Source organism: Anser anser, assembly GCF_964211835.1.
Source record: "Anser anser genome assembly, chromosome: 6".
NCBI lineage: Eukaryota > Metazoa > Chordata > Aves > Anseriformes > Anatidae > Anser > Anser anser.
In genome coordinates this window covers 13,436,612-13,563,262 of record NC_139726.1, presented here as the reverse complement: position 1 = coordinate 13,563,262, position 126,651 = coordinate 13,436,612, and the positions used below count along the sequence as shown (strand labels likewise).

General features: G+C 44.8%; 1 protein-coding gene and 2 long non-coding RNA genes across 9 annotated transcripts; all 3 read right to left on the bottom strand.

Annotated features, from left to right (window-relative positions):
* Positions 1-27,278: 27,278 nt before the first annotated feature.
* On the bottom strand, positions 27,279-68,441 carry MRAS (muscle RAS oncogene homolog). 7 transcript variants are annotated; one of them, XM_083840975.1, is made up of 8 exons: positions 68,223-68,434; positions 67,214-67,488; positions 65,962-66,124; positions 46,443-46,653; positions 36,681-36,834; positions 33,517-33,616; positions 32,175-32,254; positions 27,279-28,186 (listed from the first exon to the last, which is right to left on the bottom strand). In XM_083840975.1, the coding sequence occupies exons 4-8, from the start codon at positions 46,633-46,635 to the stop codon at positions 28,087-28,089; spliced, it is 627 nt and encodes a 208-aa protein (XP_083697101.1). In that variant the 5' UTR covers positions 46,636-46,653; positions 65,962-66,124; positions 67,214-67,488; positions 68,223-68,434; the 3' UTR covers positions 27,279-28,086. The 7 variants fall into 7 exon arrangements, with proteins under 7 accessions (XP_083697101.1, XP_083697102.1, XP_083697100.1 ...); XM_083840976.1 differs by lacking the exon at positions 65,962-66,124 and adding an exon at positions 53,336-53,438; XM_083840974.1 differs by lacking the exons at positions 65,962-66,124; positions 67,214-67,488; positions 68,223-68,434 and adding exons at positions 61,996-62,194; positions 63,272-63,356; positions 64,152-64,249.
* Positions 68,442-106,296: 37,855 nt separating this feature from the next.
* Positions 106,297-115,225, bottom strand: LOC310901798. Its single transcript, XR_014586168.1, has 2 exons — positions 114,567-115,225; positions 106,297-107,777 (listed from the first exon to the last, which is right to left on the bottom strand). It is a non-coding gene; the product is annotated as an uncharacterized lncRNA (long non-coding RNA).
* A 5,323-nt stretch (positions 115,226-120,548) lies between these two features.
* Positions 120,549-124,364, bottom strand: LOC310901629. The gene is made up of 3 exons (XR_014585963.1): positions 123,990-124,364; positions 121,219-121,308; positions 120,549-120,628 (listed from the first exon to the last, which is right to left on the bottom strand). It is a non-coding gene; the product is annotated as an uncharacterized lncRNA (long non-coding RNA).
* Between the last annotated feature and the right edge of the window lie 2,287 nt (positions 124,365-126,651).

Sequence of the window (126,651 nt, the reverse complement as noted above, 5' to 3'; positions counted from 1 at the left end):
TTGGCAAAGGTATTGAATCAAAGCCTAAAAGAAATGGAAACTTTTGTTTGGACTCTACTGGGCTTTCGGTCTAGTATAAGAAGAATAAAAGCTCTGAAGTAATAAGGCAAAATTTCAGGTTTCCCACCCTGTATAATCTCTTTTAAGTGGAGGTGTCCATTATTACAGTCATGTCCATCAGCTGCCAGCGAGCCCTGGGCACCAGGTAGCAGTTGAGAGAGGAGCTTCTGAACCCCATCTTTTGGGGGTGTTCATATAGCGCTGCTAGAAGAGGCACCAGCAGACCAGAGTTTTCTTGCCAGATTTCCTGGTGTTTTGTGGCCCAGTCAACGGGAAAAATGCATTTCTGTGTTTCCCAGTTTGTGGTTAAGAGGAATCTGCTGGTGGCATGGTCAGTAACCTGTATGACGAGAGAGCCGGGTAAAGTGAGCCTAAACCAACATGGGCTTAGCTCCATCACTTCTGCCAGGGCCAGTTTCATTTCATAACCCCCAATGACAGTGTCTTATGCACTTACACAGTGAGGAATCCCATTAATTGTGGTTAAAGACTTTGGTGCGGTCCATAAATCAGTTTCCACCTGATAGTTCTTAAGAGAAAGACTTCAGCTTTGGTACCAGAGGATCCTCTGTGGGCAGGACAGCTGGCAGTGCTCTGTCCCTGGCCATTTTCACCCCAGAGCTGAGTCTGGTCAGGCTCCCTGTCGAAAGCTGTGGGACAGACTCTTCGTCACCCATTTCCACTTGCCCCTTCCCCCGTGCCCCTCTGTTTCCAAGGATGACAAGGAAATCTTTGCTTCAGCAGCTTTGTTCAGAAAGTGTTACTTTTCCAACCTTTAATTTCTCTCTATTCAAATAAATTCCCTTTCATTTGAATTTATCTTTAAACTTAGCTATATGACTGGAAAGAGCTTCTTTGCAGTGCACAATAAACAGTGTATCCTACACCTCTTGTATTCCTTAATATCTGCACAACAGCAAGACCTGGAAAGCAGAAACTAAACTATTTTGGTCCAGGAATGTCACTTGCTTCCCTAAGAGCAGACTTTGCTGTCACATAAGAAGTAACCCCATTCTTGAACGCACAGATCACACAACATACCTCATTTAATTTGCAGGCCCGTTTTTCACATATAGCTGCTTGGTCATGCCACGTCCCACAAGCACAAAACTCAACTCACAGTCCTGACAAAGGAGCAGAAGCGCACACATCATTTCTTTACCAGCCTATCTCCAATTCCAAATGAATCCTACCTGGACATCCCAACAGATAATTGAGTTTAACAACTCAGCTTTAACAAAACCTCAAGTAGATGAGGCATTGAAGATCCACTTCATTAATCCTCTGCATGATCTACCAGTGCACAGTCCTCATAAATGAGAAAGGGCAGGCACACTCTGAAGACATTAAGCTACAAGCTGCTTGCAGACAGATTTTCTCACTTGGTTTGCTCAGCCCAGAGCAGAGCAGGCCGAGGGGAGGCCTCATGGCGGCCTGCAGCTCCCTCACGAGGGGAGCGGAGGGGCGGGCGCTGAGCTCTGCTCTCTGGGGACAGCGACAGGACATGAGGGCATGGCATGGAGCTGGGACAGGGGAGGGTCAGGCTGGGTGTTAGGGAAAGGTTCTGTACCCACAGAGTGGTCAGGCACTGGGACAGACCCCACAGGGCAGCGGTCACAGCACAAAGTTCAAGCAGCCAAGTTTAGACAACCCTCTCAGACATACAGTCTGATTTTTAGGTGGTCCTGCACAGAACCATGAGTCAGACTCAGTGATCCTTGTGAGGGCCTTCCAACTCGGGATATTCTGTGATTCTATGGTTTTGTGATCAGGAGAGGGAACCAAGATCTCTCCCCTGCCAGCAGCTCCTGGGGTTAGGTCCCAGCATGGGGCAGGAGTGGTTTAGGGCAATAGGTAACAGCTGGTACCCTTTGGTCTGCGGCTCCAGACCGAAGGCTGCAGTACTGATTTATTACAGCATTAGCCAAGTCTTGATTACAAAATACTTTCTGCAACACATTGCTTATAGCTCATCTACAAACTCAGGAAGGTTTTTGACTGTAACTCTTGGGCTTTACATGTCAATCTGCATCCGTCCAGTCCCAGAGTTTCATAGGAGATGTCCTATGAAGATGTTGCCATAAAATGAGATCATCTTCCCTCATCGCATCTCCACTGAAATATTCAAGCTTGTGAACCTCAACCAGTTTAACTCACCAGGAACATTCTGAATGCTGAGTCTGGAGAAATGTTTGCTTAAGCTTAAATGAAAAAAAGATATAACCCTATGCCAAGGAAACTGAGAAGAAAACAAACAATTAGAACATGCAGGGCTTGACTTTTTCCCTCCAGCGAAACAACACAGACATTTTAATAATTAAGCAGTTTCATAATGTTTGTGGAGGGAAATGAAAGTTTATTGCTTCTGCTGTTTCTATAAAGCACAAGGCAAAACATGGGGGCTTGCAGAGTGCAAGACTTAGTGAAGGGAAGGAAGGAAAAAGGTGATGGTGCTATAGGGGCAAAAGAACAAATCTCTAACTCCCTGGATAATATTTACAGTACTGCAGTGGAAGTTTGGTTAAGGAAGGAATGAGTCAGGGCTTGAGGCCTCATCTTGTAAACCAATATTTTTGCACACAGGGAGCTTGGGTGAGTATGTACTGGACTTTGGTTAAAGAAAGACCCTTCAAGCTTGCCCCAGTGGAAGCTGGATTGTGCAATTCTGACTCATATTTTAGGATCACTCATGCTCCAATTTAAATGAATGGGAATTTTTTACTGACATGAATGGGAACAAGATTAAGGCTTCGCTCCATTGTGATTCCCTTGGAGAATGTGAGACTGGGGTAAAGTTAGCTGGTGCTTATTAAAAGGATCAAAATTTGGCCTCCAAAAGCAAGCAGTCACATCTTCTCCCTCCCTCAGAAGTATGCAAATGTGGAGCAACATATTTATTTAATTTCTTTAGACAGATGCACACTTGAATTAAACTCCCTCAAAGTAAAGATGATTATTCTGCATTTGTATCTACACAAAAGAAAGGCAAATTTGATTCAAGACATACAGAGCGAAGAGATTTGAACTCGGCCAGTTCCTACAAAGTGTTGAAATTGATACAATATGTCTGGAATTGATTTTTCCTTGGATGCTGCAGACAGATCTGAGAGATGTGTTGGTGCCTGCTTTGTAAATGAGGGAGTGACTGTAAGGTTACAGAAAACTGGTTTATACTTGCAGCATTTAGGAACAAAGAGGGAAAAAGAAATCCAAAGCATGAGCTGCAGATAATATGACAGGCAAGTAAAACACAGAGCCAATACTGACAGCTTTGCAGCAAATGTAAGAGCCTGGTACCTCCCCTTTCTTCGTGGGAGTACCACACTGCTCAATATCCAACGGACTGAAATAAGACATTGTGTGGGTGGGGAAGGGGGAGGAATTAAAATTAGCCAGATCCCAAGAAATACTGATAATGGAGGAAATTTAAAATTTCTCTCTAGCTTTGCTTTTCTGATACCATAATTTCAAGTTTTTTTGATAGTCTGATAGATCAGCTATTGCCAAAGTACAAAAGTGTAACTATTTCATTTGCAGTAAAAGTGAAGGCAGATCCCAACAAGTCTGAAGTGTAACTTTTACAAGCTGCCTCCTTCTCCCACTGACTTTTTGGTCTTGCCCTGCTGCGAAGGGCTTGCCTGCCTGGGGGCACTGGGCAGGATTAGCTCCTGGGCAAGGTCGGTGGTGCTTGTGCAGGGGACAAAGCCAGACATCAGCTGCGTCTCATGGCTTAGTGCCACTGAACTAACAGGGCACAGTGAGAAGGGTTGAGCTAGGTCCTCGTTAGATCCTCTTCTGTTCCTCTCTGTTTGGCAAATCTGTGCTTGGCAGAGTGAACTCCTGTGTAGGCATTCTGGTCTGGAAAGAAAGACACTTTGTTATACAGTAAGAAGCATTGGAATGAACCCTAATTTAGCCAGAAGCTGGATCAGCCCCCCTTCTATCCACGTTTCTTCTTCTTCTTCTTTTTTTTTTTTTTTTTTTTGTAATTATGTTTAAAGCCCAGATTCCACTCCATCCATTAATATTTCATAGCATTCAGTAAAAGGTACATCTACATGTTTGGCAAGAGCAGTTGGATCTGTGTGACCTGCTACAGTAAGACTTCTCCAGCAGCAAGTCCAGTTCAAAGAAGTTTGGGGTCATAGCAACAGAAATAGTGAAGTCAGTGCACCTGAAAGGGCTGAAGCATCCCTAGGTGGGGGCCTGAGCTCAGACAAACCTCTTCCATTGGCTTTGCTGCTGGAGAAATCCCAACATGCAACTATACCCTCAGCAGCAGAAGAGCCCTGCCACAGCGGGTACTGTGAACTTTCTGCTGTGAAACAGGATGAGGTGACAAAGCTGTAAGGAAACACAGATTTGCTTGCCTTGCAGCCTCAGTAAGTGAGATTCTGCTTTGATTATACTGCCAGATGTCAAAGCAATGGTGAATTACCAACCAGAAATAAGTAATGCACAGGAGGGGGGGGGGCAGGGAGGAAGTGTGAAGTGCTGACATGTATAAGCATTACATAAAATGCACTTGCTCGGTAAAGGATAGGTCCCAAAAGGCCCATAGCATATGCATGTACCTGCTTGGAGGACGTGATCTGTGCAGGTACGTGCATACTACTCCAGGCACTGTTAGACACTTTGCCTCTTAAAATGAGGCTTCTGTTGAAAGAGTATTTGGACACTTCTGCTGTAAATGTGTTCAGGATTGGAGGCAAGAAAGGAGGTGGATGAAGACTGCTCACCATGTTCACTGTGTTTGTGCTCCCAGCACTTGTGAGGTAGGAAGGGAGGAAAGGGCTGTCATTACTGCTGTCAAAGGGGAGGAAAGCTGGGGAACAGAGACCCAGAGAAAGGGTCTCACTCGGACGTGGTCCCATTGGTGACCTGCAGAAAAACTGGAGAATATAGCCCACATACAAGAATGCCTCCTCAACTACTGAAGCTAAGCAGGATGGAAAGAAAGTCTTGCCCAGAGATGTTGATGTGTCACTTGTTATCACATCATTTACATCAACAAATGACACTCACATCAACATAAAGCTTGAGTGATAAAACCACAGACATGGGTTCATGTCTTCAGGCAGAGCTCCAGCATGGGCTCAGCCAGGCTTAGGAAGGGCCACCTCCATCCATCCCATTCTTGCCTCCACCCTGTGCAGCAGCCCGAGGTCCTTAATAGCTCCTTCTCCACTCATTTCATAAAATCTATGGACACTTCATACATTTCAGGTCTCTAATTCCTTCCTCCTGTCAACGGGTTGAAGTTTGGGTGACGGTTCTGACAGTGATGGGACTGGGAGGAGGAGGGGATAATTGACAGAAGGTGCTGTTGCATAAGCCTGCTTTCAAAAGGAAGTGTGGCTAAAAATTGAGCAGTCTTTTTTTTTTTTTTTAATCAGAAAAATGCTAATTATCAGAAGACATCATCAAACCTCTGACGATAAGTACCACAAAAACATGTTGAAGCATGTTTTTATCAGCACTAATATCGGCGTGTAACAAAGCAGCAAATCTAAGAGTGACTTTAGGTTGTTTCATTTGGGTACCAACAAAGCTTTTATGTAAGAGAGGGATCTTGGCTGTAGTTATTGAGCAGGATCACCTTTGTGGAGTGAGAAAAATATTGGAGAGACATTTTGAAGCCTCATGACTGTGCTATTTTTCATGCCCTAATTACCTGGCCAAAATCTGACTCTCCACTGAGTCAGTCTTTGCTGAGATTAGTGGAAGTGCTCTTGATTTACAGTGAGATATGAATTTGCCAGAATGTACCCCCTGAGGACAGAGAAAGAATGCTATTTAATATCATTAGAAAATGAGAAAGAGAAGCTAAAGTAGCTTTTCTCTGTGGCATAATGCTGTTCCCAGGGAATTGTGACATCTCTGGATATCCCAGGGTTAGAAAGGAGTAATGTTTTGATATTTGCTCCTTAAAAAATAAATAAATAAAAAAAAACACCAACAACAAAACAAAACCAAACACCACCTCTGCTAACATCCTTTTCTCTGGGCTATATATAATAGCTCCAAATTGCTTGAGACGTACTGGAAGGCAAACCACTCCATACAGACCTGGAGTCTTTAAAGCACCCCCTTCATCTCAGGCGAGAGGTCCTGGTGGTACAGGGGTTATCAGGAGGCCAGGGCTGCCTCAGGTACAGTGCTGGGGAGGTTAGCACAGGGGGGGCTGAGTGGAAGGGATTTACTGTGAGCTTTAGCATGGATCCAGCGTAATTATGCCCTGGAAATGAGAGGAATGAGTAAAATCAAAAGAAAATCAAGAGCAAACTGAAAATCAAGAGCATGGAGGAGAGGATGAAAACAGCATCAGTGTGGACACAATATGGGATGCTCGCCACGAAGCAGCAATACCAGCCCTAATTCACAGCAGCCACACGATCGCTCCTGCAGCAGGCCCAGATGTTGCATACACGAGTGAGTTCCCAGCTAGACTGTCCTGTGCCCTCTGCAGCCACGTGCTCCAGCAAAGCATGCATTCCTGGAGGAGCCCGTGGCCACTAGGCCCGCTGGCCTGTTACAGGGAATACACACACACCAGGGAGTGCAAATGCTACATATAGAGGAAGCAGCCCTATCTCTAGCTGGTGTTTGTGGCCCCCATGGTAGTTTTATCATCTCAGTTCACCTCCACTCTCTGACTTCCATTTCATGTGACAGGCCGGGGCGAGGCAGGAAGGCCCCAGTTCCGCGGCCTGTCCTGCTTGCCCCAGAGCACAGGCCGTGTTTCTTACATGTGGGTTTATAAAAGCTGCTGGTGATGCTGGTGATGCCTCTGTGAGTCCCCGTCACCTTTCCGTGTCACACCTGAGGCAACCGACAGCGGCACCAGAGCTCAGGTGGTCACACAGCGACAACTCGGAGCACAGAAACGGGGCCTTCTCCATTTCCTGTGCTGGCTGCTGGGGTACACTGCCACGTTTCAAGCAGGCAGTGAACAAAGAAATAAGAAACCCAAATGATGTGGCTGAAAGGGAAACAGCAGTTCTGAGGAAAATTCCCAAGGCTTTCCTGCTTTGTATTTACTTGGATCTGCTCCCCTCACAAAATGGGCAACAGCTGAACACTCAGGGAAGGGAAAGGAAACTTAGATTACACAGAAATCTGCATCGAGGGCTCTGACTTGAGACCTCGGTGTCTGAACCTAACCCTTCCCTGCCTCATTTGCTCCCCCATTTCCCCAAGCACGTTGCCATACCCATGCAGCTGTACCAGGGGGCTTGCAGCGGGTTGGGAGGCTCTTGTTTTCTCCTCTTTTGGAAACATTTCAGACCATCCATCTGCCAGTTCCCAGCAGCAGGAGCTGCTCTGACAGCGCCTACACCCAGCACTTCCCCGCTCAGCACCCTCGCTGCGACAGGAGGGGACGAGGACGGGGTGAGACACGCAAAATCGCTTGTTTTCTGCAGTCAGCCAAAGGAAAAGATTTTGTTTCTTGCTTTCTGTGAAGAAGGGAAGGCTGCACAACAGCCGCCTGTCCAGATTTTGTGAGATGCCCAGGGTTAAGAGCAAAGTTGGCTGGAGAGCCTCCAAAGAGAGCAGCAGGCTGTAGGAAAGGGGCTGCCAGTGGCTGACACAGTGGGGAACTGACCAGAGATGAGAATCACAGCCTAGTAATTTTGTGCATCTGAGTTATTTCTAGGTGAGAGTTTACCATAGCAATGGATAAACAACATAACACAGTAGAAATCAATACTGAAACCAATAAGCACCAAAATGATGTGTCTGCTCTGTGTATAGTTCATGTGAACAGTGACTCTATTTTGCAGGAATGAATGGCTCTGTTGCACATGAAATGTCGGAAATCCAATCTTATACATATACAAATAAAAGTAATACATACATATTTGTTCTGGAGAAGCTGGTGCAGTTATTCACTCAAGAAATGGAAAACCACCTTACATTTTCTGACCACTCAATACAACATGAAACTGCCTTTGAAGGGCTTGCAACCATATTCTGATGTAACATGATACTTGCTAATAGTTAGCTACCAACTTACCACACTGTACAACAGCTTTACCTGACACCAACGTTAGTCTGGCCATCAGAAAATCTCATCATGTTCTATATTTCACAGTTCCCTCCTCACCCACAAAGCTTTAGCCAAACTCCAGACCCCAGTGTCTCCACCGTACCTTCTTGCACTTTTTCCTGCTGCCTGGTAGGTGATCCTCATTTCTCCCCTTTACCTGTTATGCCTTTTTACTGCTGCAACAAAGCTGCGTGAACAAATCAGGCTACAGCTGACTGTGCAACATAGTCTAAGTCCTGCATTCGGACTTACAAAACTATCCTAATGCATCCAATGCACAGAGTTTTCCTGTAGGAACTGAGACAGCCACCAGGCAGCCACCCGTTGTTGGTGCTTTGGGTCTGGTGCTAGCACACACAAGTGGAGCCAGAGCAGGTATTGCAGAACTCGAGTGCTATACATGCCAAAACTGCAGCACAGCTAGCTTTAGCTCCAATAGGTGCTGAGAATATGTGTGCTTTGAACGTGGCAATACGGTCACAGGCTCTAGGTAAATGCAATTTTCAAATCATTTTCTTTTTAATGAAACTTTAATGCTCTTGAAATCCATGGAGGAAATAGAGGAAAAGATCTTACTAGATACAAGAAAAGCTCATTCCTGTTTGATCTGTCTCTTGTACCCTTTGGAAGCAGATATATTTATTTACAGCACAATCTCAGCTCCACTGAAGTCAGTGGGAAGTCTGCCACCAGCTTCAGAGGCAGCAGGCTGATGCCTCCGAGGGGTGTCCTCTGAGCATGCTCTCTCCCTTTGCTGCAGAACGAACCGCTAATGCGTGCCCTTTGGCTGCTTGCTGTGCTAAACCCGTTTATCTGAACCATGACAGCATAAGAAGCAGTTTTCACGATTAACCCGCTTTTGCTGCCATAAAACTAATCAAGCAGCTCTCCTCTACCAGAGGAGCCTGTTTTAACTTTCCAGATGCTTACTTGTAGGGGGTGGGGGGAAAGAGTGAGTTTTACAGATTTGAAATGGAGAATTGTATTCATTTAAGGAGCAGGAGGTAAAGAGTGAGGGATCCTTTCTTTGGCTGAAGGCTGACAGCCTGGCAGCCCCCGAAACAGAAACATCTTTGTTTGCTCCACCACGGCCGTGGTGCCCCAGCTGCCAGGTCCCTCGCTCCCCAGCTGGCCGGCTCTGATAGCAGGAGGGACCACCACATCCAGGGCACCAGGGGAGAGCTGAACAGATTCACCAAAGCAGGGTGTGGGAGCCAACACAACGGGTCCCAGGCAGCTGACATCTGAAGGTCGGGTGACCCTGGAGGTCCTATAGGGTTTAGATACCCAGCATATCTATAAGGCTGTGGCACTAGTCGTCAGGGAAAGCAGCAGCATCAGAAAGCTATCAGATGGTATGGAGGAGGGTGGTTGGAAGGTACAGCTTCTGTTGGAAGTGAGCTAGCAGTGTTAAATGTGCTCTTTGAAGATCAGTTATAATCTGAAACTGTAATGCATCCCAACTCCAACTGGCTTTTCCTGGCTGGGGGTGTGAACACCGACCCCTGCCAGCAAACCGTGTGGGGACAGATGGGTGGAGAGGGCAGTGGGTGAGGAAGTCCTGAGGCAGACCATTTCTGATGCGTGCCCATGGGAGCACAGGTGATGCCCACCAGTGGGGTTAAAGGTGCCCTGGTGCCCCAGACACTCTCTTCTCTACTCTGGTCCAGGCAGAGCTGGAGTCAGCACCAGAACAGAGGAGCTTTGCACAGAGTGTCAGGCTGCAGCTTGAACAGTCCCTGGCCATGACTGACAGCAGGGCTGCTGGCGGGCATGCACACAGGACCCTGCCTCATGCCTCCTCCTGCTGCAGTTCAGGCTGGTTGCAAAGTCCCCTCGCTTTCCATCCCATAGAATCATAGAATATCCCGAGTTGGAAGGGACCCCAGCACCCTATCGGAGTGCTCCAGCATCCTGGTGGCAAAGGGAGGGCTGTCACCTCCTTCCCTGCTGGCCACACACTGGAGACACCCCCCAGAGCCTGGCAGGCACAACACTGAGTCTGCCACCCAGACATGGGCCTGGGCAGCCTGCTCTAGGTGGTCCTGCTTGATGACCAGGTGACCTTGAGAGGTCCCTTCCAACCTCAGCCATTCTGTGATTCTGCAGACACAGCCCTCAGCTGCTGTTATTCATGGTAGCTGGTCTCCCCCTTCCAGGGGGCCACGTTTCCAAATCCACAGGGCACATCTCCTACCCCATCTAGCTCTTAGGAACCATGACAAGTGCTTACTATAAATATTTCCTCACCAAAGAGCAACCCCACTGCAATTGCTGCCCATTTCACCATGCTGCTTGCACCAGCCCTGCTAAGCTTACCCCGCATTCAGCTGGGTAACAAGTAAAATTCAATGATGAAATGTTGTCTTGAAAGCATCACGGCTATTGGGACCTTCCAGAGACACTGCAGAAAGCAAACTGAGGCTGACTGTTATGTTGGGCAAGAATTGTGACCAGCAAGAGCTCAGGCAGTAAGGCAAGCCTCAGCCACATGACTAGCCCTCAGTAAACACCTGGTGGTACTTGCTAATAAGGGAAAATAAAAGGAGATGATAGTCTGAGTGGAACAATGGAGCAGTTAGTAACCCTCCTAGATTTGAAACTCTGGAAATAAAGAAGACAACTGGTTTAAACTCTGTTTTATTCTGTTCCTGTTAGCAGCAAGTGCCAGCAAAACTAATTAAGAAGACAGTCAGAAAGCAGCTTTACTTGAAACAGTAACTGGTTCTGATTTGCTTGACGATTTTAATAGCTTTCAGCTGACTCAAGCAAAGGGACTAGCTATGAACTATACACTATGGAAATGCTGAAATGAGGTACGAGAGTGTGAAAAAGAGTCAAATGCATCATACATCTTCTAAATGCAAAAGAAAAAAAAATCATTTTTTGCACAGTTTTTCTAAAAAAAATCTGGGTGCTCCCAGAAGGCAGGAGGTGACAGAAGCAGCTGGGATGTTCCCAGCTTTTGGGCTTTCAACAAAGGTGCAAAGGCTGATGAGGCAATGGAAGCAGTGGTGCCATCCCAGGCAGCAGGAAGGAAACAGGTGCCACCTGGCATTTTGTGGCAGTCAGCTAATTGTCAAAAAGTGGTATTGAAAATGAGAAGCTCAATGTAGCCTCTAAGCCAGCTTCCCAGGTTCCTCCCTCATCCTTTTTGCCTTTTGGCAGGCCAAAAGCCAGCCTGGTACAAGTGCTAGCCGACAGCCAGCTGCCGCTGAGCAGAAGGGATAGCCCTTGTTCTTCCCTCACCAGAGGTGATAAAAATTTTCTCTTCTCTCCAGTCATGGATTTTTGCATTGAGTTTATGGAGAATTTTTTTCTCTCGGAGGCCTCCATCCATCTGCCTCATGTGTTTCTATGGCCAAGAAATTCAGATTACCATAGGCAGGCAGAGGGACTGCGCAGATGCAGTTGTCTTAGGGACCTGTGTTACAAAGCTGGAATGCTGTATTTATGTATACCTGAAAAAAAAAATCTGTAATTTTTTTTTTATTTTTTTTTTTTTTACTAGCCTCAAAAGAAAGATTTCTGGGGAGATGACAGGTAGAAAATAGTTTTATATGCATCATCAGATGTCTGGCAGGTGCCCTTAGAGAAACAATGTACATATTTCCACAAACTTCATTCACCCTTTGGGAAACACTTCTTCCTCAGGCTGACATTTCAGTTATGCTCATTCCCTGAGGCGTTTTGGAGGAAAACACAGCACCATGTTTGATTGCTTAGGAGGTACTGAACTTTACATAGATGACATTTGGAAACACAGAGAGATCACGCCTGGGAGCTCCATGCTGCTCTGAAAGAGGCAAAGCTGCTGGACTCAATTATATAGAAATGTAAATTTGCTGTTGCAGAAATACCATAACAGGAAGAGAAGTTAGCGCCGTCAGGCTGCTCTAACCTCAGCTGCAAAGTGTGCTGGAAGTTTGCAGTAAAGTTGCATAAAAGGAAGGGGTGAGAAGAGTTTTTGCAGTGAAAGCCCGTGCAGGGAGAGCCCCATCGCTGGCTGCCTAAACCAGCAGTCTGGGTGTGTCACATCTTAATGGACAACAAATGTAAAGGTTTTAGGAAGTCCAGGATGTTCCAAAGGTCCTCCAAACATGGAGGGAGATGAGCCTGTCCCGAGGACTATGCACCCTCCAAAGCCCATATGAGACAACAGTTGACTTGGCCATCTTTGTCCAGCAGATGGACCATAACCCAGGTAGTGGAGGTGCTGGAGCACCCAGCTCCCAGCCCTGCACTTGCTTAAATGAACACCTGGTTTTTGGACTACCCCAATGGGAGAAGATGGCATGCAAAGCTACAGCCAGGTCTCCTGACCAACGTGAAAGGTTTTATTTGCGTCTAGTGTGCTCCAGCAACCAGCCAAAGCTGGTCATTGAGCTCTATCAGCTGCATTTACCCGTCAGGCCTAGGAGCAAAAGGGAAGGCACGCCCCAGTGCTATGGCTGGAAGGGAACCAGGGCCAGATGAGAGAGGCTCAAGTGTAAAGCATCAGTTTCTCACTTGCACACATGGTCCCTCTCATTTCTGAGTATATCTTGAAATATATCTGCCTCCCTTGGAATATCTTGACTCCTTTCTTCTTCCCAGCCAGAGAGTGCAAATGGGTTTGTGAACCTTGGTACATCATTTACAGCAGCTGTAAATCTGGAGCAGTGCACACTATCAGATGTGCAGGTCTCATTTATAAAGCAGGATTTATGATTTCACCCCTTAGATCTGCAGATGGGTCTTATTGTGATTTATGCCTGTGTCTTGAAGGACCATATATAAGAATTACCTGATGTTATCGAGGGACCTATTCTTTTTGGCCCTTATCTTTCTTCTGAAAGCAGACTACTTAATCACTGTTAGCTATATACTGAGTGTAGTGTCCCCTATGATTTACCCATCTCCCTGCTCTCAGTATTATTAGCTTGTGATGTTAGGACTAACCCTATAAAATACTCACAACACATGCTGAATTGCAACTATATATACAAGTTATGAATGGCCCTTTGGTGACTGCGTTGGTAAATATAATTACAATCTTTTTAAAGGAACCATTACATTAATATTAACTGAATGCCAGCATCAAACCGAGGTACAAAATAGGCTGTTTGGGTACTCTGGATAAAATATTTAGGCTGCTGGTATTATTGGTGGAGGCTAAACCTCAATAGCATGAGTTGTAGGGAAAAGTTCCCATTTCTCAGGAAGGTGGAGATCAAATTTCTGAAAGCATTGAGCCATCTAAATGCCACTGAGGCATCAACACTTCAGAGGATCTTGCCTGGGGAAGCAGAAGGGCACCTGGTAGAGCTTCATAATATCCTGTGCATCAGGCTGACACATTTTTCACTAGATCTAGGTTCCTAGGAGCTTTTCAGAATATCATTACTTTGTCTGGCATCTCTTCCAGTGCTGATGTGCCCTCAGAAATCAGGTGGATAGCTTGTTTGTCCCTGAAAGGTACTGATCTGTACGCTCCTGGAGTTGTTTCAGTATCTTATGGTCACTGAAATCACCTTTGAGGACTTGGGTCTAACGGCATAAGGAAAGACAACCTGTGAGTGCTGGTGGGCTCGAGACACCTGCAGTCACTTGCTGGGAGATGTTGCAGTAACTGGTCAGTCCTATGGACTCTTAGCTACACTAACAGCCAGGTGAAGGCCCAAAACATGAAACTCCAGCATTGCATCCTCTTCTGCAAGTGCATGTAGGCCTGGCAGTCCTTTTCTCCACTTTTAGTCCCTGAGAGATGGGGAATTCCTCCACTCAACAGCTCACACATGCCTGTGTGAGGCACTGTCTCCACAGGGAGAGCTCTTTGAATCCCTTTCAGCCAAGAAGCAATTTAACACTTGGCTTCCTGCTTCTTGCTGATCCCAGCACGAAGGAGCTCTACAAAACGTGGCATTGCTGTGTCCCTTCCAGCAGCTGTGGCGGCCGGCTGTCAGAGAAGAGCCCAGCCGCGTTCGTGGCCCTGTCTGTACAAACAGGCCTCCACAGCGACCCGGCCTGGTCTCAAGCACCGCAGGCCTACCTAGGGGCTAATCTGACATCTAGTCCCGCGTTCACCTAGAGGAGATGATCATTGTAACGGCAGCCCTCTTTCCCATGGCAGTCAGAAGCGCTCCCTGGGGAAAGGCCGGGGCAGTCAGTGTACTTTTAAGATACCATGCCCACAGAAAGTGTAGGCCATATGGCGGTGTGGCAGAACCTCCTCCTGACGGAGGGGATGATGTGCCGACTGTCGCCCCTTCCCTGCTGCCGGCCCAGAGCTTCAGCTTTCTGGCTAGTTGCAGGTAGGGAGGTAAAGGGCTTTCAAGCAACATTTTCCTCTCAGTGTCCCTCAGGACATTTCTGTGAACGATGACATAGCGATTGTGGAGCCTTACCACAGCCTCCATAAAGCTTTTTGTCTTGCAGGAGAGGAGCTCACCAGGCACACATCCCCACTCTTGCCTTGCCTGCCGTGATGGTAACTTCTTGTATGGAGAAAAAACAGCAGATTCTGGAAATAAAATTGGCAATTTGGGTCATCTAAAAGATTACACATAACATGTCAGGGCTTGGTGGAATGGTTTGTTTAAAAGCATTTGGCTTCAGGAAATGACTCTTCTGATTGGAGTCCAGGGTATTTTTCACATCCACATGAAAGCATGGGATGCACCAGGACTTTGATCCCAAGCACTGAGGGCAAGACATCAGGCACTGGGCTTAACTTTCAGTGAACCATGTGTGGATGGAAGCTAGCGGGAGCCCTCTTAGCAACTTGAGAGTGGCCTGATTTGTCTGTGTAGGCACAGCCACTTTGTCTGGGGTATTCTTAGTGCATGCCTACCAGGCTGAGCCGCTATGGGGATTTAAGGAAAGGAATGCTAAGTTTCTGGATCCCAAAGAACTGTGGATGCCTGTTACATGCTGAGGATGGGAGCAAGAAGTTACAATGATGGTGAACATTTGGGGAAACAGGGAGGTGCCTTCGGGTTTCAGACATCCTGAGAGTCTGCCAAAAGCTGAAGCAAGGCTTTTCAGCATCACAGTATTGGATTTAGACACCTCTATCCTGCACTAGATTTTTAAGTCCTTAAGTTGGTCTTGTTCATACTATTCTAACTCCAAGAATTTTCTTATTCTACATCCAGCTTTCACTGAATGTTCTATGTGCTTTCAGCTTGACAGTTGAAAGTACCCCAATTTAGATCTTTAAATGTTAAGTAGTATATATTTTTTCATCAAAGCACATAGAAAGCTTAAACAAGGTGTACGTTCTTATCAAAATTTCAGTTTCCAGCAGTTCTTGTTACATCCCTTTTAAAAGGTAGGCAGAAGTGTTTTTTTTTTTTTTTAAAGAAGCATTGAAATTAATTTCTTCTTCAGGTTCCTATAATTCAAACAGCAATTTAAAGAGTACAAAGTAAGACCCACCCCCAATGCTTTCTGTTACATCTTCCCATTTTCTCTCATGCAGAAATTTGAGAACAAACCTCTCTGCCCCAGAGGAGCATCCAAGATTGCACAAGTGTGTGAAAATGAGGGCTGTGAGGCTCAGTGTTTTGTAGCTTTCTAAGTGAAACATTTACAGCCTTAGCTAATCACATTACATTTGCTTAATTAATGGGAAGAGCCTATGTTCTCAAGCTGACAGGCTTTGATAGATGAGTACAGCTGCCCTGGCTTCCAGCAGCATGGGTAAGTGCTTAATGTAAGTGGGGTGGGGGGCTATAAGGGATGCAAAACAGTGAAATAAATGTCCTATACGTGTAATAAATGTTCTATATGTGACCTGAGCTCCTATTTGTGCTTTCTCTGCACCTGAGATGGAAAGGTAGCTCCAAGTCACCCTGGATTTTGTTGCGCCTGCAGCTGAACAGGGCCGTGGCCCATCATTGCTGGTCCATCGCTGTGCCTGCGGTCACCAGCCCATGGGGTGCTCTCACCCTCTTAACATTGCTTACCGTAACAAAGAGTTAGGTGTAAAATGAGAGATGCAGGAAAGGGAGAGCAGCAGTGGTTTCCTAGGGAGAGTAAGAGAAAACCTTCATCAAAAATCACATTTCACAGAGCTTCTTCTGTACCTAAATCAGAAAATCAGTCTTGTCTCTTGAATTATCTGCTCCGTTCCTGTCCAAACAACTTCTCATGTGCTTGTGTTACAGCGCACGAGCCTGAAACACATGATAGAAGCAGCTGCCGGGCCAACTGGTCTGATGATAATGGAGCCAGCCGTACATACTTTCGTACATCTCATACCCCACCACATCCGACTCTTACTCACCCTGCTACCAACTGCTTCGTGTCTGTTTTCTCCAGGAAATGGACTTTATCAGTGCAATTTGCAAGAAAGCCTCCAGATTCCAGCTGTGGAAGCCCTGAACCCCCTGCCTGCCCCACCGCACTCCTTGAGGCGGTCAGTGGTGAGGCTGAGTCAATTAGGAATTCAAACCAGGTAGAAAGGCGATGTACAGTAGCAATGAGAGCCAGTGGCATGATTGATGATGCTTATACAATGCTGCTGGCTTGAAAAGCAGCGTCTGGGTAGATTCCAGAAGCTGTGTCTAATTTCAAAAGGATCTTCTTAAGAAACCACAGGGTTAGCAACGCATGCTACAGAAAGCAACTTCCACAGATTATTCCAGCCCCGAAATATCAACCAATTACTAACAGCAAAGCGTGAGAGAACTAACAAGAGCTTTTACTCATCCCAGTTCTCCTGCACGTTTTCTGAGATAGGGGATAGGGACAAGATGGATTTTTTTTTTGTTTTCTTCTGTGTACTTCCCAACAGTCAGAGTTGCATTGGTTCTAAGTACGGTTTTAACCTTAGGTTGCTACATATATTAACAATAATATATTAAAATTATGAAAAACTGAGAAGCTATTAACCACAGTAGAAAAGCAAACATTGAGTTTCCCACTGACTCAAATGGATCTGTGCAATACATTGAGGAAACAGGACATATTCGTACATGTATATCAGACTCTGATTTTTACTGAAATTTGCCGGCTCATGCTCTGTGTGTCTGTGCATTCATGCACAGATTCTACATAGTTAAACCAAAACCTGCCATTCCCTGTCTGTCCTTCTTTGCCACTCAATGGCCCTTCAGAGCTGTCTTGGCACATCCTCTTCTGCCGGCCAAGACAGGAAAGGAAGAGAAATGCTGCGGAAAGACGCTGACCCAGATCTACCCTGGCTGCCGGCAAGCCCAGAAGCAACAGGAGACGGGCACGGGGCTGGCAGCTAGGAAGCGTGTTGGGCTGCCAGCTCTGAGGTCACGGATGGCTGGGTATCGGCCAGCCTGGGCTGCTGGGCACCCGGAGCCCTGGGTGAGGGGACCCTGGGCAGCCTCACGGGCACGTACCCAACAGGAACTGCTTCCCCTGGGTCGTATGGCAAAACCACTGCTCCTGGCCTCATACCAGCTCCTGCCAGCAGCGTGAGCCATGACTTCCCTTTGTCCAGGTGTCCGAATAATCCTGGGTTCAGGGTGGCACCTGCTGCTCTCAGCCCGCTTCCTGGACTGTGGTGCAACTGGTGCGTGCCTCAGGGCATGGGGCAGCCTCTGAAATCCCACCTCTTTGAAAGTTTTCGCACCTTTGGTGACTATGGCATCGTTGCCTTTAAAGCTGGGGGTACCTTTATCACCAGCAGATCAGCAGAGCTCTTCAAGCAGGTTTGCATTGCGCAGGGTGCTGGCCCTGATTTTATTTCACAAATACCTCGCAGCGAGCCACAGTCAGATGGGTACATGGCTAATCACTGATGCTTCATTTAAGGCACTGCTACATGTGGCAATTCATTAAAAAGCCCCAGGGAACGCGAATGAGGGTTTTATTTTAAAAGCTATAATCTCTAGGACACACACAATGTTCTCTGGCAGCCCAGATTTGTCACAGCCGGCTGCTATAAAGCGCCATTCTCCACTGCAAGCCATCCTCAGTGCATTGTCATTGTAATCGACAACAGATTTTTTCAAGTGACACTGGAGAAGGATTGGAGGATGACAGCACATGACTGAGTAAAATTATAGTTAGGGAAACATGGGAAGAGCCGACTCTTCCCAGAGAGCTTGTGGCTGTCAGGCAGGGTTTTCTTTCTTGTGTCGGAGATGGGATTAAGCCAAAAGGCTCATGGATTTATTGCCGTTTGTGCATCGTTCCTTTATAAGAAGAAGAAAACCATCCCCTATTGTGAACGCACTGGCTGCAGCTCTGCCTTCGTGTTCTGCAGGCTGCGGGTCCATGGCTGGGCGCTGCCTGCGCCAGGGTCTCGAATGAGCCCCGTGGGGCTGAGATGGAAGCCTAGTGATGGAGGAGCAAAGGCTAAGAGGATGACGGGCAGAAAAGAAGGAAAATGTGAAAGGAAACATGATCTGGGTGCCGATTCGTGCAGTGCTGGTTTACTTGTGTGCTGCAAAGTGCAAGTACTCCGCTCGGCAGTATCCTGCACCAGCACTGCAAAGCAATTTTATCTGTAATGCATGCATTTGGTGAGCACTCTGGATTATATTGTAATGGCTTACCATAAGTCTCTTCAGCATAAGTGAGGGTACATTTAGCTGCAACGGTTTTATGAGGTCAGACGGATGGCAGGCCCTCTGCAAGGCGAGCAGCTCACTGTACTGGCTTAGCAGACATCACTCACACTAGTTCTTAGACATTAAATACATGTCATTTCAATTTTTTACGGCAAAAATGCAGAAAACAATTATTAATCGGATATGTCTGCATGCCACCACTGCTGTCACTGTCACTGTTGGGTGGCCTTTTATCGCTGACCCCAGCGAACACAAAATCTTCAACTGAGCAGGGCAGAGCCAGCAGAAGGGCAATTCCCAAAGCACAAGCACAGTGGGGCTGGGAGTGCAGGTGAAAAGAAATAACGCACCCCCATGAACTGGCATGTGATCAATTTACCTGCATAAACATCGTTCTGCCTTGTAGAGGTGTTACCAGGGCAGGGAGGAATAAATTACACAGCAGAATTGAATGTTTTCAAGTGAGGTCATCTCCTAATTGAAATTGTCCTGTGAATTAAGGCGTCATTGCAGGGCTGCATGCCTTTTGTATGAATAAAGAAGCAGATCACAGCTTTTCTGCCGAAACAATTCCCGAACTGAAGATCGTCAGCCAAGCTGGCATTCTGTGGCACGTACCTCCTTTCCCAGAAGCACGCTCCTGTCCTGCTGCTGGAAGCATTGCAGCCGCTTTTCCCTCACAGTTTCTAACTGAATAAGATATGATTTATATCCTGGTTTTTTTTTTTGATGAAAAATCAACATTTGTCTGCATTTCCCTCCATTGCCCTCCCCTTTCCAATGACTTGAGAAGCAAGAAGCAGGGAAATAAAGCAAGCGCAGAGCGCAGCCTGCCAGCACCTCTGGGTGGACGGACGTGTGGTTCAGCAGCGGCTCAGGGCTCCCATGAAACCAGCAGTAAAAGCATCTTTGCTGTCGAGGAGCACAAGGCTCACAGGGGCACGAGGCTTTAATGACACCATTATCTTGCAGGCAATTAGGATGTGCTGGCTCAATCCCGCTTTGCTTCAGCCGTGCAGCACACACTGCTGAAGCGTAGGGACATTATATGGAGCTTTTAATCTTTTAAACCACGGGCACGGATAAAAGTGTACTAATGCAGGCATAAGCAGAATTCACAGGCATGTTTTCTCTTTTAAAAGCATATGCCAGGAACAGAGGGCTCCCTTCTGCCCGCCCTCTCCCCCCATACACGAGCTGTGCAGTGCTTGCTCTCCTAACACGCTTGCAGAAACGGGTTTGAGCCTGCCAGCTGTGCCTTTGCTGTGCATCGTGGATTATATTTTAATGACACAGACTAAGCCTCGTCCATGCAAATGAAAGCGCATTTAACTGTTTGTACGGCAGAGGGTCAGACCACTGGCTCGCCGAGAACAGCCAGGAAGAGCTCAAAAGCCACCTGTTACACCTAGAAAGCCATCGTGCCTCGGCCAGGGCCCTGCTGCTGCTGCGGGGTGCTGCCTGCATGGGGCCCCAAGCTGGCCTGGTGCCGCAGGGCATTGCTCAGCCCCCAGCACCCGCCTGCTGCAGCCGGGGACACGTTTCGTGAAGCTGCTTCGAAGCGAAGGGAGGTTATGTAGGTCACTGCTTCATCCCCGGTCTGCCTTGCAAGAAGAATTCATTACGAAATCTCACTTTAATTAATGCAATGCACCGGCTCTTAATAGTATTTCATCAGGACATCTGGTAAAAGCGCATTAGCTACAGTTTTATGTTAGGGTGTAATTGAACGGAGCTCCTGTTGGAGCTTGGTTCTGCTATGAGCTTTGCTCCTGCGCCTCCTGCAAGCTGCTGATGAAAGGAGCTGGGGACTGCCCGCTCAGAAGGTGACGGAGCCTGACCCAAAGCTTAAGCTCAACAGAAAGGCTCCAGTTACCCACCACAGGGGCCTCTGAGGGATAAAACAAACGCTCGCCCTATATTTACATACCAGGTACCACCAGCATGGCTGCCAATCTGTAAACCTGAATATAAAGTAACCCCGGTGTTTTGTTCTAATTTTGTTTGAAAGGCCATTGTCAAATGGTCTCTCTAAACCGTTTTCTTTTGGCTTAAGTCAGAGCTTTTTTCTGTGCTAATTTTATCTTTGCATAATTGTGTGCTTTAATACTTATTTGATTATCTGCCCAAATTAATGCCAGAGCAGCAGCTTTCCAAACAGCTGTATTAAAGATTCACATCCAAATGGGATTTTTCAGCCCTTTGTTTTACAGTGATCTCCTGGAGAATAAAATGTGAACTCTCAAAAGGTTTTAGTTACTCAGTAAGCACTGTGTCATGATGGTTTAAGTCTAACTAACAGGCTTTGGAAGATCAATACAATTTGAAAAAGTCCGTGAGCTGCTTGAAATCTTCTGTTTGGTTTGAAGCTGTCTCCTCCACTTTTTCTTTCCTTTTTTTTGGGGTAAGTGTTTGACTAGCCAACAACAGTAATTGTAAAAAGCATCTTCCAAAAATGCAAGTGGAGATTGCTTGGGTTGTCTTTTATATTCTCCCCCTTCAACAACTTTTTCAGCAGCATTTGTAGGGCAGTTTTACTCCCAACCTTCACAGAGAATGGACTAATGCATTAGGGAAGCTTTTTCTGCTGTTTGGCTCTCCAGGGATTTTTCAATGCTACAAGCCCCATACCGGTCACGGTAAAAGGAAACCCAGCTGAGACCCTTGCTAGGGCTGAATAAGCCTGTGAGTTGGCATTAGTTGGCGATAAAATATAGGAAACACACAGACAGCCTTCCTCCCTGTAGCACTGGTCAGGCTGATAAACAGGAGGCACTTTATCCAGCGCGGGCACTAATGACATTACTTACATGGCCAGCTCTGAAAGTCAGGATGCTGAGAGGAGCAGTGGGTAGCAGCACTTGTTTGTCGGTGCCTTAGGACAACACTGCCAAAGGACCTGCCCCATTAAAAGCAAGAATTAGCCTCAGCCCCTTGGAAAGGAAACCTCAGCTCAGCTGTGGGCTCCTGGCTTGTGCTGCAGCTTGGTGCTCGCTCGCTTGTCCTGCATCACTGCTGCAGTCACTGGTACTGGGGGCTGCGTGGGACAAGCAGGATGCAAGCTTTTGTTCTATAACAAAAACCAAAGCAGTCATGTAAATAAACCCAAAGGTGCTTTACAAAGAGTAAACATTTTTTTCCTATATGAAATAGAGCTTGTGACCTTTTCTGTTCTTGTTTTACCTCCACAATGCGATAATCTGAATCCCAAATTAGGAAGGAGATGGATTGTTTAGGAAAAAGAAATCAATTACAATACTGGCAAATACGCCATTTTTAGAAGTATTTATCTAGTAGGTATTTACCATTTGTATCAGGGGCTGAATCTCTCAGGATAGCTGGCCTTAGACCCCTTCTTTCAGCATTCAGTATTTATCTTCAGCTAAGTCTATACTAGTTGCAGTTTCTCAGTTTGAGGCAAACCGAGCACAAGTCCCAGCAGTGTGCAGTGCTCCGGCACCTCGCCAGCTGCACCTTGCTCCTTCCCCACATTTCAGATCTCTGCACTCTCGTTTCTGCAACCTATGGAACAAGATCTGCTGCCTCCGAGTGTCCCAGCTGCAAAGTGGTCTGGACCGATTCATGAATGTCTGGAAAGCGCTTTGAGGTCCTGAATTGCAAAATCACTAGTGCCAATTTCTCTGTTCGGACGGCAGCAGCTATCAGGTGAATTTTCCCAGAATAATTGTTCCATGCTAGAGTAAAACTGTCCAGACCCTAGCAGAGCTTCATTCACACTGCCCAAACGCCAGCAGAGCATCAATCACGAATACTTTGCTATCCCCACCACCTGCTGCATATCTCCTTCTCCATGAAACACCTCCTGCCAAGGCTGTCCCCTGCCAGAGACCTCACCCTTCTGGCCAGAGGGTGCCAGAAGAGACAGGGAGACCTCAAGAACGTGGGAAGAAAGCCCTGTGACCGGCTCTGTGGGAAATTCGACGACAGAAAACGGCTTAAGCTCTTGGAAAGTTTGGGAAAGCAGGATGAGGGAAAGGCAGGAAGCTCCCGCGGGAGGGCTGGCCAGCACCCTGTCCCCAGCTCACACCATTGTGCTTTGTTCGGCCGCCACAATTGTGTGAGCAGAGCGGGGCGCATCAGCCTTCACTTCAAATTTCCTGCTTTTTGTCGGTTCGCGTCCCAGGGCCTGCTGTTGAAAGCACAGCTCTCATTGCGGAGCTCCTTCTGAATGCCCTGCCCCGCCAGCATGTGCCCAGGCCGCTCAGCAGGTTCCCAGCGCCAAGGCTCCCACTTTCAGGGGACAGGGGGCTATTGAGATGCAAAGAGCCATGCCGAATCCTGCCTTGGCCCCGGGGGGGCTGGTTAGGCACGACTATTGCAGGCAGGGAGCTGCTGTCAGGGGAGCTGCACCACAATCTCCTCTGCCTGTGGCAGGCCAAGGGCCGGCATGTAACGTGTTCAGCCGGGCTGATTTCTGGGCAGAGCTTGTCCTGACCATGGCACGGTGTCTCCTACCCAGACCCACAGAGGCTTTGGCTCTGTAGGACGGAGCCCCAGTTCCCCAGGCTCCTTCCTCCACCTCCTGCTCTCTCATTAAGCAAATCCAGGACAGTGTCCGGGTCCTCTTTGGCTCCAGCACCCGACCGCGTGCCCAGGCCGAGGCTCACACTGCTCTGTGCAGGCCCTGGGCTGCAGGACAGCCCCAGGGGGAGGGCTGGAAATCAGAGCAAGATGAGGTGATTTTGTCTGTCCCTACCACTTCTGGACATGCACAACACTGTCACAAACGCTAACCCCTGCGCTCAGTGACCAAGTGGGCCTCACACACCGATGGTGAGCCTCCCTCCTCCCTTTCCCTGGCACTCCACGCAGCAGTGAGGCAGCACCCGCGTGTTTCTCCTTCCCTGGGAAGTCGTGGCTTGCCTGAGCTCTTGGCCACCTTCAGGGAGCTCCTTGGAGCTGGAGGGAGGCAGCAGGAAGCTGCCAGGTGGATGAACAAAAGCCAACCTGGAGCACACGTCTGCCTCGTCGATCCCCATCATGGGATCCAGCACACCCAGGGCTGTCTCCCCACTCCATAGTGCTGCAAGTCCCATGTCATCCCAGAAAAGTGAAACTGTCTGTGAGATCATCTATAAAATATTTATTGCCCTTGCATGAAAGAAAAAAAGAAGAAAAAAAGCCTGCATAATATCAATGGAATCCCCAATAGCCAAACATTGAATTATTCACAAGTGCAAGTGATGCTTGTGAGAACACTCAGGGTGCAAGATGCAATTAATACATATCACAAATTTGGGGACTTTTTCAGACTTTGATATATTGGTGATTCCTACAAAACAGGTGGGATTACTTTGAGGAAGAGGAGTTTGACTACCCACAGACTTTCTCAGAGCACTGCTGTGAAATAGAAAAGGGCTCTTAAACCACCATGGGCTCAACTAGCTGCCAGAAGATACGTTTGTAGAGCCATTTCGGATGCCCAAGTGAATCTTACCTGGCTGTGAGCTGTTGCTTCAGAAAGGCATGGACCTCTCTGGTGCAGCTGAAAGTCCCGGGCAAATGCCTTGGGATGCCCTGAGGCACCTCAAATGGCATTAAACACAGACATAGAACGGAGCCTGTGTGACTGCTGGCCCCAGCACACCTCCTATCCCTGCTAAGGGAACTACATCCCAGCACTGCAACACTCCCCGTGTTCATCTCCTTTTTTCTGCAGCGTTGGATGTGTAGATGTGCTGCAGCACTTCGCACATGCGCTGAAGGTCTGCCTTTCTGCCCAACCTACAGTAGACTCTCCATTCAACCCCAGCTAAAAGAACTTGGGTTTGCAGACAAGATCTCTTCTGTCCGATCCCAGGCACACCGGTTGATGTGACAGTTGTCACAGGGGCTTGGGGAGTCCTACAATGCCAAACTTCTTTCTATCCCTCTTTCAGCACCATGAGTAAATACGTTTCTGAACTCTGGTAGCCAGCGTAGCCCACAGGCTGTGCCTCTTTAAAAATATATTTATATTTTTATTTATATAATATAGTCTATATTCTGCTCATATAGCTCTAGGGCATTTGGCTCGTTCCCAAGCACTTCAGCAGCAGAAGTCTGAGCCAATATTTCAGTGCTGTCTTCTCCATGCCTAACAATGCCGTCTGCTCATTTCCTCTCGAGACTAGACACATAATGTATATCTAAAACCCTCAGCCTAGCCCGATTTACAAATTCTAGTACAGCTGTAGGTTTAAAGAGCCAGACAAAATTAATTATGACAGATTAAGGAACAGAGAAACATACTGCAATGGCCTCTTGTTAGCTGAACCATCTGATCCAAACCCAGCAAGCTCAGCCTCCCAGTAAGCTCTTGCTGCTCTCTTGTTCCCCGTCTCTGCTGCTCTCCTGCACAGCACCATTATTGGACCACGGTTTGTTCGGATGTACCCAGGCTGTCATTCAGCAGCTTTGCCTTGTCTGAGACAGCCAAGAGAGGTCTGTGATGGCTAGGAGAAGTTCATTGTTAGCTGACCACCTATAGTCCTGTAGGCTTTTTATTTTTTATGACATTGGGTCATTTGAACCATCAGACCTTCACAAAATGGCCCCCCAACATACCCTTACAGGATCCTTCTCCCGACTGTCTCTGATCCCAGCAAAGTCCCTTTCCAGTGGACGTGCCATGCAAAAAATAAACTACCCACTAGCACAGTGGGTGCCTTCTGCGGTGGGAGTGCCATCAGCCAGTGTCTTGCAACCCAGGTCCTAGGTGCTGCACACAGAGGAACAGTACTCTTGGTTTGGTAACAGCCCTGAATACAAAAGGGTGAGTTAGATGGCAAAAGGCTTTGTATCCCTTCCCTGTCATGCGCACCCTAGACTCATTAGAGATGCAGTCCCTGCTGGAAAACACTCCTTGCTCTAACAGTTTAATTAACATAAAAAAAACGAAGCATGCTCTCCCCCTTTTATCATTATGCATATTTAGTTGTTAATCTGTTCCTTTCCCCTCCTCCCCACGTTATTCTGCAGTAGCTGTTAGTTGCTAAAGAAGCTGAAGAAACAATTAAGATGCTTTCAGAAAAAGCAGATAATTTCTTGCATGCAGTGCTGAGTACCCAGCAGATGTGACTCAAGATGCACACATGCTGTTTTCAGGCAAGCATTCCCAAGGGTTTTGATAAAAATAATAAGGATGAGGGGTTTCAGCAGAAATCGGGTTATTTTTAAGTGGAAGCGCTCTGGGGGGTATTAGCAGAGCTCCCTGAAAATGCCATCATCTTCTTGTGTGTGGGATCCCATAGCATTATTTGTTTGTAATTAAAAAAAAAAAAAAGGCCTGTAGTCAGACTAGACAGGGATTCAGGCAGGAATGCAACGATGGGCTTACAGCAAATTGTTTTGGTTTTAAGCATCAGACACCGTGTGAAGGCGGAACAAATGAGAGAGATGCCTACAGGGAGCTCTTCACCCCCCAAAGATAATGGCAAGTCTCAAGAGCCAGGATTTGACCCGGAAGGTTTCAGCCACCACAATTCAGCCAATAAGGAAACTACAGTGGGAGAAACACTGCGATGGTCTGAAGCCAGATCCTAGTTGACACAGGGTGTTGCAACTTTACCAGGAAAAACATTTCCTTCCAATATCCCCCTCGCTAATCCATCCCCAGCATCTGTCATCACAGAGAACAGGGCAGAGGCAGGTGAGCCAGCACGATGCTAAGCAGCTTGCTGAGATGGCTGCAGACGTTTGCTGTATTTTGGCCGTGATGAAGACTGGACAAATGAGGAAAATGTTTTCATTAGCTGCACTCACCTGAAGTGTAATCAGCAGCCAACTCCCACTTTACAAGGTGACCTGGCAAAGAGGCAAGAAACGAAATCCAGCAGCAAACAGATTGCAAAGACAAACACACACAATTAAGTTTGTGATGATCCACCATCTCGTATGGCTCCTCAGTATCCAGTTCTATGACTTTCTGTGCTCAGACACTCAACTCTCAAGTATTTATGCTCTGCCAATATTTTAAGTCATGCCCATAAAGCATATTTGAATACGATTCAAGCTGATGAAAAGCAAGTCGTTACTTTCAAAGGAGGTTGGTGACCCCGTGAATGGAACTGATGGCTTCAGTCCAGCGGATGACAATCCATTAAATTAAAGAAAAAATTGCCATTACAATTCTTGGTGCCAGTAAAGGTGTGAAAAAAGATGTGTTCCCTCCAGGATGTGCACAATCACATTTCTGGCAGCTTGAATTGCTGCAGATTTTTCTTTTTTTTTTTGCCTTGCCTCTTCACAAAGCATAAAGATATTTAGTCTCTGCTGTTTTCAGTGAAAGGTTTTAGATACACGAAGCTTATGAAGAGACACATCCCACTTGAGCCATATTAAAAACACCTCTTCCTTTCAAGTCATCAACTCTCAAGGAAGGGGAGAAGAAATGAAGAAACATTGAGCCAAAGCCCATAAACAGATTTTTTTTTTTGTCTCTGCGCGAGATGAGCCTGGGAAAAGCAAAACAATCCATCTACCCAAGAGTGGCTTTGCAGGGAAAGGTTAAGGAATATTAACGAGGGATTTAGATCGCACCACTTTACACACATTTATGAGGGAGAAATTCAACACCCAGAAAACAAATTCAGTTCAATTTTTGCTTCTCCCCCTCTCCCAAAGATGACATACCCTTCCATTTGTAAATTACTTTAATTTAAATACTTCCAGGTTAACAAAACATCTTAACTTTGACATGCCCCAAGTTACAAAACAGAAACAAAACCTCTTGACAAAGGGTAAGAAAAAAAAATATCCAAGCCCAAACCTCCTTTCCTAAGCTGGAGTTTATGGTCTGTGAGCTGGCTGCCCTCCAGAGTCTGACACAATGTCTGGAGCACCCAGAGCAGCTGGAATTCATTTTCTTCCTTCAAATCTATGCACTTTCATATGAAGTCGTGTTCTGGCACTGCCGCATAGGAGAGAGTTCAGTGCAAAAAATCTAACCCCAGCCATGTTTCTTTGCAACCCAATGCTTGCTGAGCAAACAACGAAAAAGGAGAAGAGGACAAGGGAAAAAAAAAAAAAAAAAAAAGAAAAGCCCTTTCCCTTCCCCCACACAAACACTCACGACTGTACCAAACAGGGGGCTATTCATGGCTGTTCATAAGCGGGTCACAAGGAGAAATGTTTGTAGATAAAACCAACACTTTTTTTTTCTTTTTTTTTTTTCTTTTTTAAACAAACACCATGGAGGTCTCTGGAAGGAGCTGGGGATGTTTGAGCGTCGAGGTCCTGCCGCTCCCTTCCACCTCCTGTTAGCGCGGCTCCTGCGGCGCCCCAGGCGCAGCCCCCTCCGGCCGATCACCCCGGGGTCCGGACCCCTCGAGCTTCCTCCTCCGAGCCAGAGCTGCCGCTGGGAGCCCAGCGGGGCCTTGCGCTGCGCCTCGCCATGGGTCGGGGGGAGGAGGGAGACGTCCAAGGTGCTCCTGGGCGCTCCCGTCACAAAATGGCACACTGGAGTTTGTGGGAGCCTGTGGCTCGGTCCCCTCGCCACTTGGTCTTTTTCTTCTTCTTCTGACTTTTCTCCGGGATTTGTTGCCTGTTTTGGGAGGGAGGGAGGAAAGAAAATAAGATGAGGCACAAGCAGCCACCAGGCTGGCTCAGGTGTTGGCATCCAGAACCCTGGGCAGCCAGCAGAAAGGCACCTTAGGGTGCATATATACATAGCTGTGGTTCTTCACTGGGAGGGTTGTTGCGCACTGGGAGAGGCTCCTCAGGGACGTAGTCACAGCCCCAAGCCTGTCGGAGTTCAGTAAGTGCTTGGACTGTGCACTTAGTCAATATGGTCTGAATTTTTGGGTAGACCTGTGTGGAGCCAGGAGTTGGACTCGATGATCCTTATGGGTCCCTTCCAACTCAGGACATTCTATTATTCTATATATTGGCATATATACATCTCCATACACCCTTCCACCCCCACCTGGTTTCTCGTACCACACAGTTAGCAGCAACCACCTCCCTTTGTGAGGAAAGAAGCCATAAGCAAACATCAAGGCTAACGGCAGGGACTATGAGTCCAGCTGTCCTGGGAGAACTGCTGCTTCTCCTCCGCTGCCAGAGTGCTGCTCAGCTCACCTGGGAGGTAGGGATGCTCCAAGGGATCAACAGGGATGCTCACCTGGGAAACAGATCATCCACCACACTGCTGCTAGTGCTCATTACAGTAAGGCGGCAAAATTGATACAGGGTGTACAAAGAAACAGACCTTCCTGGAAAGATTTACTTTCACGTGGCATTGCCCCCAGCCAACTGTACTGATGAAGACTTGGTAATGTGTTTTTTTTTTCCTCTCCAAAAAACAGTAATAAAAAACAGTGTTTGCTGCCAAAAAGGTTTTGGCCTTCTCCCGGAAGTTGTGATGAGCACCAGTGCACCGGGAGCAGGATGCAAGCCCTAAGCCTTTGTCTGGGGCTGGCCCCAGGAAGATGCTCCTGGCTGCCTGAAGTCAGCTATCAGAAACGCTCAGCTGCCAGCCCTCCTGCACTGCGCTGCAGCAGCCCCTATCAGTCAGGTGGGTTGTGAGCAACCCCTAAAATACTATTTCCATCTCATCTGATGTTCTGCTGATGGCTTCTCCCTTTTCATTAAGATGAGATATTGCTCAGTCATATTGTTTAAAAGAGGCCTAATGGTTAAATGATGAGTCAGATCCTCACCTGGTGCTATACAGACACTTCTGCACCATCAGCTATACCCAGTCTTGTCACGCTGCAATAGTGACAAAAAGTCCACTGGCTTGAGGGGAGCTGTACCTGTTCGCACCAGCCACTCAAGTCAGTCCAGCATTGCAAATTCAACAGAAAAAGGCTTTGTAGTTCAAACACCTGACAGGCAGTCTGTAGACTTAGATTTCATAGCAAGATAAACCATATGAACATAGGCAGCTTCCACAGACTGAGTCTAAATAACAAACCTAAGAGCACGAATAGCTCAACACCAGCCTCTTTTGCTGTGTAATATGTCAGGCACTAAGCTGAGTGTTTAGACCACATTATCTGGAGCAGAATGAGACAAAGTTTGGAGACAAATCATTGTTGCTTTATTTGATGTTTTTCTTACAGCCTCAACTCTCAAATGTTTGCAACAATCTGAAAAAAATCAACTCAACTTTGACTAGCAAGACTTGTTTTCAGCAAGCATGAAGGCTGCTGGCACGAAAAACATGAAACTTAAAAGCTCAGAGTAAGAAAGCAGAAATAAAAAAAATACTTTAATTTGAATAAACACTGAGCAGCCACAAGCATTCTTGAATGGTTTTAGAGATCCAGAAAACCACGTCCTGCACCCATTCAAGATTTCTGCTGTGATGGTGCTTGCATATACTCTACTGCAGCACAAGAGGTGTATCAGGAATTTTTAAAGATCTGTTGGGCAAGCTCTGTCACCAAGTCCTTTCTGGATTACTTTCAGACAACAGCTTGTTTAAAAAAAAACAACACACAAAACTACATAAAGTGGGCATCAGCGAAGTGCAAGGAGCACAAAGTGTACCAACCCTGAATGAGTCCTCACCCTGCAAACTAACATGGGCTCTCAGGAGCTGTGAAATAGTAAAGCACTCCAGGAATAGCATATTTATTAGGGAGTTGTAAATTTACATTTTATTTGGTAAAGCTCACTTAGGAAAAGAAAAGCCGTGCTTGGTGGGCGATACCATCCATCCTATGGCTGCAGACAGTTTGCAATGTCCAAAGACCAGGCAAAGTTGCATTGTGGCAAATAACCAGATCACGCGATGTCTCTCTGCTCTCCAACTTAGAACCATAGAATCAAGGAATATCTTGAGCTGGAAGGGACCCACAAGGATCATTGAGTCCAACTCCTGGCTCCACACAGCACCACCCAAAAATCAAACCATGTGTCTGAAAGTGTTGTCCAAACGCTTCTGGAACTCTGTCAGGGTCAGTGCCTTGAACGCAGCCCTGTGGGGTCTGTCCCAGTGCCCGACCACCTCTGGGTGCAGAACCTTTCCCTAACACCCAGCCCGACCCTCCCCTGTCCCAGCTCCATGCCGTTCCCTCGGGTCCTGTCGCTGTCCCCAGAGAGCAGAGCTCAGCGCCTGCCCCTCCGCTCCCCTCGTGAGGGAGCTGCAGGCCGCCATGAGGCCTCCCCTCGGCCTGCTCTGCTCTGGGCTGAACAAACCAAGGGACCTCAACTGCTCCTTATAAGTCTCAACCACAGTTCAAGCTCTTGTGAACATCTATGTTCAGAAGGGGCCTCATGTGGCTGGAAACAGCTCTTTGTAACTACTCGGGAACTGAGGAATAGTTCTGAGGAACATCACCTATTTGTGATGTTATGGAGTGCATTTTCAGGGCAAAAATTAGTGCTGGATCATTAAAATGCTCCATCCAGCCTGTGCCTGTCTGAAGCCACATTATATAGAGAAAGCAAACAGCCTTACCATCTTATTTTTGCTGTGTTTCTTTTTCCTTTTCTTTTTTCTTTTTTTTTTTTTTTTCCAGAATAGAATAGATTGTGGTAAGAGCTCACTGTAACAAAAAGGAGTATCTGGCCAACTAATGCTGAGTTCCAGAACAGTTGGGAAACAACTTGGGACATTTCCAACTCAGCTCCGCAGCTCTCCAAAGATTTTCTGCCCCCTGCTTTTCAGATATGTGGGAAGAGTGGGCAGTACCATCTGCTTTTGATGGAGGCTGACTCGAGGCTGTGCTAAGATATTCACAAGTACAGATACGTTGTGAATAATGCCTCATGGTTTAATTGCCGAGCAAGGCACTTTGACTGCATGGCAGGGAGGAGCATTATCTCAGCTCAGCACCCTCCCAAAACATGAGAAACGAAGGCCCCAAAAAATCTGGCAGACAACCCATGTCAGAAAAAACAAATCTTCTCAGAGATGTGAGGTTATCAGCTGAGATGCTGAGATGTGCGTGCAGCTCTTTTCCTGCGGGGCAGCCAGGATTTTGGACGGCAGCACCTTGCCGACAGCGGCGGGAGCCGGGTTCGCCCGGAGAGCAGGCATTTGCCAAAGCGAACAAAGGCAGCTCATGCCAGAACTGGGAACAAACCTCTGCTGTCTGAGGAGGAAACCTGTGGCTTAGCCATTAGGTCATGCTGTTTCTCATATAAAATGGCTTAATTTTTTCCATTTAATGAGCAAAAGTTACCTACAAAATTAGAGCCAGTCCTTTTAACTTAGAGCAACACGAGACCCTGAGATGACAATGCTACAAAAACCCACATTACTAGCCCAAAGCTTTTAATGCTGGCCTTTTAAAGCTGATTACTACAGCAAGTTTTGCATTGCTGAGTGACTAACATATTTTTGTCATGGCCACAACTAGTTGTCAAACTGCCTAATAATGATATTTTGCAAAGGCAAACTTCTGGTTAGTAACATCTATATGCACATACAGAACAAGGAAGCTTAATAAAACCCAGAAATCCCCCACCCCCAACCAAACCACTACACTCCTGCCCCCAAAAGTCATCTGGCTCCCAAGACCAGGACTCCTGCATGTCCCATCTACAGGCACTAATTGAGCCAAGTGTTTGCAGCTTACCTTATTACCCTAACGAGATCGTGGAAGGCCTTGTCAACATTTAGAGGTGGGTCCTTGGCACTAGTTTCTATATACGGAATCTGAAGGAGACAAATACATGACAAAAGAGATTTGTAACAGCTAATGTGTTGGGAGCAAACTAGTTTCAAAATGAAAAACCCTCCAGGCTGGAGAAATTGGGTGCCTAAGAGACTGGAGAAATACCAATAAACGAAGTGCTGTCATGACACTGCTATCAACACAATCATGCTCACAGAAAGCTCAGATTTGGGGAAGAGTAATCATAGACTTTGTGTAGTCAGATGTTCTCTCCCCCTAAGTTGTGCTTGCAGACCTGAAAATAGACAAGGGTTGTTGAAAGATGAGCACTTGCCAAGAAGTCTTGGTTGCCATGTTTTATTAGGCCTAGTGCATGAATATTTCATGACTACAGTTCCCCTTCAGTTTAAAATGATCTCCTTCAAAGTCTGACAGACAGATGGAGCCTCCTAGAGTGCTTGTCCAGCACTCTGGCAGATTTATAAAATTGCCTTCTGATAAAGTATTTGCAAAAAACATCCTTTTCCAAAGCGTGTACCTACAGATGAGTACAACGTGTTGTGCTGTAGCCTAGGTGTACTTGTTCTTATAGAAGTGAGCTTCCCTGGGGAGGGGGCATGGGATGGACCTGCCCTGACAAACTCCCATTGTGCCTTGTTTAGAAACACAGCACAGTTTGCCATCTAGGCACAGCAAGCTGCCAAAAGGTCTCAGGCTTGTTTGCCTCTGCCTTTCCATTAAGTTCCTCCTATGGGAGTTGCTGCTTCCCCCTGGGTATGCTCTGGCATTTAGAGGTGATTAGTGGAGTACCATGTGATCTACACCAATCCAAGACCAATTTCTCAGGCTAAACTACAGTATGAATAATGCAAATTTAAGATGGTAGGCCAGATTTATATAGGCTTTACAGCCCTGTAACTTCATTATCTTTAACAAGCCTACTTCATATGGACACCTGGGTATAATTCCTAATTCCTGACTGCTTTTTCACCCCAAGAGGGTGTGCTTTCTTCCTTCATTTTGAACATTCACGTTTCTCATCACTTGCAGACAGCTTGTGCACATGGTTTCATGATGGCCACAGATCAGCTATAGCCTGGTGTGCAGCAGAGCTTCTAGTTTCAATGATGAACTGACTCTACCCAAAGGGAACTCTATAGCTACTGCTTTGTGGTAGTCGAAAGTGCAATTGTAAATGTTCGATTGTAAGAAAAATACTTTAATTCAGCTCCAAATGAGCAGAGAATTCCATTTGCCTGTAATGGGACTTACAATGAGCAATTAAACAATCCTGCAAACTTACATTATGTTTTGTTGCCATTTCTCTTCCCTGTTCTCTTGTAATTTTCCGTAAATGCATTAGATCAACTTTGTTCGCCACCAAGATCATTGGAAAGGACTCTCTGGGGAAAAACAAACAAACAACAAAAACAATAGCAGACTACAATACAAAATGCTGAATATAAGTTTCACTTTGTAATGCTGATATCATCGATCATTTTTGGCTACAGACATACCACATAACATAAAGAAAGATCATACAGGCATCAGCCACCAGACTGAGCTACGCATACGATGCATGTTCATACCATAAAAATTTACCTTGACATCTTGCACACATCCACCCTTATTGCAGGCACTTCAGGGACTTAAGTGCCATTATTTCTGCAATACTTGATAATAGACTGAAGATCCAACTAGCTGAAGAACTACAGAATTAGTCTGCTGCTATAAAAGGAAATTAACTAAGGCATGGAAGCAGATCGTGAACAGGAAAATGGGGCTCTTTTATAACAGTTAAGGCATCTCATAACTGCATATCTTAACAGCTTCTAGTCGCTGCAAGGTAAAGAGATTGGAGGAACTAGTTCATGTCCTGGTGGTGGACAGAACAATGCTCATTCACTGAAAGCATCTATGGGGAAGAAAAGACAGACTTGTGGAGGTGGCACTAGGGGAGACATATTGGGAAGAAAATGACTGAGGCCAAATGACTCCTGTTACCCCAACACCAACTGAAAGACTGGCAAGGGTAGCTGGGAGGAGGCTGGAGTGAAACAAAGCCTTTTGCTGTGTTTCCAGATGCTGTTACCTACCATCTCCTGCTCCTAATCCCAGAGCAAAAGCCTGGTGAACAACTGTCCTTTTGTACCAAGAACATCTCACTCTGTAATACTGCTTGTTATTTCTTGAACTTTGCCAGGCATCTAAGTGACTGTCTTCAGACACCACAAGTGAAGAGACCCGTTCATCCGCAGCATGCCCCATGTGAGGGTTTCCTGATGAGGTGTGTGGCTCATCCTCTGCCCCGGCAGAGTCCTCGTAGCTCTGGTGATTGAACTCAGCCAGTTCATGCTTTGGGAGGTGCTGGCAGTGCAGTTCCATCCCACTCCACCTTCCACACAAGAGCCTCTCCCCCAGCTGCATTACACAGAGCAAAGCTGTGCTGTGTGGCTTTTACCCACAGCTAGGAGGGAGGAGGTAACTTCTGATCACTGATGTTTATTGCAGCATTATTTTCTTGTATTTAGCTTTAAACCCTCTTAAAATGATTCCAATGTTCTCTGCTGTAACAGAGCTGATTTTACTGGGGTAAGGAGCAGCTGGCCGCACTCACTGCTGCATAAAAGACTTTCCTGGATTTTCAAACAGAGTTTGTGTCATTTTTCATCGAGACGATAAGGGCTCCATCTTCTCCCTGGCACGTTGCCCCGTTGCTCTGGCTAGAAATACACTGTACTGCACTCTGCATTTTAAATGGTTCTTACAGTTACTCATTCTGATAATGTGGATTTGATTTAACGTTAATACCTGAGCACTGATACATCTTCACTCTGATTATTCTGGAGCAAAACGCTTGCTTGTCTGAATTATTTGATTCCTTTTAGCTTGTGGCACATTGATAAGAAAGGGATTACGTTTGGACAGCTTCTCATTTGCCTTGTTTACATCAGGCATAAAACTCTGTGGGGACTTTGTTCCCTGTTGTGAGCTGTACAATTGCTAGTTGGACAAAGCTACTGTAGTTGGAAGTTTTACTGCAATTAAGGTTATGGAAAGAAAGGGGACAGAGGCTTTGAGCAGCTCTACTAAAGCAGCAGCCTGCAATTCCTTTGGATTTTAAACCCTCAAAACTGGCTGCTAGTTTGAAAATTGGGCGATGTCCTGCTCCTAGCTGAGCACAGGCCTGGCAGGACAGTTTCTTTTTTTTTGTGCTGTTTAGAAAATTACAGCAGTATGAACAATCTCAGGCTCTGGATGAAGTGTTACTCCTGGTGTTATGCACTCCAGCGCGGGGAAACAAAAGCAGTTTCACTTCCTGGTTCTCACACGCCGCCGTTGTGTTCGTACGGCACAAGGAGGGGTAGAAGTTTCAGTCCAGAGCAAAACAATGAGCGCCACATCTTATTTTCGTGAAGCTAAATTAAATAAAACCAACGTCTGTTTGTAGCAGGTTAGAGGAAACACTGTCCTCTCTTCCTCAGCTCTCTGAAACAGGCTGAATTTGCCCTAAGCTTAGTTGGCAGGGAAGGAAACGCCGTTGTTATCCGGGTGGCAGGCTGAGTGACTGACATTTTTGTTCATTTAGATGAAATCAAAGGGCGGATTTTCCTTTACTTTCCACTCTCATGGGCTCTGCTTTGGATGCTTTACTGGAAGAGCTGTCAGCTGTGAACCTCACATGATACGCGTCCACCCTTCCTGTGGGGAAGTTATTCAGAACTGCAAAAGGAAGCCAGCAACGAGGCCTGAACCCTCTGGTGGCTTTTCTTGATGACTTCCATAATTAAAAGCCATTATGAATGGAAAAAACTAAGTGTTTCAAAGCTGCAGACATATAAGAGCTTAATTCACACCCCACCCAGTGCGAAAGGACTCATCATCTCTCGAAGCGGGATGGGAAGAGGGAGTTATCTGCAAGATAAAGCCCTGGCAGCTTCCTTTAAGTCTGCCAGGACGCAATCGCTCACCACGATTAAGCCCTCAGCGCTACCTTCTCCCACGCGCGCATAAGGAGAGGAGCAGGCAACCTGTCTTGCTTTTACCCACTCACACAGAGATGTTTTATTCATTGCTGCATAGTATTATGAGTTAACTGCATTACAGCCTTTTTAAGGAATAGAGTTCCTCCCGACCCGAGGTGTTTTCCCCTTCAAGACACTTGCTCCCAGGCCCTTATCGTGTAGGACCTTTTAGGGTTTGTTAGCTCCATTCTGGCTGGAGCTTCTCCCTTCCAAAACCATTTTCACTTCATCATAGGACTCACTGAGCTTTTCCACATCGAAAACACTAACTGCGTGCTTATCAGAACAGGTAAATTATTTCTCATTCCCCACATGCATATCTACAAACCTACACAGAGCACACAAGGAATCGCTCTGGGACATACAAGAGGTCACAGGCGGGGGGGACACACAACCACCCCTGGCACAGCCTGCAGTGGGGTCGGGGAGCACCAGCACCCACCTGTCTTTGACTCTGAGGATCAGCTGGTGGAAGCGGTCCACGTGCTCAAAGCTGGCCTTGTCTGTCACAGAGTAGACTATAAGGAAGCCATCTCCAGTCCTCATGTACTGCTCCCGCATCGCGCTGAACTCCTCTTGGCCTGCAGTATCCAGAACTAGGACAAAAGAGATGAAGGTTTTTAGTTACTGTGTGAAACTGCAGCTACTACCACTGCTGTGTGTCCAGCACAGCCCTTCCACCTCTGCTGGGCTTGGTCCTCTCAAAGGCTGCAAGATTTCATGAAAGCAAGTTGGAGGGACAAGGGGATGCAGAAGACTATAGGGATTTTACTTTCCTTCAGAATATCAAATACCGTTGAACCTAGGGAGATTGTCCTCTGCCAAGATATGGCTCAACATATTTTGAAGCCCTCCATCTCCTCCTCCTCTTCCAGATCTCTCAGCTCCCTGCATGGAAAAACCCAAGACTGGAAGAGCAAGTAAATGGCAATTTAAATGTCAGGGACAATCTGCAGACTGTGGTGCAGCAGAGCTGAGAGATAACCCAGAACGATAGCTGTAAGTGTCTTCCCTCTCTCAGTGCCTGGATATTATTTGTACACAATTATGCGCTTTCAGAGCAAGATGGTACAGCCTTCAAGAACTCCCCTACAGACGTCGTCGCAAGTCATGTTTTGATATTCAGAAGAGAGTTAAAACAAGCAGAAAAGCTTTAAGTGACTTGCATATCATATACAGCAGTCATCTTTCTGTGTGTGGGCTTGCATTCCAGGACAGCCAGTGACAACGCTTAGATCTATGCTCAAATCCCCTAAAACATCTCTGGCTGTGGCAGCAACCAGCTGCTGCTCCCCAACAGACTAACCTCCTCTCCCGTGCGGCCAGAACCTCCTGGCTCTCTGGCACTTTGCCTCCCAGGCCGTCCCATCAGCTACTTCTTGAACCACATCTAGAAGCTGCTACACCTGCCTTCTGCGTAAACACCCCATACTGATGCACGTTAGCACTGCCAGTTCTCAGGCTCCAGCTCAGCACGCTGCCACGATTTTGGCCGGCAGGAGGAGGGTATGAAAGGAGTCCAGCAGTTTAGGCTACCAACACAAACAAGGGGTGAGTTCAAAACGCACTGGCTGCTCTGAAGTCATTGTCCACGTGCATTGCTGTACCCTACAGGTGAACGCAGGACCTTTGTGAAGATTAGGAATGTTTTCACGTCCCAGCCAACCGTGCAGGGTGGGAAAACTGTTTCCACCTCCGCTGTACAGCCACAGCGTTAGCATCTGCTGCCCACAAGTGACAGGGAAAGCCCTGGGCACTGGTGGATGGAGACAGCGGCAGGTTCACATTGCTGACAGAGCAACAGGGCTCGATATGGGTTTTTCTAGTCCAAGCAGGCCCACAGTCCTAGTAAGATGCTCCCTGCAGGCTAAGTACTCCAGCTGTCCCGATTTCCAGATGAAGCTAGGATAAAGCCCACTTCACTGCCAGCGTTACTTGCTGAATCAGCACGGGTGGCCACACAGGGACACGCTCAACACGCTGCACATCACAGCATGCCCCAAGACCTGCCTGCACCTTTCTTCTGCGGCTGGAGGAAAGGCAGCTGTGCTGGAGGAGGCATTTGGTGATGGCAGACCCCTTAAAAATCCCCGGCCACTTCCATTTGCCTCCTCTCACCAGTCTTGACTGGCTGTTTCCAGAAACCTGTATGATGAAAAGAGCTTCCAGGCTCTTGCAAAGACCCCGAGATTTAGGCTTGTTTGCTGAGAAGCTGGAACTTGCTAGAAAGTCACGGGTGTCCTTTCATAGCCTTTTATCCCATTTCACTCCCCTGAGCCTAGGAAACAAGGGTCTCAGCTCAAAGGCGTCCAGGCTATTCGTAAGGACCATACAAAAATGGAAGAACAAGAAAGAAGGAAAATAAAGATAAAAGGAAAAGACGAAAAACAAGCCAACGACACTGCATGCACTGGTGAATTTCTATGCCCTGGGCAGAAGAGCTACCATGGAATAAGGCCAGGACCGTGTGGCTGGGACAGAAGAGGAAATTAATCCTTCCTATCCACCCGACCTGTAAGGAGAGGTTGGGCTGCCCTCAGCTGACTCCTGCACCAGCTGGAAGCGATGTCAGGGCAAGGCTGAGAGCTGACAGCCCGTGTACGTATGCACAAACACACACACACTCCCTTCCCCTCCCGCACACCCAACCTGCGGTGCAGCGGGCTGGGCTTTCCTGCCCGTCCTCCCCCTGGCATGGGGCAGGTGCCCAAGCACAAGCCGAGGGCAAGAAGGTGGAGAGGGATGTGCCGCATCCTGCACGGCGATTTGCTCAGAGACTTCCCCTCGCCCTGACACATTTGCAAACCTCCTGCGAGGAGCATCCAGCCCCCCTCTTGCTGTTGTACCCACCAAGCCATGCCCAGCTGCTGGCCCCCCCAAAGCCTTGCTGTCCCCTGGGAGAGGGCAAGGATGGAGTCCTGGGGGCTGTGGGGATCCCCAGCGAGCAGCCGGGGGTTACGCTCCTGCCACTCCTACCTCTCCTGGATCTTGGCCATGGCATCACGCTAAACATAGGCAGGGCTGCTGTGTCAGCAGCTACTATTTACAGGGAATTCACTCGCAGCGTTCATAGAAAGAAGAGCAAGTCCAGGCAGCATTTAAAATGGCACTTCAGAAATCCAAGCAAGAAGACACGCAGCAGTGAAAATTACGTCCAATGGGTTATTCGTACAAGGTCAAGGGTCCCATGGTTGGCCAGAAGTCCTTGTTTTAACTTTAAATATGCTCTTCTTAGAGACAGCCACCCTATCCTAATGGTTCTGTGCTGCACAAATTGTGATAAAACAGAGCGAGAGTGTGATTGGCATCCTTTTGTAGGCAGAACTAGGCCACATCCTGGAAAGCACCAGCTCCAAAAAAAGGCCAGATGCAAGCAGCTTTGCCTCTAGTGCAATGCCTTGGCACAAAAGCTTCAGCAGGACCACTGCATACAGAAATGAGAAACAAGCAGAAGTCTTGGAAAGGTGAAACTGGGAAGGTGATTTGGCAGCTTCCCAGCTGGGTGAGGAGCATTCACGTTCTTATAATCCCAGTTTCTGCAGACAGGATGCCCAGAAGACCCAGAAATAATCATGAACAGAGCAGAACTGTGAGCTCTCTTCCCCTGGTACTCTTTAAAACCAGCAGTTGCCTCTTACTGGCAGTTGCCACCCTGGCAGCACATAAAAGCCAATGTGGAAATCAGGCTGGAAGAAAGCTCAGCGGGTTTCCCCTACCTCATTCTTCCAAGAACTGAAGTCAAATTCATAGATTGCTGTCGGAAGTCCCTCTCCCTGCACTGCACAAACTTGGTGTAGTTCCCACAAACTTGACCAAAGAGGAAGCAAGGAGGAGCACTAACGAAAGCCTCTGGGTGAGCAGTGAGGAGAAGCCAACAACTGTGTCGGAAGTAGGAAGGGACATCCAAAGGCGGCTGTGCAAGAGGCATTTCACAGACCTATCATGCAAATCAGCTGGAGAATAAGAGCAATTAGGCTGTGAGAGCCCAGCATGAGGTCTCTTGCTTTGAGGATGAGGTTGCTAAGCAAACAGGCGGCCTTTTCTGCCTTCCAGTGGATGTGACCACAACCTTTAGGATGAGCTCTGCGTTAATGGGGTCCTTAGAGCTTTACACACCATTTTCCTGCGAGTCCTGATGGATTAGGCAGGAGTGTGGCTGCTCAGAGAAAGCACTTCTGAGCAGACTTGGGAGCCTGGGAAGCTCTGTGGCCCAAAATAGAAGCATTCATTGTGTCGAGGTCTCTTCTGTGTGGCAGCACCTCTATAACTAGGTGTGCTCTGAGTGCCCATCCGGAGACACAGGCATGTAAACCTAAGCCAAGGGCAGAGACATACGGACTATGAAATCCAAGATATGACACTGCTTCTTCTAGAGCCTAGGCTGGATTCAGTGCAGACTCAAAACCAGCATTCCCAGCCTTGAGGAAGCTCAGACCTGGTTGTGCAGGAGAGCTCCTCTTTCTCCATGCCTAAGCAAAACTGCCTCCCATGTCTTACCTGTATATTACTGGGCAGTTAGGTAGACAGATCAACACAAGAGTTTCTCCACTCTCTATAGCATCTCAGGGACCGTAAGATGACCAGACAAGCAGGTTAAAACCCTTTTCTATCCTTCATCCCGAATCAGACACCAATGGCACCTGCACATTGCTGCAGCCAGACCTGAGAACAGCTCTCAGAGCACCTGCCTTCCCAGAAGAAGGCACCACAAAGCTCAGGGACGGGACACCTTTCTTTGTGTTCACACTGATCTCTTGCCCAGAAAGGCGAGCCCAATGTGTATGACCTGATTTTTGCAAGCAGTCTGCAATGACATCCCTTCGGCTACCTGCATGCAGCACGTGTGCAAGCCTTCAAGAGGCTGAACGGGTCTGCAGGCAGACAGGAACCTGAGTGCACAGCGCCAGGGAGAGAAGCAACAACAAGAAGCCTGACTCCAGGCATTTTGTGCCTCTTCAGCTTCTTAATGCGAAATACAGAAAGAGTCCCTGGAGCAAAGAGCAGAAGTAGGAACGTGGCACTGTCAGGGGAGCGCTGTCATTATGGGCTACGGAGCCAGACTCCTCTTGGCACTTCTGAGTCTTGCTTTTTTCTCTGTACAGTGGCTCTGCTTCAAAGGTGGGGCCAGAGAGAGCCTCCATTCCCAGCTACCCCGCGGCTTCGTAGTTAAGGTCAAGGGAAGGCCTAACTTGAATTGACAAGGCAAACCAAACAGTCTCAGGCTAAGGAAAACCATGTCCAGTCTTCATCCTCCCTCCACCAGCAGCACATGGGCAGCCCCCATGACCCCATTTACTTCAGCTGAGGAACTGGTATTTTGGGTGTTGAGCAGATGGAGCACAGGGACCAGCTTGCATTTTGTATTCCTACACCCTAAATCACCCTGCAGAGATATGGGAGGTGCCCATGCTGTGAGCAAGGAGAGGCAAGTGCTTTGCTTGGTCACTCTGACTGTCACTGGCCTGCTCAGATATGGCCATGCTGCCCCTGGCATGAGAGCTTTTCACAGGGAAAAAACACATGATGGGGAAACAATGGGGCTTTACAAGCCCTTCTGTGCCCTAACTAAATACATAGATGTTATAACACGGAAAACCCGAGTACTTGAATTCTTGCCCTCTCTTTAAGGAAGAAGAAAAGAAGAGCCTTCAGATGACAGGCTTCCACATCAATACACAAAATAAAGATGTGAACTCTTAAAGGAGCTCTTTTTCTAACAAAGGGCAATTATTCAAAGCCTTCTGTGTTCTGTGTTGCAACATCAAAATTTTCCTGGCAGGAAAAAAACCCCCACAACCCAAGACAAAAAAAAAAAAACAAAAAAAACTCTTTCAAGGTTGCAAAATCCAAGCTATTAAGGGAGAGAAAATGCTGTACACATGAAGAATTAAAAAGAATGAAAGTATAAACTTAATTTATTTCAATGACACTACCCAAAGTTTAAAAAACAAAACAAAAACAAAAAAGAAGAAAGCTGCAAAACAACCATTCTGCCTGCAAGTCTCAAGTGACCTTTGATCTCCCTCTGGCCTCCTGGCTGAATTGTTCCCAAGCTTCCTGAAGAGAAAAGCAGACAGCCTGTCTTGAGACAACTAGCAGCAAAAACCCTCTGCAGAAAGAAATGCATGGGAGACGTGGCTCTCCCTATGCTGGGCAGGGAGTGAGAGCCCAGCAGGAGCCCACTTGCTGCTATTCCACAGCGATGCACCAGGACTGGACAAGCCCAGCTTGATGCAAGAACATCCAGGGGATGAGGTGGAGAACTGTGTGAAGGAGGAGAAATAAAACTGAGAAATAAAAAGGAAAACAAATGCTCAGTAGTAGGAATACAACTTACGGGCAGTGGGAGATTCATCTCGATGATGCTGGTGGAAGGACAGAAGAGACCACAACCTCATTTTGCCCAGTACATGGGCACAATTCCTTCCTTCACTGGTATCAATGGGCTACTGACAGCTAAGGGGTTAGCCCAATTCATCAGCATGCCTAAGCCATGTGTTTGCGGTCATCTCTTCCTTTCCTCTTCACCACCATTTTTTAAATCTGTGTTTGGTTTATGAGCTACGAGGAATCTTCAACCACTAGGGAAATTTTGCTGTACTGAGATACTCCACTTTTGGTTTCACATCCAGATTAATAATTCCAGACTGGCACTTTACAGCCACGTCAAAAGAAACCTCTGCTAATTGCCAAGTTAGCCTGCACGCAGAAAGAAGCGTACAAAATTAATGACAGCAACTCGATTGGAGCAACAGTTAATCAAAGCAGATTAACCCTGGTCCCCACTTAATTTTAACCTGATGTGTCTACACAGCACCTGCGTGTGAATGCATTTAATCAAGCACATCACTGCGCTGATTTCAGTATGAACAGCAGGGAGTAAATGAAGATAACACATGCAGAGAAAATTGGAGGCTGATCTGAAAGCCTCATTGGGGAGGCAGCAACCTAAAAACAGGGGCTAGCCACAAACTGCCCGTGCATCCCTTATCCAAGTTAACTGCCCTCTTCTGCTCCATGACACTTGTCCTCCAAACAGTGGATCTCAGAAAACTGGCATAAGGCCACCAATAAAGTATTTTGGCACTCAGCACCCAGGGTACTGTTGGACTTGAACACATCAAGTATACATCACACAGTCATTGACTCTTCTTTAATAAGAACATACATACAGAGACCTGTCCATGCCAGAGAGCAAATACGTAAAGGAAGAGTTTGGACTCGGGCTTGTCTCCAAGGTCTAAGATCTGAAATAAAAGCATTTAGGTCTACTTTCAGTGAGAGATTTCGGCAAAGGGAAAACAAAAACAACAAAAAAAAAAACAGTCAAGCACTTCATCACACTGCCAGTTAGTGCTATCAAATAAATGTGGGTGGAGGTCTTCATGGAGGGAAGCCAAATGCTTTATGCAAGCTGGCTAGCACAAGTGTTTTTTTTTTTTTCTAAACATAATGCTGGTGCGGATATTACATGCTAGAGATGCTTTGTACAGAACTGCTCAGGCAACAGCCTGGAAGAGGGTGGGCTTTATTTTTATTAAGTTGTTGGGTGCCAACATATATTTTATTTTTAAACTATTTCTGCGCACTTAAACTTATGAAGCCCCTCACACAGTTGGTAGTCTCAACTTCTAAAACTAGCTCCTATTTTGGAGGTAGGCAGGGTGAGGCAAATAGGCTTTTGTTTATTCCCTTCCTCCCCCCACCAACAAGCACTGGGAAAAAAAAAGTTGCCCCACACAACAGCTTGTAAAGAATTTAGCCGTAAAAGACAACTGGAAATCCAGAATTTATCATGATGCATCTCTACCCTTCCTATCATGTTTGTCCCTAATTTCACGCCTTAAGTGATTCATGCAACCATGTGTTACCACAACAAGAGCAGCTGTTCAAGTATATGGCAATTTCTGAGAATGTCCTAGATCCAAAAAGCCCATGACACAAAGCTGTGGCATAAGACATGTGATAGTCAGTCTTTATGCCCCATTTCTACTGCGAAGATGGTAAAGGCTCACGTGTTTCCATACAAGAATATTGCCTTTCTTCTAAAATTCTGACTGTTCAAAAATCTCAAGAGGTAGGAAAGAGAGAGAAGCTGCAGCTTCACCTCCGTGAGTGCAAGAGTACTGAAATTCAGGGATTCCCTGCATGCCATCAAAAGCCACAAATGATTTTGGTTCAGCCCAAGTACCGCCACTGAACTTCATCTGAGCAAATAAAAAAGGCTTTTTCATGAAAACAAATGGTTAAGTTCCTACTTGTTGAAAAACCACCTATTTCCCCATGTCAGATTTTGATTTTCTTTTTGAATAAACAACAATATCAAGTGTTCAGTGAAAGATGCTTTTTCTTCCAAATAATTTACAAAAAAACAGACTGTTTCAGACGACATCAATGTGCACAACAGCTGATACTATTATATCAGAACATGGCAAATACCAGCAAAGATAAAGGTTGCTCATTTTAGAGGGTTGGACTATGGACTAACAAGCAATATACGGGGGAGAATGAATTTCATTTACAACAGGATCTTTAACGTTTTTTTAATGTAACACTGGTATTTAAGACACAAAGTTACGCAGGTACATTATGGGACAGTTAACTGAAAGCAAGTATCTCTGATACAGGTGACACCATGACAAACGTTGGCAAGATTACAGTATTTTTAGAAATACTGAGTTAAGGCTTTTTTTTTTTTTTTTTTTTAAGACCTTGGGGGCCATCTGTACTCACTAAAATGCATCTGACATTTCCTTAGAGTACAACTAAGACCTCAGTCAGACCAAGCTTATGGCCTTCACGGTAAATCCTGAAACCCTCCATGTTCCATCACTGATGCCAACTTCTGGTTTTTTGACCCTGCACACCAATTTTGCAAACGCTGAGACACCAGAGATCTTGAATGCTTTCATGACAAGAGGGTGGAGGTAGGAGCTTACTGCAAGTCAGACTGAATTTAGTTCAGTTATGTCAGTGGCCATATACATGAGCTTGGGAAACTAATGTACAAAATATTTGCTTGCTTTATGTACAACTTAATCATCATATTAAACCAAACAAAACCTGTCGCATTAAGATTTGCCTTAGAGCTCTGGTCGGTCTGTCTCTTGCACCACAAACTGAAAAGTTGCAGTTTTAGGTAATACTTGGCTTCTTCCCCACCTGCAAAATCAAGTATTTTGTTTTGTCTTTCCCACCCTTTCTCTTCAGAGAACTAAAAAATCTTGGTTACATCTGCTCTGCTATCTGCTACCCAACGTGTATTTAAATAAAACAGGTAACTGGATATGAAGACATCATGCCTGAATGATGGGAATTGAGAGGTGCTACAATTCTTCACTGTCAACAGATGACAGTTTTGATTAAGTGTTCCTTCTGGTTATAACCCTCATTCAGCTACCCTCTTACTGGTATTTCCCAGGGGACGAGCCTAACCACAATGAAACATCAATATCACTGTGGTATAATTCTGCCACCAGGGATGCCAACCCCCAAATGCCATTTGCAGCATGGTGTAATCATGCACAGGCACCTTACAGCTCCATGTTGTAGAGTTCACAGTTGGCAGAACTATCGGGAGGTTGTCTTTGAGAGGCATAGCCAGCTACAGCACATCCTCATGCAAACAGCAGAGTAGACACTATGTTAACAGGAAAGGGGGGAGTTTCTCAGCAGACAGGTGCAGCAGTTCAGCATTACTCAAGAGGAAACAGATTTAACTAGAAATGATATGCTACTTTTCTTCTTCCTAGTGCTGTTGAAGCATAGCATCCTCCTTAAAGACTATGTAGGCCAACTACACTAGGAGATTGCCACAGTGGCTCACAGCCTGTCCACACAACCCTATTAAACACTCCTTGCTAAATGCAGAGGATTGAAATAGGCACCCCTTTGTCATTTTGAAGGCTGACAATATACCACAAATCCAAGTAGCCTGAAAACCGCCATACAAGATGATCTACACACATGCAAGAAACATGCAAGGTTTTCATGCTCTTCAAAAAAGATTTTTGCACACAACTGGAACCAGAAGCTTTACTGAAGGTCAGTTGCTGCTGCTCACAGGAGAGCTGGCAGTAAGATTCCTGGCAGCCCACAGCATGAGAGGGACACAAAAGTACAATCTGCTGTGGAAGACACTGAGGTCTACCTGTGCCCATATTCAGCTAGAATGGAAAGGGAGCTGTGAGAGTGGCTTGCTCACCATCAAGGATTGCCCACTGGCCATCTATTTCTGTGTGCTTCAGGTAGGAGTCTTCAATAGTTGGGTCGTAGTCTGGCACAAAAATCTTCTGGAAAAATTGAATGGTGAGAGCACTCTTCCCCACGCCACCATCTCCAACCACCACCAGCTTGTACGTGGGGAGGTTTTCGCTGGGAACGGCACTTGTAGCCATGCTTCCAGTGTGCTAAACCTGCAGGAGAAAGAGACCACCTCTGATCACTCATTAGCAACAAAGAGGGAAGCATGCACAACGCAACTTTTACCTGGTACCTGCAAAGTGAGGATGAACTCCACAGCAGGGCACCAGGGGGTTTCCCTCAGCATTATCCCCTCCATACCTGAATTCGAAGTCCTTTTGGCCCTGAGTAGGGCACCTGCCCCCCCCAACAGCTCTGTCGTACCCCAGACATGCAGACAGCCCCACTGCTGTGGCTCGTTTACTCCTACTCCTGTCTAAAGGGATGACTAATTGCCACCAAACGCCTGTGTGCAAGTTTTATCATCTGAGCACCTTTCCTATAGGGCCCAGGCCCACACAGCTGTGCCAAAATCACCCTGGGTCAATGCAACTGTCAAGTTCCAGATAATGTCCAGTTGCCAGTGACCGAATCCCACCGAGAAGCTAGGGCTGTGCTGTTCTTCACTGCTTAACCCATGGCACAGCAGCCACCAGCCAGAGCTCACAGAGCTGTGGTGGTGAAGGAGGCCAGGGTTAGAGGCCTGGCCCCGCTGACAGAAAAACGCACTTAGCTGCTCTCTTCTCTCTCAGCCTCAAGTCTGAGAAATAAAAACAAGAAACACACACAGAGGGCAGCAGGCCAGGAACTACAGGTGTTTTTTGTTTTGCTGTTTTTAAAAAAACTGCCCTGGCAGGAAGGCTGGTTTTGTGGCTATGACACAGCCATGGGAGTCAGGAGATCAGCTTCCCCTGCTGTGCGGCCGCACCGCTCCTGTCCCCTGGGGCGACCGCAGAGGAACTGATTCTTAAAGACAGAAGGCAAATTCACCGGGTGCAACTGGACAACAGCACACTCATGTGTGCGCAACTGTGCGGAGAAAGGAGAAGAGGCAGCCACCTGCTGCACTGCCTGCTGTAACACTCGTACAGCGCGGCAGCCGCTTTGGATGAGGCGTCTGCAAGATGAAGCCAACCGCCGGCACCTGCTCCGATCCATTTGGCCTTGCTTTGTCACCCTTGGCTTTGCGCTGCTGGCTCTCACATGGGTCAGGGATGACTGGGGGGGGTGGACAAGGACTATTTCAGACACCCAGCCCTCGTGACATGGCGTGCCTGAACATAGCAGCGTCAGGCTGCAAAACTCAGCCTCTCTGGGTGTGCTGCGAGAGCAAGTGCTTGCTTAGAGCGAGCTGCCCAGGCCCTGGCCCTCACTGCTCTTTGAAGGAGTGTGCAACTCATTAACATGTTAAACTGGATAATGGAGAAAAAATAATAACCATCAGAATTGGCTGTGCTGGATGGAGTGCTTCACACCCCCATAAACTGTCAGTGGGGATACAGATCAGGGATACAGATCCAAAAGCTTGTGTCTCAATAACTGCAGGGGGTTTTCTGAATTAAGAGCAGCACTGCCCAGCTTTTTCATTCTCTGAGAGCACTGAGCGGTGCCGAAGCGCTCGTTGCTGCAGGCTGGCCTGGCTCATGCTCAGGAGCTGAGACTGCACGGTACAAGCTGAGCCACCAACCAGTAATGTTTTATTTCAGCCTATAGTGTAGGAAAAGAAACTTCCAGAAGTCCTTTCAATTTGATATTTTTCAAACAAAACACTGGTTCTTATTTTCCAAAGAGGGTCAAAAGCCAACTTGGACCATTTTTCAAACAGGTAAGAACATAATTCCCAAATGGTTTGATTTCACACTGAAAAAGGTATCTAACCTTCAAGTTTAGTTTTTGGTTTCTCTAGTCCTGTTCTCCCAAAGCACTATTTCACTTTAATCCAAGTTATTGAACAGTAAAGGCACTTTTCATCTAGAGTGCTTGGGGGTCCCCGTATTCCTTATTGCATACTGGAGACCCTACCCTTTAACAAAGGGCTTTTCACAGCCATTTCATAGCTCTGCTAGCGAGCTTTTCCCTCCATTACATATCCAACTTCACATGCATGTGGGCAATCACAGGAAAGGAGGCAAAATAAAAACAGTTGTGAACGTTCAAGTTTGAGTTTTTTTTTTTTTTTTTTAACTTATGGGAAAGAGATTCTCAGGCCTCTGAAGCCTGTGAAATTCAAGCTGTAATCTAAAATATATCCCCAAAAACATAACAGCATCAGCAGGCAACCCTGAAGCATGCAGTGATACCACTGTTCAAATCATAGCAGTGTCCAAACACAATGAAACATCAATGATTCACTGTGCTGTACACGTATGCATTTTTTGTCTGCAAAGTAGACATGAGAGCAAGGTTTCTTTGCTATTTCTTGCCTCTGACTACCACACTATAATCCAACTACTGCCAGCAGGACACAGTTCTGGGAGTTGCATTACCAACTACAGTCACAGCTCAGTGCCAAAAGAGAAAAACCCCTCCATTTTTTAAGTGAGCAAAAATTCCCTCCTCCTTCCTCCCCAGCACCATGTTATGTATGATAGGTACCTCTTATGCTTGGGTGGCTTCTGCAAATACAAGAATAACTTGCCATACGCATAAGCTGTATGTTGTGCAAGTAGAATGCCTTGGCCTCTAATTGAGGTCATGTACTGGACATTTCTCCTTGAATCAAATGCGTAGGAACCATCTTAGTTTCTCCTCTAAAAAGAAACCCTGTCAGAGGGACAAAGAGGGTTATCACAGAGGTGAGATTGCTGAGGCTAGAAGGAAGTACAAAGACCTCTTGTCCAAGTTAAGACAAGCCAACATTTTCAGAGCAAGAAGAAACATGACCAAGTCAGCTTGTTTCTAAACTATCTTTGGAAAAATTCTTGAGAATAGCATTTCTGCCACGAGCAACAGCAGCTGGACAGGGAGAAGGACATCAAGCACCAGCTGAGCCCTCACCCACTCTAATTTCAGCTCCTCAACATACTCTTAAAGTGAAAGTTTCTTACCCCTGTTTTAGAAAGAGCAAATGATTTTTCTCATGTTTACAAGATCACACCATCAACAAGCAGTATGCTTGGCTGCGTATTTGCAGGAACCTAGGAATTTCAAATAGGTCTCTCATTTTGGCTTGGAAGACTAAGCTTTCTTTTAGCATCATCCTGCTAGGGTCAGACAACCCTTAGGACTGAGACCTTGTCTAGTAACTGTCCATCCCCTTCCCCCTCACATTTTACAACAATGTTTTTGCTTTGCCTGTGGCCAAGACTTCACCCCTTCTTTATTTACACTGGAGTGCCTAGGAGTCAGTCACCCTGCGCGTCTCCGGATGGGCTGTATGAAAGACCAATTGTTACTCACATGGCAGAGGACAGGCCACAGATGTGAAAACCATACTCGGTTTGTGCACAATTTTGACCTCATCACAAAACCACAAGCTACTGCTCGGCAGACAAGCATTACTTTTCCACTGACATTCAGTACCAGCCCCTTTAACTCCCTCCTAAGAAGCCTTGAGCTTATCTTGCATGAAACACTTCCCAAAGTACCATGATAATATTTAGTCCACTGTAGCCCCAGTGTTGGACTCTGACCAACACTCAAAGGGGTCGAATCAGGGCATTTGCTTCCAGTTGTTTCCAAAAGTTTTGTCTAAGTTATTTTGTCTAAGTTAAAGCATGTCTAAGTTACCTGACTGAGTAGAAGGTAGCCTGTGGAGAACAAGCAAGAATTGAACTAGAAAAATAAAATCAGACACTGCAAACTAGTTTGTCGAGCACAAAAGACACATTTTAGGTGATGTCAGCATAAACAGACAAAAACTTCTATCGTAATGTCAAAAGGCAGAAAGAGTGAATGTTTCCACATAGCTGTTTCTACTGCATCAGCATCCAGTAGCGCAGCAGGGCCCCATCACATGCTGCGCAGACATGCCATCCTCAGCGCACTGCTGAAGGTCCCCTGAGGTGATGAGAGCCACCAAACTGCCCTAATCCCTCAAGTATTTGCTATGGAGTGTCCTCATACACTCTGAACCCAAAAGACACACTCATGTCCAAAGCCAGACAGTCACGTTTCACCAGACACCAGCAATGCTCACGAAAATACTCTTCTTTCTACTGAGATAGCATGTACCATGCTCCTAAGTACGTAACACAACAAGGACATAAAAGACCCATACTCGTAAGTACTTAAGTACATACAAGTACGTAACGCAAAACCTCCAAAATCCAAGTACTTCCACCCCTCTGCACCTCCATCTGCCCTGAAAAAATCAAAGCAAGAAGACAGCTCACGCCTTGACGAGATTATAATCTCAGCCATCCAATAAATCAAACCTTGAAAACAACATATGTCATGTTAATGCTCCTGGAAAGCATTAAACACTCAAAGGTGCACAGAGCTTCATGCTGGCTGGTTACATGGCTACAGGCAAGTGTACAAGGCTTGGGCTGATTTTCATGCATTTTTGGCAGGAGTACTGACACAGTCCTCCTCAGAAGGGAGCAAGGATAAACGCGTTTGCTATAGATCTGATTGAGAAAAATGAAGCGCAGACGTTTTTATCTATTGTCTGAATACAAAGCAGCATGTGGTAATACACTAATAAGCTCTGATGATAATCATCTTACAATTTCTACAGTTGTTTATTTTGAAGGAGCCAGGAGAACGATCCATACCCCACGCAGACAAACGCTGGCAGGGCTCTGTGCAAGTCACTGGAAGGAGGCCGATTTTCATGGCTGCCCTCACACGCATCAGCAAGATCCGTGTCCTGACAGCATGAGCCCATAACGCTGAGGGAGTTGGAAACGTGGCCCCTGCTGGGGTGGATGGCAAGGAGAAGGAGAAATGGTGACCCCAGAGTGCCACTGAGGTTGATGGTGGTCTCCTTTGCAGGAAGGATTTCTTGTCAGGTACAGAGGCAGAGTGAATGGTGTAAAAGCCCATTTACCTGTCTGGATGTCTTGGAGCAGCCAAGGGATACGTGAATACTGATAACAGAGATTCAGCATAGCTTGTGCAGCTGGGCCACCCAGCCCCACTGGGTCACCAGCTCATGGATGCAGCACACCTAACCCCCATCCCCACGGGGAGACTTACCCTGAATGCAAGCGGGGCAGATCTCAGCTTGTATAAATCATCATAATTTCCTGCTCATTGGAGCAGAGGTGTGGCCACGTACCACAACAGTGAAATCTACCCCAGATGTTTGACAGTCAATGTGCAAGCACTCCTGTCCCCGGCTCCAGCTCTGCTCTCCCGGAGGCAGAGCTCCCGGGGCAAAGCCGTGACACCAGGTCAACGAGCTCAGAATCAGGCCCTGGCTTTGCAGCGGAGGTTGGTGCAATTAAAGACATCAGCTCCCTGACAGAGAAGCCCAGCATGACATTGATTTATGGTCTCCACGGCAACACGCGACAAATTACTTAATTCTGTTATGAAACCTCAAGAAAGCTGCAGCAGGGGCTGTGTGGGAATGGCCAGCTCCCTCCTCCTCGCTGCAGCTCCCCCAGAACAACTTCAGGGGGCTTGGTGCTGCTATAGCAATAGGCTGAGATTTCACTGATGTGTATATATTTGCTGACCAATGCAGCCAGCCCGTGGCCAAAGGAATTTGTCTGTCACTGGTTTGCTTTGGTCCATGGGTAACTTTTCACATAGGCCCTGCCAGAGCTCGGCGTACCTGAAGACACCAACCTCACCTGGGGCCGAGGAAGGCTATCAGCCACTGATGCAGCCAACTACTCCTACGGTTGCAATTAATAACTCTTCCTCTAACCACAGCTAACTCGCTTACACCCTTTTACCCAGTCAATTTGCAAGCAGTAGCAGCTCCATGGAATGCCTCCAGGGCTGAAACTCTGCAAGATCTGAACACTTCCCTCTCTGTTCCTCTCACAGGCTGCAGCCGCACAACCACCGTGACACACCCAGAGACGCTAGCCAGGTACCAAAATAGTTCAGCTTTGCATGTTGGATGCAATGCCCTGGACTGGAAGCTACTGACAACCCTTGAAACACGGGACATGTCCTTTTTGGAGGTAGATGTCTCCCTAGAGTCATACTGATCAGGACCGAGTGAGTTTTAGGAAACTCTCCCTCAAATTGGCATTAACCCAAACCTTCAAGAGCCAAAGGAGTTTCAGGTGTATGAACAACCACCACCGATCATTATTAAATAAAGATGCGTAACTCCTAGCCAGGTTTCCTCCAGCCTTATAGATTTCCTGCCCAGTCAATGCCTCCAAAAGGATAAGTCTTCAGTGGGAAGTTACTACAGAACAGACCAACTGTGTGGGAAGCCAAAGCTTGAAACCCTTTAGCATCAAGTTGATCAAAGCCCAAGTGAAATTTCAACTCTTGGAGGTTTTCTAAGAAGGATCATGCCAGGTAAGAGCGCTCTCAACTCCTATCAGCTTCCAGGAGATCGGATGGAGCCCAGCACCTGGCAAGACCTGCACAGGAAACTACAGGCATTTCCTTTTGGATCAGTGATCAAAGCATTATCGGATTGCCATTAAAGAGGGTGAAAAAAAGTCAAACCAACTGTTGTTTAAAAATAAAATCCTCAACCCACCCAGTCACGTCATGGGTTGAATTTTGATTTGGGGGATGTAGCTGCAGCCCTGCAAGTGGCCTCCTGAATTCTCCTCCAGTGCAAAAACGATGTTGTACCCCGAGGGCTGCACTCCCAGAACTCCTCGCTGGCTTTCCCTGCCAACTAGACCTTTTCTCTTTTTCAACCCAAGATCGCATCGCCTCCCCCACTGCACAGATGCTGCTCAGATTTACTGTAAGAGAAAGAAAACTCACCGGGGGAGTAATGAAGCACTTGAGATTCACACAAAAGGCAGCTAAAGGCAGTAGCTGTCTGATGAATACTTGGTAGTTATTTCAGGAAACATGGAATTATAGCCTGAACAAATAATAATAATAAAAAGCCACGTCACTGGAAATTGCTTGGGTCGTAGGCGGCCCCCTCTGTTCCCCCCCCCTCCAGAAATTCTTGAGCAATAAGAAGGAGCCCTTGCAGTAATGCTGAGCTCTGACAAATGGCAGCAGCTTTCCCTTGGCCAGGCTGGGCTCACTCATATTTACCTTTAAGCATGTGCTTGCTGCTGTTCTGTATGCAAATGCCGCACGGCACACGTCAGTCACACTGACGAATGTCATCCAAAACAGCTCCACTTCCCTCCCCCAGCTCCTCCTCCACCTCCCACAACAACTCCATTACCCTTCAGCGTGTTCCTCTTGGTGATTTAGTGCCCTTTTCAAAGCACGTAAGAAGATTCCTGTCACTCTGACAAGTCAGCAGTCAGATGAAGATGCCAGATTCATATTCCAAATAAATAAAACCACGAGTCAGATTTGGGTCAACTCTACAGTTGCAGCACTGCCGCCACCAGTTCTGTAGGAGAGTCCAGATACGTGACGTGCGAGCCATTCCCGTTTCTCTCAGACCAGGATTAGCACTATACGGTTTCCAGTCTAGGGGTGTCCAGCTGAAGCTGTTCCAACCCTTTGGCTAAGATGCGAAATCAGAGCATCCCTGCCCATCAGGCTGGGGCCTGACAAAGCGGATGGCTCAGCTGCTTTTACTTCCATCACTTCTTGGGTATTTAAACCCAACATCCCTTTCCTTCCTCTTATTTCCAAAGCTCTCGGGAGACATCGAGGGATGACAGATTCCTGTACTACTCTTGAACAAAATTCTTTGCTAGTGAGGCCAGGAATGCCTCTCCTATGTTATCATGGAAACGATGAAGCTGACCTAAACATACTGTAGCAAAAAGAATCAGATAGCCAAGATGTTACCCTGCCCTGCCCAGCTAGAGATAACACAAAAGAACAAATTTGCAGTGGAGGAAGCGGCTTCAAATTCCAATAGCTGCCCTTCCTGCTAGCACAATCCCTGGAAATGGGCAGCTTCCCTCTTACACATCCCAGCCTGCTGACACACCAATAAAAAGACCCCAAATCCACTGCCCTGGGTGGTTTCACTGCTCTTGCTGTACTGCTCAGTGAGGTTTCCCAAGCAATAGCCCATGCAGCACGGCAGCTCTCGGCTTCTCTGCTGCCCACACGTGGCTTGCAGCGAACCAGGTGATGCAGCCAGAGGCGCGCGACCCAGGCAGGCGGAAACAGCTCTGGTGCCAAAAATTCATACATCAGGACTAGAGCTGCGTAGGGATCCTGAGCAGTGCCAGAAACTGCCCAGCATGGACAGTCCTCGCTGCTCCACCCTGCCTTCCTCACCACGGTCCTGCAGCCCTCTGCCAAAACAAGGGGTGCTTGATGGTAACCTCACCGTGCCGTGCGCCGAGCCCCAGCCAGCTCCGTCACAGGGCAGGCATGGCTAGGCCAACACACAGGCTTTACAGCACCTATGGTTGTCTCAGATGTGGTTTGTGGAGGCCGTCTTACTCCAGTCACCCTTCTGCAACTTGATCAATGAATCTGGCTCCAAGTCTGTCTTCCAGTCAGGCTCAGTTAGGTATTTAATGCTTTATTCGTCTCTGGTGTTGCTACTGGATGTCTTTCAGGAGGTAACTGGTTTTAAAAAGACTCCCTTCCCTCCTGGAAAACAACCTTTGCATCTCTTCAGACAGCTGTTAAGAGCTGAAGGCTATGAAAGTCCCTGGGTAATGACATTTCCACATGGGGATGGGTGGATCCTGCAAAGTCCCAGGCTGATGCTGCCAGCCTTTTGGGCGAGATGGAGGAAAGTGAGAAGAGTGGGGAACTCAAGACTATTTCCAAGACTTGTACTCACCTCAAGTCTTCTCCAAAACTTAACTCATAACTACGTCCTTTCTAGACAAAAAGACTGTTGTTGTCTGTATCCTGTGGAAAAAACAGGTATGGACAGACAGATGGCCTGTCCTCCCTCTGCATCCCGGTGCTCCTCAGAACTAGCCGTGAGCTACAGAGCAGCGCAGATTTGGCTGCACCACTTCTATAGAACAGGGCAGGCTGTGTAGGGCTCCATCCATTGTCTCAAGCTCCTGGATTGAGGACGGTCCTCCTGGTTCCCCACAGCTCATTTAACACTCATTTATAGGTAGAGAAGAGCATGGCATGCGTTAGTCTGTGACGCGGGAGGCTGAGAAGGGCTTTGTCAACACAGACTTCAGAAGATGAAGGAGCAGCCACCTCCTATCACCTCCCAGGTTTATACAAATAGGCAGTCGGCAGATTTAAGACATATTTTAATGACTACAGATCCCAGAACTACATGCAAGGCTATTTGCTAGGCATTTCCCAGGTCTGTGTCATTACTCTGCCACTCATAAAAACTTTGGGATCTCATCTCTGGACCATAATCCATTACAATATTTTTCTTCCAGGCCCATTATAATGTGCACCCAGAGCAGGTGCCTCTTATTTACGTACAATATGCTTAGGAGGCAACTCTGTACTTCACAAACCCAATGGGCTTGTTTGGAGGGGTGTGGGCTGAGCTTGGGACTGGCCTCCCATGCTGTGGGTGCAAACTTAGGGATGCGGGGCAGCAGCACCGCCAGTCCTTTGGAAAAGAAATGCCGTGGTCCCAGCCTGTGCTGCTCAGCGTCTGCACTTTGCTGTTGGGTGTTCGAGTTTCTTTTCAAGTATCATTGAGCGGACAATTCCGCATGTTGGAGAGCAGTAGCCAAAAACCAACATAGTTTTGAGAACACCCTATGGGGCAGCTGACCCAACTTCAGACTCCTGTGGGCCACCCCCAGTTCCAACGAAGACCTGCGTCAGGGCACATTAAGCCTGTTCCTTCTATGCTCAACCTAAAGTCTCTGCCTCGAGTTTTAAGTTATTCAATTTGCTGCAGTGTGGGAGGGTTTATATGTACATTCATTAACACTTCCATTATGCCCCGTGGTTTGGCAGGTGGTGCTGCATTATGGATTTAAACTGTGCCAGCAAGCAAGTCTACAGCACTTCACTGGATTAGCACGCTATGGAAACTCGTACCTCAAAAGTGTTCTGTACTCTCTTGAAGCTCCTCAGATGAGCAAGGCAACAGCAGGGCTCCACCACCACCTCAGTGCATTCACATCAGAAACTCACTAGCAACTTAAGGAAAAGATAACTGCTCAAAAATCAATTGCCATTTGGATGTGAAAAAAATAAAACCAAAAAGCAAGAGCAGAATCTCTCCCCAGCTAAAGGAAAAGGGAGAGACACACCCTCTGCTGCCATCGCCACAAAGCTTCTTTCACACACAAACAATAACATCTTTTGCTTCTGCACTACAAACGGGTTTGGGTTCTAGCACTTGCATCAAGGAAACACAGCACACGTGGTCAGGCCCATTTCAGAAGTCAGCCTCCAGGGTACTCAGCCCTGCCAGTGCCCCACGCCAAAGATGATGTCTTCTGTCTAGTCAGAAATAGCAGATTTCCAGAAACTTCAGTCAGACCCCCGACGGGGCCGCTGTCCTGGAGGGATGAAATGTGCAGGGCTACACTCCCTCCCCACAGGGACCCAGAGAGCAAATACACCATTCAGTGTTGGCAAAGGGGAAGATAAGGACCTGAGATGGGACAAGAGGATAAAACTGATACCGTCACATTTCTCATCATTTACCGGGATTGGACACACTCATTTTTCTTTAAAGTGGCACTATGTGCAACTCTATGTGCAACATCCAGAGCACTAACTCCCACAAGCATAGAGGATTTCTGCTTTACCCACGCAATGGGAAGAGTCATTTCATGAGTAAAACCATGAACAAACCTGAACAAAGCAAAGTAACTGGACAAAGTTTGAGTCTAGACGCAAGGTAAAGTCTCATGTGACATTCCTGTGCCTGCATAGCGGCACTATTTGTAAACACCAAGACAAGAGATTGACAGCCTTAGTCTTGGCAACTCAAGCACAGCTCTTGCGCACCGCATTTTAAATACCAAGCTCGAAGAAAGAGCAAGAAATTGGGGTTTAGCCTTTCCTTGAAGGGCTGGATTCTCCCTAGGGGACATTCACTCCACAAAGGGGTCTTTTTCATATGCTCCGGTACATTCAAGGACACTGGAGAGGGGAAAAAAAAAAAACTTGATCAGAAAGATAACCGTAGATATCCTTATGTCTTATCTTGACCTTGTGAGCTATAACATAACACGAGATGGGTTACCCTGATGGTGCCTTGACATGTTCCTGCATATAAAATTATCTCTACACATAAGCACAGATAGAGACAGCATGGATCACAGCCACTTGGAGGGGAAAAAAAAAGCCCCAAAGCATTAAGGGCTGGTAAGGGACAAGATTACTTTCATCCTGCCACAGCATGTTTCAATTTAACCACTGCATCTCTCAGCACTTTTGGTTCGTATCCTTTTACCACACAGAGACACAAGCTTGGTACACACCCAGCCTTAGGAAGGGGAAACGATATTTTGGGTCATCAGCTCCACCCACCCCGAACGACAGAGCTTTCGAAGAGCATGGGTCTGACACAGGACCGAGGGCACACCAGTCCGGGGTCAGGACAGCCTGCGGGGCACGAGGTCGGGGCATTTAGGGAGCTTATTGGGGCCATGAGGTTTTGTCAGCAAGCTCCCCCCGCCGCTGCAAGCAGGGGCACCCTGTGCAGGGCCGCCTGCCGCTGTCCCCACACCACCTCAGCCATTTCCGCACCTGCCAGCCCAGCTCCTCCTTCCTCCACCCACCGCCTGCCTTTAGAAGCCCTTCACCACTTTGGCTTAGCCTGGCCCCTTCCCACCTCTCAGCTAGATCTGTCTGCCTCTTCACAAGCCTTCCCGAGCCCACACGAACTGTAACTACTGTTATTTTCCCTCCTTTTTTTTTCCCCTCCACCACCGGAAATGGATGAGGCAATCTGACCTCCACACCAGAGAATTGCTCCCAGCGCTTTGTGCGGCGAAAGGATTTCTTCTGACACAGCACAAAACAGACTCTTCAACGCAGCGTACACCCGAAAACACAGCTTTTCGCCGCCGCTTCGCCAGCCCAGCATTGATTCCCATATTCTTGCGAGGCTGGTATGTAAACAACAGGGAGTGACTCGCTGTGCTCAGGAGGCCTTGGAAAAAGAGTTGTATTTCTCTGCCCGCCTGGACCCAGTAAGTCGTCCTCCTGAGGTGGTTCAGACAGTTTGAGGTCCCTAATTTAAAAATCCAAGGAATGAAAATGTCTTGCTGGAGATCTTTACTAACACAGAAGCGGATTGAAGCTTCTGTTATTTAATTATTCAAATCCCAGTTGCTTAATTAGACAGACCTGCAAAAAGAATAAGAAATTACATATTCCCTTACAAAGTCTTTCACGTTCATCAGTGAAGTTTGCTATGTCCCACATATATTCAGTGCAAGTCAGACTTTTGAAAATGGTCTTAACACTCCATAGGTAAATCTCGTAACAAAATACTCACAGAAGAGAGGCGATGCAGCATCCTATCAGCATCTCGGTGCCACACTAAGCCATTTTGCAGATCGTGCAGAGGAAACGATGCTCAGCAGAACGCTCTGCCACAGCGTTACAGATCTTTTCAGACTGGATCAAACTCCAGAAAAGCAAGTGGTCCATTCAGCAACTTATGCCTGCATTTGTTCCTGCTTGCAGATCAAATTTAAAAACATTCACAGCCTTTAAGCACGTGGAGAAGACAGAAGTCTCTCCCAGTATTCTGCCCTTGAGCTACGAAGTATTTTCTGAGGGAAGAGCTGCAAGCACTCATTCAAGTCCACCTCATCACTATGGCTCATCATAATCTTCAGACCTTTCACCTATAGCTACAATCTTTCACCAGCTACCAGCAAGGTCTCTTCAGGTAGAACAGAAGCACGGTGTGCAAAGGATGGGCTCAGGTGATACCTGACTTTTTTCCAAGGATGATTACACCTGATACAGACTTACAGTTAGAGAGGTACCTGTGAGATCACATGCTACTCTGAGAGCTAGGATGTCAATTGTTGACGTTGCATTGCTGTTTCACAAAAACAGTTCTCAACAGTTTGGGGTTTTCCAGAGCACTGGGGCATGTCTCCTCCTCCTCTTCTGAGGTTCACCGTAGATTCTTGCTCCCACCAGAAGCCAGAAGACATCAAACCAACCTCCTGTCTGCATATCAGCAGTGACCAACCCTGAACCAAAAGGATTCCTTCAGCGATTTTCCCCTTCCTGGTTTATCACTGGCTCTGAGTGCCCTCAAGGACTCTTTCTGGGATTGAGCACTGGGCACTGAATAACTTTTCCCACAAGTCCCCCTTCACAGTAGATGTCCCCCACCCAGCCAGTCTTGCACTTACACTGGGGGCACTACTACTTCCATACCAAGTATTATACAAGACATCAGTTACATGTTTTCTGAAGATCACAATCTCTACCAAGTTACCAGCTGCCTGTGCAGACTACTCACGAGTTATCTGGATACATTAAGTACAGATGACAGATCTGATAACAGTGCCTGGATGTGCCTAAAAGATCAAATTCTATGTGCTTTTTCAATTTTACGTACTTTTTCCTCATTTCATACGTTTTTTGAGTCTGCGTCACAACAACCGTTAAAGGAGCTTTTATCACAGGTTCACAACTTGCAGAAGAAAATTCTCTAAACGCTCTTTTGGTGTGACTGGGTGCCTTGAGACACACTACAACGGATGCTTTAGTAGCCCTTGGAGTGGGGAGGCCAGTTCAAGAAAAAATGGATGGGGTTCCCACTGCACCAGCGTCCATCACCATCCTTTTGAAGTGAGTTGGGTGGGTCTGCGTTCCAGCCACTGTATATCACATTCACTATTGCTTCCAGCCGTGCAAGTGACAGATCCCTACTCAAAAGCTGTTTAACCTTTTTTTCCATTGCAGGATGAGCAAGGATTTTTCCGCAAACCAGAACCAGCCTTACACCATTACAGCCTTCTCTCTTTTCCAACATAACCCTCAAAAACGTACCAAAGGAAGCTTAAACATTTTGACACTGATATAACAGATTTTTAAAAAGCAAAAAAAAAGCTCACTAAATCCAAAAAGATTTCACTTTAATTGTTATTTTCTGCTCAGTTCTGCAACTCTTCCTCTCAAAAAAGCAAGCAAACCAGAGGAGCTGCAGAGCACCTTGTTATCAAATCTGCATTTTCTAGGCACACCGTGCTGCCTGGGTTTGTTCACACTGTTTGGTGCAGCGAGTAACCCTCTTGTCTATTCTCGGCCTACCCAGAAGAGAAGTCTCAGTATCTGAGCCTCCTCTACCTGCAGCTGGAGCTGAGCCACACTGGCAGGCACACTCTTAGAAAGCTGAATTTAGTGGCAGTCTCAAACAGACCAGTATTTCATTAAGATTAAGAAGCTTTTTTTTGTTGTTGTTAAAAAAGAAAGAACTCATGCACTTCATAATTAAATGTAAGCTAACTGAATTAGTGTCATGACATGCATGCATAAAGGAAAGCATCTGAGCCCTGGCACCCCGGTGCCCCCAGCAGGCTCTGAAAGGAGAGCAGCCTGTGCTGCAGCAGAACCCAGCCTTATTGCTTTGGCATTCCAGCTCTTGTAAAGGAGCAGGCAGTGGCCAAGACGTGCCCAGGGCTCTGCCTGCTCCCACTCAGAGTCCAGGTTCCAGCTTGTGCCGTAGGCATGGCCTGAGACACACAGGGACATCCCACTGCTGCCCACAACCATGACTTTCTAGCAGAGGAGCAGCAACCTCTGCTCAGCAGCTCCTGCCCCAGCCCTGCGACTCTCACCCAAGTCCAGGGAAGCTGACAGCACCGAGTGCTTCCAGGGTTTTCAAGGAGAGTACTTCACTGCAAGCAGCACTGGGTACGTGATAGGGGCCCAGAACAAGGCACTGCATGACTTACGGCTGACTTCATCAGGCTACAGCTTGATCCTTAAATCCTCTAGGTACTTCACAAGACTGTTACTCAACGCCTGCTGCCTTCAGCCTCACAAGCAGACAACAAATACTGAGCATCAGCATAGCTCTCCATGACTCATTTTTTTTCTCCTTTTTAAATATAGCATCCTATAAATGTGGATGCATTCAGAGAAATAAAACTCATATTGTTACTGTTCACCACAGAACCAAAACAGAAGATTCCAGCTTTACATCAGTTTCCTTCCCCCCTACAAAACACTTTGGGGCTCCTTGTGAGGCCAAGATGGAGCGAATGCAGATGTCCTCTGCCCAGGAGCCCAGGCAGCTCAGGGACACGGCACAGTGGCAGCAGGTGGGCAGAAGGCTTCAAAGCCAGCCCAGCCGCTGCCATCAACTCTATCCAAAAGGGGACACCAGCAGAATTGGCCCTGAGCACAGGAAAAATGGATTTGTCCAGAGGAACAGAGTTTTGATAGCTGTGAGGCACCTTGTGCCAGCATCAGAGAAGCTGGGCTCACTGAAGCAGCAGAGGTGACACCTCCAGCTAGGGGATGTTCCCCATTCCCCATCTTGCCCCAGACACACATCTTCTCCCTCCCTGCCTGCCCAGGCTTGACCTTTCCTCCTTAGAGGAGACAAATCCCACCTTGTCCAGCTGAGGAAACGTCCCAGACTGCCTCAGAAGCATCAAGGAAGAATCTAACGGGTAGAGTATGGACCGAAGCTTGGTGGTTTTCAGTGGAATTGAGACCCAGTCTCAACACTCTCCTGCCTGTCTTCCTGCTGACTTCTCTGTACGATCCTTTGTGCTGTGTTTAGCTTCAGCAAGTGCTCCAGTTCCCCAGCTGTAGAAGTGCGATAAATAGCAGGTCTCTATCTCACAGGTATGTTGCAAAATAAATAGATTTTGTGTTACTAGTGTTCCAGGAATGCTTTAAAAACTGCACCACAAGTACCAAAAGTAATCCATCACTGCTGAAAAAGAAACCTAAGACTGAAAGCAAATTAAGTCTTAACAACGCAAACATAAGTACTAGAGTACGGAAGACTGTTTTCTCAGTTTATCTGTTGCTCTAATAACCGTGTTTATCCTGGTGACTTGGACTGTTTCGATCGCATGCTGTTTGAATTCAGTGCACCAAGGAGCATCTGAAGAAATGCATGTTTTACTCTGTCTACAGCGATAGCCAAGATATCTGCCATCCTTCTAGCTGTCCTACAGATGCAGCAGAAAATATATACCTTCATCCTGCTGTCAGGTGACAGAACATACGAGAGAAGTCCAAGTTGCAAAAATGTAAGATTACCCATGAGAATCTATTTTCCTCAGTAATCTAATCCTTTCTTCAAGCTCCTTAGTTAATAACTGAAATAAGTAGAGTGGCAGAGCTGCCACACTTGTCCCAGAAACTGACATTTTTAAAGACATGATAACAGAAGCCCTTTCTTAAACTTTCAGGAGTATGTGTGGCTTAGAAAGCTGATTCCTATTTAAAATAATGACTAAGACTCTCAGGAATCCAACTCCCAAAGTCACACAGGTAGTTTTGAATATGTTACCCTTTTAGAGTAATTATGCTATCAAAGTTCCAGTCAAAAGCTGATGAGCGTTACTAATATATGCCGATGAGTGAGCTTGTATGTGAAAGACCTTCTTGCTTTATTTACACTCCAGTAAATCAGAAAGCAAACCAAGACTTATTTTAACGGGAGACTTGACTCCAGGACACAGCGAGGTTGACCCACACCCAGGGAGCAGGTTTATGGCAAACTGGTTCTGAGCTGATGCAGTTTTTACTCATTTTTTTTTTTTTGCTTTAGATGATGGAAGCTTGCAGTAGTTGTCTAGCCTTCAGTGGCCTAACACCAGTCACTACATCAACCAGAAAGCTGGTCCAGCATGTCTAATCATTACTAGTTACCATTCAGATGTGAAATAGTCCCCAGCAAGTCCTCAGCGACGCTCATCTCTGGACCCTGAGCTAGGCAGATGCATTCAGGAGCTGGCTGGGAGACAGAGCAATAACCAAACATGGAGAGAACAGCTCAGCAAGCCAGTTGGGGGTATTCCCCCCATATTTGGGAAAACACATCAGTTTTCCCCTCTACAAAATAAGATGCCCACTTTTTTTTTTTTTTACAACTTTCTTAAGCTTAGCAAATCAATACAGGAACTGTTGTACATTCAAAAGATTAGCTTTTTATGAAATTATGTGGAATTTGGAGCCACAAAGAAGGGTTAGATAGTGGGGGAGGGTGAGATGGTGAAGAAAGATAAAACCATTTCCACCACACCACATAACTTTATGTACTTGGTACAACATTCTTTCCAGAAGCAGACCTTCAGGAAAAAAAACAGGCATGGCAAAACAAGCAGTATGTTATCTGGGAGAAGGTGAAGGGGAGTCAGCACACTTTTCAAGTTGCTCTATAGTAGTTGTAGAAAAAAGTAAAAAAGTAGTTTGAGATTTCAATCTCAAGCCCATCAACAGCAAATTCTCAGAGACAGACACAAACAAGGAAGGTCAGTATTTAGCCAAAAATTAATAAGCAGCCTTATTTGTAGAAGCAATTCTGCTGGCCATTTCTGGCCGGAATATAAGCAGCAGAATGGAGAATTCAGTCCCAGAGTATCTCAGATACAGAGATGCCTTCTTTAGTATCTCAGCATTTGCTATATTTACGCTCCCAAAACACCCCACAAAAAACAAAACTACTGCATTAGAAAGAAGAGTGGGTTCAATGAGAGGCAGATTCACAGTTCCAGATATCCACGTATAAGGGTTAGAGATCTCAGCCTACCTGCCCACAGGCAGTCTGTGACAGAGAATGCATCTGGAGGCAGGCTTCCCATCTCTCCACCTAGCTCTGAACCAAGGGACTGCTCTCTGTGATGAAACCTGTACAGCATTAGCCATCACTTACTGAAGAACTAGTGTCTGAAGCGGTAAAGCTGGTTGGAGGGTCAGCAGTAAATACGACAACTACTTAAAAAAAATACAACAAAAAACAACTGTTAACTTTCCCCAGACCTACCCACCCCCCCTCTTCCCTCAATGACTACTTCAGTAGATATATTTTTGTATAATTATTTCATCATCTAGGAGCAGGTGGCCAGTTTGCCATCTCTCTATGCAAGATTTCCATATGTATTACTCCTCCGCTGACATTTTCTCATACATACATGCATGGATCAGCAATTGCTCCGCTACATTTTCAAACAGAAAATAAAAGAGTCATAAATCTCAAAAAAAAAAAAAATAAACCAAGCCAAGAAATCCAGCCTCCTAAGCTACAGCTGCTCATTTCTCCCCTCTATTCAGAAAGAGCCAGTCGTGGCTTACTGCAGATGTCACTGAAGTTGATGGACTTGCTCTGGATTTACATTAGGAACACTCAGGATACGACCCACTGCACTGTTGGACTTTCACTTCCCTATGCAAAAAACTACATCCAGTGACATTCAAATAGAGCAAACAGCCTGTACGTTTCTCCCCACTATCTTCTATCAAGTCCCTTCTGTAGACAACAGGAAGATGCAACAACTCCATCAAGGAGTGGGCTAATGTTCCTCCCATCTGCCAGTCCCACGCTTGTTCTGTTTTCACTTGGACAAAATCCCCCCAGCCCCTTCTGCTTTACATTTTATTAAATTTGGATGTCTCACACACCAAGAATAATATCATTGATTTTTGAAAGGTCACTTTCAAGGCACATTTCCATATCTGTTAAGACCACTTCTCTTCCTCAGCCCTGTCTATGGCAGTATCTTGAAAGCCTGAAAATGAATTCCATATTTTCCATAATTCAATCTGTCCCCTCAGCCCTGATCTACTTATTTATGGCAGCGAGGCTTATGCAAATACTAGTCTCTTGTGCCTCTTTGTTCTTGTGGATCCATGTTACTAGCCAGAGCTGGAGTCCCCTCTGCGCTGAGGGCTGCACATTGCCACACAATCCCTCCCTCCTCCAACCTACACAGGTAAGGGATGTAAAGGGAGGTGCAGTTGCACAGAAGTTACAACACTGAGGCAAGGACAAGAGCAGCTCCCACACACAGTGGCAACACCACGCCACAGCCCCAGCACGGACACAGAGACCGAGCAAGACAGGAGTGACAGCATTGCAGAGCAAATAAACGAGCCAAAACCAAATAAAGACCAGTCCAGTTGAAGTCTATATCCTAAAGCTTTCATAGAGCAGACTAACTCATCCTAACGAATTGCCTGACCTGCACGCAACAGGTCAGCAGGGGAACGTGGCTTTGTAAGCAGGGGAGGTGCGTAGAGACTCCTGGCTTGAATCCAACCATACAGAGAAATTTCACACCCAAAGAGGGAAGATAAAAAAAAAATAAAGGGCAGAAACAAAGTCAAACAGCTTTCCTCAAGGAGCCGTGCAAACTTAAGAGCAGAACAGAGCAGAGCTTGTGCTCTGATGGTCCCAACAGTGAAACACCCCCAGGCAGCCACCGACAGCACATGATGCAAGCTGAAGGGCCGCGCAGGTCTAGGTACAGGACACCATGCCAGTCCCCAGCTAAAGAAGAGCACTAAGGAACCACAGCATGATGGCAGCGATGATAATGGCTCATCATTTGTCCTATACTCACTTATCCTCACAGTGCCCTCACGTACTGCTTTGCCAATGACAACACGAGCACAGGTACAGGGCTGCTCCTCCTCCTCCTGCTGCTGCTTCCAGTCCTGAAATACCAGCAGGTCTCTATCATGTGCCAAAGGTGGTGTGGGGAGAAGGAAAGAAGTCCTCTCTACCTGCCAGAATACGCAGTTTTATTCCTCCTTCTTGGTAGCCTCAGTTTAAGAAAAAAATAAAAAAAATAAAAGCAACCAACAAAGGACAAAAAAAGAAAAGCCACCACCCAACCCAACACACAAACACACACACACAAACCTCAAAGAACTCTCCCCATGAAAAATGCAAGCTTTGTTTCTGTAATTCTTAGTTCCTCTACAAAGAATCTCGAGCTGGTAAAAACACCCACCGAAAACTTCAGTAAACAGAAACCGCCTTTCGCATCAGTTCTGAAAACAAATGCTGGGCCAGCTCCGATCCTGCTGCAGCTGCTCTGATTTGGGAGTCATGCTAGTGGGGTGCTTGGCCCTCTGCAACCCGGGCTACACTCTGCACTGTATGAGGTATCTCCTGGGATGGAGGAACAACATAAAAGCAAGTCAAACAAACTGATGCAGACCTATGATATGAAGCACGCCCATTCTTTGGCTACACAATTATTTTTAAAGAGATGCTGTTACCTTTGTGTTTCCAGGCTGCAGTATACACAAAGAATTCCCATCTCTATTAGGCAGTCCAAAGCCATACTATTGAGAGGGTTTTGTTTTTTTTTTTGAAAAAAAAAAAAAAAAGCTATTACTCCCTCATCTCCTTGACAAACCCCTGTCGTTTCTTTTACCTACCCGTAGCTTTTCTTAAGCTAACGGGACCCCATTTTTACAATGACCCTAACAGATTCTGAGCAACAGAGAAGCACCTTCATAAAGGAAAATAACATGACAGCTTACCCAAGCAAACTTAGGCCTTTGAAATTTATCTCTCTTCTGCAGAAAGGGCCTGAGCTAAACAAACACAGAAAGCACATCTATACCCAGGTATGACTACAAAGTTGATGCATTAGTGCCAACTACTGCATGAACGACAGTTTCCAGATGAGGCATACATACCTGTAGTCAGTAGCATCCCTTTAAGCCTGCCACCAAAATCCTAACTTTAGATGACTCACACGATAACTAAGGAGCTGATGGCTTAGACTTCCACACTTTCATAACACTAAGCAACCAATGCAGAAAAGCGCCAGCTGATGCGCGCAGAAGCGCTGCATTTACCTGTGCTGGGAGAGCCTCGCTCGGGGGTCAGATCCTCACTGCTTTGCTCTTCTATCAAAACCCCAGTCTCCACCCCGAGCCGCCACGGGGTAAGGTCCCGATGCGCTGCGTAAAGTCATCAGATCCGCAGAGAAGGGTCCCAGGGAGCCGAGGTGCAGGATGCTGAGCCTGGTCCGCCCAGAGCCTAACTCTAGCTTGCTCCTCAACTTTCGGCCAGCCTGGCTTTTAGTTTCTCTGCCTGGGAACCAGGGTTTCCAAACACCGCTTCCAGAGATCTTGAGCCGTCGGATTGAAAAAGAAAAAAAAGTTGCAAGCTTTCTTTCTAATCCCCTGCAATCCCAAACACATGAGCTGAAAACGCCTAGTCCTTCAGCTGCATTTCAGCTGGTTTTCTTAAAGCAAAGAATATAAGACGAAAAAAAAAAAAAAGAAGAAAGAAAGAGAAAACACCTCCTCCTCTCCCTCCTTCTTTGTAAGGAGAGATAGCATCTACATCTTCCTCCGAGAAGCCTAGCAAACGCTCGAACAAATGAATCTGGAAGCTTTCACAAAGTACTTAGTGGTCCAAAAGCACTTTTAACGCAAGATAAGAGATCTCGCAATCCCCAGATTAGAGCATGCGAAGGGTAGGAAAGTAAAAGATAAGCTTGCATCTGAAACCGCTGGGGGTGGGGGGGGGAGAAACCCAACAAAACGCAACAAACCCTGAACCGACAGAGAGGTTTCACTGCACAGAGCCCCCTCCTTGCCGCCACACGCTCGGGAGGAGGAGAAGCACCGACCCCCAGCACCCAACCCCACGGGCACCGCTCTCCAAACCTCGCCCCCTGGGGCACGAAGCGGCCCCGCCACCACCGCCCCTTTCCCCCAACACCCGGCTCCACCCGGCAAGAAGAAGGACCCGGTGGGGAGCGACACCCCCCCCCCCCCCCCCCGGGGACCCCCCCTACCGCCCCGGCTGCCCGTCCCGTTCCCCCCAAAACCCCCAGTCCCCCTCCCCGCTGCTCACCGGGGCCGCGCCGCGCCCTCAGAGCCCGCCCATGCCCGCCGGGAGGCGGCCGGGCAGCGCCGCCCGCTCCCGCCCCGGCTGCCGCGGCGGGGGAGCCCGCGGCCGGCCATGGCTTATATCGCCGCGGCGCCTGCTATAAATAGAGCGGCCCCGCCGCCGGGGGCCGGGCCGAGCCGAGCCGGGCCGGCCGACACCGGAGGGAGGGCTCCGGGGTAGCGGCGGGGCCCCGGCATCGGCTCCCGGGGAGTGAAGGGGGGGGGGATGAGGGGGTGGTTTGGTTTGGGGCGGCTGCTCCGCTTGGGGCTCGGGGGCACCGGGCGGCCGTGCCCAGGCCTCCGGCCCCGCTGTGGGCCCGCCCGCCTTAAGGTGGATCGCGGCGGAGGGACCTTAAAGAGGCCGGGAGGGTGCGGGAAGAGGGGTTTGGGGGTAAATTAGGGGGGTTTTGGGGGGGGGGGGTCGTGACTGACATTGCCCCGGCGCCACCGGGTAGGCGCGGGGTCGCTGGAGGGGCTTCGTGCACGGTGGTGCCCGAGGCAGGAGGCCTCGCCGAGTCCTGTCGCAGTTCACAGAATTTGTCTCAGATGAGGCTTGAAGGCAACGCGGGGCTGCCGTTTGCTTTTCTGACCTCCTCTTCGTGCCCTCGACTCTGGGAGACAAAAGCTTCGCGCCCGCGCCTCGCCTGCAGGTCCCTTTGCCACCTCGCACCTTCCTGCTGGTGGCTGAAGGGAGCTGAAGTCCTGCTTCTGCACAAGCACTCGCCCTCGTGCACGCGCTGCTCACACCCGGGATGTGGGCAACAGTGGTGTGAAAGCGATCCGTGTGAGCCCGACAGCTCTGCCCCTGTGTCAGAGCAGCTTGGGCACGATCCTCAGACACCCCCAGAGCATCTCGGGGGGCTGCGGTCCAGCACCTGGCAGCTCTGGGCCCTGCCCTCCGCGGATGGGAGGTGGCGAGGGCTCGGGGTAGCCTCAGCGCTGTTGTGCCCTGGCCTTGCTGGTGCTCCCCAAGGCACAAAGCCTCAGCTCTTCGAGTCCGTCAGTGCTAGGTGAGCTGGGTGAGCCCCGCTCGTTTCGTTGAAAGAGGGCCTGAACTGGTTGGCTTTTGTTACGAAGTGGAGCAGCCGCGCACACATACTGCAGCGAGCTGCCTCCTTCACCTGTAAATTCTTCACTAATCTCGCTCCATCTCAAGGCACGGAAAACGAGTCCAGAAGAACCCCCTGTAGGCTTTTCTGACTGAACCGCAGGACTGAGACATTTTGTTCACATGAATCAACAGCTTGGCTTGCAAGGCAAGGGTTTGTCAACAGCGCTCTCAGGTTTGAATGTGAATTTGGTGCAAAACCCAGCTCCTCTTTTTGGCCACAAATTTTCCTTGCTGGACAAAATGTCTCAGTTTCCTCAGGGCAGACTTCTGTCAGACCTTTTACGCATGCAGTACGGTGACGGAGGTGTCCAGCTTTGAGCAAACTTTTTGTTGCCCTTAGCACATCTTGCCATGAACGAGGGCAGCACTGGCAAACCTGCCTGTGAGCGGTGCCCTCCGCAGGTGAGCGGTGCCTGTTGGCGAGCCACAAAAGTCACCAAGTGCTGGGGACACTGCAGTCCTGGGACCAGTAGGCCAGAGGTTTCCAACTTAGATCTTTAAATCTGAGCATCCAGTTTAGTAATCTGGCATCTTAAACAGATTTCTATTTAGAGCAGACAAACTTCTGCTAATGTGGAGGTACCTGCATTTCCTAACCAAGAGTAGCCCAATATTCAGACACCCAGATCTGAAAATCTTGGCTGTGTTTCATACCAACTTCAGTAGCATTTGAGAAAAAAGCCCCGTGGCCTGGCTCCCGCACTTAGGTCTCCTGGGTATCCCTCAGTTCTCAGTAGTCTTCCTGCCCATGTGAAATGCTGAAATTATGTAAGGAGGAAAGCCAAAAACTCCTATTTCATCTTTCTTTCAATTCCTGCCAGTATCTGGAGCGGCATTAAATGTCTTGTAGCGCGTATTAGTTAACAACTTTGCTACAGGGGAATTGCTGCTGTGGTTGGGCGCTTACACAATACAGCTCCTATTTAAGTGCATTTTCGCATCCTGCTGAGTCACCCCAAGGAGCCCTCAAACAAAGGGTTGCCTTCGGTTTGACAGCAGACGCGCTGTCACGAAGAGCTCTCCTGCACCAGCCCTCCCCGTCAGGACATGAGTGCAGAATGGGCAAAACTTCAAACTTGGGAACTTTATGCAAAGCTAAAAGAAAAAAGCGCCTTCACATTTCAGCCAGCGTTTTACCCCGTGCAGCTTTAAGCACATGACATTTCCAGTCTGGTTCAACATCCCTTAATAGATTAAAGTGATCGTACAGTCTCTGAACTGCTCGGGTCAGCCTGTACCTCAGGCAAACCGTCTCTAAGAGGACGTATTATCTGTACAGCGTAACATTTCACTCTTAGGGCTAGATGGCGTGGCTCTTTCCTGCCCCACGTTACAGCTGAGCGGGTTAATGCCGTGCAAACCACACATGGCCTCTCGGCTTCTTCTGCTAGTGGCTGCCCTGCAGGCTGGCGGGGGACACTTCCCTTGCCTGCCCCTGGCACGCTGTATGTTGAGCGGAAATCTGCAGCGGGTGGCTGCAGGCACACAGGCTTTCACAGCATGGCAGGGCTGTTTGCACAAAATAAGCGATGTTTTCTCTGCAAGGGTAAAATTTTGTCTGTAAAAGTTCCTGCCAGTATAGTGCTGCCCTTACTGTCACACAGCCAGGGATAGTGCCCCATCCCTGGAGGTGTTCAAGGCCAGGTTGGATGGGGCTTTGAGCAACCTGATCTGGTGGGAGGTGTCCCTGCCTGTGGCGGGGGGGTTGGAATTAGATGGTCTTTAAGGTCCCTTCCAACCCAAACCATTCTATGACACTATGATAAGCGGTCACTGCAGAGAAGGCAGAGGATGGAGATGGGGTCTGGGGGCTAGCGGTGGTACTCTCATGAGCTAACCCAAGGCATCGCTGCCTGGAGGCCAGCTGGGTTGTGCCAGAGCAGGGAGCTGTTCCCAACTACACCCCGCAGAGACCCTTGTGGCATCCTACAGTGGATCAGGTGGTGCTAGAACAGAGCCCCATGGGCCTGGCCTTGGGCATTAAATGTGGAGATGGGCATGAGGAGGCCAAAGCCTGAGGCCTGCCTGATGGTCCAGTCTCAAATGAGAAGCAAAGGAGGTTGCGGTGCTCCTATGACATGCCAGATGGCTCCAAATCTGCATGAAACCAAAACGATACCTTTGCTCTCACTGTAAATCCAGTGGGTAAGAGGTATTGGAGCACTCCTTCAGGCTATGGACAAGGAATATCACTGTGCATCTATGGACTTGGAACAACTGAACTATAAAAAAACATAGCTTAAACAGCTGAGATTTGTTTCAATAAACTTCTCTGTGGCTGTTGGCATGGACTGAGGTAAAGCTACTTAGCAGTAGAGGACATCTAGTGATATTCAGATGTAACTACATAAACCCGGTAAAAGTTCATGTGTGACTGCTTAAAAGATGCCTTGGCTAAAGATAGGATACAGTACGGCTGTAACAGCTGCAAGAGGGCTGTGACAAGCTGACCATGCAGCACCCAATATAAACGGGTCACGAGGGAAAAGTCCCAGAAAGGCTTTATATGTATATATATTTATAATATACCATGTAAATATATATATATATATGTGCACATATACTATACAGAGAGCAGAAAGCACTGGGGAGCTGGTGATGCTGCACCTTTTAGCAAGAAGACATCACAGGGAAACAGCTCTTTAATTTCTGCAGCAAAGACCCTGCAAGCTGGGATACAGAGATTAAAATCAGTAGTTTTCTTTCAGGACTCTGCTCTTATCTCAATTTGCCTTTCATGTGACTCACCCTGAACACACACTGAAAACATCAGCCTCCCGATCAAGATTTTTTCTTCTCTCCTAGTACAAGAGGTGAAACCTTTCTCCATACCCTTTTTCAGCCTGCTGCTCTTTGTTTTTTTTTTTTAGGAAGGATCTGCAGAGTCCTTTCCCCCACCCAGTTTATTTATAACAGGGGATTATCTGGAAATATTTTTCCATACTTATTCCAGACCTGGGATGAGGAATTTGGCTGCAAAACAAAGAGACTGACAATTTGGTTTCTAGAGAGACAAGGATCAGCAGTGCTTTATAGAAGAACACACTTCCCTACGGAAATAGACTCATTTCATCTGACACTTCCTGTGAATGGAATTATTCACATTAAGATTACCATTAATTTAGGAGTAAGGGATTCACATTTGAGGCTTTACTATCTTGCACTTACTTCCATGTCAGATGCACCCAGTTTACAAGTGCTGAGGAGAGGTGGGACCTTGTTATTCCTAATAAAACTCAAGAAAAGTAAGTTTCTGCAGGCCAGATTAGATCCTTGGGAATAGCCGTGCAAACCTACAATAGGCAAAGGTTCGCAGTTTAGCTGCCTTGGTTTGCTTCAGCTCAGCAAACAGGTCTGATGCAGGAGCTGGGTGGTACCTGGCTATCAAACGATGGCAGCAGACCAGGACTGGGAAGAAGCTCTGACCAGTGCAAGCACAGAGCAACCACAGCCTCAGTGAGTAGTAAGACAAGAGTTTATTTCTCTTACAGAATCATTTTTCAGGGTTGAACTGCACATTGTAAACCTAACCCTGGAAGCCCTTTCAATGAGAACGGATTATTAATTGCGAGTGCAGATATGTACTCAAATTGCAAAGGAAAGGCCACAAAGAGAACAGAAGAAAAGGCTGTATTAGCTAAGACAACACTGTAAAAACTGCTGGTTCTTGCACCCTTCATGGATTTGTTTTATTTATCAATGGACTCTATATTTAGCAATCATAAGAGCAGAGTGCAGAGCAGCCCCGGCTCCTTGCTGGCTCAGGGGCGCTCCCGAGGGGGCTGGTGGCTAGCAGAGGCTGGCACAGCTCTGTGCACTGCGATAGCTGCTCGCACAAGGCAAGAGTCATTTCTCCAGCACACTGAGTCATTGTAGGAAGGAGACCGAATCTTACCCAATTTCCGAGAGCAGAACAGCTCTAAGCTCTCTTGTGATGAAACAAAAGCTGGCAGAGCACATGCTGTTATGTAGCAGGCAGGGAGGCCACTTGAGACACATTCAGGAGGTCTTCAGATGAGCAGCAGTAAAGGACACTTCAGAGGCTGAAAGCTGCTGGTGTTGAGCAGGGAAGGCACAGTGCAGCTGCTTCAGCACTGGAGAGTCGCAAATTAATGTATGATGTGAGTTTTAAGGCAGAGGAGATGAGGAAATCAATGACCCAGACAGAAGGGGAGATAGTGCCAGATGAAGCCCGATGACGACATTTCCAGGCAATTTGTTCACACTGCTGGGTGAGCTGCTTGTGGAGAGATGGAACAGATTAGAGACGACTGCATACACTTTGCCCAAGAGCAAGACCGAGACATTTACAGTTGCAAGGGCCTCTGTGGCTGTGCTGTCTTCACACAGAAACATTAATAACCAATTCCTTTAGCTATCAAAGAATTAGCTCCGGCTGACTTTACCGTTTCAGCATGTAAAAAGGCAATTACTTTCCCTTTTAGTAATTTCAAGCAATATGCAATGTTACAGTCAGTTGGGTGTTCACTCACAAACACAGTCTCATGAAAAAGGCAGGCTCTCAGGGGAATTTGAACCTGAACGAACACATGTCAACCAGAACACTAACAAAACTTAGCTATTAAAAACTTATTCTAAGAAACATTGCAGTTGCCATTTAACTGGAAAGAGAACGACAAGGGCTTCTTACATTTTTCTGGCAGCGCAAAAGCAGTCGCAGTGTGCTACCCTGCAGAGATCTAACATCAAACAGGAAGCAAAAGCGGCTAATCTGTGTAGTTAATTTGTCTAGTTAGTGCTCAAGTTTCTGGTCAGACACTCACCGCATGTCAAGAGCCGAGGCAACAGAATTAAGCATAGGAGAAAGACAAGTGGCCTGGACACGGCCTGCGTGCTGAACACAGCATGGCACATGGGAAGTGGGGTTATCTATTAACATTACTTCAGTTTTAGTGATCTCAATTGCATACATACAAGAGAGCTTATCTTCTTGGAGTGCTTGAGCCTTAAGAAGGGCAGTTCAAGCATCACACCTGAGGTGCAGCACCATGGCAGGCACTCAGGAACACACCGTGTCTTTGCCTCCAACTTGAAGTACCAAGCAGGGAACACACACTGAGCAGTGTTCTGCTGGAAGACCTGTAGCAGCTGCATGCAGTTGGTGGTGACTCTGTCCTGCTCTTCTCGGGCACCTCACTACAAGTTATTTATTATTTCCCTGTCTCATTTCAACCATCTCATTTGATGACCTTATGCATCTTTTTGCCTGCCTCAGTATGGTTTGAACACAGGGGAGATGATCCCCCAAGAGATGTGAGACGGGCTCAGCATGGAGCCCAAGAAACACTAAAGCACAAACCCGGGATTTCCCAGATAGCTGTCCTTGCACCTGGAGTTTATTTCTGCTCCTGCAGCAAACAGGCCACAGATGTATGTGCAGCAAGCCGTGTGCATAGGCAACCCTCTGCCCATGCACTCAGGAATTGGCAGGGCTAGTCTGACCTGCCACTTACTGAGGGTAATACCTTAATAAAGCAGTTGAGCTTGTAATGGCTGTCAGACCTACAGTGGGGCAGGGACCCTGCTCTTTATTTGGCCTTATTGGCTTGTATACAGAGCAGAATGCTGTAAACAGAGCTATAAATACTCCTGTGCCCATTGCATACTCGAGGTCAGAGCAGATGAGCATAATAATTCCTTCTGGCTTTAAAAATAAGCTATGAATCAACGCATTCATTGCAGGCTGAGTATCCCTGGAATGAGCCTGATGGTGCTGCTCCAAAACGTTGGCATTGCCGGTGAGAGCATTGTTGAGAACGACGTACATGGTGGTGAAAAGCACAGAAGGGGGAATGAAGCAGCCTGATCCCTAAAACCCACTTCTGGTAGGAAGCAATTCAGCAGAACACCTGGATGCCAAACCTGGAAATACCTGTTGGCTTGAAGAAATATTTATAACCCTCTGAACGGCACTGACCTGTCAGGTCACATCCCAGATCTCTCTGCTGCATCTTAGCCTCCATGTGAAACTCACCTTATCAGCACATAGCTGAAGAAGCAGGACAGGTGAGAGGAATGGGAGCTGATCCGGAGATGGAAAGCCAAACCTCAGCCCTAGGCAGGGCAGCATGTCCTCACTGCCAGCACGTCAGAGAACACAAGCCCAGAGAACGCAATTGGGGGGGCAGGATGCATCCTACTGAAAGCTGCCAAGAGCAAAAGCCAGTGCTTTTCAAACTCCTTCAAGCCCAAACTTCCTACATAGGGAAAAGTGCCATGGATTCAAACGTCTGCAGAATTATATGACGGCAGAATTCAGCCTTAGCCAAGCCCATCCTCCCTGCATTTTTTATGGGGAAGCCGTATAGTTACACCTAGAAGTGATGCACCCTCTGATCTCACTTTGGATGTCCCCTGCAGGGAGACGCTTCTTGGACTTCTGAAAGGCAGATTTATGTGCAAAGAACAACAGTCTTCAGTAACTTCTTGATGCAACTGGGACAAACACTACAGTAGCAAATATTTTTGTAGAAAAGCATTTCAAAGAGATTCTCCCTTGGATTCTCATTCTGATTCATATTGCTCTTCTCCCCCTGCTTTCTAACTTTACAAACATTTCTCTGGCTGAATAACATTTTTGGTCCACTGCCTGTTGCAATCAAGGAAAACCTTTCTATTGACTTCTGGGACAGTTAGGCCCAGCTATTAGTGAAACATAAAAGCATTCAGACCCCACACTACTGGGACTGTGTGTGTAAATGGCATTACTTCCCTCCTCCTGTGGTTGCTCATGAGATCAGGACACAAAGGCAGCCTGTCTTTTGGGAGCCCTCTTTCCTTTAGAAGCCTGTTTGCCTTTCTATCTCATAATGACAGTGAGAAATCCTTAAGGGTTTTCTATCTCCCATTCCCCAGCGGAGAGCCCCAGCAGGCAATGGCTTTGTCAGGCAGCATATTAATGAAACAGAAAACATGACCTGAATTTTTATAGCTTGTACTTAGCAGGTCATTTACTTGTCATGAAAAGGGACATTTTGCATTGGTTGCCAATAATAGCTTCAGAAAAGCAAGCACTTAGCTCTCATGTTTAATTCCCATGAGCAGGAAGGGAGAGAGGAGACCCAGAGCTACCTCCTTTCCCCCACTTCACACTGGGATATTCCAGCTTTGTAGAGCCCTCGCCTAAAATTCAGTTGCAGGAATGGGGGTGCATGGGTCACCCCCTTACGAGGCTCACAAGTATGGCCAAACTGAGCCCAGGATCCCAACCCAGAGCAGAAGGAAGAGAAGGAGGAGGGTTTCTCCCATATGTGAGCTCTGAGACTATTTGTCAATGGCAAGAAAATTGAGTCACAATATTATTCCATTAATTCCTTCTTTTCCTACAGCTTACTTCAATCCAAGTCTTGTTGCCACCTATACAATTAATGAATTCAGGGATCACAGAATATCCTGAGCTGGAAGGGACCCACAAGAATCATCAAATCCAACTCTTGGCTCCACACAGGACCATCCAAAAATGAAACCATGTTTCTGAGGGTGTTGTCCAAATGCTTCTTGAACTCTGGCAGGTTCGGTGCTGTGACCACTTCCCTGGGGGGCCTGTCCCAGTGCCTGACCACCCTCTGGGTGAAGAGCCTTTCCCTTACCCCCAGCCCGACCCTCCCCTGTCCCAGCTCCATGCCATGCCCTCATGTCCTGTCGCTGTCCCCAGAGAGCAGAGCTCAGCGCCTGCCCCTCCGCTCCCCTCGTGAGGGAGCTGCAGGCCGCCATGAGGCCTCCCCTCAGCTTCCTTTTCTCTAAGCTGAATCCTAATTAAGATCACATGCCCATTTTTTGGAAGATGTATAAAACTTAAGGCTGGTGCTTTCATGCCCTCACAAATCAGTAGTACCTTTGTCCATCACTAATCAACAGTGCTGTTGTTGGATAGTCCTTCACTCCAAAAGAGCCAGGTGTCAGAAGACTGTCCTAAGAGATTGCGCCTGGCCTCAGGAGGTGAAGCAGACCGAACATAGCAGAGGAGGTGTGAGAGTACAAGGTGGGAGCCAGGGCTGCTGACATGGTGCTGCCCTAACTCGTGCCATTCCACACACTTCATCACACATTTGTGTCTCTGAGGTGCATATCCATGCATCTGTCAGGCTGCTCTGACTGGTGCCTTTCACATGCAAAACATCAAACTGACAGACTTGCCTCCATGTAGGGTCTTTAAGACCTTGGTATCTAACTGTATTCACCAGGGCAGGATCATTGAATTACTGAGTGCACTCAGTACAGGATATTTAATAAGTGCATGAAAAAGCTACCGAGAAACAGAGATCATGACCCTGCTTCTACTTAACCAGTTTAATTTTAAATAAAAAACTCTAAAGAAAAATTTGAAGGGACCTGTAAACATGGATAGCATGTCTCATCAGATTAATTACAGGACAGAGTGCATTTCAGATATTGATCTGGGTCTGGAAAGGTTTTAATAAGATTAGTTAGGAGTTACTAGCACAAGATGGAGATATTCATCTAGTTCATAGCTTTGCTGAACTCAGGGTACTTACACTAAACAGAACTTCAGCCCTTTGAAATCCCCAAGCTGAAACTACCATGAGCTTTACTAACATCAGTAAATGATGCCTCGCAGGAATTATTACCTCATTTCACGTATGGGAAATAGGAAAACAAAGGTGCTCTGCCCCGCAGTTTTGAAGGTGGTTGATAGAAAACCTTCACACACAGCAAATTTTAGAAGGAGACAACCTACTCACTGCTCAGTGCGTCTGCTAGGCATTAGGGTCAGGTCACAAACAAACATAGGCTCTTTATTCAAAACAGGACTGCCTTGAAATGGAAAGTCACTAAAATTGCATTGTGGTTGGTACGAGTTAGCTCCTTTTTTTTTTTTTTTTTTTTTTGGTGCTTCCCGAAGGGAGTCAAATTTGGAATAGTTTCAAAGACAGACTAATCGTTTCAGCCTGAGGAGTCACTGCTCACATCCAGAAACCACGTGGAGATCTTATGGGGATGCTGCTTGGATTTTGCCACTCCTCCTGTTTCTTCTTGCTGCCAAGTTCTGATAAAAGTAAATTATTTCTTTTCAGAGGAAAATCAATGATATGTTGCCTGAGTGAACAAGGACTCAATCCTTCTCCCCCGAGTGCCTCACTCACCAGGCTGGGTGGAGGTTATGGAAGGCTGTTTATTTTTACAAATCTGTTCGCAAGAAATAATGCTGAGGGGCATGGGACTTTGGTGGTAGTCTCCTGATGAAGGCTCCCAATGCTCTAGGAATCTCTGCTTGTATATAGTTGCAGAGATGCATGAAAAGTTGCTTGTAGCATCAAGGTTCCACCTTCAGCATACTGATACTCTGAAATCCATTTGGATAAAGCATGTTGCTTGCATGGGTCTTGATATCCGAGAACATAATCTTTTGAATTGTGTGACAGTCTGGGTTCCAAGGAACAACCTAAAGGTGTCCTGAATGAATCCATGGAGGCTGCTTGCACTGATAAGTTTATTTGATCTGAACAGATGCTTTAGCATGTTCCTGTAAATCAGATTGCATGCTAATTCAGTCCCTGGACTCTTTTCTACTCATATGTCACCAAAATTTCCAGTACGCCATATTATCTATGCACCTTTAGAAAACAAATTGTTTGCTGTCAAACAATTATTTTTTTTCCTTCAGAACCCAGACAAGATCCAAACCAGGAAGATCAGAAATAAAAGGCTCTGAAGTGGGCTATTAACCAGGACCTATGCAGTCACCCTCAGTTATGCAAAGATCATGAGGAATTACACAATTTGTGAGCCTAAGCAGCATTCTTCAAGCAGGTAAGTATAGAAAAATGAAGTCCAAGTGACATTTGGGGACATATCATAACAAAGTGTGAGAAAAAAATCAGTCATTTGGAGGAAGAAAATAAATGCTGGGTCACGTGGGCAGGGGGTCCTAGTTCACTCAAGGAAGTAGAGATCCACTAACGGGAGTGGGAAATCTAAGACCAGAGAAGATGGTCTGGACATGATAATATGCAGGTGTCAAGTTTTAAAATGTTGTAATTAAAAGAAGAACCTCTGAGGAAAGCAGAAAGTGACAGCTGACTGAAAATAAAATACTTGGAAGAATACAGACTCAGACACAGAATAAAGGGATTTAAGGAGATGACACATCCCATGCACTTGATCAGAAAAAATCTTCAAGAAATAGTAAGCATTCTTCTGTGACCTGTATTTTTTCTGTGGGAGTTAAAAAGAAATAAAAGAAGAAAAAAGACTGACTCTCAATTGTGTTCAGGGGAGAAAGATCTGATTGTGTTTTTCTCCTAAGAAATTAAGCTAACAAGGGATTTTGATTTGAAAGGAAGAAAGGCGATCCTCTTTGCTTTCAGATTAAATACCTAACAATGGCACTTCTGCCTGGAGTGCTTAAAATCTGTGGAAGTGCTCACATGTACACTAAATCCACAGGATTTATCTCTCATAGGTTGAGACTGCACAGGCTGGGTGAAGGCCAGCAGTTGGGCACCCCCCCGCCCCAAAAGCTCCTCTTTCCTCCTCCCACTCTCTTTTTCAGCTTTGATGTGAAATCACCGTTTCCAGGATGTGTTCTTGGAAGCTCAAAATCTGATTTTAGGGGAAATCCTCCTTCCAGGATAAGCTGTTTCCATGGGGATTAAACATTTCTGTTTCATTTTTGTGCTAGGAGCTTCCACAGAAGATTTACTTGCCTGTGTTTATGCCACTAAAATGATAAAGAAAATATGATGATGACAGAGGTAAATTTATACTCCCTCCATATAGAATTCAAGGGGAAGGGGAAAGCATGCCATATCAAAGTGGCTTGATTTTATGTAACAAATCCAAATGTTTTATGATTATGGAATGATCTGAATATACAAATGTATGAGAAATTGCTAGGGATCAGTCTGAATAGGGTCAAGTCTCCATCTCCCTACAAACATTCCTGGAGAATGACGTTAGGCATTAACCACCAGCTGCAATATTAAAAAACAAAACAACAAACACCAACCAACCAACCAACACACATGAAAAAACCAGCCCCCGATGCCCTATATATCTGAAGAGTAAGGTACGAAAACAGGTAGTAATGGCATACCTAAATAGGGTTTTCCCATCTGATTCTTCTTGCACTAGCAGAATCTCGCTCCAACCTGAATTCTTCAGGTATGCAAGATTCCCAGAGAAACCACTAAGAGAATTCTGGGGCAGGAAGGTGGGAAAACTTGTAAAAAAATTGTACCTTGGATATCTGGAGTCACTCCACTTGTGCCTAGAAAGGACAAGAATGTCTTGCCCGTGCCCTTTTATACTTGAAGGAAAAGCTCCTAAACTGTACATAACTTAATTGTGCCACTTCACCGTTAAAAGTTTATCTTTGATGCAGTTTTTCCCTCTGCTAAGTAGATTAAAGAAACCCTTATAAAGGCAAAGCACCCAATTTCAGCATAGACTACTTAATCATCTCCTGAGTGTCAGATAGTTATTTGCATACCTTGGCAGGGCTTTGGTCCTATTCCATACCTGCCTATTTGCAGTAGTCTGAATAAGACCAGATTCTTGCAGGTTGGGTGTTTCCTTCACATGTTCCCAAACTTGGTAAGTGAAACCAGTTGTGAAGTCTATGGGGTAAACTCTCATTTGCTCTTGTGTCTCCTCAGATGGGCTGCATGATTAGAAATCTAACTAGCATACTACTCTCAGGATGGTGTCTCCATGTCCCCATGAGGAAGCACAGACCCAATCTGGTCCATGTCAGAGCCAGATTAGCCGTGAGCAGGCAACTGAGCCATGCAACAATCCAAGGCTGAACACTCATTTGGCACTGCTGACTCCCATATGGGTGCTTCTTCAAGACAATTCTCCAACACAAGTACTGTTGCTTGTGTCATTCATACCAGGACAAACCCTGCTTAAAAATGATGATGGAAAACACTCTCAGACTTTAAACAAGACTTGAAGGACTTGCTGTAGTCCTGGAGCTGGTCAAAGAGTGATCAGAAAAGCTGTGTTTCTTTCACACAGAAATACCATTTTCCCAACGGAAAAAACATGCAATAGGTTTCACCAAGAATTCTCATGCTTTCACTACACACCTTCAATACTTTTTCCCTCCAACATTTTAACAACAGCTAAGGAGATCCACCTGGCTGCCTTTCTCCTACCTGTCACATTAGGAGTGGGAAAATAATGAAAGATGCTTCCCAGACAGCTGTGATAGCAAGTAACTTGCAAAGGAAACAGGACTTTGAAAACACAGAAGAGACTTGTCTGATCCCCTCCCTATATCAACCTGTCTGGGAATCCAGCTGCAGCATCCATCCACCTTTTCTGTTGGCATGTCAGCCTTTAAGGTACTCAGTAAGATGCTGGGTTTGGCACTGAAGAGAAATCAAGCACTAAATGAGCTAACTCAGGCAGCGAGGAGAATGAATGGGGAGATCCTTGCTTCCAGCTGTTTTGCTGTGTGCTGGCTCATTCACTTAGTGATTTATCATTTGTTGCTGGTGGAAGAAAACAGGAGCTCCAGTCCATTGCTGCCACATGAAGAGCAATGGGAAAAGCCACCTCTGTAGACTGTCTGTGCCACAGACCTTCCCACTGCTGCTTCTAGGATCAGAGCACACTTGCAACTCACTGCTCAAAGACTGAATTTGACACCATCATTCTTTTTAAGAAGCTTTAAAGCTACTTCATTCTCTTTAGCAAGTATTGTTACTTTGAAGAAATTCAGTTCTCAAATTCAGCTTGTAAAATTAATCTCACCATTTCCCCCAACCCCTGTTACCAGCTGGAATAAAATATACACGCTGTTTTCTTGATTAAAAGATTGTTGCAATCAACAATGAATGAACAACTGCTCATGAGGGTAAAATTGAAATGATCCCTGATGTGAGCACATGAGCTGTTACAAATTTTTCCATGCTGAGCTTTCAAAATAATTATAGTAACCCTGCATAATTCAGCTTGGGCTTTATTGTATTCCACATCAAATCAAAACCAATAATGGTTATTTCTAAAATAGCAGTATTGCTTCAGTACAACTCACCTAAATAGAATTGGTTCTCTCAGTGGGTTTTCTCTTCCACAAAGAAATGCAGCGTGATTTACAGTTACAGTGAAAATTGGCCCATTGATGCAGTCCTATTGCTGGTACCATCAATAACAGGCTCTGCTGTCAGAGATTCACCTAGTTAAAGATAGCAGTCATCCAACACTTAATACACAAGTGACACACCAAACCTTCCAGCTGCTCTCAGAGTACATCCTGGAGATGCTTGTTTTTTTCAGATCTTCTCCTGTCCTTCCACACAAAAACAGCTCTGCCAACTGGATCCCAATAGCCACAATGGCCTGCTGGATCCTGAGTATTCATAAGAAAAATGACCAAATTAGAGGTCCACGTCCTGAGATTTGGCTGGACAAAGAAATCAAGAATTTTATAGCAAAGGAGCAAGATCAAATTAAGCTGGATTTAAATATGTTTAAATTGTTGTAACATATAAGTGGACAAGTCAATGATCAATTGAACAAAGGTTGGAAGCCCTAGAAAATAATTGGAAGAATTTTTACTGATGGGTATTGAGTTAAGGAAGCAGAAATGGGAACGAAGGAGGCAATCATCTTATCAAGCTACTAAACTGTTGGTAGAATTATTGGGTGAAAGTCTGACTCATGAATTGGCGTGTCCAAATATTCGCCATTAACAGGAAATTTTATCTCTGTGGGGTTTATCCTGGCAGGGAATGGCAGTACTTGAGTGACTTGCTGCAAACTGAAGCTAGATAAGTTTCAAAGAAGAAACAAGGCAAAGTATTCTAAATCAAAGTCAGTGTTTATCATTGGAACAAATCCCTGATGGAAAGGCTGGATTTTCTCCCATTTGTGCTTTTGTATGGAGACAAGATGCCTTTGTATAAGATCTCAAAAAAAACCCACAGTTTTTGACCTTAAAATAGGGGAACTTGGTAAAATTAGGATCATCTGTAATACAATGTTGTTCCTTCATGAAAGGCTTCAGCTTTGAAATAGGTTTTTGTTTCGTCCCAGCTACAGAAGTAAAGCTTTCAGGACTCCACAGTCCCAAGGACAGAAAAGAAAGATTCCTCACAACAATTAGTAGGCCGAAGCCTGGGGCTGATCTGCAACATGGGGCCCTGGTTCAATCCCTTCTCTGTCCAAGCTGGTGAAAACATTTGGACCAGGCCCCATTGTTCTGTGCCGTCCTTGTTTGCATAATATAAATGCTGCAAAGAAGTTTCTTTAAGGCAATAGTTATTACACTGAAGTTATTAAATAGTAACAAATTCATTTATTGGGTTTATTAAAATAATGTTCATTACAAAGAGACCCATTTCAGTTTTGAGGAGTTGGGTGAGCGTGAAGTGTGAGGAGTTTCCTCTGCAGTTCTACATGGTGTCAACAGGCCTGTGATGTGCCTCCATTACATGGCCTAGTGGCCACAGACCTTATTCTTTCCAGCTTTAGGCATCTAGGAAATTAGATCTTATTAATGTGTTATATGAAGCTTAAAGGTAGATACTCTATTATTAGCTTAACAAGGACAATCAAGAAAAAAAAAAAGACAAGTAGCTCTCCTTTATTTCAGCTTGAAATAAAAACAAAACTACATGAGGTTTCCCAACTGGCTATTTAGTTACAGGAAACGTGGAAGGAGGAATTGCCTTTAGTGTGAGGAGCACACATATTTTACAGAACCAGGGCCCAAAATGAGACTACTACAGTCTGTTCAGTAATTCATTAGCCGATATGGTGTGGAAATCCACAATGGGTCAGCCATGCTCAGGCTCACGAGGGCTGGTGGGTCAGGAAGGATTCCCAGCTCTCTATCAGGTCCTGCCAATTACTTTGCAGCACTCTGCAGGCTTCAGAGGAGGTAGGCCAAGCCCTAGAATGTGCATTACACTGCCTACTAAGTGTGGCTTGCATCCTGAAGCCAAACTGGACAGATTTCGGGCATCAAGGCAGATGCTGCCAACCCCAAGGTTTTTGAAGCTTAAATCGTTACTGAAGGCCTGTGGATATTTAGGCTTCGTGTACTTAGGCCTGTTCTTCCTGAAACGAGATTGCTCGCTTTCCCTAGCTGGTGCAAAAACCAAGCAAGTGAGGACACTAAGTGGAGAGTTGTATAATAACACCCGCCTGCCCGAGGCAGCTTCCCTAAGCAGTAAGAAGCCAGGAAGAAATACCTTGATTTTAGCAGTCATTGGAGCCGCCAAGGACGAGACCAAATAGCGAAACAATTGCGCAAGTATTCACAAGTGCAGCAGTAGCACTGCTGACCTCCAGACGAGCACACCAAGATCCTGCTCAAGCTTTGTACAAAATAAATAACAAAATTTGATACCCCTGCCACATGGTAAAAGCACCGTCCTTCCATGCTTCAAGCCTGGTTTCTTCATGGTAACTCAGTGCTCTGGCCAGCTTAATTCACTGAGTCACCCCAATGTGACATCATTATAAGCGTTGACTTGTACATCTTAGAAGTAGTGACTACGCTATTGTTAGCAAAAAGATCTTCTAGCACCTTCTGGTGGTGGGACTCTGAAAGGACCTTTCCATCAGCATCAGCTGGAGGAAAAGATGCCTCATCCTTCACTGCTAAGCTGCAGAAAAGTGATTTTCTGGGAGAAGAACATGGAGTAATTGGCTTTGTTACTCTAAAAAGATATTTAGATAAAAGACATCCATATTAGATAACAGGAAGCTGAAACAATACCCTGACGTCCAATAGTTTTAAATACTTGGAAAGTATCCGACAGAAAAAAATATATATATGTATTTAATCCCTGTTTTTTCCCCCATTCCTTCACCACACCGGCTGTTTTCACAGCAAGCTGTGACAAGAACCTTTCTCTCACCCTTGTTGCTGCAACATATCTGAGATAGCATAAGAGGTAGAATAATAAGTCTGATGAAAACAAAGATTTTTCTCCTCTCTGCCACAAAGAGTTTTCCCAATGCTATTATCATGTTTTCAAACTCTGCTAACCATTTTAAAATTAGGTTGCAAACAATGGTTTTCAGAGGGAAATCTCTGTAGCACATAGGGCATTTGCTGCAATGCTACTAGAAATAAAACCATAGTCTGAACACATTCAATTATTCATGTGTTCACAAATACAGGACAGGCAGGCTCAGAGACTTCAGAGGTTCCATCACCAGTACTGTCAAGCTCCAATATCATAGAATCACAGAACAGTTTGGGACCTTAATTCCAACCCCCACTTTTCTTGGGCAGGGACACCTTCCACTAGACCAGGTTGTTGAAAGCCTCATCCAACCTGGCCTTGAACACTTTCAGGGATGGGGCATCCACAACTCCTGTGGGCAACCTGTTCCAGTGCCTCACCACCCTCCAAGTGAAGAATTTCTCCCTAATGTCTAACCTAAATCTCACCTCTTTTAGTTTCAAACCATTACCACTTGTCCTGTCCTTGTCTGCACTAGCAAAAAGTTGCTCTCCATCTTTTTTATAAGCCCCCTTAAAGTATAGAAAAGCTGCAATAAGGTCACTCCAGAGCCTTCTCTTCAAGCTGAACAGCCCAGCTCTCTCAATCTTTCTTCACAGGAGAAATATCTGTCAATGCATTGTCTGCCAGATGCACACCACCTTTCTGCTATGAAGAGGCCACAGTTTTATTTATCAAATATCTATGGAAGTTCAATGAAAAAACAAAAATAAAAAACTAGGTTCTGACAGAACTGTGCCAGCTATCAGAGACTTCATGGCATGTTCCTGCAGGCACTGGGGCTGTCACTGCCACGCCAATCCCTTCTCAGGGATGTATCCATTAGAAGGCCAACTCATGAAACATTTATTCTGCATTAATGTCACATACTGTACACTTTTCTCTCCCAGACCATAAAAAATGCAGTGTGCCTCTCTGCCTTCAGTTAAGTGAATTGTTTTGCAGTCAGCTGGTTAACCTTTTCTTCATCACCCCCCACTTGAAGATGAATTTCTGCTGCTTTACCCAGTTGAGAGGGAACCTGAGTATTTAAGGCACCTTACAGTAGCATAGCACTTCTGTTGGATGAACTTCTTTCACAAATGTTGATATTAGATATCCGTGAACAATGAAGCAATGCAAGGGACACTAAGGGTCTTCTATTGAAGCCTGGAGCATACCTGGTTCATTTGATGTCCATCTGGGAGAGGCTGATGAAAGGTGGAGATGTCTTCTCTTAGGTCTTTCTGAAGTGCTGTTCATCCTGGGTCTATTTTACTTACCATAAGTAGGATAAAGCACCAAGGCTCGTCATTCTTCCTTTCCTCAGAGAATTGCCAGGTGGAATGTGGCTGGGTCTCCCAGGCCCCACTAAATCAGCACACAAACCATTGCAGATAGAAAGCAGACCCTGTCGGGTTGAAGGGTGAATGATTGTGCAGCAAGATGCAAGAAGTTGTTATAGACTACCCAGTGTTAGCAAGATATTTTTTTGAGGGTAAGAAAGTTTACCTAAATTGTGCTCCACCAATTTCTACTCTAACCAGAAGCTTAATATCCTAATGTCTCAGGCACCCATCTTTGAATGGGTGATTTTCATATTTGAAAATATGAATTAGTGACTATATGAAAGAGCCTCACCATGAATTAAACAGGCAGCTACTGCAAACATGCTGAGCACAGAAGATATCCCTGTCTTGACTACTTGGAGTGAGAGCTGCCCTGGTCAGGGACAATCTCATATTCTGTAACTCCACACTAGTAAAGACCCATATCTCTGGTAATATCTCTTAATGACAGCAAAGAAGGAAAAAAGTTGCCCTTTGTAAATTAAAATATAATCTGTCATAGATAACCATAAACTAGGTATTTCACTGATGCTATGCCACTGAACAGTTCTGAAATTGCTGAAGAGAAACTGCACCATGAAGCAGGGGGCAAACTTTCCCTTGCTAGCAGATGCAAAGTGGTACTTTCACCCAGGTATGAGCTATAAAGCCAAAAGAGATCCATCCCTATCCTGTTATATAGTTAAAAAGCTAAATATAAGACTGGTACGGTTCCCAGCAGACTTTTTCGTATTTAGGAATCATGCTTTTTCTACCCCTAGCAGTTTCTAACTGATAACTCATTGGCTATTTGAGGCTATCAAGCTATAATTTACATGTGGCTTTACATTTACTTTACCACTAATGATTATAATGCTATTGCGCCTTTCTTGATGCCTGACAAAAACTAAAATCAAAGACCTAAAAGCTGAAGAGCTTTATCCACCCCTTCCTTCCCCTCTCCCCTGATAAAATATAAAGCTTTTAAAATGGCCACAGCAAAGCTTTGTGAGAGCTAGGACAGTGAAACAGATCCAATTCCTATTTTAAAAGCAATGTCTGCAATATAGACTACAACTGATTGAACTTGCTCAGTGGAACGGCACTCTGAAGGGTTGGGCAGTAGGGTGGGATGGGAGCTTAGATGCGTCAGTTGGATTTGGTGAAGTGAACCAGCCATGTTTTGTGCTAAGGAATCTGCAATTCAAACAGGAAGAAAAATTCTCTTTCATCACAAACTTCAAAGTGGTTTCCAGTAGTCTCATTGACTGGCTTATTGATTCTGCCTTTTGTTCTCAGAGGAAGAAAAAAGTCCAAGAGGTAGCTTGCCTGAGAAACAAAAGGCTGTACTATGGGTCTCATTTAAATTCTCTGTGATTATTCATTATTTGGCAGCTTGTTTCAAAGTGTCTCTTCAGCTATTTTATGTGCCTTCATTTCTAATGCTCTCTACGATTATCCTGTAAGGTCTTGATCTCCTAACTCAAAGCATGCAACAGAACTCAAAGGAGTCTTTCTGTGAATCTTCTATCAGAAACAAACTCTGTCAGAGTTTGCTGTTAAAACAGTGGTGGCTGCAAGTACAGTGTGCTCCATGCCAGCCATCACTGTGTCCCACTACCTGTCATGCACTCATGATCTTGTTCAGGTTTGCATGAAGCATGAAAAAACGGTGCTCAATGTGGGGAGACTCATGGATATCTTCCCCTCTTCAGGCTCTGCAGAATGGTCTCTATCTCTACCAGGTCTCCACCTGGCAGTTCACTGTTGTTTTACTTAGGAGAGTTCAAGCATGTACCCCTTAGTCATGTAAACATGACAGCAACTACAACCTCTTCCAAAAGTCTTCCTCATCTAGCACAGATATTAGAATAGATCTTCTATGAGTGCCATGCTTGAGCCAAACAAGAGACATTGCCTTTGGACTTTTTCTTGCTACTTTCAGAGCCAGACAGAACATCCATTTTGCTTATGCAGGAGGTAGAAAACTTACCGTTAGACTCTGTTACGTGTGGAATGGTGGTTTATTCAAATAATGTCTAGGGGAAGTTTAAAGTAAGAAGACACAGGATTTTGTTACTCAAGGGACACGACAGCATTACTTTCAGGTCCCATTCAATGCCTATAAGAGAAGTAGCAGAGAAATTACTTAAAAGTGGAAGGTAGTTTCTGAGAGTTACCTGCCCCCATTGCAGTTCTAAGTCATCTCTGATAGCTAAGTAGATTGTTTGAAACTGTCAATACAGAATAGTTTTGTGGATGAAAGTTGCAAATTTTGCTCAGTAGCAGCTTTTTGAACTAGAATTCCCTGTGACCAACAACTCAACAATCTTCATATTCCTGTTCATTAAATAGGGTTTCACACCCCACCACCCTTATCCGTTCCAAACTTTTAATTAGGAACCAAGTCTACTTTTTCAACCTTGTAATGACTTAAATAGGCACAAGAAGGTTGTAATTACATTCTACTTCGGAAATTATAGGAGCCATCTGTAAGACTAACCCCTCAATCCTGTATCTGGGTTAGGAAAACTTTGCCTGGCTGGGGCTTAAGTTCAAGGTCAATTCTAGTTACAACTGGTGACAGTTTAGTAAGTGAAGCAGCCAGAAGGACCACCTTTTCTAGGAAAGGAGAAGACCAATGTCAGGCTCTGACAAATTGAAGATGACATCCCCTACCCCATATAACTAACTATTCCCAACCCTGCGAGCAGCCCTGAGGGTAGGCATGTTCCAAAACATGAAAATCAGTTTTCTAATTTTGGTAATATTGGCTGTAATTTTAGAAGAATACCTAGAGAGGAAACTTTTTTAATCAAGCAGTATCTGATGGCAAGCTCAACTGCAAACTGGCAAGCCTCTGAACTGGCTATCAGTGCATCAGAACAGTACAAGCAACCTGAAGATGAGTGAGGGCCTTGCCACGTACACCAGGTAGGATAGGAAAAAAATCACTTTAATAGTAATCACTTAGCATGCATTTATTAGAGTTTAGCACCACCTAATGTGCGAGTGCTTCAACTTCAAGCACTTCCCACTGCAGGGAAGAAGGAAACAGCCTAGCTGGAGCTAGAGAATCATCTGGCATCAGTAAGCAACAAAATTTAAACCCTCGTCTAGCTGGCTTCTGACTCTGCCCTTATGAGGGAAGAAGAACTCGGGAAGAGAAGACTGCTCTGGCTCCAGTGTCAACTCTGACTCCCCAAAAGCTGCAGGAATTGCCATAGAGGCAGCTCTGCAGGACTTGAGAGATGAGAAGTACTTACACTAGTAAATTAAGGCCATAGTGTGATGATTCACAACACCTTGCAAGAGCATTGGGCTAATTTCCAGAGTCCACTTAGAAAAGCTCAGTTTTAACACAAGCAATTCAGCTGAGCTCTGGTGATACAGCTATGTTTCTAACTTTCCTCTAGCCTTGTAAGAGCTATGCTTGCAAAATTATTGCCCCTGCTGACAATGTGAGGAAATCAGAATAAGTGAGCCAATAGATAAACTGACTCCCCTTTCCTCATTTTTTTTTTTTAATTTAAATTACTATTATAATTAGGATACACAGATTACAAGAATAAATTCAGCAAAATAAACCAAGAAAATTAGAAAAGATTTGGGTTTCTGACACATTTAAAGCTAAATATGTAGAAGAAGATAGGGACTGAAGTACTGTCCAGGTTTGCCAAGGCTCCCTACAGAATACTTGGTGAGAAGAAAACACCTAGAAGACATCCACAAAAGCCAGCTCTCTACCTCTCACACATAGCTCCTGCCTGCACCTGAGCATCCCACCAAACCTTTCTCACAGAGCACAAACAAGCTATTTCTGTGTCCATATTTTGAGCTGTTGGCCATTTCTTAAAGGTTAGGACTTGGGCCACATACAGTGCAAACAGAGATTTAGGCCTCTGGCCTGGAGAGAAGCCACTCTTGGCCACAGAAGCCATCAGTTTCTTCATGTACTGTATTTAAAAAGAAAATAAACTCTGAACTTCCACCTGCCTGTCCCCTGTGACAGGAAAAAGTAGGCCAAGGTGAGATCAGGAAACAAGGCCTTAAGGTAGAGATGTCAGCAGGATGTCAGGAGAAAGATGAGACCACAACTTGTCTGGCCAATGTTGATTTTTTCAGAACAATCTCTTTGGAAAGCAAGTCCAGCAATATCCAGCCATGTTCTCAGTTTTACCCTGAGTAGGCATCACTCAAAATACCAGCATACTGTTTCCAACAGCGAAAGCGGTGTTTATGAAAGCACACAAATCTCAGTTTTCTCCTGCCCCAATCATTTGACTTCATTTGCTGCCACTTTACATAGCCAGAAGCCTGGGCAGCTCACTACAGCCCAATGCGTCTCTGGAGCAGCTGGAGGTGTTCCAACCCATGACTCTTGTAGCACACACAGCTTCCCCAGCTCCCAAATAATAATCTCTTTTGGGTCCCCCAAAGTGATGCAAGCCAGCCTTTCTCTGATTGTGAAGTAGGCTTTGAGTTTAGCTAGGAGTTGAGCCAGGATAAAGAATGGGGTTTCAAGTAAATATAGAAAGTCTCAGCCAGGGCCATTCTAAGTCAGCTTAACAAATGGACCCTGGATAACCCCTTAGAAAGTACTATCCTCCCTCAACCAAATGCACTTGCTAACAAGGTAACTCAGACATAAGAAAGGGACTTGAAAGATTTGCAAACTAAGGGCTTACTGGGACATGACTTCTTGTGTCTGCATTGCTTGGTAAGATTCAGTGACCCAAACCTGAGAGACTCTTTCCCAAGAATCATCATGTTTGGAGGCACTAGATGTTTTAAAATTAGATAACCTCTTAGAGTATAAAAACATAAAACATATATATTATACTAGTGTTAACGCTGCAGAACATATACCCTTGTGACAAATGAAAGGGAAGTTTCATCCTTGTTAAGTTCAAAGTCAAGTGATTTTTAGCAGGCAGAAATTAATTAACATCTCTAGAGATAATTAGCTCTGTGTAAAGTTATAATCATAACTATATTCCTACATCTTTAAAAAGCTTCATCCAACCTAGTAGTAGGATAAATTCAGGAATCCTTCAAACATTTAGATGCTTGCCAGCTCATGATTTTCAACTAGATTCTTATAGATATCCATGTGCTTAGAAGGGCAAATCAGTTATGATTTGCAGCAAGATTTTAAGCAACTTTTCACATAACACACAGGGACCAGGCCAAATGAGATGCAATGCATTTGGACCTTTTAAGTTATTGATTTTTGATCACTTGATCAGATTCCAGGCATGCCAAGTTTTCAGAAGAGCCTTTCCATAGTGAAATACTGGAACATGTGGATGGTGGTGAGAGTAAGCACTGAGCAAATTGCCTTGAATAAGAGAATTTCTCAAAAATTACCTTGATTTTTAAAATAAGTATTTGTTGCATGAATTAAAACTCACGGGGTGTTTACTTTCTATAACTACCCTAGTTAAAGAGAATTTGCTATATTTTTTCTTTTTGTTTAATAACTCATTTCCCCGTATCTTTTGCACAGGCCATGACAATTACACCCCACAGAACTGCATTAAGGGATATAACTAGGGTTCTGGTTTTGAAGACTGCTCAGAAGAAAAGTTAACAGCACTTGTATTCTTGTGATATTAATGTATAATGAGTGATGAAGTCATGCTGTGGTAACCATTTCCAGGACAAAACCCAAGTGGCTCCATTCACAAGTCAGAGCTTTCATGTACTGCATCTTTGACAAAGTTACCTTTGTTCTTGTACCAGCCTGAATTAGGGTTATTGACCCAGACAGGATTGTAAAGAGTCTGACTTTTACTGGCTATACAGAGCTTCTCATAAACATAAATAATTTTAAGGGACTAGTAGTAACACATTAGGAGAAAGCTTCAATGTTTCTTGTCTATATCACAGAGAAAGCATTATGAAGTTTTGACGTGGGACAATTATTTTTTCCCCTCTCATAAAACAAGAGCAAACTGCGAGTAGTTCTACTTCATGGAAGAAAACTTTTAGACTGAATCATTTTTGAAGTCTCGTTGTCCATAAACAAACCAATTATGTTAGTATTTTCAATCAACTCTTTAACTACTATCCTTAAAAACTAGGACTGTGGAACACCACTCATTGAGTCAATATTACAGCCAGAACCAAAACAATTGGTGGAGTTATAGTATTAGAAAAGCAGTTAATAAGACTACTAGGCTGAAAAACACTGGGAGGATTCAAGCAGAACAGAAACAGCCCCTACAAACATGCTGGACCAAGTGAGAGCACATCCTGCTCACCAGCCTGAGACAGTAAGCAAATCTTTTCATGCTTACTGAAGATTCACCTTCTCAAAGCTTTTAGTAGACTATTAAACAAGCTCTCAACATGTATATTAAAGCTGAAGTGTTACAGGGTACACATCAATAGTCTAGCACAAGATCTGGATTCTAACTCTGCCTGCATTTCTCAGCTGTCAGGCCCCAAACCAGCCCAGGTTCAAAGTCCTGAAAGATATTTCAACGTGTCATTCTTTGTATTTTTCCCAAGCACCACAACACAAAAAGCACCACCATACTGATCGATACTTCTTGCCCACATCCTTCCAACACATTCTTCCTACACCATCTCCCAACATAACTAAAACAAAACCAAAAATAATAATCAAAAAAGCAAAATCCACATACTAAGGACTGTGATCATCCAAGTACATCCAAGTCCTCTAATGCTACTGTCTCTGACAGAAGTACAGGACCATTTTCCTCCTAGAGCTTGTTTTCTCTCATCAAGCTTCTTCCTCTAAGTCTTCCCTGTGTGTGACACACCCTCCAAGAGTAACACAAGGTGAAGCTAATGGAGATGTGATGGTCTATTAAGCCCTCCTTAATTAGTGTGGGATTACACAAGCCATCAAAGTAATTTAATAAAATGGTGCAAATGAGAGGAATGTTATAGAGAAACATATGATCTCACTGTATTTCTGCTTTGAAAAAAGCAAGAGGGAGGGAGATAGCATAAGAACTGGATTAATAACCCCTTCCCCCAGAGCATGTTAACAGTTTTCTTCAGTGCAGGGGTACCTAGTAGAAGGAAGAAGAATGAAGCAGAGAACGCTGTAAAGTCCTAGTGTGAAGGGAAAGCTCACTCCAGATGTACAACACTGGTACAAGAGCAGGACAATAACTCTGTATCTTCTCTTGCAATTTAAATGTGTTCCAGACCAACTCCCCAAAAGCAAGTGCCCAAAACAAGTTTGAAATTGAAGCTTCTTCCAAGATACAGAAATCCATGTATTTGCCTTAAAAGAACTCCAGTGATCTTTTGTGTAGGGCTTTTATTCTTGCCTTGCATCAAAGAGAGCCTGGAATGGAGACAAATCAAAGAGATAATTCTCATTTATGATATAGCAGTAGATGCAATTGCAGATGAAATTATGCAGGCACAAAATTGTGCTCATCTTAGTCTCTGTACAAGAAAATGGGATATAAAATTAGGATAACAGCCTTTAAGAACAGCCACAGTGAATGCAGTTCAGCCCAGCTGATCTTTGAAAGGGAAAAGTTTTTTCTTCAGAAACCAGGACTTGAAACATTAGGATAACCCTAAGGAAACTGCAGCGGCATGTTGCAGAACACCAATGCCTTCAATAACATCTTGATGGGTTTGCTTATTGCTGGTAATGGCTGATGGGGCTGCAGACAAGAAATCTCATTACTTCTCTGGGTTGCTACTGCCTCTCTTGTAGGAAGAGAAGCCCCCTTGGCTACCCCATTTTTCTGATCAGGTGGAAAGCTGATGGCTTTGGCACTTTCCTCCTTGGCCTTATGGCTAAACATTACCACTAACTGTTATAATAAATATCTTGGGCACATGGTGCTGGAGAGGTACCACTGGAATGGTACTGGAATAAACAGAGCCTAATACTGCCTTCAGCCATACCTTGTGTTACTTTGACTTTGGCCAGGTTTAACTGAAGGCAGAAACTGGCTTTGCCTCTGTATAAATTAACTTATTCAAGGTTGTATTTCCCCTCCCCTCATTCCCCCCCCTCCCCCGGGTCATCACTTGCACTATCTTTAAAGGCTCCTGTTAATAGAAAAAATTTCCCCTGTTAATTTTGTATTCTAAACTCACCATTTCAGTAAAAAATAAACTTTCTCATCTCAAGAAGATCATGGACTGAAATCCTATATAAACACAAGAAAATTAAAGTAGATGATATCTGCAGTTTTTCTTTTTCTTTTCTTTTCTTTTTTTTTTTAATGCACTTTGTGCACAATGCACTTTTCTCTTGTATTCTGATTTAATAACTTCATTGCTGCATCTCCAGTAATGTGGTAGAACCACATTGTGCCAGGTACTCTACAAAGGGAAAATAGTTTCTAGTCTAAATAATATAAAGCGCAGTTTAGGTAAAATACTGCATCTGCCCTTCCCTGATCATTGTCATAGGATCATGGGAGTTGGCAGCAGAGCCCAGAGCAACCCTTCAATCCCTCGCTCCCTCTCTGCCAACTGCTGCAGCAAATGCTCCTGTCTCCTGAACGTGCTATTGTTTTTCAGGACTGTTGTTAGCTCACTGTTCAACAGTGCTGCCGTTGGTGCATTTCAGAGCATAAACCAAAGAATTGTTCTGTGCTGAATATTAGCATATGGCTTTTGACATCTGGTCCTCTAAGAGCGATAAACTGCCAATCAGGAGGCATACAGGGTACAAGCATATTTTTATCACTACCCTTACTAATCACCAAGATTAGTCCCTGCTTGGCAATTGTGACTGAGGAACACACGGAACCTATTCAAATATCCTCATCCATATTCATTTCCATTTAAACAAATTAAATTCTCGTGTAAAATAATCCTCAAATTCTCAAAAAAGCTGTTTGTTTTTCTACTTAGGTGGCATGAGTTCAAAGACATCCTGTTAAATATGCATAATTTCTTAAGAGCAAAAATTACAGCTTTTAATAGTGTTTGCCTTCCACTTCATGAAAATCTCTTTTAATGTCACTGGAGATCTTTAGAGCCTGGACAGGAGTTTCCTTTTCCAGTCCAGGAGGGTAGAAATGCCATCATTTTCAGAGCACAGCTGCTTTGTCATGACACATTGGCGTGCACAGTTTGAATAACAAACACTGAACTCCAGCAAGCATTTCTAAGTCTCTATTGATTAAAAACAAAACAAAACAAACAAAACCAAAAAAAAACCACCTTAAACCTGAATCAACAAACTATAAATGAAGGGGAATGGATAATCCATTCAACCTGAGTCTTTTGACTTTTGTGGAAGGAAATGGGTTTTTCAGAATATGACCTTCAGCAGCTAGCAAATACACATCAGAGTGTCTCCTTGTCAGTGGTTGTCTCTGAGAGGTGAGAGAGAAGGACATGAATTTTAAGCAGAGATTGATTTAATGAGCCATTGCATTAATAGTAAGAAAAAAGATCTTCAAGTTAAACTGGGTTGTTTCAGGTAATCAAAAGCAGATGAAATTGAGAAGAGAAAGAAAACCAAAAGTGAAAAGAAGTTAGATGGATTTGACTGAATTGCTAATTGGTATGGAAACCCTGGACTCTTATTACTTGAAAAAAATGCCAAAGAACAGAGACTTTAAGAAAGACTTGATAAAGACAATTAGTGTAGGAAGAAGAGGTGAAATGAGCTAAGAAAAACATGCATAGCTATAGAGAAATAACCTATTTTGGCTTGCATATAGTGTGGGCATGTTCATCCTGTTATTTCATGACTCACAAACCTATGATTGAAAAGATCTGAATACTAATAAAAACGAATCAAAACTAAGAATGATTTGATACAGGTGGCCCCTTTTCCAGTCTTCTGGTAGCCTATCACATCTATTTCTGGTACATGGCTTTTCTCGTGCTCTTTGTTTGGATACATTTTTTGATGAATTGATTTTAAGATTTCTCTATTACTTATAGGTAATAGGCAATTTTGTTCCAAAATTATCTAGCTGGCTTGACTGTAACCACTCACTAGGTAGGCTATTTTTCATTAGGAACATGGAGATCATTATTTGGCCTTACACAAACAAATTAATTATCCTGAAGAGTTCTTTCTGTGGATATTTATAACAATATAAATACAGAATCATAGGTATTCTAATTTCTAATTCTAAAAGGTCTGTAATTTCTCGTTAAAATGAACTGTAAAACAGAAAATGATAACAGAATCATCTAGATCTAAAAAGCAGCACAGATTCTTCCAAGATTCCATTCTAACAATTTGAGGGTATTGCCATGACCCTCAATGACTCAAAAAATGACTCAAGTTAGGAAATTACACCAGTGTGAGAACCACCTGTGATGTTCACTTTCTGTCCCTTTGTCTTTGCATTTATGGGGAAGAATAACATGTCATTTTGTGAGTAGCACATCAAAAGGAGATGGTGATTCTGTGGACTTATGTCTTCCAGCTGCCCTCCCAAGTATATGCTTTGATGTGTAATCAAGGATGAGTTTATGCTCCACTCTTTATTCTGGGTCAAAGCACTAATAGAGTCTCTCTGATCTTTTCTTATTTTTGCAAAATGTATGGGAATTTGAGGTCTTTGAAACTTCTACTGTGTCAAAGAAATTCAAACAGAAGGGAAGAATGGTAGAGATACACTCCTGCAAACTTTTATTCTTCAGGAAACCAGGATAAACTGTACAGGTTCAAGCCTGGGAGACAGATTATTCCCTGGTAGAGCCTCCCGAAAACATAATGCAATTTAGAAAATATGTTAGAATGCCATTAGGTGTATGCCTCCTCATTAACCTAATGTTACCATAATTTACATAGTGAGAAGAGTTAGATACAGTTTTCCAGAAATTAGTATAAGCCAAGAGCCAGACTGCAAGTGCCAACTGTGCAGAACATCACCCTACATCCTTGAAATTGCCAATGGGCTAAAGACTGGTCTTTAACAATGGTAACATATTTAAAAACACTAATACTGTTTCCTTGCATCTCTCTGGCAGATCCAAATGAAAACATCAGCTCTGTAAAGCAAAAACGGATCTCCTCATTTTGGGTTTTTGCTGCCTGTGGTCACGGGGACGGGCACGGACCCTCCTTTCAGCAGACCCCATCGCCTTCTTCCTTGGCCACTTCTCTTCAAGAGCTTTTAACGCCTGGGTACGTGAGAAGCTTGGCAGGCTGAGGCAGCTGGCAGGGCAGGTTTGAAGGCTGCATTTATGTTTTTTTGCTGTTTGGCAGGGCTGAGCCCAGCCCAGGGCAAGCCCCGGGGTCGGTGGCAGTGCGGCAGCAGCACCACGCGATGGCACAAGACACCTGCGAGTGTGGCTGCAGTCTCCTGCAGAGCAGCAAAGGCAGGGAAAAGCACCTGCTTCCTTCCCCTGCTTCAGCTGCGGAGTTTGTTAGGTTGCCGTAGGGATAAAGCTAATGAAAAACAGAAAGAAATTCAATCTTCCTAACTGGGAAAAGAAAAATACTACATAGCCTGTTGGAGGTGGGGAGCATCAACTGCTGCATTAGTGCACATCACAAGTGACACCAACTGGGGTGTTCTGGATTTAAAAGTAGGACTGAAATCAGAAGTGTGAATTTTGTCCCCTGTTCAGTATGGAAATATCCTAGGAACCTGAAGTCACCCCTCCCTCCCTCAGACTTTCTAAGTGGGAGAGAATTTGCTGCCCAAATGAGTGTTTTGGCGAGTAGGGCTGGGAGGTTTGACTGACAGCTGGCACTCAATCAAGCACTATGCTAATCCTATCAAGCTATTGACAGGCAGACTCAGAAAGAGTGAATTCACCTGCCTCCCCATTAATGCTGAGATGACAATCATATTCAGTTTTCCTGACTTCTTACAGACAAGGTCTGCACAAAGATGGCCTTGCTGGCTAATTGTTAGTAAGCTCAGTATTTAAAGATGATCAGGATGAAATATTTAATATTAATTAAAATGCAGGATTTTCGGTTTTGTCCACAGTAACAATCCATTTCTGAAGCTTCTTGACATTTAATCTCTCTTCTCCCTCCTCATATTTTGATTCTTGTGAAGTACTTGGCTTCCAGGGGGGAGAGGAACAAGGAGAGTCAAAACCACCATTTTCTTGAGTATTTTACCATGGGTTGCTTGACTATTTCAATCTAATTAAGCAGGTACAAGAGCTTGGGATTAGTTTTGAAGAAAGTGCTGATGACCCTGCCTGCACAACACCTTGCGCCTTCAGATCCTTTCCTAGCCCCCGAGAGAAGCCAGTGCTGTTTTTGATCCTGATGCAGCACCCAAGCGCCACGAAGCCCAGTGGACATCCCCAGTGACAACACAAGCACTCCTGTTTATAGGGTGCATCATCTCCCAAAGAGCATCGCCTTCCTTCCACGTCCCCGCACATTTACTGACTAGAGGGAAACAACACGATTTCTGCAAGTGGCACTGTGTGTGACGGCAGGGAAGCTGGCTCCGTTGCTGTCGTTAATCCCGAAGCCCCTGTGTGTACCCGGCTTGCTACTCCACTCCTGCTTTCCATATGTGAAGAGCTGTGGTGCTGCATGCTCTCTCCCTGGGAAATTAGACTTGTTACTAGCAGTAACCTTTATCTCTGTGTGACATCTGAGCTGCCAGGAGAGGATGGCAACCCTTTCATCCCCGTGCTTGTGCCTTTCCTTGGCAAAGTGTCGATCAAGTCTGTCATGCGCTTCTTTTGCTGCAGTTCTGGCGTACTTCACAGGAGGCACAGAATTACAAGGTTTACAGGATGCTTTATCACTGCAGACAATATTTTCCTACACTACCTCCTGTACTCCTCTCCAGTTACTATGAAAGAGAGCAAAAGCCCTTATCTGCTTCTGCTGGGCATCTGACTGAGCCTCTCACCTTGCTCTCCTTAAATTCATTGCTGACCTTGATTTCATACAGATCACTAAGGCCATTATGTTTCCTGTTTCAAGGCTTATCTGCCTAGCTGAAAAGCTTCTTTCAATCCTGCCTTTTCTTTTTTACTAAGCTCCAATCTTTTTTTTTTAAATAAATGTTCCTTTTTTTTTTTTTTTCTTAAACTGAATGAGATTATATAATTCAGGTATGACTAAACTTTGTGATCCAGGATTTTTTTTTTCACTCTTACATTTCTATGCAGATTGGAAATCCTCATCAAGCTGTATTGTAATTGGTCCTTTATCCTAAATCTGAAATTTGCTCCATCCAAAGCACAATGAGCTGATTTTAAATTTGAGCCCCTCACTTCAGATGTTCCAGTTCTGTTGCAGAAAGTCTCGTGTGAGCTGTCAGATATATGACTTTTGGGATATGATTTTTTTTTTTGATAAGTGCTTCTATAAAGATTTTGTATTCTTGTTTTCTAGACAGCCCTGAGAATAGTGTTTCAATAGACCTGATAAAAATACACACGTTCTGGTTTGTCCTGACACATTCCACCTTGGAGACCTGTCCTTGGAAATTATGCTTCATTGAGAGATTCACACTTTCTTGAAGCTAAAACTCAAATGTTGATGCTATGAATGTTCCTGAGCAAGTCCACAATGAGAGAAAAAGCATTAGAGATCCATCTTAGCTTCTACTACTCACATGCTTGATTTTATTGATTATTGAAATATTTTATTTTAAACCCCCCCACTCTTGCATCAAACAAGCTTCACCTTTCATTTATTTTTAAAGTTGATTTTTCACAGCTGTAAAGAGAAGCTGGAAGAATATGACCTTAAAAGTTACAAGGTAAAACAAATCCCAAAGGGGATTTGTCTTCAGGAACAACTTCTGTGATTTTTGTATGCCTAGAGTTAGCAACGCAACTTCAAATACAGAAATGCTAGCCAAGGCACCATGAAAAAATGCTCTTCAAAATAGTCATTTGGTGGTGTCCTGGCAAGGAGATCCCTCAGGAACAGGCACAGGAGGGCTCCATCTCAAGGGGAAAACTCTGGTGGGGAGCTGTTATCTTGGCAAGTAAGTGGCCAATCTAACCTGATTTCTACATCTCCAGAGGCTAGCCAGGGGACTTGCTTTGTCCCACTGAATGAAGGAGCAAGTATTTTTTCGCTTTCACACTTCTAGCAACATAACTCCAAATACCATGTGGAGTGAATTCAGTGCATTCCCTTCCCATCCACATGGGCAAAGGTTTCCTTCCTGCCTTTTGCTGTACCTCTCCCCCAACAGACTCCCTGGGATACAACTGAAATTAATAGTTACTGGGACAGCTGCTCTTCAACCACCAAAGAATATTCAAGATAGGTTTTCTTTTCTGTCTAAGTCTACACTGGCCATCATTTCTGGAAGGCTTCAGCAGGACAGTGCCACATACCTGTGTGTGTGTAAATTAGGGAAGAATTAGGTAGGTAAGAAGGTGCCGTGGCAAAGGAAAACTCAACAAGTGTAATAAAATTCATCCAGCACAGAAATCACAAAGACAACCCACGAAGGGAGAAAAATTTTGTGATGTCTTCAGGAAAAAGATCATATTTACTGTCCAAGATCACCTTGTTTTTGGGCTAGAAAGGAACATCCTATTTTTGGCACCACAGACTGATTTTCTGTTAGCTCAACAGGAGGTCTGTCAGGAGAACTGCAGAGACAGAAAATAAAAATACCCAAACTTATTTTAAAATCTCATGAGTTTCAGGAGCTGATTCGTGATATGCATTTGCATGTAGTTGGTCACGCTTTATTCTGACATATCTCTAGGTGCGATCTACTTTTTCTTACTCTGAAAGTTGGGTCTCTGCTTTCTGTCTGTGGGCTGGGCTCAGATGCCTTCAGGTCCCATCTTTATACTTCCTCTTCTTGCCATGAAATTGTCCACCCTAGTGGATCTCCCTAGTGGATCTGGGGACTGTGAGATGTGACAGAGGTCTGCAATATCAGATGTTATAGCTTAAATAAGCAGATGTCACCACTGCAGCACATGGCAAATTGGCACCTATGCACAACAGGACTGAGATATACAAATAAGGTTGAAAATAACCCCCAGTCACCTTGTGCACATCAAATCTGAGGCATCATACCTGGAAATCTTTCAGGGCACTGCTGTAACAACCTGCCTCCTTCCCACCTGCTCCAGTGTGAAGTACCTAAGCAGAGCTTTACTGGCAGTGAACATTGCTTTGGGCCTTCAGGCCTGTGCAGTAAAGGTTAATGTAAATAGCTCCTTAGTTACCCCTTAAAGACTTCAATAAAGCACTGCAATACTGAAGTTGCTCTCATTTGTAATCTTTCCTCTTAGAAATTCAGGCCAATGTACCAGACTGCTGTGGAATAGAAATATCACTGATGCTTGGCAAAACTGATGAGATTTTGTTTTACAACAAATCCAGGTTCTCCTACAGGGACACTCCCTCAGCCTTGGGCTTCCAAAAGGAAAAAAACATTGGCATAAGACTTTATAACAACTGGGTTTGGGTGGGAAAAACCCTCATTGTTTCAACAAAAATAAAGTGCAGCATGATCAGAAAAGGCTGACTCTGTAAGGGAAGGCCAAGAGATGCATCTATTTTGTATTGCTGTGCTGAGTTTTAGTCTTCCGAATAGCAGTTTTGTTTTAAGCTTCAGTGGTGGGATTTCTGTATTTATGACCCAATTGGTGAGTATGACCCATTAAACTAACACTCAGCATAAGTCACTGGAAGAAACCTGCAAAGTTAGCCACAGAGCAGTTTAAATAGAACAGACATAAAGGTTCAGACAAGACACTACTCAGAGCTCTAAGGTGTCTTTTTAATTTATTTATTTTTTAAATCTTTTTTCGCCCGAACCTTACTACCAGCTAATTATGTAAGAACAACAACAACCACCACCTTATTTTGCAAAACACAAGGACTGGGGAAAGGCTTTAAGGATTCCTGACTGATGGAGTATGGAGTGCCACACTGGAGATGCTTCAGTTTTTTGTTCTTAAAAGAAGATTCAAACAAATTGACCTCAACCCCACCATGGATATTTAACACTGAACACTTTATAACTGAGGCTGAAATATAGGAACTACATTTATCTAGGATCAGCTCTTTTGAAATGAGCAACTGATCTGTTTTTATGCTGTGGGAGTAGAAAAACTCAAAGGAGAAGCTGTCATGCTTTGGGAAGATTTGAGTACCTCATACAGAAGGCTGGTATATATTAATGTGAATAGATAAGTATCAAGCCTAGCTGTAAAACTGGCTCTTTTATATCACTGGTTATTCCTGCTTTTAGCTGCAAAGATTTGTTGGAAGACATATCTTTTTTCAAGGTATTTTAGATACTGACGATTCTAATCCATGCCAGAAAACAGAATGGCTGATACATGCAAAATAAAAATAGCATCAAAAGCAGAAAACGGTGTTAGTGTAACATTAAAGGTGTTGCTTTAAATTTTAAAATGCTCAGAAAATGTGATAAGTGTGCAAGCATGGCAGTTAGAAATCTTACACAGGTAAAAAAATTTGTTGTCAACACTTGGACAAAAAAGGAAAAAATTTTTAATAAAAATAAACTTTCTTCATTTTTCCATAGCTTCACACAGAATTAACTCTACCATATCAGGCCTTTTCTGGCAAACTTAAGTTTCAAAAATTCATGGAAAAAGGTTGACCTCATAACATTTAATAGTACTGGAGGATAAATTTGAAGAGGACTGTAACTCTACAAAAGTTAATCATGAGAAGAATTATTCCTAACTCTGACAGTGATGCTAAAGTAGGCTTCATTAATGTTGTTGACTGTGATTAATGGAGTTAACAAAGCTAATGAGGTTTATTTACTTCAATGTGTATAATACTGGTTGTAGGCTTCCCAAGCAGTGGAATGATGGTACTATCTAATAGCATTTCATATGTGCAAAGTGATTAAAAAAACATTTGAAATATCTTTTAAGGAAGGAAGAGAAGATGAATGATATAGTTTAAGCAAAAAGGAAGTAAATGAGAACAAATAAGTGGAGCTGGGTAAATAACTTGGAATGAATAATTTATTTCATATATTTAGCCTTACTTCTTTTTTTGCACTCATGGGATCCACAGAACTGAAGAGATTTACTCAAACCTGTTTATCAAAGGAACTTGATAGCTTAAAAAAAGACTACACAACAGTGAAGCCAGGAGTACTTGGAACTCAGGCTTCATTGTGAAGGTGTGAATGAATAGCTAGGGAAGTCATATCGCGTTGCTTCTGTTCTCTCATTAAATAAACAGAAAAATTCCAGCACCAGTAATCCTTAACTTGGCAGATAAATGCTCAGTATTATCAGCATTTGACAACCCTAAAAAAATTTTGGCTGTGACTGGAGCTTACTGCTCCAGAGTATTTGCTGATATATAAAAGACTGTCTTCAAGGCTGTCTACACTGATAAGGTCAATCCTAGGATGCCATCAAATCCTACTTCCTGGTCAGCTGAAATATATCCAATAAATCCCATTTCTCTCTAGCTCAATTCCTCTTTGGAAGTCACAGTTCTGCTGAGTTGCTGCTTGACATATGTTGCAGCATATCTAGAGCTTTCAACCATTCTTCAAGCCTCCAGCTCAGCCAGGCCACTGCCAGCAATATCACTAGTCCCTGTTCTGATTTGTTTTGTACCTCATTTTCTAAATCTGCTACAACTAAATTAAAGGACATCTGGAAAAAAAAGGCAAAAAAATATGCAGACTGATCCTTTGAATAGCTCTTCAAGCCAATCTGAGATACACTAATGCAGTGCTTAAGGTGGAAAAAAAAAGTCCTAAAACCCCACAGAGAACCTCTAAATCAACCCTAAATATCGATGTAAGCATTAACCTTCCCCTTCAAGATGACACTAGTGATGGGCCTTGCAGTTACTGCAGTTTTCTTGCATGTAATAAGCTACAGGAGCAAAACTTTGGAATAAGAAGTGGCTTGGGCCTACATGAAACCGAACATTTTTCTTTGACAGTGATGTTAGTAAATGATGTTCACAGCATCTCGGATACCAGGCTTAATGAATGTACAAACAGTAAGGGTAAATAAAAAAACTCCTGTGAATAGTCACCTACACAAACCTTGGAAATTAATTTGTTCAAAGTGCACGTGGGCATAAAACTGGAACCCACATGGCAGGAGGATTTAGAAGGTACATGGAGAGAATGAAAGTGGGTAACAGAAAAGGCATACCACGTTTGCTGTACGGACTACATTTGTAGGTGTAAATCAGCATGACTACCAATAAAAGATGAAGCAGTATATTTGGTGAAAAGGAACTGGAACAAATGCAAAAACAACAACAACCAACCAAGGCATAACTACATCAAAATTTTTCTTGCTACACTCTATTCTTGCACATACATTCTAAACTATTGCCTTCCAAACAACTTTTAAAAGCAGTCTGACATGTTTTGCTTTGGTTTGAATGAAGCAACTCTACTTAGCTACCTGAGATGGTTAGTTTTCCTATAATATAAATCAGAATCCATTGAAATCAATAACAGATTTCCCTGGGCTTCAAAGACGACTAGGCTGATTGCCTGTTATTAGAGAAACTGCTTCACTTGCTCTGCACATCTAAGCCTACCCCATCTCTGCATCGTGGAAGCACTGGCAAACTGACCTCAGATGCCAGGCTACTTCTTTCTTTCTACATGACATATCTTTGAATGAACAGTGCAAATCAATCATTTCTTCAGGTCATGTCACAGACTTCTGAAATTATATCCTGGTAGCTATCTGTTCACCTTAATCCTTAGTTCTCTCCTGGAGCACAATTAGCCTGAATAACAAAGGAGAAGTGAAAAACCTATGCCAAATCCAACCCCTTGCCACCGCTCACCCCCCCCCCCCCCAAAAAAAAAGTTTCGAAGAAAATTCAGTCTCAGTAAAAACCATTTTTATAAAAAAACTAAAAAATTTCCTATAAGGAAACTTCTGAATTTGTATTTTGAGGTAAATTTTAATAGTAAACTGAAATTAAATTAAAAATATCAACAGTTTTCTTCCCAGGTTTCAATGGGATACTTTTTCCTTGATCTTTTTCATAGATTACCCAGTAACACTAATGGTTCCCAGGAACTCTGCAAGATACATGGTGAAGGCACAGCAAGGACTGATCAGATGTACTGTTAAGGAGGACCTTGCATGGAGAGTGAGACATCCATCCCCAGACTGACATACCTACATCAGGTGTCTAGATGTGCAGCTAGGTGTCTGAGCTGTCATTGTAGTCAGTGGGAATAGGATTGAAGTGCCAAAACATGTCTGAAGTGTTACTGGAGGTGGCCTGGTCTTAACATGCCACTTCTGAATGACCTGGGTCCCCATGCACCCAGGGCTACATAGATGGCTTGGGTACCCATGGACTTGTAAACTTAGTCTACAAGCATCCAGAGAGAATACCCTAATAAAATAAACATCTTATACTGCATATATTTATTCAGTTCCTAAGAATGGTTAAAATAGTCTAACATTATTAAATGCAAAACACATCTCAGTCCCTGGCTCCTCATACCTACACTGGGTCATGGAAGGAAAGTGTTTGGGCAGACTGGATGAAGAATCAGCATTTCTGGAACCTTGCTGTAAGTTTTCTACAATAAATCAGGATTATACTTGCCCAGTCTGTGATATACCAATTACAGTAAGGTGGTACACAAAGAAAAGAAGGCAAAGACAAAACAGTGAAGCTCAGCTGCAGTTTTCCTCCATTTTTGTCCCCTTTTGGAAACACTCACTGCTAATCCACCCAAGACATGATTAGCTTTTCACCAAGGGGTGTTTCTGACAGACCCAGGCTCCTGTCTGACACCCTACCTTGCTCTACAGCATGAATTTTCCTCATAGCGCTGTTGCTTTGCCCATTCTCCCTTTATAGCTTCTCCATCAAAAATCTGTTTGAGGTCATTGTGAAAGGAGCCGGTCAGAACAGAGCATGTTTAATAACCGCCTTCATGAAAACAGGACAGCTTTTGGAAAGCAATTCAAGATCTGACTGATTTACCAGGGTCTGTTAGCAAGCTTCTGCCATCCATGAATCTCTGCTAAGACAGGCCTCGCATGATTTAAGGGAAAGTGGCTGTAGACAACTCCTGAGTGAGATTAATAATGAGAAATTCCTCAGTCAGTACACATATGCTTTTGTTTATTTTAAGTAGGCTGAAGTGGAACGAATTCCCTGGTTTCTGATGACAGCAAAGGCCTACAGCACAATCACTCGGCCTGTCCTTGCAGAGCACCTCCCATGCTGCCTGCAGTAAGGCTTTCCCCTCAGCCCCCCCAGCAGGAAGCCTGGTGTTTCTGCAGGCCCTGTCATTTTAATGACTACTTGAACAAGATTTAACAGCATTTCAAATGGTGGAACATGCAGCAAAACTGTGTTGTGGGTTGTGCAGATGTTTCAAGAAATTTATAGGAACTTAATCTCACTAAATTCTTACAAGATCCTACAAACTGCACCATGGGAGACTTCTCTGCTGGCAGCCTTTTATGTTGAAAATGCATCTTTACAGAAAAATCTTGAATCTTTAATCACACGGATGGGCTGACTTTTCTTTAAGCAAAATCAGTGTAACAGCATTTTGTATATCCTTGGGGACCATGCAGCTCAGAGTTAGATTGTGCAGTAGGACCCTAAATTGCAGCCTGTGAAGCCATGTTGTCCTTGTTGGAGAATAGGTTTTGTGGCAATGACAGTTTCTTGTAAGTAGTCAAAGGGACAGCACTGATTCCAGGACAAATGAAAGTGCTAACAAGAACCATTGAAACTCCCAGAAACTTGGATGAAAGTCTCATCCACATTATTCTCCTTCTGGCACTTGTCTAAGCCTCTGTACCTTCTATAGTTGAACAGAAAGGAAAAAGCTGTCTTCATATCAGTAGTAAAAATGGTTTTCTAATTGAATAGGAAAAAATAGTGCTCTATTATGTTAAGTGAAGCTCTTCTGATTAGGTACAAAGTTTTGCTCATTTCATACAATTAGAAACGAATCCTTGTGCATCTCAGGGTACAGCAGAGCCTTAAAGGTCTGGGACATCCTCCTGCATGTAGATTTCCAAAGGGTCTCCATGATGAGCATCTCTTGTGATGCTTTTAGACAAATACTTAGAGCACAGCCCACTGGACTGCATCCAAGCTGTATTAATTTGGCACTATGCTGATGCATTTTGAGCTGACTCTGGTGGTCAATGCTCAGCTCTTGAAAATTCACTGTCATTGACTTGCCCAAGGTCACAGTGAAGGTCAGTGGCAGGCTTGCATCCTGAAAAAAATTGAACTTGGCTATTAACCAAAAAAATACATTCTCTTTTGTTAGGCACATAGTGCTGAGCCTACAAGGAAGCACAAGATAAAACCTGAGGCAGCGGATCCCTGTTTGGATCTGATCATCACTATTGGAAAATGAAATAGGCACATATATACAAAATCTTCTGTTTCCTCTTAAGGTTTCAGCTGATTAAATGAAAGCAACATGGAAAAACCTGCCGTAGGCCACAATGTCTTTTAGGTCTGTGGAAGGAAATAACCCTTATAGCTTTTAATGAGCTCATGAGATTTTACCCTCTGTTACCACTAAATCCATCACTTTGCAACAATGAAGGTAATTTATGACTGCCTCAATTGTTTCTTTTATTTATGGGACATTTTTAGTATGGAATTTAATCAAAGAGATTAAATGTCATACTACCTATTACCTTGCTGTTAAGATATTAATCCTATAGAAAGACATATCAAACTCCAGATTAATCTAAAAGGAAAGAAATATGATGGCAATGTAATTGCTTTACGATTCATGATTTTTTAACTTATTTAATCAGGGCAGAAGTTGAGATGTCACTGCCTTTTGCAACATACATGTTTTTCAGCATTAGAAATGGATATGAAAATAGGTAGAGTTAGGCCTCGATATAACAAAATGCTTAGCATACACTTACCTTTAATGTGCTTGCCTTGACTTCAGTGAGACTTATGCCTGTGTTTAAGAACTGAATAAGGGAGAATTAAATCACCTGCTTAATTTTAAGAATCTACTTAAGTGTTTTTTGGTAGGATGGGCTTCAGTAAGCTAAGTTACACATTTGATATGCTTGCCACTTAATAGTATAATTTTAAAGCTAAGAAAAGGGAATAAATATACTGCCTATATTTATATTTCAGATTCTATACCAAATACTTTCCCAAAGCCCTTTATGAGCCATAAAACAAACCACATTTCAACAATTGATTTCAAAGCCCTTTCTACTGTAAGAGCCTAGGACTGAGAAGAATCATGGTGAGAGAATACGCAAAGACAAGTGCAACATATACCTGCAGGAACTATTGTAAATTTGAGGGGGAATCTGAGACCACAGGAACATAAAATTAATTTGTAGTTTTAATCTACTGATGCACTTTGCAAAAGACATGGGTCAAGTCAGCCCACTGTTCCTGTAGAATCTGTTTATGATCACTGAAAATACTGATCATCATTGCATTATTAGGAATAAAAATGACCTTATCTTAGAAGCACTCACACTACAAGTACCAGATTCTTTTCACTGAGTGGTAAACCCTACATTGCCCAAGCTGGACATCAGTAAGCCCTGTTCACAGGCATTTAATGCTTATTACACCACTGATGTCCTTTCCAGATAGGTCTAGTTTTCTAACACTCAGATCAGCCAACTCGCTGAGGTTTCCCAGAGCTCCTTTTCAGAAGTTTCTGAATAGGCTGCAGTTTTCATCAGGCCTTGGCTCAGTTCTGCCCTTCACTTCTCACCAGGTAAGCCCTTTTCATCTGTGCTAACCTACCTACACCAAGGCAAATGAACCTCCCAGACACTATGCATAAAAAACTGTCAACAGTGCCTTCAGAAAACAAGTCATCTGGAAGCTGCCTGAAGTATAACTTCCAGATTAAAACTTTTTCTAAAGAAATAGGTAGCCAAAGCAAGCACTATGCATATAGATTGTGCTAAATACCTTATGGGTTTTATAAGTCAGTTTGATAACATCAGCAATGAACTATTCAACTAGCAAACCCAGCAGGTCCTCTCCACTCAGTACCACATATGTAGATTGACCTTGGGCTGAGACCTAGTAGTTAAAGAGGTCAGGGTGTATTTTTAAGTGAAGGCCAAGAGGAATTATCAATATTGGGCAGTATTAAGCATTGCTCTAACCACTACTAACATCAACTAGGTTGGACCTGACTGAACTAGTCAAACAAGTAGCAGACAAATTTGTAGTTCCCCTTCTCTCCTTGCATTGACCACAAATGTTTTCTAGGACACAGCACCAGCTATTGCCTGGCTTTACCTTGGCTTTCCAGCCTCATTAGGGCAGGCAGCACAGGGACTATCTTGCCATGTCATTCAGGAAATGCACAAAAAGCCTCAACAAAGAACATCATCTGGCAACAATGAAATATTCAAACAAGTTTGCAGATGACAGTGCCTGCTTCTGACAGAAGAAGATTGTTTGGGAGAAGTTATTTGCACAAGCCAGTGAATGATTGACGTAAGGCCAATGAAAGATTGATGTGTGAAAATGTATAGCACATCTGCCCTAATTGAGACTCCTGGGTTCCCCAGGATTACAGGAGGGAAAATAAAAATTCCTATCCATGAGATTCATCCTGTCCTCCAGAACATTTCTAATCACTCATCTTACTTATTTCCATGATGATAGCCCCTTGATGCCTCCATCAAGCTTATCATGTGTTACCTTGCATACAGAGGGCTCAGTGATGAGGCAGGCTGGCATCAGAGTAGTCTGGAAAAGGAAAGCTGCAAAGCAAGGGGAGCTGATAAGGAAGTCCAGGGCTTCTGGTTTATCTGTTCACATCCAGGTCACAAAACTGTGGCAGAAGTATAGATCCTTTCTGGAGTTTTTATGACTGACAGTTAAGCGCAGTTCGCAGAAACTTACTACACCTTCTTATGGTTCTTGACTTCCCCTGCACTCACTCTTAGGAAGTCCAGAAAGTTTTAAGAAATACTTTGAAAATCATGTCTAAGCATTGTTTGTGCAATTCAGGCATGCTGAAACAGCATCGGATAAGTTGTAACTATGAAATTATTTGCAAGGCCAGAAAGACAAAATTCAGGGACCTATTAAATATCAGAAAGCCAATCTGGGCTTTCTTTTGCAAGTCATGAAGCTCCAATATTTTGGAGGCTTATTTGCACGGAGCTTGCAAGCTTCACAATGAATGCTCACAGAGAGTATAGCTATGACTTCGCTAATTGAACCTCTCTGAATAGCTGCCTTGCCTTCTGCACACAGCCAAGTCATGCCCAGTAGCTGCCCCGGTCCTAATATGCTCAGGCACATAACAGTACAATGGTGTTCTCACAGTCTCCCATTTTTGCTGCAGTCTGAACTTTTCCCTTCAGTGTTTCCAGTGACCTCTTCTCTCTAACAAATAGGCCAGCATCAATACCCTTTCCAGTGGATGGATTATCTGGCATCTTCAAGGCCAGGAGCACCATTAGGAAACACCAGTGAACCTGCCCAAAAGCATGAAATTACAAACATTAACTCTCAGCCAGGGTTCACTAGTAGTTTGCAGTGTTCCTTGCAGCCAGGAGCTAATTAAAGAGTGGAGTGTTTAAAACATTTTTAATCCCATTGTTTTCCTGCTACTTCTACTACTGATACAGCAGTTCAGCACCAGCAACCAAGCAGTTAATGCTGCTGAAACAATAGGCATGAGCTGTGTCAGTAGAAAGCTTCAGTCTCACCCTGGAATAGATCTGTTTGCTAGTATTATCCATGGTGTCCTTTACTCAAAGAAATGATGGTAGATGGCAAGAGACATGGCTCTGAAGCCTTGAAGGCATCTGTCCATCTACAAGGATGTTTTCAGAAATACATAGGAGCTCTGTATGAACCCTGTCCTCCTGGAGCAGACACTGCACAACCACAGAAAAAAATAGCTTTTTCTGGTCCCCGTGATCTTACACTGGACAGACTGTCAGACTGGATCCTAACTTTGAAGTAATCCAGTTCCCCCTAAATTAGCCCATACATAAAGTGCTTTTATAATTAAATGTTTTAAGGCAAGGATTTCTATTCTGCTAGCAGAAAAAAACCCCGAAGGGTGATGGAGGGACATGAGGGGACAGAAGGTTTTTCTTTGATCTGCTACATGCATCATACTTTGATCTATAGAAAAAGTTTCTATTTAGATGATATTAGGGTGATATCTGAGGTGTTGCTGTTGGCTATGCTTGTAAAACTACTGTTGGGAAATGTAAGCTATCCCTGCTCCCCCATTAAGAAAATATCATTTCTATGTTAGGACTATTATGTGCTATTTTTACACAACAACAAACAAGGGAGGACTGTCATTGTAACATTTGCTCCTTGTTATTAGACTGTGATAGAGTATAAATCCAGGCTGAGTAGGCTACAAGCTGTATTATACCATTGCTCCTCCTGACCCTATAAGTCAGCCAGGCTCCCTATTACAAACACCCTGTATATTCAAAAGTTTATCATGGCTATAAAAGTTTAGTCTAAGCTGAAAGTTAGTATAAAAGACCATAACTCGAATGAATTTCTTTTTTAAAGGTTGATAATAGCTTGCAATGTAGTTCGATAGCATTTTTCAAAAGCTGGAGTGTTCAAAAATCACTTCACCCTACTGGAAGGGGTTACCAGTGGAATCACCTTCCTAATAGGCACAGAGTGAAGCATTGCTTCCAGTTTAATTTGCAGAGGAAAGGTCAAGTTTTGGTGTCTGTTCTTGTAAACCATTGGGAGGAAAGAATGATTGATTCCTTTTAATTTTTGCAAAAAGGCTATCAGTCATAATCTACTTCTAAATATTAGAAGTTTGAACAAGTTGTAAAGCATACACTCTAGTTAATAATTCAAAAAACAGAAACTGGGAATTAATATAAATTTGTAGTTTTAAGACATGCTGGCTAAGAAAGTTTTTATTTAGAAACTCACCCATTTTTCCCTCACTTGTAAGTTTCCAGTCTTTAAATGTTATCTCAGTTCAACCATTTAAGTCAGATGTTTCCTCCCCCTTTCTAATTTCACTTCAGCTTATCTGATCACCCAAAGCTTGTACTACTGGCCATCTCCTCCTCTGCACAGATGATTGTCACTTGAAGCACCACAGTACAGTTAACAACAGTTAACCCACAAGGAGCAGACACCACCCACTTTTTCTGACAAAAATTGGTTCTCAGGAGCACTTGTAAAGAAAAAAATGAAGTCACGAAGGAAATGAGGGATGGTGAATCACAGCTTGTTGCTCTGGATGTGAATGCCCAGGCCCTAACAGTTTCAGAGTACATAACTCCAGGTGCAAAGCAGTCTCAGATGGAAGTAAATGCAGGCCAGTCTGGGGGATATGCATTGGAGTGAGACATTATTTCAGAATAAATCAGCTCAGTTTTAACTACTTCATTCTGAAATTCCCACCCTACAACTCCTGTGTTGGAAATCCTCCTTGAAGAAACAGTCCGAGACAAAGCCACGGTTTAACTTGTATTTAGATCACTCACGTGAGAGAGATGCCCAGGAGCACCAGTTTTCCCTGTCTCTTGCTTACACATGGAGCTCCCATGGAAAGAGGCAAGAGCTGTATGCACAGCTGACAATATAGTCCCCTATAAAAGCCTCCTAATGTTGTGAATATCCTCCTCTCCCAGGAGGATGCATTGTTTCTTTACTGTTTTGGACTAATGAATGTTGATTGTGATACAGATCTTAACATGAACTAGTCACCAGCCAGGTGAAGCTCTTGTCAATTTTTCATGTACACACAGAGAAAGCAGAATTAAAACCTTCCCGAGACCTAATGATCCAAAAGGTAAGTGGGAGGAGGAGGAGGAGTGATTAATTTCCCACTGTTTAGCATCACCTCATTCTTTACAGAGAAACACCTCTTAACATGAGAGCTTTATAGATTATATTGTCATCTAGCATCTCAGTATGTACATCCCTGGTCCCTGTGGGGAAATCTAAGATTTCCTGCTCAGTAAAAATCTCTTAAAGTTTTACTCACTGCAGCATGCAGAGCTGTTTCACACAGTATTTCCACCTGGGCTCACACAGCTCTGTGCAGGCTCCAGGCTGGCAGCACTGCAAGAAGAGCAGGAGAAACCCCCACTAGGGATTTGAATTCCCTCCTCCAAGCTTTGTCACAAGGGCACAAGTTTGGCTTCCTCCAACCTGCCATCCCTGCTGGGGGAAGGAGAAGACTCAGCAGCACAGAAGAAAGGCTCTGCCTTATGGGGCATCCCAGCTGGCTCTCCTTATGCCTGGAACACACAGTCTGCTGCAGTCTCTGACAGTCTGCAAGGCTGACAAGGACTGATAGCCATTTGACATATAAAATATGCAAAGGGAGGTGATCTCACTGCTTCCTGACTTTTCAGTGCCTAAAGATACTTCTTTTACTGAGTACTTCTGTCTTCAGTCCCTTCACAAGATAAAAAAAATAAAAGGAACAAGGTCTGCAGCAAATGGCATCATCTTTCTGCAGTGTAAGCTTTAAAACAAGCAGGGAACAAACTGCCTCCAAAGATTAGAGCCCTTTGTTATTTACTTAAAAGGAACTCTTTTTCTCTGGTATTTTTCCTCCTCCTTTAATCAGAGTTATTTCTGAATGTCATCACACACTTAAGGGCATACCAGTACTGCTCAAGAGAACATGGTGCAGCCTTATACCAGGTAGCAATAATGGTGTGAAAACCAGGAGCACGTACTTTGCCTCAGGTCAGGCAAAATCTGAGGTGAACTCAGCTAAACTGCTACTGGTGCTTCAACAACTCCAAGGGTGGCTCTGGGTACCTCCAGATTGGAACCCCTATGTCAAGTGCTTCTAGGACTCTTACTTGGGACACCCTGTGACAGTGTTTGTAGCCCTCTTTTCAGATCAAGCCCAGAAGGCAGATACAATGCAGTGAAAAGGTCATTAGACAAAAATTAAAAAATTAAGCACAGCAAGTGCAACCCATTGCAGTCCCTGGATCCAAGACCTGATGGCATACTGACTGCTAGAAAAAGAAGTGGGTGCACACACCCTTTTTTCTTCTTGGAGTCTTACCTGAGAGATGAGAAAATCACACATAGCTCCACCATTTCTTTCTGTCCATCCTGGGGAACAAAGGCTGCTGAGGGCTGCATCTCTTCCCGACTGCAGACAGATCAGAGGCTCCACCAACAGTCCCAGACAAAGCAAGGCAATAAATAGGGTCCAGGGACCATCCAAGGAATCCACCCAGGAAAAAAAGGAGGCAGAGCCAGAAATAAGGCAACAGCATAGGTCCAAAGTCCATCCAAGAGACCAACCTAGAAACCATTTACCTACAGGACAAAGCCAAGTCCATCCATAAAACAAAATCTGCAGCAAAACCAAGAGCAGACACATCCACAGCATAAGCTTAGGAAGGGCTAAGCCCCCTGGCCTGAGCTTAAATAGATCCCTTGGGCCCAGGGATGTGGGTCCCAGGTGAGGCTGGTCAGGGTGACTAAGGTTTATTAGTGCCCTCAGGGCCCTAACATATTTTCCACAGACTGCCTCTCTCAATTCTGTGTACTTGGCTCCCAGCACTAGCTAGGACCTCATGGCGTTACTGCAGTGCAAATAACAAAGCACTTAATTGGTGATGCTAATTAAATTCAGGTCAGGTGCTACCTGATGGGTGCCCACACAACCTGCCAGCAGGAGTGTAGCTGCTAATTAGCACCCATGTTGGCTGTCATGGTAAGGACACCAACGTGTGAATGGAATACAGAGAATAAACTACCCATGCTAGGAAACAGTAGACTGGCACAATATTTCCATGCCAGGTTTCTGTGGAGGAATAACCTCCCATCAGAAGAGACGGGAACTCAAAGGACTGTAATATCCCCTCATACCGAGGATGGTAAACCAAGATTTTGGATTAAAAAAAAAAATAAAAAAGATAATACAAGCAAAAATATGAGAACTAAACGGTTTTGGTCATTTACATTGAGCTCTCCATGGTTCTGCAGCCTGACTCTACTGGTAATGTCAGTAGCTTCTGAGCTTCTAGCTGTATTGATTTTCTTAGCAGAAAAAGCCTAAGGTTATCTAAACAGTTTAGTTTCTTGCTACTCTGTGCTGAATTCATTACTTTCTTTCTGCCTGAATATAATGCTCTGTGTTGCACATGCAGCGTCGATCCATAACCTGAGCAGAAATTGTCCGCAGAATCAGCTAACAACTGGGGCCGGAGCGTGCTCCAGTGATTAACAGATCAACACTTCCACGACAGGCAAAGATTTCCATTAGAGCTCCAGCGTGCTAGTCAGAGGGGCAAAGGGCCAATTACGGGTGGTGTCAATGGGTGCAGGTCCTGAATGCAGCCAAATTTCTTCATTTCCTGGGCTGCGTTCAACCTTGTAGCACTGGTGAAAGGGACCCTTTGAAGGTATTTCCCACTGGGGTGGCTGATACTGACTTTGCTGAAATGCTTTTAGTGCTTTCATCATGAAAGCAGAACAAAGGAGAAACAAGAAGAGTTTCCAGGTCAGGAACATAATCATTTGCATTCTAGGTCATCCCATCAGTGTTTAATCCCTCTTGTACCTGAGATTTCAGAGGGGTAAAGTCTCCTATCAGGGCTGGTACACACCGAAAACTTGGCTGACTGCGTGCAGCATGCCAGTGAGATGTGATTCCCTTGCAGCTCAGACCCCATAAATCACTGGCCAGACTACTGCCTCAGAGAAGTCACTGAGGGCAGAGTAAATCCATTTCTCTGGGGAGGAGGTGTACTGGTGAGCGGAGGATGGGGATGCTCTTGCAGGCAGGAAGGTTTTAGACACCCATCTCCATGTGACAGCTCTGGCTATGCATCTGTCTTTTATCCAGGCCAGTTGGGAAAGCAGCTTTTGGAGCTGAAGGCCTCATGGTACAGAGTACAGGAGGGATTTGGCTGCTGAGCAAAGCACATCACCCCGAGCAGCTCTTCTTCTTTGCCCAGGGGGAGGCTGAAACCTTTTGAAGTCAGCTCTCCACACTCTGCCCAGCTTTGCTACACACTGCAAACACCTCTCTTCCTCCCAGTGACCAGCCAGGCTGCTGCATGCTCCATGCCAAACACATAAAAGGAGAGGATTGGTCACACTCAGGCACCGCTCACCACCCAACTTCACCTCCTTTGACTTGTGCCTGCTTAAACGCAACGGAAGAGCTGCCCCATCTCAATGTGCCCTGCTGAAATTGCCATGGAAAGCCCAGCTTGTGAAGCACCTCTCCTCCCTGGCAAGGCTCTCAGAGGAGCATTTTATAGACTAATAAGCAGATTTTAGATTAATGACCAGAGTCCTGCAAGGCTGGGGTGAAATCATCACAGGCTGTGCAGGGCAAGCCGAGGCAGGCTGTGCTCTGTCTGCCAGAGGGGAGAGTTATTCTGCCTTATGCGTGCGTTATATTCAGTCAGATATTAAACTAGCTCTCTTCTAGCATTGTCACGGATGCTGCTCTGATCTGCTGCATTAAGTAATTTGTGCTTCTCCCCCAGAAAATAATTTATTTCCTCTCTGTGCTGCTGTCAAAGCTAATATTAGCGAGTGTTACTGAACCATTTTACATCTGCTCTAGCAGCAGCTGCTCCGCAGGAGGGTGACTTGACAAGAGGACAGGGCAGAGGAGAAAAGTCACATTAGGCGCTTCCCAGAAGGGGTGGGAGGGAAGGGCAGGGTGCTGAGGGGCAGCAGGAAGGGGTTCATGGTGCTCAGAAACACAAATTTGCAAAGAAGAACATAAATACAATACAAACAGTGCTTTTCCTGTATGCACGCCTGAGTGGCATGAAATGTCCCATGCGGGAGCAGTTCTGGTTGCGTAATTGTCACTGGAGAGGCCCATGGGGATGGGCCAGATTAGCTTTGCTCAGAACCTGCCTGTGAAGCACTTTGGCAGAGAGAAGAACAATTTGTGGATTTTCTTTTCCCTTGCGCTTGAAAAAAAGCAAGCTCAGACCATCCCCATTCTGAGATAAATACGTAAAAAGTTCATGTTTGTGCTTCAGCAAAATCAGCTGGCAGCTCTGCAGCCCTATTGCCTTGGTACCTCCTGCAGTGGGACAAACCAAACCGGGGAGCATCTGTGTGCTGGATATCAGGGTGAGACAGAGCCTGGCTGGCACGAAGCGCTACGGCTCTGCGTGGTGCTCAGCTGGGAGCTGGGCTCCCCACAGGTACTGCTTTTCCCACTCCCTAGGGATGCAACCAAGAAACAAAAGAGAACTGGCAGAATTAAAGTCTGCATACAAGCGTATTTCACGTCAAATGTGTAAGTGTATAGGTTTATTTATTTTAGCAGAAGAAATATTAAGAGCCAAACCTAGATCTGAGCCCCTCACCTCGCAAAGCGCTCGGAGCCTGTCTTTTGGCAAGGATGCTGCAGGGGGTGCTGGAGATTGCAGTTTCCCTCCCCACTGAGCTGCCAGCAGCCCCACCACCAACTCCAGCAGTATGTGCTGGAGACTTGTTTACATCTGAAAAGATTTATTTATGTTGTAAAACTATCTGCTGGTGAATAGATGAAAAGAAATATGTGAGGGAAACCATAATCATTTAATACTTATTCCGTTTATTTTCTATTCATTTAGCAATGTTGGCATTCTCATCATAATTAAAGGGAGCTGGGTGGCTTTCTAATGCTTTTCCACATGTGTTTCTTCCTTCCCTTTGAAGGTGCTTGGCAGATTTAGGTCATACATTTTCTTCCTATTGCACAGCAAGGGGAAGAGGGAAAAAAAATTCCCAGCACCAATCTTTTCTAATACTTCTACATTAGTTCAATCCAGCAGAGGTTTGCTCTGCCTCAAGCTAAAGAAAATCTATTAGGCTCTTTAAAGAAGTAAGTCAAAGGGGATGCATCTAGGATAAGGTCAGACAAAGATGTGTACAGCAGAGAATGATAGTGCTCAATATCGTTGCTTTGGCTGTCAGGAAAAGTTCACCCCACGGGATGCCAAACTCCCCTTAAACTTGCTTCCTGTCTTCAAATGACTCGGCGAGCTAGAGGTGAGCACTTTACACTTTTTCCTGGCATTTGCTGAGGTAGGTGGGAAATGAAAAGTCAGAGCCAAGGACCAAATGCCCTGCCCCAGCGAAGCGGATTGTGCAAGGGTTTATACTGGAGCCATCCAAAAGTCATGTTGCTGCAGTTTTGTTGGGCATTTAAGAGCATGCTTTACAATATATTTAACAACTAACACTTATTCAAATTATTACAGGTAGCTTTTTACTTAAAAAGCAGCATATGCAGATCACTGGCATACATGTTCAATTTTCAGCAGATGATTTATGGCTAAGATGAGTGGTGTCTTTACACCCACTCTCAGGGACCTTTTGTTCAGTCTAAGATAGCAGCACAGTCACCCGAGGTTTCTGCTATTCTCAGAGACAGATACATCCAGAGCAGCTTCAGAAACTAGTATCCTTCAGAGCATGAAGCAGCCCACACAAGATGCTGCTGCTCTCTGGAAGGTCCCGTCTGTGCCCACCGGTGGTGGCAGGGCATGAAGGCGACAGCTCACTTAAATGCCTCATGTCAGAGGGAACAAATCCAGAAAGTTCTGCTGGACTGCACCGAGTGCTTTTTTTGTAGTCTGGCAGTTGATGAAATTGTGAGTTCAGCATCAGTCTTAGCATGTTTCTTTGATGCTGTCACAGTCAAGTACCAGCAGCCACTTCTGCCTCAGTTTTGGTAGACCCCCAAGAAGAGGAACAGTCCTTTTGCCCATCTGGGGAATGAAGACAAGGAATAGGGGGGAGGTGGAAATGTGTACCTTTCTGCCTTGCTGGATCTTTAATCTCATCTGTACTTCAGGAGTTGCCCATGTGCTTGAGACACACTGCAGCCAGAGAAGAAGGGGAAAAGCTGGTGTCCTTTTGAAATCCTGGCCTGTGAGAGCCTATTATATAGCAGCGTGCCAGCAGGGGAAATATAACTCCAAAGAGACTGGATGTATTTTAGGAATGATTTCAGTTTCCCCAGCTCAGCAGCTCCGGCGGGCTGGAGGAAGAAGATGCAGCAGGTGGGGAGGATAACTCTGGGTGGAATGGTGCCATCTGGCATTTTATCATCAGCATCAGTTTGGACATGACCTTAGAATATACAGCAAATTCTGTATGGCAACTATAGACTAATGCATTAAAGGCAGTGGCCAAGAATAACATAAGCAGTGGTGGCTGAGGAGTCTGGCATGAGTAATTTAAAATATCACAAATTGGAATTTCCGAAGCCTGAACTCTTGAAGTACTCAAGTCACCGAGAAGGATTTGCAGTGGTTATTGAGTGGCCAGCTCTGATAGCCACCTCCAAACACCCTGCCAGACTCCTGCCACCACTGCTGTCACCAGCTGTAGCTCAGGGAGACATGGAGAGCTGCTGTGGAGTATGCAGGGTCTGCTTCTCATGCAGGCTGGCTGCAGCCACACCGCCACTGCCCTGCTATCGTTACTTCAGCTGCTGAGCTCCACTAATTGCTCTCCAGAGGAGTCCAATGGCAATGGGGTGTGCTTTGCTAAGATAATGGCAGTTACACTAGCTGGGAGCAAATGACAAGGCCTATCAATCCTCATGCTTCAGGGCATAAAGTGAATGCCATTTCAGGCTGGGAATAACCCTATGCAAACTGTTCTCAATAAAAACAAAAGCACCTAAAATTCACCTGCTTCCTTATGCGTTCTCAAACTCAATTTGAGCCTGATAAGATTTTCACAGTTTTGGGGTACAAAAAGGAATTTGATCTGAATCCCATCATAGCAGAGTCACGCGAATTCCTGGTTTGCCTGTGCTCCGATGCCATGGCTTCAGGAATAGCTGCAGAGTGGAGAGAGTTTTAGTCTGCAAAACTGGCCTTGCCTGGGAGTGAAATTGGGGTGTCAGGGAGGAACTCTGTGGATAGCCATGGAGTGTTGAAATGTCAACTGGAAGCACTTAGCACTTCCAGTGGCACAAGCCCCTCTTACCTTTCCAGTTTGGCTGGCTCATAAAATCAAAAATTTCCACTGGAGCATATCAACAGCAGTGAGCATCCTAATTGCCTCCACTTCTATCCAGCAGTCCTTATTCCAGGCCAGCCTCTCCCAGCAGCTAATTCCAGTGTTGCTGAATCTATTACACTACAGAGAAATCCCAGCACCTTTTAAAAAGCCTTTCTTTGGAGATAGCTGTATCTGATTCTGTAATAAGGATTCTATTAAGGGAAGCCTCTGCTGTGCTTTGTTAAGGAATTGATGCAATTTGATTTTTATTACATGAACAGGGTAACATGGATAGTAGCTGTCTCTGACAAAAAGTCAGTGCAAAAAATATTATGCTTCCTCATGCAAACCAAGATAATTAACTCTATATTTTTAAAAAACAACCAAAACCCACATCTCTGTTGAGATCTATTCTGCATAATTCAACACCTTGTGCCAATTAAAGAGAACTTCTTTAGAAAATGGCTTAGTTTGTAATTTTATCCTTCCTCAGATTTGTGTGTGAATATATGTGGCTTTATGAATGTTTTGATGGGTGTGATTTTTCTTCTGGATTCTATACATTTATTTGCTTTTATTCACAAAGTGGTACTTTATAGACGGGCTCCTGGATCAGTCCCCATCAGGGCCAGAAAAATTCCTACTCAGGATAAAAAAACTCAACCCAGGATGCCCCTCTCTGCCCTCCTCCTATCCCAAGTTTCCCTTCCCAGCCCGTCCACACTGACCTGCTTTGAATGTCATGTCGGGACCAGGGTGAGTAAGTTGGCATAGGGACTCTGGTGATTCCCCAGGATGTTCCCTGGCACCTTTCTGAGCTGCAGAGAGAAATGTGAAACATCAAGCTGAACGGAGGACCGGTCGGGAACCAGCTGAGGTTGGGACCAGTGAGGACACCACAGCCCCCTCCTCTGCTGGCCCCACAGCCCTGGTGTGTTATTGCCTCTGGGAGGACGGTTCCTGCAGGCCAGGGCTGCAGGCAGCAGGGTGAGGCATGCACCGCGTGTGCGTGGCAACCTGCTCGCCACTTCCTGAGGGGAACAGTGCCCGGGTGGGTGAGAAGCATCCCGAGGGACTCTTTCAGGGCTGGAAGTTCCCCACCACCAGTGATATACAGTCAGAACAAGGCGTTTCTTGTTACCCTGGGATGTGCTGTGTCTTCCTGAGAAGACATAGTGAGGATGGTTGTGATAAATGAAGAGAGTCCAGTATTGGCAACAGTAAACAAATATCCATGGTACAGATGGATTTGGCCAACACCAAAAGATCAGTGTTGTCAGTTTATGCAATCAACTTTTAAGTAGGATAGATACTGTAAACAGTAGGTCTAAGTTTTTAAAGGAGAAATGGATAAATAAAGATTAAAATGAGGAATAAATTCTGTTTCTTCCAACTGGCTGTCTACTTACCTGGGCTGATAAGCTGCACATGAGGGCAACTCAGTTAAGAGGATAATAATTATCAATCCTCCAAAGCAGACAGACTCAGCCACTGAGCCAGTCAAGAAGCATTGCCCCTTTCATATCCTCAGCTATGCAAGTGCTATAGTCACTTAGGCCAATGTAAGAACAGCAGCCACTGTGTTTTAGCTGAAATTCTTTGAAGCAATTTGAGTTGCCGTGATTAAAATCCAGGAGCTCCATCACAGTGTCTCCCTTTGTCACAAATGGGGACTCTGGTACTTAGCTTTCTATCCTAGAATTTGGGCTTCCAATACTTACAGTTTTTTCCCTCTTTTCTGTCTCTGTCTCTCTCTCAACTATTTACATATCCATATCCAATATCCATATCTTTATCTCTTAGCACCTATATCTGCCTAGTATTCATTCTTCTATTTCCATAATATTAGTAAGCCCCTATTAAACAAGATCCAGTTCATACTCTAGTTTCCATTGCAGATATCTACAGTTTGTCTGGGTGTTTCTCAGACTTTCAAATTTTACTCAGTAAATTTTGCATAGAGCACATGACCACTTATTAAACCAGTCTGCATCTTTTCTGTTTACTTTCAAATTGTTTTAAAGATGTTAAATGGGGCAGAGGCCAGTATATCCCTTCAGCAACTTTTCCCAAGCAGTTATCACTGTACCCAGGATGCGCAGCACAGAGTATAAGTATATATACACATGCTCACTTTAAATGAAAGACTCTGAAATAAAGAAATTATATATTTAGACAAGTAAGACATGCAGTGAGAGGAACAAATTTAGAGTCATCTCCACTCTGAGCAGGAGGAAAGAGGGAAAGATTTGAAACACAAATATTAAATAACATAAGAAGAGCTTTTTATATCACAAAAATGAAGTTGCTTTCAAAATTCTTCTGTAATAAAGATGGTACAGCACCATTAGTATAGATTCATGTATATTTGTATTAAGGTACCTGTAGTAACAGATCTTATGTCTGTCCAGAAAAGGTAATAAATACCCAGCTACAAACAACTTTTACACTGATACAATTTATAAAATTGTATTGATTTAACTCTTGCAGTAGAAAATCATGTCCCTGCAAGTGAGAAAAAAAATGGTAAAAATATTCTGGTTAGACCAAAGAGTGATCTGTAGGAGAGCTTGAAACTACATTTAGCTCTTCCAGAGATTCAAACAAGTGATTATTTTGGCACTTGCATTTCTTTTTTTTTTTCCTAGATGCTTATATTTAGGAAGGAATCTGCAGAGAAACCAACCCACCAGTGAGTTCATTTGGGAAACAATGAGGATTTTTCAAACTAATATCCCACATTCTTTTAAGCCATCTATATGATCCAGAGACAACTGGAAATCTCACTCACTAAGAGCTCTTATCACAATCTCATTATTTTCTCTTCCTGCTTTTAATAAATTCAGTAATCCTAAAAAACATTGTGTCTCAGTTAGGCCAGAGTCAATAAAGAAAATGTCATCACATAAAACAGATGCAACTTCTCTATGCTCCACCTGATTGTCTAATACTTTTAATCTAATATTTGCCTTTTAGATCAGGCTCAAGAGTTTTGTTAAATCTTGGCTTTTTTTCTACAGTTTTCCAAACCAGCTTGTCAGTCCTTATTAAGCAAGAGCTGTAACTTCTGGTTACAGCAAGTCAGTAGGACTAAGTGTTGCCTCTGGCTCTGCAACCTGCTATTTGCACCAAGGAGTTGCATTATGTTGGTTATTTATTTATTTATTTTTTCATGTAGAATAATCATCGTGCCTCTCATAAGGGCCTCTAATAAGAATTAAAAGAAAGGTACAATCACTCCAAAGTTACTTTACTATTAGGGTTAGTTGCACATATTTCTCCCTGTCGGTGTTGGGATTTGGATAGCTTTATCTGTTCCAGTGTAATGACCTGGTCCATGAACATTCCAGCTAATGAAGACAGTCTGTTGTGGATTTGTGTCTTACATCCCTAGAGCTCTACCACAGTAATAGATTGAGTGCTCAGACATTCAATCTTTTTTCCATAAAATTCATTGGACCATCTGTGAAGTCCCTTTTGCTATGTCAAAATTACTTACGATTCTTCATAGATTCAGAGTTGCTGAAGGGGAAGGACAAACCATAGGATGCATAGACTGCATGATCACATTGCTTTTTCCTCCGCAAAGAACCAGAACATTTGCGTGCAACTGGGAACTGAAAGGATAAGTCCATATTCATAGGATCAGGGGCTTGAAGATTCACTGGACACAATTCTTCACTGTTGTGAAGGTCAGACAGCATGCCCATGAAAGTTCCTTCAGCTACAGCAATATGTAAATTGATCAAAAATCCCTTCACGTGAGTCTCACCACTGAATAGGTTACCTTTGGATGCCAGCTTTGTGATCCCTTTTTCCAAGAAGGTGGAGTAAATCGGTCTCTGCTGCAGAGGGGTGTTTGCAGGGTTATGTATTAAAGTTATGCTAATTATCCAAAGCACCTGGAGATCCTAGGAGGGAAAGTGTTGAAGAAATGTAAAGCACCATTTTTATACAGAGCGTTAGGAAACTGCCAAGATTTTCTCGTCAAACAGGAATAGCAAGGTTTTGATTCTGAACTTTCTAAAGTATCCTTTAACAAGCAAATACTTTAAAATGCAAAAGCTATTGACTTACGAACATTTGTAATCCGCTCTCTGTCTGGGGAGAGCTGTAAGCTTCTTCATGAAAACGATGTGAAGAATAGTCTAAAGCCATAGATGAAATGCACCAGGGTAAGCTATTTAACACGAGAAGCACCAACGAACTTTTGAAACACATTTTCAATCTTTATTTTTTTTTTTTTTTGAAAATGGATTACTTGCCTTTTGTTAGTTTTAAGCCTTTCCTGGAGATCAGCTGGTGGCTCTGATAAATTATCCATGGAGCCAGTCAGTCTCTGCTAATTCCAAGCACCCTTTTCCATCAGGAAGATTGGTCTGAATGGAATATGTTACTTCTCATTGACGTGATTTTATGAAAGATTTCCTCATGGTAATGTGCTTGCTTCACTTACAATGCATCGTTTTAAGACAGCATGCATGGTGATGGAAAAGAGTTTATACAGTAATGTTATACCAGGGAGTAACATGATGAAAATAAATACATATAACCTCTTACCTCCCATGCTGTGGTCCCCCCATGCTCATTTGTATGAGAACTGGTCTAATTTGAATGCTAATCCTGAGACAGATGTGTACCTGGGTGTTACTTCTGTCATGTTACAGAAGTCAGCAGGATTGCCTCAGGGGTTGCACCTTAGCAAGCAGATTTTGCACACGGTATTAAGAGTTATCAAACCATCACAATTATTTTTAGCATATTAGAATTGATTTTGATAACCCAATTAAAACGTATCTCTTTTATAAAGAGTGCTAAAATCTACTGTAAAATAAGCATTGTGAGAGCAGACTGTAATGCCAAATTATTCATATATTCTGTCTCCAGCAATGGGTAGAGACAGACCAACCTGCAAACGCAGTGCAAAAAACCACACAGTAGGTAATTATAGAGGAGGTTGCTAATAAAAGTTGCTTTAACTTCTGCTAGTAAGAGGCAGAGTTATAGACCGAGGCATGAGGGTTTATTTCACTTTCAAGACTTCTGTGGTTTTCTAAATTCTTCTCAGAAGATTTTCTAGTAACTAGGGTTTTTCTTACCCCCAAAATATCTATTCTTTCCCCAATACGTTATTGACTTTTGGGAATAAGATTCCCAGGATACCTATGCATCAATAACTAAATTAATTTCTTTTGGCAAACAGTTAACAAAATTGTTTTTCTTCCAGAGAAACAATATATGAATATATATAGGTTATATATATATAGAACTCACTATAGAGTTATTTTTAAGTTGCCAGAATATTAAAGATAACTTGCCTTCATTTAATTGCTTCAGAAAATGTCATATATCATATGGCTGATCAATGAAATAATTTTTTTTAGATGGTAAAAGGTCATAGATTATTTTGGCTGATAGTGTTATTATCTGATATCCTCCTCAGGGAAAGTCTGGAGCTCTGAATAACCTCAGATATTTTTTTTTTCTTTTAGGGAGTTCAGCTGAGCTGAAGCAGGAAAGATGAGTATTGACTCAAGAAGCAATTTTGCAATACTGTACAGCAGAGAGGGTAAATCATATTTTCAAAGGTTGTATTCAGATAACTCAGATTTGGCTTTGAAAGCTCTTCAGCCTGTTCACAGCCCAGTTATATCTTGGTTTAATTAGCTCAGTCATCACAGTTACATAGTAGCATTTTTGTCATTATAACCAAGCTGTCAAATCCAGACATCCTACCACACAAAAGGGGATGATCTATGACAAGCTGAGGGGAGCAGCTCTGTCTCTTAGCCTTCAATACAGTAGAGAAAGGTAGAAAATAATAATAATAATAAAAAAAAGACACTGCAACGATGCAAAAGCTAGGAAACAGTGCAAATATATCTCCGTTAATATGCAGTGATCCTTGTGCCTATGGGCTTAAAGTAAGTAGTGTCATTTTAAGAATAGAAAAAGAAACACAACTACCCCAGTTCCAGCTACATCTGCCTTGATCTCTCTTCCCAATTTTTTTCATAGTTGACATTTCCCATAACTCCTGAAACCAAGCAAATAAGTGCATAGGTACTGTAAATTATCTCATGGCAACTTGAAATCACAAGCATGTAGGAAATCCAGCAAGTAGGTGAAGCAGCTAACCCTGCAAGGATTTGATATTAGAA

What these genes read in the sequence shown, in the direction of transcription:
- MRAS (XM_083840975.1), bottom strand. Translation starts at nt 46,635, where the DNA reads ATGGCTACAAGTGCCGTTCCCAGCGAAAACCTCCCCACGTACAAGCTG. An exon ending in CCAGTGGGCAATCCTTGATG is followed by an intron (nt 36,835 to 46,442) that starts GTGAGCAAGCCA and finishes CTTTTGTCCTAG; the next exon opens with TTCTGGATACTGCAGGCCAA. An exon ending in GATCTCGTTAGGGTAATAAG is followed by an intron (nt 28,187 to 32,174) that starts GTAAGCTGCAAA and finishes CTCCCAAAACAG; the next exon opens with GCAACAAATCCCGGAGAAAA.